The 144,179-nt window shown below is 44.9% G+C and overlaps 1 protein-coding gene and 1 long non-coding RNA gene across 8 annotated transcripts; one reads left to right on the plus strand and one right to left on the minus strand.

Moving 5' to 3' along the window:
- Positions 1-16,313: 16,313 nt before the first annotated feature.
- Positions 16,314-27,107, minus strand: LOC109493496. Of its 2 annotated transcripts, none has more exons than XR_006587579.1 (3): positions 26,633-27,107; positions 20,211-21,100; positions 16,314-17,710 (listed from the first exon to the last, which is right to left on the minus strand). It is a non-coding gene; the product is annotated as an uncharacterized LOC109493496 (long non-coding RNA). The 2 variants fall into 2 exon arrangements; XR_002147784.2 differs by having other exon boundaries at positions 26,167-27,107.
- Positions 27,108-27,204: 97 nt separating this feature from the next.
- ZCCHC2 (zinc finger CCHC-type containing 2) lies at positions 27,205-92,001 on the plus strand. Of its 6 annotated transcripts, XR_002737379.2 has the most exons (15): positions 27,208-28,210; positions 42,993-43,104; positions 45,918-45,994; positions 48,273-48,344; positions 52,419-52,531; positions 64,818-64,912; positions 67,318-67,401; positions 68,859-68,916; positions 71,218-71,353; positions 72,402-72,466; positions 72,837-72,931; positions 77,765-77,893; positions 84,346-85,836; positions 86,798-86,942; positions 87,254-88,878. XR_002737379.2 is itself a non-coding variant. In XM_023242068.2 (14 exons), exons 1-14 carry the CDS (start codon positions 27,251-27,253, stop codon positions 91,437-91,439), a joined length of 3,498 nt encoding a protein of 1,165 aa, XP_023097836.2. In that variant the 5' UTR covers positions 27,207-27,250; the 3' UTR covers positions 91,440-92,001. The 6 variants fall into 6 exon arrangements, 5 of the variants coding, with proteins under 5 accessions (XP_023097838.2, XP_011286441.3, XP_023097836.2 ...); XM_023242068.2 differs by lacking the exons at positions 86,798-86,942; positions 87,254-88,878 and adding an exon at positions 91,429-92,001 and having other exon boundaries at positions 27,207-28,210; XM_045041066.1 differs by lacking the exon at positions 86,798-86,942 and having other exon boundaries at positions 27,207-28,210.
- The last annotated feature ends 52,178 nt before the right edge of the window (positions 92,002-144,179 follow it).

The raw sequence follows: 144,179 nt of genomic DNA on the forward strand, positions 1-144,179 counted from the left end.
TTAGATAGAGTGTCTCTAATCCAGGGTTGAAGTTCTCGACCCTGACGGTGGCCAGGGGAGAGGAAGAGTTAACTCTGAGATACAGGAATTAGTGACAGGTCAGAAACTGAGATAAAGCTTTGGAAGGACACAGAGAAGACCTCCAAACTTCTTGTTTCCTGGAAAGGAGACCAGACAACGCGTGTTTGAAGCTTAGCTGCTTTCTGATTGTACCCCATTCAACGACTGGTTATCATTCTTCAGAAAGCTCACAACAATTTAAAACATTTTTTTTAACGTTTATTTTTGAGAAAGAGTGTAAGTGAGCGGGGGAGGGGCAGAGAGAGAGGGAAACACAGAATCTGAATCAGGCTCTGGGCTCTGAGCTGTCAGCACAGGGCCCGACACGGGGCTGGAACTCATGGACCCCAAGATCATGACCTGAGATGAAGTCAGATGTTTAACCGACTGAGCCACGCAGGCGCCCCTCACAATTTTGTTTGTTTGTTTGTTTGTTTGTTAAATTCCACAAACTACAGTCTCCCTCCATTTTTGCTTTTCTCCTAAACTGCTTCCTGTTCTTTGACCTACAGTAACATCCATATCACTGAGAATGGCCACAGGACGGTTACACGTCAATAAGATGAAGCATTAAGATAAATAGTTGGTTAATTTAAAGAAGAACACTTTGCATGAATGTTTCATGAAGGCTTCTGAGGAAGGGAGGGGGCTGGCTCTTCTCAGCAATTGCCTCGTTTCTACATTCACTCAGTTCCCCTGTGCCCGGATCTGCTCTGCAGATAATATCACAGGGATCTTTAAATGAAAACAAAACGAACAAAAACCAGTGTTTATATCTAACATCACCAAAGCACTATTGTATAGTAGTCAACAAGTGAAAAGGGCAGTCTAGAATAAAAGAAGGTTATGCATGCAAATTGCACTTTTTATTCTAATAAAAAACCCACACCTTGGGGCGCCTGGGTGGCTCAGTCGGTTAAGCGTCCAACTTCAGCCAGGTCACGATCTCGCGGTCCGTGAGTTCGAGCCCCGCGTCGGGCTCTGGGCTGATGGCTCAGAGCCTGGAGCCTGTTTCCGATTCTGTGTCTCCCTCTCTCTCTGCCCCTCCCCCGTTCGTGCTCTGTCTCTCTCTGTCCCAAAAATAAATAAACGTTGAAAAAAAAAATTTTTTTTTTAAATAAAAAAATAATAATTTAAAAAAAACGCACACCTCACTGCTTTGGATTTTGTAACTTTTATAAACCTGATTTTGGAAACAAACTTGTGGAATGTCCGGAATGTAGCGGTACTTCTGGAGATTAGGAAGGCTATGGGGCAAAGAACTTTTTAAAATCTATGAAAGATGCTTTATTGTCATGCATGCTGGTTTCCTGGGTTGATTTCTCAGCATAAGATTCAATGTAAACTACAGTAATGGTTTCTTGCTTTTATACAGTCTCTTGGTCAAAACAAGGTATTTTCCTTGTCACATGCACTAAGATTAGAAGTTTGTCCTTGAACTCCGCTGTCCGATATAGTAGCCACCAGCTATATGTGGCTATTCACAGTTAAATTTGTGTGACTTAGGGGCACCTGGGTGGCTCAGTCAGCGAAGCGCCTGACTTCAGGTCATGATCTCAGTTTGTGAGTTCGAGCCCCGCATCAGGCTCTCCGCTGACAGCTCAGAGCCCGGAGCCTGCCTCAGATTCTGTGCGTTCCTCTTTCTCTGCCCCTCCCCTGCTCATGCTCTGTCTGTCTGTCTCTCTCTCGCAAAAATAATCATCAAAAAAAATTTTAACAAAATTTGTGTGAATTAGCATTAAATAAGATTTAAAATTCAGCTCCTCCTTCCCAACTAGCGACTTTCCAAGTGCTCAATACTTCATATGGCTAATGACTACCATATTGGCGTGTGCAAATACAGAATATTTCTCGTTGCAGAAAGTTCTATCGAACAGTATTTATCTAGAACATATTCTGTAGTTTTCGTTTTTTAAATATATGGCTGTATAAAGATCATACCTGCTTTTTAAAAATGTTTATTTATTTATTTTGAGAGAGAGAGAGGCAGAGAGAGGAAGAGAAAGAATCCCAAGCCGGCTCTATGCTGTCAGCAAGGAGCCTGGTGGGGACTCCATCCCACGAACCATGAGATCATCACCTGAGCCGAAAGCAAGAGTGGGAAGCTTAACCGACTGAGCCACCAGGTGCCCCATACCTGGTTTTCAAAGAATGTTAGCAATTTGAAAAATTGATTAGATAAAATAAGTTTGCTTTGGAATTCTGTTTATAAATTCACGGGTTTTTAAATGTTTATTATTTATTTTTGAGAGAGAGAGAGAGAGAGAGAGAGAGAGAGAGAGACAGAGCACGAGCAGGGGAGAGGCAGAGAGAGAGGGGGACACAGAATCCGAAGCAGGCTCCAGGCTCCATGTTGTCAGCACAGAGCCCGACACGGGGCTCGAACTCATGAACCGTGAGATCATGACCTGAGCCGAAGTCAGATGCTTAACTGACTGAGCTACCCAGGCGCCCCTTTGGCTTTAAGTAATTAAAATGAATACAGCCAAAAGCATGTGTTTGCAGAGCAGTTTTCTTCCAAGTTGCTTATTCTACCGTGCCAACGCTCATTTATTCATTCACAAAATATTTACTGAGTGCTTTCTGTGTGCCAGGCACTCTTCTGGGCTCTGGAACAAAACAAATAAAATCCCTGGCCTCATGGAGCTTACATTGTGCCCAGTGGGATGAGAGGCACATATTATTTCTGTTTTCACAGCCAGGCACAAAGGTATTATGTGCCAAACCAGTGAACAAAATGAGACTATCCTAGTTCTTATGTTGTTGCTCATTAAGAAGTTGTAGAAAGAGGCAAATAAATATTAAGAACATTACTTCTGATTTTTAAAAAGATTTTATTTATCTTTGAGAAAGAGAGACAGACAGACAGAAAGCACAAACAAGCAGGGGAATGGCAGAGAGAGAGGGAGACAGAGGGTCCGATGTGGGCTCCGTGCTGACAGCAGAGAGCCCGATGCGAGGCTCGAACCTGTGCACTGCGAGATCATGACCTGAGCCGCAGTCAGACGCTGAACCAATGAGCCACTCAGGCGCCCCATAACTTCTGATTTTGAATGATATTCTCATCATCAAAAACAAAAAAGCCTTGCAAAAAATTTTAAAATATGATTTCTGCAAAACCATGTTTGCCTGACGAAGTGTGTGAAGCACTTAAACATATTTTCCAACGTCACCGTCTTCCTTCATGGAGTCAGAGTATCTACAGTTGGAAGTGGCTTTAGCCTCTTCTGTTCCAGCTTTCCTCCTACTACACCCAACCATGAAACCATTTCATCTCTAGCTGAGCACTTCGGGCAGCAGAAAGCTTACTGACTTAGTGAACAGCAGGGGTGTGTTTTTATCCGTCCCAACTTTCTTTGGTATTAGGGTTTGTATTACAGTATCACATATCCATAGTTAAAGGTTTAGAAATAACAGATAAAAACAAAAATGTTACAGGTGCCTGATTGGCTCAGTCCATTAAGCATCCAACTCTTGGTTTTGGCTCAGGTCATGATCTCACAGTTTCACGAGTCCAAGCCCCATGTTGGGCTCTGTGATGGCAGGGTGGAGCTTGCTTGGGATTCTCTCTCTCTCTTTCTCTCTCTCTCTCCTCCTCCCTCACCCGTGCTGACGCTGTCTCTCTCAAATAAATTAAAAAACAAAAAAAAGATGTTAAATTAGTTGTATTCTTGCAATCCAAATAACCACTGTCAGCATTTTGATATATATTCTTCATGAATTTCTCTGCCTCTGTCCCTCTATCTCTCTACATACATACAAGTGTATTTCTATTAAATTAAAATTGTACCGCTTGTATCCTGCTTTTTCTAGCTGACCATATAGCACAAACGTATTTTCATTCAAATAAGTATAACTCTACATCACCATGTTAACAGCTGTATGATATTCCGTTCAATGAAAAACACACATATATATATCATGATTTATGTCAAAAGTTCACGTTGTTCTAAATGTTCGTGATCACAACCAACATTGTGTTGAACGTCCTTGTACACATATCTTTGTGACACTGATAACTCTCAGCGGACAAAATCTAGATATGAAATTCCCGAGTCAACGTTTTGCAACATATTTAAGACTTTCATACCTACTACCAAATTCTGTCCCAGAAAAAATTGTGCATTTGCCCTTATTCCAGCAGCAATGGGAACACCCATTTCCCGAAGCCCTAACCCATGATACTGTTCTTGGGAGAACATCACCTTTGCTCTACTTTTCACTCACGGGATCCCTGCTTGCTCCTGGCACAAACTTTCTAGTGTTTGAATAAAACTGTTGTGTCCTGCAAAGTCTCCTCCTTTTTAGACTTAATATCCCTCCGATATGGATTAATAAATTATTGTCAGCCTGGCACCTAGAGGATCAATAGTTCTGTCCTTGATCTTTCCCGGCCCCACATTCTAATAGATGACTTGGAGGAATCTATAAAAAAGCATGCTTGCAACTTCCGCTCTACATTTATTTAGTGCCTACCAGATGCCAGGCACGATGCCTTGTTCTTAGGGCATAAATACAAATGAGCTCTTGTCCCCGCCCTGAAGTGGTCCCTGGAGCCATCGAGCTGGAGAGGTGTATGATGGGGCTGTGTATGATTTCCAACATGGCGCATGTGGTAAATAATCTTTGTGACAGAGGGCACCAGATGCTCTGTCCCTTTCACAGGCCCACAGCACGCTGGCTGGGAGACTTTGCTCTGGTCAACAGTGTATCAGGCCCTGTTCTCTAGGACAATCCTGTAGAAATGATCTTTTGAAGTGTCACGCCCTTCCCCCCAGTATGGTCACAAGCAGAAACACGTTTCCAATACACCTGGACACAAATGTCCGCTGGCTTAACCATGCCTCTCCCTCCCCGATTATTTATTTGCTCTGACAATTTCCCAAGAGAAATTTTGGTTGGCTAATACAAGACTCGATGCATTTGGGGGAATTTTAGGACCCAAACACATTAACCTTAAGGAGATAAGCTGTTTCAGATTCTTCTGGGAGGGCAACTAATACCCAAGTGCGTAAATACCCCAGATGGTAATTCCAAAAGTCTGCTGTGAAACTAGGCTGGGATAGAAAAAGAAATCCAAACTCTACAACATCCACCACTTGGTGACTGACGGATGATTCTGTTCCTAATCTTAAACATCCAGAACTTTCTTCTACCCCGTCAGCCCTCTCCTGTGCCCTGCTTCCTCCTGTGCCGCAACAGCCAGGTCTTAGTTCACTTTATTCTCAGAGAATGGGATTGTTGCACACACCAGGAAGCCCTCGTGTCTGACAGGATTTGACCCAAGGAGCAGCCCCTCCCTGCTCTGGGCCTCCTGGTCCGGTGTCCTGGTGGAGCCAGAAGGACCTAGAACATCTTACCATACTTCGAACTGTTGGGTGTTGGATGCCAGAATCGACGGCCCTTCTTTCCAGAGAAGTACAATCAACCTGTGGTTTGAAGAGGGAAGTAATGAAGCGTGTCTTGTTCTGTTTCAGATTTATACGCTTTAATCTTTGGATCGGTGCCTGACATTTCTCTTGATGGCTCCTGGTTGGCTGGAGCAGAACAGTGGATCTTGCTTCTTGTGTGTTTTAGGAACCATGATCCACTCATAGGAGCTCAGGGAGTGGACTGGAGCTGCCTCTGACTTCTCCTCATTCTCCTTTCCACAATTCTATGGCTAAAGGGGAGAGAAACAATGCGCCTGCCCTCCATCCCCTACTGGGTCACTACCCTGCGGGGTTAATGGCATTCTAGGTCTTCACTTGCCAAGTCAAATTCTATTCGTAGTCTCCACAGACAACCATCCCTAGTCCTAGAGGTGCACACGCTGGCGATGCGCCAAGACCCCCGCAAGGTGACGGCAATAGGGAGAGGCCATGCAGGCCCCAGAAATGGGCTGGAGGCTGTTTCAGCTGGGAATCCCAAGGCCTTGGCCACCTGGAGCATAGTTTGGAAGGGGGAGCGCCAAGAAAATAGCGGGCAAGGCCTCTTAGCCCGTGGGCCCTTGTCCTGTGAGGACGGCAAGCTGAATGTGGCGAAGCAGACAGGCCCAGCACGGGTGGCACCTGGTTTGTGCCTCTGGGCCATACTGTACACATAACCACACACACACGCGCACACACACACGCACTCTCTCTCTCTTCATTCCTTCCTCCTCTTTTTTAAAAAGATTTTAATTTTTACTGAGATAATTATAGATTATTACAGTGAAACAATTACAGTCACGATGATAACAGAGGTAATAAGAAATAATACAGGGGCGCCTGGCGCCTGGGTGGCTCAGTCGGTTAAGCGTCCAACTTCAGCTCAGGTCATGGTCTGGCAGTTGTAGGTTCAAGCCCCGCGTCAGGCTCTGTGCTGACAGCTCGGAGCCTGGAGCCTGCTTCGGATTCAGTGTCTCCCTCTCTCTCTGCCCCTCCCCTGCTCACGCGCCACCCCCCGCCCCCCGCTTCTCTCTCTCAAAAATATTCAAAAAATTTAAAGAAATAATACAGAACATGGACATGTTGACTGGGGTGTCTACATAGAGATATGAAACATCCTTTATGGAGCAAAACAAGAAAAAAACAGGGGTAGGCCAGAGGCAGGGGAAGGAAATTCTAAGTAGGAACCTGCTGTCCGTGTCCTTATGAAGTTATATCTGTCAAGGAAGGAGGACATGTCATTGGACAGTTTGTTAGCTTGACTTATAGCTTTTAAATATTTAGACAAACGGCATGTGACCTCCCTTTGCACCCCTGCCTCACCGCCCTGCAAAGGTTAGAGGTGGGCCTAGGGCTGGAGAGAGGTTCGTTCCTAAGTTAATTACCCCTAGAGATAGTCTGAAGATTTTGTAACCTAACCAGAACCACCTATGAGGCCCGGGGAAAGGTCCTATCCCTCCCCCGGAGCGCCTCCAAAATTGTGGCAGCCAAGGCAAGGAGTAGGGTGGGAGTACTGGGGGCGGCGTGTGGAAACCGGGGTTGGGGAGAAGATCCTTTTAGTAAGACTGGAATCAAGAACTCTTGTTCCCTTGGGGTAAATGATCCATGTTCAGTAAATTTGTCTCCTTCCCTGCTTTGGTATTTTCTCTTGTGTTCTTGTTCTTTGGAGATTTCCCTTAGCATCCCAGCAAAATTCCGCATGAAAAGCTCCTATGGGTCTTGGCTGAGAGGCTAGGGCCATCCCACCCCCTCCCCGTGCCTACGGTCTTGATTAGCTGGTAAGCTCAGGGCCCTGGGACAGGACCCAGCTGGTGGAGCCCCGGGAACATTTTGCGGCCTCTGCTTCCTTGTCCTTTACAGGACCCGCAAAAGACAGAGTAGCTACAGGAAAGGCAGGGCCTAGTCCTGTCCCACCCTAGTGCCCAGAGTGTGTGTGTGTGTGTGTGTGTGTGTGTGTGTGTGCTCAGATAGTGTTCGTTGAATGAAGAAACAAAGGTCCTCATCCACCATGGTACACAAGGTGTACTCGATAAATTGTTAAGGTAAAGACTTATCTTGGGGGTGCCTGGATGGTTCAGTCAATTGAGCGTCCAACTCTTGATTTCGGCTCAGGTCATGATCTCACGGTTCATGAGTTCGAGCCTCACATGGGACTCTGTGCTGACGGTATAGAACGTGCTTGGGATTCTCTCTCTCTCTCCTTCTCTCTCTCTGCCCCTCCCCTGCTCGTGCTCTCTCTCTCTCTCTCTCTCTCTCAAAGTAATTAAATAAACTTAAAAACATTTTTTAAAAAGAGACTTATTTTTAAGCATTTTCATCAATGAGGGATTACTAACAATTGACAAGAAAATATAAATATATAATTAAGTACGTATATAAACATACTGATCATAAGATTAAAATATAATTATTTTAATTAAAATTTAAATAGTAAATAATAAATTATTTGGACTGTTTGAATACACTTGAACTAAATTTACCCCTAGAAAGTTTGGTCATTTTGTCTAAAGAGAGAGAAAAACAGTTTGTTGTGTTACCAAATGGAAAACAGGGGGTTGATTTAAAATAGCTTCAAGTACATGCATCACAATTTCTTCCTGGTTTCAGCCTACGGAGTGTCATGTTCTGAATTGTTTGTAGTGTCCTTGATGGATCTGCCCTTCCTTAAGATGTTTATTTGTATCTGTGGAACGAGTTCATCCACCAAGACAAGAACCATTGCTTCTAGGACAGGTCTGCCAAGTAAGCCTACTCAGGTTGTCTCCAGATATTTATTCCAAATTTAGGAACAGGTCCCTAGATTGTTGTCTCAGCAGATGTGTTTGTAGTATTTATGCTTAATGTTAAAAGCTCTACTCTTTTTTTCCAAGTTTACCAAGCACTATGTAACTTACCTTTGGCCAGGATGTATTGACATGTTACCATGATTCCGTACAAGGCCCATTCTGTCGCGTTCTTATTCACATCAGTGAACACTAAGACATACAGATCAATGGAATAGAATCAAGGGTCTAGGAATAAATGTGTACATCTATAGCTACCTGACAAGGGCTGTAAGCCAGTAAAATGGGGGTTCAGTCAATGGTGCTGGGACAACTGGATCTCCACAAGCAAAAGTATGAATTTGGACCTTTAGTTTACAGTATATATAAAAATCAAATCAAAATGGATCAAAAACCTAAATTGAGAAACTAGACCTATAGAATTCTTAGAAGAAAACCTAGGAGTAAATCTTCCTGACCTCAGATCTAGCATTGGATTCTTAAAAATGACATACAAGCAACAAAAGAAAAAAAACGAATTGTATTTCCTAAAAATTGAAAGCTTTTGGGCATCAACGGACTATTCATCAAAGTGAAAAGACAATCTACACAGTGGGGGGAAATATTTGCAAATTATGTATTCAGTAAGGGACTTGTATCAAGCACATAAGAAACTCTTGGAATTCAATGATAAGAAAAGACAAACAACCAAATTCAAAAATTGGCAAAGGACTGGCACAGACATTTCTCCAAAGAAGATATGTAAGTGACCAACAAGCACATGAAAAGATGCTCCACGTTGTTAGTCATTAGGAAAATGCAAACGAAAACCACAGCGAAATACCACTTCACATCCATGAGGATGGCTTCGATCAGGAAGAAAGTTAACAGAAAATAACAGGTGTTGGCAAGGACGTGTAGAAATTGGAACCCTCCTACATTGCTGGTGGGAATGTAAAATGGTGCAGCCACTGTGGAAAACAATTTGGTGGTTCCTGGAAAAGTTAAACAGAATTACCATATGATCCAGGATCCTAGGTATATACCCAAAATACCTGAAAACAGGTATTCAAACAGAAATCTGCACACAAATGTTCATTACAGTACTATTCACAATATCCAAACAGTGGAAACAACCCACATGTCTGTGGATGGCTGTATGAACAAAATGTGGCGTATTGATACAATGGAACATAGTTAGTCCAGAATTCTCCAATGCTACCTGCTACATTCTGCAATGTGAATGAACCTCAAAAACATTATGCTAAGTGAAAGGAGCCAGACACAAAAGGGCACATAATATATGCTTTCATTTAAAAATTGTTTTTTGTTTTGTTTTGTTTTGTTTAATTTTTAAAAAAAAATTTTTTTTCAACGTTTATTTATTTTTGGGACAGAGAGAGACAGAGTATGAACGGGGGAGGGGCAGAGAGAGAGGGAGACACAGAATCGGAAGCAGGCTCCAGGCTCCGAGCCGTCAGCCCAGAGCCTGACGCGGGGCTCGAACTCACGGACCGTGAGATCGTGACCTGGCTGAAGTCGGACGCTTAACCGACTGCGCCACCCAGGCGCCCCTAAAAATTGTTTTTTTAACGTTTACTTATTTTTGAGACAGAGAGAGACAGAGCATGAACGGGGGAGGGTCAGAGAGAGAGGGAGACACGGAATCCGAAGCAGGCTCCAGGCTCTGAGCGGTCAGCACAGAGCCCGATGCAGGGCTCGAACTCATGGACCACGAGATCATGACCTGAGCCGAAGTCGGGCGCTTAACCGACTGAGCCACCCAGGCGCCCCTATGCTTTCATTTATATGATATGTCCAGGATAGGTAAGTCCAAGATAGGTAAATTGATAGACATAGGAAGCAAATGGGGATGGGGGGGCAGGAAATAGGGAGTGACTGGTTAATGGATACAGGGCTTCCTTTTGAGGTGATGGAAGTGTTTTGGAACTAGACAGAAATGATGGCTGCACAACGTGGTGAGTGTACCAAATGCCTTTGAACTCTATACTTTAAAATGATTGTTTTTATGTTATGTGAATTTTACCTCAACAAAATACAGGGGGAAAAATGACAACAACCAGGCCCTTGCCCCTTTCCCAGATACCTCCATGGAGCTGCCTCTGTGGGAATGAAGTCCAGTCCCCAGAAACCTTCAGATTTATCTTTCAGGTGCTGAGCCAATCCTCAGGGGGCAGGAAACACAATGCAGCCTTGTCTTAACATTCCCTGGGGCACAGGAAAAAGTCACACAGGCCCGGACAGTTCCTGATCTTCCTGTATTTCCCTCTTCTTCTTCCCCCAGCCCTCTGCAAAGCAAGTCTTGGATATTGTACCAGGACTGGCTACATAATTTGTGGACTCCAAGGCAAAGTGAAATTGTTAAGATTATTAAGAATTTCAACGTTTTTATTTATTTTTGGGACAGAGAGAGACAGAGCATGAACGGGGGAGGGGCAGAGAGAGAGGGAGACACAGAATCGGAAACAGGCTCCCGGCTCTGAGCCATCAGCCCAGAGCCCGACGCGGGGCTCGAACTCACGGACCGTGAGATCGTGACCTGGCTGAAGTCGGACGCTTAACCGATTGCGCCACCCAGGCGCCCCAAGATTATTAAGAATTTCAAGGTGGCAATAGAGCATTTAGACAAGCGTAGGGCTCTTCTCTTCTGAACACTGTGCTGTCTGCACAGCTCGCCTACCCTGGTGGTCCCCATCCCTGTCAACTGTGCCTGGCTCCATTGTCACTTTCTAGCACCATGGACTCTCTCTCTCTGGCAACGATGATTGCTTGTATGCTGTCGGAGCTGCCTCGACCACTCAGCTGTCCCCACAGAGCTGTCTTCTGAAGCCAGATGTGTTTAATGTCCTTTCCACCTTTCTTCTCTCACCCCACCCCTCACAATGCTTGGGACCCAGTTTGCTTGAGCCCTCAGGGAGCCATGCAGAAACTCTGGCTGCCAAGAGAGCTCACTGTCCTGACAGGAGGGATGTGGCCCTGAATGTCAGGTAATGGGAGGAGGCGTGGCCAGACTGAGGCCCTGTACCGGTGGAGCGGGTCAGGCCTGAGGATCCCAGAGGCTCCCTCCAGCCCTGAGATTCTATTTAATCTAGGCTGATGTGTGCTGTTACACCTATTTTCACAGATGAGTCAACTGAGACTCAGAGAGGTTAAGCAACTTCTGCACGTTCACATAGCTGGTTATCTGCTTCATTTTGTGTTCAAGTGTAACCTAGGATGATTTGAGACATTTGTTTCTTTTACTTTTGGTGATACTGACCGATATCTGGTTACCTGCTACGACTCTGTTAAGATCAGGACTTTTTTTTTTTAATAGCTTTGCTGGCCAGGTTTCAGTTTCGTTTCATTTTCTATCACTTCAGTTTCAGTTCTGTTTCTCAGGATACTCTCTTTCCCTTTTCAGTGGTAGTATCTGATCCTGTTATGACTATTTCTTTGTGATTCCTTTCTGATTAAAATACACCAATTATTCTAAGGCAGATATTCCTAAACAGGAAGTTTAAACAGATTTAAAACTTAGTAACAGGCAGATTTCGTGTAGCGTTAAGCAAAATGTATCTGCTTTGTTAGTATCATAATTTTGCCCAATAGCTGTCTCAGCGTGTATGTACCCATGGCCGGACTTGCCTTGTGTGTGCAGTCCTTGATGTGAAAAGACCACCGACCAGTCTCTGACACACTGATCAGCCAAATGTAATGAGCCATATCTGGTACTTCTGCCTTTCAGGAGAAAGGACTGCAAACTCTCTGGCTGAGCTGGTATCCCAGCCATAAAGTAGAGGAAAGTACGCTGAATCTCTTCTTCACAGCTTATTCTCAACTCTAGGGAAATCTGAACAGTCCAGGGACTCTGTGGGCAGTATGACCGGAAAGTTTGAGGAAGGGAGTCAAAATAATGACCGAGGGGTTAGATCACTCTTCAGTCTTGACAACACTGAGAAAGAGAGAGAAAAGACTGAACTTCTATTTAGATAATCACGTATTCTTTGGACACTGAATCACCAAGATAATTTGAATTCTAAAAAATGTCTGCTTGAAACTTAAGTCCTTGATGCCCCCATATTTGAAATTATATTGTTTTCCATTCCAAAATGAATATTTGCTCGATTTTGACAATTTGGAAAAAGAAAAGTACAAAGAGAAAGAAAACATTCTAAATGCAATTTTGCCATAAAAATGTAACTCCTGTTAGCATTTTAGTATACTCTCCTCCATTTCTGTTTTCTACTCATATTTTTGCATATTTTTTGCTGTATGTAAACTTTTATTTCTTTTTTTTTTTTAATTTTTTTTAAACGTTTATTTATTTTTGAGACAGAGAGAGACAGAGCATGAACAGGGGAGGGGCAGAGAGAGAGGGAGACACAGAATCTGAAACAGGCTCCAGGCTCTGAGCGGTCAGCACAGAGCCCGACGCGGGGCTCGAACTCACGGACTGTGAGATCATGACCTGAGCCGAAGTCGGACGCTTAACCGACCAAGCCACCCAGGCGCCCCTGTAAACTTTTATTTCTGATGTTTTTTACTCAACAGTATATTAAAGCATTTCCTCGTGTTGATGCACATTTTACCAACTACATTTTTAATGATTACACAATATTGTCTCATGTGTGTATGATGTATTTGCCCATTCACTTACTTTGGGATATTAATGTTGAAGATTATCCTATTATGCAGATGTTTGCATATAAAGTCTTTTTCTTTCTTTTTCTGATTTACGATTATTTCCTTAGGATACATTCCCAGAAATAAGTATATTAAAAGGTACAAAAAATTGTAAAGATTATTGATACGTGTTAAGTTGCTTTACAGAATGGTTGTAGCCCTCTACAGTAGCCTATTTAATGTAAGTATTATTGGTAAAATCATCTCTTTAAACTTATGTGAAGCAAATATTCCATTAATGCAGCTTGCTACACGTTGAATTTATATAAAAATGCCCTCTATTTTGCCTATGCCTCTGAAAGGGTTTTAGCAGTTTACTAATGTGACTATATTTGAATTTAAAAATCAGGCTTTAATCAGTTTACTTATTCGACACAGAGTCATAAAAAGAAGTGTAACATATGGTCCGTGTCCCATCAGATAGACAAGAATGATACATAGACGTACTCGGGGAGAAAAGAGGGTCGCTGAGCTGGGTGGGGGGGTGGGTGGCAGTTCAGAGGGAAATGAAGCTCAGGGAGCAAGATGGGTGGAGAAGACAGGTTAGTTCCTCTCCTCTGAGAGTGCTAGAACCTGACTCTGCAGCATGGTAAGACTTACAGACAGACAGACAGACAGACAGGGGGACAAGGGCCTTCTTGACTAGGAAAACAGGATTCACAAAAGACGGTTCATCATAAACATTAGAAAATGAGGAGACCGTAGGCTAAAATTTGCAAGTGATGTAGACTATATTTGAACACTAAATTCTGATGTTCCACTTCCTGATTTTTATTCAAAGAAGTCAGCCTGCAGAAGCTCATATAATTTTAGAGCTCAAAGAGATTGTAGCAATCACTCAGCCCAATACCTCCCAGATCCTATATTTTTGCAAAGGAGGAAGGGAACATTGGTGAGGGATTACAAGCTTTATGTCCTAATTTCCAGGACAGTGGTTTTTTTACGGGGCCCTATACTCTCAGGCACACCATTTGGGAATCTGACACAGGCCAGGATTATTTAATGCTATACATGGTGTTATGTGGTTACACACACACACACACACACACACACACACACACACCACTATTCTTACAGAGCCTGGGAAAATAATGCAGAAGTGGGGAGTCAGGTAGGAGTCATTATGTAGATGTGACAGAGTGACTGACTTTTGAATAGCTTCAAAATTTCTTTCCATACCTGTAATGGGATATTTTGAATTGAATGATTAAATGAATGATATAACTATTGGAACTATTTGTGTCTCGCATACTTAAATATTTGTAAAGAAAGTCTACAAATGTAATCGTCATATAAATTAAACTTCTTCTCTATCCCTTACTAAATAGAAGCCACCCTACTAAATTTTATAAGGAATGCTATAAACAATAAGGTGGAGGATGTAGTCTAAGGAACTCACAATTTAACTGAGGAAATAAGACACAGAAATATATATATACAAGTGTAAAATTATTTGATACACCTTTTATATAACTTCTATTACCTAATCAATGTCTCACGAAGAGTGAACACTCAATACATATTTGCTGAAGGAAGGAAGGAAGGAAGGAAGGGAGGAAGGAGAAAAAGACCATTTCCAGGCAGGATTTTCCATAGAAGAGTTCCTGAAAGATGAGATGTGAGCCCAGTCCTCGAGGATGGTTGAGATTTGGAAGAATGAGGAGAAGATAAGGAATATTCCAGACAAGAAATAAAGCATGAACCTAACGTGCCTATTCACGGCAAATTAGATAAACATGTTCTCTGATTGCTAAAAGTTAACTTTCCAAAATAGATAAATGCAGTATAACCAGACATGTGAGCATACACATAGTTGAAAATTAACAGTATACCTCTCCAAGAGGTAATTTGGGGGCAAGAGAAAAAATCATTCTATGAGATAGCATTGAAAAATAAACTATTTGTTCTCCAAAAAAATAAACACACCTAAAACAAAAACCACACCCTAAAAACTTGTCCTCAATTAGATTGCTATAAACTAGAACAAGTAGGAGTGGAAAATATACCATCTCCTGAAATGTCAAAGAGATATTAATGATTAGTGATCACACAGTTGCAAGATACTGTTGGACGCTGATTTTCTCCTGATGTAAAAGGTATATAAGTTCAGTTCTGTGTCATTGCATGGGGACAAAGGTGTTACAAGTACACATGGATCACTCACACTGCATATGATACCTTTGCCCCGTGCCTTTTATACAGTGAAAGAATTATGGCTATTATTCTAAGCTCTAGTCCCTAACATGTAAAGGCTTTCTTTCCTCCTTCAAGAATTTTAAACTTAAGAAAAGGCATGTGCTATTCACAGATGCATAACATACGTAAAGAGTTTTTGTTATAATTTTCTTTCTTCATTAACAGAATTTGTGTTTTTTAAATGAAAAGGGGCTTAATGGTTATTTAATCTAAATCCTGAACATTGCTTGTAGATACATACAGTTATACAGTAATACACAAGGATGGGAGATGGGGGTGTGTTTACATACATGCCTTAGAAATGGTAAATGAACCTATATCTTACGAGGTAAATGAACTTGTATATAAATCTAAACAGCAGTAAATGAACCTATACATAACAAGGTTTCTATATTTTGCATGAAGCGGAAACAACATGAACTAGAGCAGACTGGGGAAAGTTAAGAATGTATACTGCGTCCCTATAGAAACCACTAGGGAGGAGGATTACCAGAATGACTGAGGGAGAAGCATGCCAAATCCTTTTCTCCAAAGCAGTGATAAAGTTGGACAAAACTATCACAAACAACCATTTTGGTACTCTGTAAATTGACCAAAGTCACACAACAAATTGAGAAGAATTTATTGGTGATAAATTCTTAAACTTCAGTAAGATCGGTGGAATCTGTGGCATTTTAGCCTGGGGCTTTTCCTTTCCATCCCTTCCCCCAGCTCCATAGTGACATGGTTCTACTCAGGCAGAGTAGGTGATGAGAGGGAGCTGTCAGAAGGGGCTGAGATCAGCAACATAAAATAAAAAACCATGATACATTATGACCAAGTGGGACTTATCCCAGGAATGCAAGGTTGGCTCAACAGCTAAATATCATTTAATACACGATATAGTGGAATAGAATATAAAAACCACATGATCACCTTAATCAATCCAGAAAAATCATAGGACAAAATCTAATACCTATTTATGATAAAAACCTTCAGCAAACTAAGAACAGAAAGGAACTTCCACAATCTAATAAAGGGCATTTACGAAAAATGTACAACTAACATTATGCTCAGAAGTGAAAGATTGAAATTTTTTCCCCCACTAAGATGGGGACTCAGGTAAGGATATCCACTCTTAGTTCTTCCATTTCAACATCGCACTAGAAATTCTAGCCAGTGCAAACAGAGAATTTAAAAAAGCACACTAATCAGAAAGGAAAAAGGGAAACGTCTTTATTCATAGACTCATGATCCTATTTATAGAACATCTTAAAGAATGCACATACTACTAAAATGAACAAGTCAGCAAGGTGTGGAGTACAAGACCAACATACAAAAATGAGTTGTATTTCTATATACAAGCAATGAACAATCCCAAAATTAGGAGATCAGTATAATCTTAAGATAAAAATGTAGTACTCCCAAACCACAGCTTATAATACATATACTCCGTACAAATATACACACATATATACATGCACACACACATATAATCACAGGAAAATATTGGAAATGAAATGTGTAGTAGTTACCTGTAGGCAGCTGAGTTTGGGCTAATTTAAAAATGTTAATACTAACTGAATTTTTTAATCAGATTTTTAATAGTGAACATCTGTGGCTTCTATAGTGAGGAAATAAGTGGCAAATGTTATTTTAAATTGGTCCTTGAATTGAAAGGATGGTATAGTATTTGGAAATGTAGCTTTGGGTGGCCACCTACAGTTTGAATCATGCCTCAGTCATTTTCTAGCATGAAACCTTGGAAAATGGCTTAACTCTCAGTCTCGGTGTCCTCATCTATAAAATGACATTTATCAGAAGAATGTTATGAAGATTAACAGCAACTATATGTAAAGTGATCAGTTCGACAGCACACAACTCAATACTCAATAAATGGTCTTTATTGCTGTTGCTGTTGCTTAGAAAGACTTATGCTTTGCTGTGGAAAAATGATTCTTTTCTCCTGGCTGTTATTTCTTTGCTCTTTTTCCAATCATTAGAATCATTAGAATAGGGAACACGCTGACCAATAAGGATGAGGTGGAGTTGGAGATAATCACGGCAACTCTGCATTATTAGAGTAGCTCTGCGTGTGAGTCATTCGGTTGCTACGTGACATCGGCTCTTGAGGTCACTGCTTAAGTCTGTAGGCAGGATGTGTAGAAAAAGAGGAGTCGTAAGGTGAGCTGGTGCCATTGCCAGAGCTGTCCCAAATGGGAGCAGAAGCTACGAGGAATCCCCAGCATGGCTTCTCTCCTTGCCATTGGATAGTTAATGCTTGTGAGACCTGGCAGTTAGAGGGCGAGGTGTGGGAGGAGGAAGGGAGAGGGATTTTGAGAACTCATAGTGTGTATATGAGGTTTAGTTTAGCACCAGGCCATCGTCTCCTCCATATGGCTGACTGCTTGAGTCACCAGTTGAAGCCCAAGACTCCTCAGAGGTTAGAAGTCAGGAAAGGACAAGTTAGTCGAATTTCTTTGATCGTTTCCAACTCTTCTGGCATGGCAGCCAAAGCCTTCTGATAGAATGGAAATGGTTCTGTAGGTCATCCAAATTTCAACAGCCAACGATGACATATGCCATGAGTTTGCCAATCTTACCCAAGCACAGCTAAATCTGAAAAACAGTAGACCTGCGTGGATAAAATCTTTATCTATGCAGATAAAATCTTCATGTCTGGACTTAGCTTACATTTCTGTGAAATAAAACTCTTCTCGTGCCTTTTTAAAAAGTGACATGTTTAAGAATTATGAAGAAAAAAACCTTTAAAACCTTAAAGCTGTAAATGTTGATGGAACATTTTAAATACAAATATTGAATGCAAGAAAAAAAAACTTTTTTTGAGAGAGACACAGAGCGCGAGTTGGGGAGGGGCAGAGAGAGAGGGAGACACAAAATCTGAAACGGGCTCCAGGCTCTGAGCTGTCAGCACAGAGCCCGACACGGGGCTTGAACCCATGAACTGCGAGATCGTGATCTGAGCCGAAGTCAGATGCTCAACCGACTGAGCCACCCAGGTGCCCCATGAAAAATAAATTTTGACTTGATGTTGAAGAGGAACGTAAGGAATTTTAAAAAATATTTCAAGTACAGTCAGTCTACAAAACTAGTGTTCTGATGCGTAGATGTGCTCTGGGATAAATGTGGCAAGAGTGTTGTTTAATTTAGGTTATATTTGCTTAACTTGTATCCACATAGTTCCATCAAACCTAGTTGAAAAGGTGAAAAATAAAACAAATACTTTTTCCTACATCACAAACAAATTGGGCGTTTTTTAACTGAATATTTATTTTGAGAGGGAGAGAGAGAGTATACACGTGCTTGTGGGGGAAAGTTAGAGGGAGAGAGAATTCCAAGCAGGGTCTACACTGTCAGTGCGGGGCCCCACATGCGGGGCTCCACCTCTCAGATTGTGAGATCATGACCTGAGCCAAACTCAACAGTCAGACGCTTAACCGACTGAGCCACCCCAGTGCCCTCCCATTTTTTTAAGTTTATTCATTTTGAGAGAGTAGTTTTTTAATGAACTAAAAAAAATTCACCACTTATTTATATATATGTTAGATGTACGACTTAAACATATTTTTAAATTAATTAAATCTTAGCATCAGTTTACAGGGTTTAAGTAAGTCTTTAGTATTTAGTATTTCCCTCTCTACATAAACATTTGTAACCAGTCCTCTAAAGTTGCTAAGTAACATTTAAAGTTTTATAGTTTTTAAAAATTCTTCCAAATAATTTTTTTCCAAGAAAAAAATAGTACTCTTTAAATGGTAGTATTTGGATCTAAATATGTATAAATTAAAATTATACCAAACAAGAACAGCAGACCATTCAAGGTACCACATATAAGCCACGATCTAAGAAAGTGATCGCATTTACACAGAATTGACAAGATTCAGGGGGAGTGACACCTCTAAAGAAATTTAAAAGGGACGAGTAAGCCGGATGTTAATGAGTTTATTTCAATGTGGAATATCCCTTTCTTTGAGAGTAGATTATATATTTCCATTCACTAGGATTTCTTCTTTCCCAGCATTAAGTCAATGGGAAACTGAATCGCTAATCAAAAGGTTGTTGGGTTCTGCATCAGAATCCAGGGTGAAAATTGCATGGTCTTAGAGACTTTTCATGAGAGTGAGGGAAAAGCCCAAAGCACTAGTCTTGTCATTCTGGGTACGGAAAAGCATCCACCAGATGCAATGACCGTTTACATTGAGAAGTCCTGCATTAACCTTGACAAACGCATTGACTCTCCATTTTCCCTATTTAGATTACAAGCAATCTCCTTAAATCGCTTTTGATAGAAAGCAGATAATACAAAATTAAGGTAATTTCCTTATGCTCCGCACGGAACACCATCCTCCGGGTACTTCACCGTGCCTTTTGTAGTTTGGTTCCAGAGGATTATTTTGTACCCTTCTTTAGAAATGTTTCTGTCTGAGGATGACCTTGCTTGCCTTTGGCTGGGCCCCAGGTTTCCTTCAGAACACATTGACAAACTGACTCTTGGGACACCTTCTGACTTTGCAAGCCATTACAGGTTGATCCTAACCAGCTTCACTCTTTAATTTTTTGGAAGGCCAATATATTGAGGTAACAAGTGCAGAAAACCAGTTCTCCACTAGGCTTCTATGTTTCTTGCACAAGTCTTATTATTCTATTTTATATACAGTTTTAAAGATGACTCTGGTTAGCATTTTGTCCCATTTATAAAATCAATTAATGAAAGTTTTGTGTTAAACTGCACTCATAAATGTAATATATTGTCTTTTACCTTTCACTCGTCCTGTGGATGAGGATTTGTAATCTCCCTGTTTCCCACTTTATTTTGAAAAGAAAATCACGCCTGCAGAAAGGTGAAGTTCAATATTCACCCATATACCCTTTAGATTTGGCTGTTGTCACTGCTTTGCCACATTTGCTTTGTTTCTCTATAATTTTTAAATAAAAAATAAGTTGTAGATATCATAACATTTAAACCTTCAGTGCTTGAGCAAATATCAGCCAAAAACAAGGGCAGTTTTTTATACAACCACAAGGTCATTATGTCACCCAAGAAAGTTAGCATTGATAAAGTAACCATGTCTAATTAGAAGTCCCTATTCAAACTTACCGAATTATCCCCAATATGTCTTTTTAGAGTCTTTTTTTTTTTTTAAGTCCAGGATCCAATCACAGATCATTCACTGCATTTGCCTCGTTAGTTTTCTTTAGAACAATTCGCTTTCTTTCTGTATTTGCTTTCATGACATTGATTTTTTTTTAAGATTTTTGAAGATTTTAAGTTGTCTTATACGGTATCCCATAATCCAGATTTGCCTTATTTTGTCGTGATTAGATTCGGTGTAAACATTTTGGCAAGAATACCACAAACAGTATGTTCTTCCAATGATGTCCATGACATGAGGAGGAATATTAGATCGTCCCACTACTGGTAATGCTCATTGTGACATGTTAAGGTGGCGCCCATCAGATTTATCCACAAATAAGTACCTTTCCCCCTTTTCACTGAGGCATTATTTTGAGAGCACGTGAATGTTCCTTTTGCCAGCAACTTTGCACCCAGTGGTGAATCGACTATTACACATGGTGGTTGCAAAATGAGAGTTTCCTCACACTTTCCTTCCAAATTTTTTGGCTGGCATGCTTCTGTAGAGAAGACCTTTCCCTGGACCTTCGTCCACCGTTTTTCCTCTGAGAATCTCTATGGACTTGGATTCTTTTTTGATTCACTGGTACGTTATCCTTTGTGATACTCAAACTCTGCTGGATTTGCAGAGTAGGAGCCCCTTCATGTGCTAATTTGACAGAGTTTATGGGCTTGGGTGTCCTTTCGACATATCGCAATAGGTCGGGATTTCTAAACCAACTGGCAAGAAGTGTGGGCTACTCTGATTCGGTTACTGATCAAGATCTATCTATGCAGCTGGCAAAGGTATCACTCAAACCACATAGGATCTTTGGAAGAAGGCTGGATGCTTGAAAAAAAATTCGGCTTCTTTTCTGAATGCAAAAAGATAAGACACAGTGGGTTTAAGCTGGGTTCACAAAGAGCCCACCAATAATTTGATGTAACCATATTTAAAGAAGTATACGAATTCAGCAAATCCCATTCCAGAGAACACTACTGGGGCAGTTGTTATTTTCCTATCTAGCAAGCCAAACTTCCGAAACTTCAAATCTAGTGTCCATGGGTCCCTGGAAGGCAGTATTATCAGGGCGCCTGGGTGGCTCAGTCAGTTAAGTGGCTGACTTCACCTCAGGTCATGATCTTATGATTCATGAGTTTGAGCCCCACGTCGGGCTCTGTCCTGACAGCTCAGAGCCTGGAGCCTGCTTCAGATTCTGTGCCTCCTTCTCTCTGCCCCTCCCCAGCTCACACGGTCTCTCTCAAAACTGAATGTTTAAAAAAAATTAAAAAAAAAAAAGGCAGCAGTATTGTCTTTTTTGGGTAGACAGGCTTTACAGTTGGGCAAAAAGTCTATTTGCAGATATCTCATAGAACCAGGCAAGTACCAGTTCCTGAATTTTTCTTTTTTTTAAATGTTTATTTATTTTTGATATATATAGAGAGACAGAGTGTGAGAGGGGAGGGGCAGAGAGAGAGATGAGGAATCTGAAGCAAGTTCCAGGCTCTGAGCTGTCAGCACAGGAACCAAAAGATCATGACCTGAGCCCAAGTCGGACACTCAACCAACTTAGCCACCCAGGCACCCCTGGTTCCTGAATTTCTAGCATGAGCCAGTAGCCTGAAGATTTTCCAAATCAATCCACTTTAATTTTTTATGTTTATTATTTTTTTTTAATTTTTTTTAACGTTTATTTATTTTTGAGACAGAGAGAGACAGAATATGAATGGGGGAGGGTAAGAGAGAGGGAGACACAGAACCTGAAACAGGCTCCAGGCTCTGAGCTGTCAGCACAGAGCCCAACGCGGGGCTTGAACTCACAGACCGCGAGATCATGACCTGAGCCGAAGTCGGACGCTTAACCGACTGAGCCACTCAGGCGCCCCTATGTTTATTATTTTTTAAGAGAGACAGAGAGAGAGAGAGGGGGGGGGGGGGGGGAGAGAGAGAGAGAGAGAGAGAGAGAGAGAGAGACAGAATCTGAATGAAACAGGCTCCAGGCTCTGAGCTGTCAGCACAGAGCCCAATGCAGGGCTTGAGCAAGATCATGACCTCAGCCGAAGTCAGACACTTAACCGACTGAGCCACCCAGGTGCCCCCTAATCAATCTACTTTAGAATCAAGTTTATTTCCAGACAGGCTTCAAAGATTGGTGGATTCTCAGGGCGTCTGGGTGGCTCAGTCGGTTAAGCATCTGACTTCTGCTCAGGTCATGATCTCACAGTGTGTGAGTTCGAGCCCCCTGTGGGGTTCTGTGCTGACAGCTCAGAGCCTGCAGCCTGCTTCGGATTCTGTGTCTCCCTCTCTCTCTGCCATCCCCCGCTCGTGCTGTCTCTCAAAAAAATAGATAAACATAACAAAAAATAAAAAACAAAGGTTGGTGGATTCCAGGGCTTCTCCAAAAGTTTCAATGTACAAGTGGGAGAACTTGGGCCACCTGGTAAATCTAAGTTCCTAAGAATCTTCCTGACAAATGAAGCCACAACTCTAGGGAGACTCTGAATTTATCCAAACACTAATCTTCCAGAAAAGGTGCCATACACCCATGTTGGGCATGGATTCCTAGCTTACCAATGAGAATACTGTCATAGCATCAATACTGAGGATTTCTACGTCAAACATGTCTTATAGCATGCTTTTGTAAACCTTACCAAGACATATCTTTTTAATTTTAAATATACAATTTTTTCCTTAAGTTATAGATCAATGAATAATTCATCTGTGTTGTTTCCAAGAACTTAACAGCTTTTTAACTGTAGTCTTTAAAGATATTATTTAATAACTCTTAAATGTATGATATAACTAAACAAAAATATGAACTAAACAAAAATTTATTTTTGAGGTACCTTAAATCCTTGACAATTTAAGTGATCGAAGGTATAGACTGTAAGAATAATGGCTTTGGACATACATATTGCTTCCTTAGAATCTATGTTTTCCTTGCTTCTTTCCAACAGACCTGGATTTTTTCGGGGGTGGGGGACCGACATTGTTCTGACAAAGCTGACTCCACTTCTGTGGCTCCATTGAATAATCAGTAATGGGCATGTAACCTAAGCCAATTCATGTAGAATGAGTTTTAGTACTAGTCTGGCAATGTTGGAACACAAATGTTTTCTTTTCCCTTCTAGATATGAACAAAGAAAGATTCAGGTAACCCCAGAAGTAGCTGGCAGTTAGTTTTGGTTCCTGGTGCATTATTGTTTGCTTACTCGGCAAACATTCATTAACAGCAACTGTGTTCCAGATGGCAAAATATAAAATTGAATAAGACTGATGTTAAGATACTTCTGTTCTAATGGAGGAAACAGATGTAGTGGGAGAGGGAGCAAGTAAGTCAACACTCACAAACACTGAAAGAACAAATCCTTGGTATGGATGAGATTACTAGTTTCATCTGAGCTAGAAGTAGCTGTCTTTGGGCATCCTTCTTATAGAGTAGGTATCATTATTAGTGTGCTCTGAACCATTCAATTAACTGTGCTTTTACTGAAATTTCTTACAGTAACCCGATTGCAAAAGGGAGGGTTGCAAAGCCTCTGCTCAATCCTCTATCAATGGCTAGTATCTTAATCCAAAGTAGAATCATAACTTGAAACCAGTTTTCTGGTTACATATAAGTATTTAGGCAGTCATGTCAATAATATCATCTTTCATTGCTAAGAAGCAAATAAACACAGTGAATGTGCATTAAATAGTACATTGAATATGCCTTAAATATCATCTAGAGACAAGAGACAATAGCACTACTTTGTGTCCTTAAAGATGTCTTTTATGGCGCATATTCCTCTGTGAACAACTTCGATACAAACATACTCCCACCGTTACCACAGTACCAATATCTGTCCTATCTGAATAATTATCCAGGAATTATGTAAAATACGAGAGAATCTAGATCAGGAGTTCTCAGTAGGTAGGCCTGGTGGGAGGAATACCTTCCTAGGGCGTCTTATTAGAATCATCTGGGTAGTTTTCCCAATGAAACATGCCTACATCTCATCCCGGGATTTCCATCTGGGCTGCTCCCAGAAAAGCATGCAGTACATTCTTCTTACCCAGAGAATGTGTCCTCTCTTTCACATACAAAAGTTGGAAAAAAGTTGAGGCCTGGTCTAGTGAGTTACAGTATGGAAAGAGGGCTCTGAAACAACGCACTGGGGGGTAAATGGCAAATTGTGCACCTGATGGATGATGATAACCAGAATATTAAATCATTTTATACATGTCATATATATTCAAAAGCTGGGATCACTGAATTTTCTAATATTGGCCAAAGATAGAAGGACAAAGGTCAACATTATTATTTTTACAAATCTCAATTCTAATATAAAATTTATGGGTCAAGTATTGTTGAGAGTTCCTACCAAATGGCTTCCTGTTGCCAAGGAAAATGTAAAGACCTTTTGCCTGAGTTACTTGGAAAAATGCCTCCCAAGGTTAAGTATTACCTTACTACACACGATATCCCAATCTGGACAGGTGACTCAATACAGACCTGTATCCAGCCAGACTAAGAAGATTATTGGTTGCCTAAGGTATTTCACCCTGAGCTTTAGAAATGTGGGAGTAGGGGTGCCTGGGTGGCTCAGTCGGTTGAGCGGCCGACTTCGGCTCAGGTCATGATCTTGCGGTCCGTGAGTTCGAGCCCCACGTCGGGCTCTGTGCTGACAGCTCAGAGCCTGGAGCCTGTTTCGGATTCTGTGTCTCCCTCTCGCTGACCCTCCCCCGTTCATGCTCTGTCTCTCTCTGTCTCAAAAATAAATAAAACGTTAAAAAAATTAAAAAAAAAAAAAGAAATGTGGGAGTAGATGAGATAGAGTAGAAGATTCCACGGAAGTTGAAGCTGACAGACAGCAAAAGGGAGCAAGGATTGTTAATTAACAGTCCTTAACAAAGTTTTCTCCTGATTGTAATGATTTCTAGGTAACACGCAAAGAATGTAAAGAATTAGTAAATTACCTGGAAGAATGGCTCTCATATACTTTGTCAATCTTTTTTTTTTTTTTAATTTTTTTAACGTTTATTTATTTTTGGGACAGAGAGAGACAGAGCATGAACGGGGGAGGGGCAGAGAGAGAGAGGGAGACACAGAATCGGAAGCAGGCTCCAGGCTCCGAGCCATCAGCCCAGAGCCCGACGCGGGGCTCGAACTCACCGACCGCTAGATCGTTACCTGAGCTGAAGTCGGACGCTTAACCGACTGAGCCACCCAGGCGCCCCTACTTTGTCAATCTTAAATGTGTTGAAAATAATTCCTTCTCCCTGCTTTATTGCTGAAACTGATTTTAGGCTTCAGTTCAGCCTTTTACTGAATTATAAATTAGCTTCTTAGGGCATAAACGTGAGATAAAGGGCTCAGCGAAGGCTCTCCCACAGATGCCCCAATATCTCAGAGTTACGGTGTCATTTCTGTTTTTTACATACTCCTACTATACAGCTGTAGTAAGACTTAAAAAGGATTTAAAAGTAATCCCACCTTTTCAAATTAACCTTCAAAAAATCCAGATAGGTACTAAAAATTGGGGCTATATTAAAAAAAAAAAAGCCACAATGTGAGAAAGACATTTTGAAGGTACTCAAACCTTTAAAATATAAAAAAACTAAACAAAAATAAATAAAGTTGAGAGCCTGTCAAGGTGGTATCTTATTAAGTTCGAATCACAGGGAATTTACACGGGCACAAGGATCCAAAATGTTGGCGTCAGGCACAGAAACGTTATTTAGCAAGTAAACCGATCCCCAGAAGATGGAGGCGCGGGCGGAGAGGGACTTTTGCTAAACTGTCGTGGAAATTATTTCCCCAAAGCGTTACAGATCAGAGGTAACCGTTAGGCCAGGGGAGTCCACATCAGCACGCCCCCCACTCCGCCCAGAGGCCGCGGAACTCCTCGGGTCGCGTAGCCTCCGCGCCCCCAGGGCCGCGCGTCCCCATCTCCGCACCTTGCAGCCGGCACACGCCGTGGGCGCTCGCTCAGCTTTGAGGCGTCCGGGCCCCCTAACCACAGCCACAATCCTGCCTCCCGAGCCAGTTCCCCGATCTGCAACTCAGAGAGTCAACACAACCGATCCTTGTGAAGTTGTGGTGGGAATTATGCCACTGCTGACTACCCGAAAGTCGGCCAGGCCGTGGAGACTGAAAGAGCTCGCCTTGGGTTAGCGCGCTCACTTCAGAAGAACCTCCACTCCTAGGACACGTTCAGTGCGGCGAACGGCGCTGGCCGAGGTGGGGCGGTGGCCCAGGCGAGGAGACAGAGCAGGGGAGTCAGTAGTCCAAAACAGGGCTAGGGCCCTCGGAAAACGTGAAATGACCCCCGTTAGTCCTCTCACGTGGACCTCGCAAGATACTCGCCGCGCTCGGCGCACCTAGCGATCCAGCCACCGCCCCACTGTCCCACCAACGTCCTACCCTAAGCTGGCAAAGACCAGATATTAGGACCGCGCGGAAGCCGCCGAGAGAGAGGGGCGGTCGCGTAGCAGTTGGGCGTGGCTTCTCGAAGAGGCAGCCCTTGGGGGCGGGGAGAACTACGCAACCGTCAACTCTGGCCTCTGATTGGCTGAGGTGCCTGCGCGGAGTCCGCAAGCGTCTCCGCCCGGCCCGGCCGCTCCTCCTCCTCTCCCAGCCGCTGGGTCCACACCGGCTCGCGAGGGAACCGCTCAGGCGCCGCCGCCCCAGCCCAGTGCGGACGACGGGAGAGAGGGAGGAGGAAGGAGAACACACTCGCTTGCTTGCTCCCACCCGCACTCGGGCTCCTAGAGCCGGCGCGGAGCCCAGGGGGAGGAGCCGCCGCGGGCACGCCCCGCCTCCGGCCCGGGAAGACGACGCCAGCGACCCCGCCGGCCGGCCACCGCCCCCCTCGCCGGCCGAGACCCGCCCCCGGCCCCGGCCCCGGCCCCGGCCCTCCCCCGGCGGCATGGAGGGGCCCCGCTCTTGACGGCAGCGCCGCCGCCTCGGCCCCCGCCCCCCCCTCCCGGCCCCGCCCGCCTGCCCGCCCCCGCTCGCATGTCCGCGCCGCCTTAGCCGAGGATGCTGAGGATGAAGCTGCCGCTGAAGCCGACGCACCCCGTGGAGCCGCCGCCCGAGGCGGAGGAGCCCGAGGCAGACGCACGGCCGGGCGCTAAGGCGCCGCCGCGCCGCCGCCGGGACTGCCGCCCCCCGCCGCCGCCTCCCGCGGGCCCGCCGCGGGGCCCCCCGCCGCCGCCGCCGCCGCCGCCGCCGCCGCCGCCGCCCCGGGGGCTCGGGCCGCCTGTTGCTGGCGGAGCAGCGGCGGGGGCGGGCATGCCGGGCGGCGGCGGCGGGCCCGCGGCGGCGCTGCGCGAGCAGGAGCGGGTGTACGAGTGGTTTGGGCTGGTGCTGGGCTCGGCGCAGCGCTTGGAGTTCATGTGCGGGCTGCTGGACCTGTGTAACCCGCTGGAGCTGCGCTTCCTCGGTTCGTGCCTGGAGGACCTGGCGCGCAAGGACTACCATTACCTGCGCGACTCGGAGGCTAAGGCCAACGGCCTCTCGGACCCTGGGCCGCTGGCCGACTTCCGAGAGCCCGCCGTGCGCTCGCGCCTCATCGTCTACCTGGCGCTGCTGGGCTCGGAGAATCGTGAGGCCGCCGGTCGCCTGCACCGCCTCCTGCCCCAGGTGGACTCGGTGCTCAAGAGTCTGCGAGCGGTTCGGGGCGAGGGTTCGCGGGGCGGCGCGGAGGACGAGCCCGGCGAGCGCGGGGAGGACGGCGAAGGCGAGGAGGACGCAGAGAAGGACGGTTCCGGCCCGGAAGGCAGCGGCGCCGAGCCCCGGCCCGGCGGCGGGCTGGGCTTCAGGGCCCAGGAGGAACTGCTGCTGCTTTTCACCATGGCTTCGCTGCACCCGGCGTTCTCCTTCCACCAGCGGGTCACCCTGAGGGAGCACCTGGAGAGGCTCCGCACCGCGCTCCGCGGGGGGCCCGAGGACGCAGAGGTGGAGGTGGAGCCGTGCAACTTTGCCGGCCCCCGGGCCCAGGTAAGGCGCGCGAGCCTCCGTGCACCCGCGTTGCGGTCACCGCCCCGGCGGCCTCCCCGGCCTGGCTTTCGGATACCTCTTGGCCGAGCCTCAACCCGGCGCAGGTGGCTCGGAATACCCACCCCACGGCTCCCAGCCCGCCGTAACACTAACTAATCTTCGTTCTGCTGGGCGGTTCAGTTCCACTCTCCCACCCTTCCCCCCCCCCCCCCCCCCCCCCCGCCATGCACACTCAGGCACCCGCCATAACAGAATGCTCTAGAAGTCTCTTCCGTGCCGGAGTTGCCACGGGAAACATGGGGCTCTCAGCCTGGTCCCCCTCTCCGAGGCAAGGTCTCGGGACATTTTTGACTTGGAGCATCTCTCGCCCCAGGTGCTGGGAAAGGCAAAGCGCAAAGGAGACTATTAGCTGCAGTCTGGCCCCGGGCAGCGCCTTCTCTTTCTCGCCATCTGGCGCTCTGGTTACAGTTTAAAGCTCTGCCTTATCCCCTCGCAGAGGTGTTCTAAAGGTGCGCTCCCGGCGTGCTGCCCGTGTCTTCACCACAAAGGGGCTCTTTTCGCTCCGGCAATGCTGAGTTTAAAGGGGTCGTAGGGTCTTTTGGCTCCTGATTCTAACTTGATGTTCCCAGAAAAAACCCTAAGGTGGAGAGCAACGAATCGACTCAAACTGGATGGGTATTAGCGCAGGTTGTCTGGCTAAAAAAACAAACAAACAACAACAACAACAACAAAAACTGTCTTAGAGCTGGCTGCTCACGCCCTTTACCTCTGGCATAATTTATTTTCTATCAGGCTTCAGTCTTGCCTACATATTTGAAGCAGGGGTATTTGTCGGGCCTTTAGGCATAAATGTTGTTTTCTAAAAGTTGTTAAACACCAAAATGTAGTCGACAAGAACCCAGATGAATCACTTGTCTCAAACATAAACGAAGATGAAATTATGTAGAGCTGTAAAAGCATCTAATAATAATCTAGGCCCAATATGAAACCCTTGATCCTAACAACTTAATGGAGGGGAGGAGAGTAGGTTTCAGAGTAAAAACTGTGTGTGCAATAGAGTAAAAACTATGTACAATAACTTTATTTTTGTGGCACACAGTTACTTAAAAGGTAGTAGTTTGGTTGCCATCCTTTTCAACTTAGGTGATCTCTAGGAGGATCTACTGGAAAAGGGGATTTTTCCCTTTCCCTTCTTGAAAGTGAATTCAATTTATGTGTCTTATGTATCTTTCAGTACTCTGGAACTAAAACCGGACTTTGTAATTTTTCTAAGGGCTGTGTGGACTCCATATCCATCGAATCGAGGAATTCAGTAGCTAGAAGGGATTTGGTAATAATCTAGGCTGAGCCCCTCCTTTTTAAAATGAGGCTTCTATGAAGTGACTCACATTGTAGGATATATTTTATCCAACTCCAATGTAGTAATGCTACTACTCTATTTTCTTGGTGAACTTGAAATTTGGTCATGTAGTGTGTATTTACTAGTAATATGCAACTGTGTATACTGTTGGTAAAAGTCCTTTTCCACTCCTAGCCTACTCACTAAAATAATTCCAAAAAGTCATATAAGTCACTGTTAAATTTGGAGAAGAAAGCCTGAAATCAGAAGCAATACTTATGTCTTATTTTTAAAAATTTCTTATATATTGCTGAGATAATCTTAGATCGTAGATATAGTAAAAATGTCTCACAGTGGAACAGTTATATCATTCCATTCATATCATTCCCGCAAGGATAACCGATTTCTGATTTTAACTGCCAGGAGTCTGTTTTTCCTTTAAATTTTGCTTGTAATGAGAGGGTCTGAAGGCGACTAGAGAAGGGGAGAGATACGTGCAACCTAGAATAATGAGATTTTTATCTTGACTGCAGTGTGTGGCCTTTTCTGGCATCCGGTGAGTGCTGGGAGGAGTGGGCAAAGTGAGGTCGGGCACTCTGCCATTAATTTCAGGACATTATTTCTCAGGCAGTGCCCTGTGCTGGGACCATCAGTTGAAATGAGTGAATAAATCATAGGGGATACACGTACTACAGGTGACGCTGAAGGCTATTTTTAGACATCGGTGGCGTGGTGAACTTTTTTCTCGGTTAGCATAGGGTTACCGTAGCAAATCATTCACGTCTCATTAAATTGTTCTGAGCCCGCACTTTCCGCTTGTTAGCGTGGACTCCGTGGCCCTCATCTCGTCTGTGGCTTGTTCTGGCCTTGAAGACATTTCCGCGGATTTTGTTGCTCCCAAGCTGTCACTCTAAAGGCAGTTGATGGGGGTGGGTAGATTTGCATTTTCATTCGCTGCAGTCCAGACCAGCTGGTCCTCGGCCTTCCGCCGGCTGTCCGCGGCCGGCGGGAGAGGGCCCACCTCGGAGTCTGCAGCGAGGCGCCCGAGTGTGGCACGTCCCTCTCGAGGAGGCGCCGCTGCGCGTCCGAGGGCCCCCGGGTCACGCGCCGCCGCGGACAGGCGGACCCGTTTGGGGACCCATCCCTCGGGGCACCTCCCCTCCCCCTCCCTGCAAGATGGCGGCTGCGGCCGCCCACGTGACTGGCGCGCCGGCCCCGCCCCTGGGAGGGCGGGCTGAGGCCGGGCCGCGCCTCCCGGGGGCTCCCTTAGGCCTCCGAGGGCTAGGCCGGGGCGCGGGGCTGAGTGGAGAACCACGTGGACGCTGTGCTCCGAGCAAGGCAAGGGGAAATTCGTGTGGCAGCCTTTCATTGCCCCGGAAGTAACCTTTCAGACACGTGTGTAACTTTCCGCCAGGAATCATTCCGTTTCTTATTACTTGGATCCATACAAAACGCACATAAAGTGGAATTAATTTCCTTTTCCATTAGAATAAGTGTACTGGCCCGGAATAGCGTTTCTGGCTCTTTCAAGACTTGTATTCGATACCTAATATGCAACAGCTTCTTTTTGGAAGTTTTGTGTAAAAAAAACTAGTAGAATCTGTGCTTTAATACGAATTTTATGTTAATTATATGCCTTTCAGGTTGACCAGTGCCAGCAAGTGTGTGGTGACGTACCGAGGTTACGATGCAAATAGTCGAGGTGACAGTCCACAAACTTACCACTAGAATATGCTAATTAGTTCATTTTAGACAAATGAAAGATTTAAGTAGATATTTATATTTAAAAGTAACATGTCTTGAGTTATGTGATTTAGAGTAAATGTTACATTGGATTATAGCTTAAGTATTGCCTTTAGGAGACTTGTGCGTGAAGTTCATGTTCTTCAAGTGCTGTGGACTGCCAGTCACTTACATAAAATTCAACATACAGTATTAAGTGTTTTAGGAAATTTGTGCGATTGATGTAGTTCTGTGTTAATAAAGTTACACACTGCATATGTAGCATACCTGGAAAAAATCAGTTTTAAAAATGGGTCCCTTATTAGTGGGGACCCAAACTTAGTGGTTTGTTAACAGTAGCAACAAAAAACTGTATTTTAAAAGATACTAGTTTTGTTGCTGTTTCATTGAAAAGAGGAAAGACTGCCAAGCTTCCTATCTTTGCATGCATAAGGATGCTCTGTTCATCAAAATGGATATTCTGCATTTGGAGATTTAGCCCCCAATTAACAGCACAAAGGCAGAAAAACATAAAATACATAAGCTATCATAGTAGTGGTTAGTGGTTAATATTGTTGGTATGGCTGTGTTCTCTGCAGGTCGTGTTTTCAGTATCCTCAAAACATAGTTGCTTGGCAGATAGCTTGAATAAAGCTTAGAAACTGAAATTTTCAGATAGTATTTAGTGCAGTAGATAGTATTTAATGTTATTTGGACTCACAAAAAACATACTTGAATTCAAAAAAGTATTAAGTGGCCGTGGGTCCTTTCCTTAGAAAAATCAATCAAGATACTAAAAAAAAAAGGAAATTTTGCAAAATTGTGGCTTCCTCATGGCACAGGTGAATTAGCCACGTGGTACCTGACACAGCAGTAATCTCAACTCATTTGAATAGAACATGTACTGTACTGGTAGTGTTGGGACCTGGAAAAGAAGACTTCAAAAAGAGTTTTGGCATAAAGGCTCCTACTCTGAGATAACCAGCATGTGTATGTGGCAGCTATCCTATGAGAGCACTGTCTAAAAATAAGAGAAAAGTCAGCGGTCAGGATTTCTGCTGTTATTATATTAGGCACTAACAAGATGCTTTCTTTCTGAAAGTGATTTTTAAGAATGGCTCTAATCTCCCAGGTAGTAAATACTTTTATTTAGTTGTTGGCCACTGCTGGGGGATTTTTAAATGAACAGTGTCACTGGAGCAGTGGGCGCTAAGAAGGCTTTCCTCACTCCTACTGTGGGGATAATAACAGTACTTAGGTGAGGTTGTGAGGATTAAACGAACGAGTGCTTGAAGAATAACGTCTGACGCATGATCTTCAATAAATGTTGGCAATGATCGGTAAAAGTTAAGTCTGGTCTGGAGGGTGATGGGAGAAGAGTGAGTAGACCGTCTCACAGACTGGGAGTGGGGAGCAGAAGCAGCCGTGCCTTTTATAGGAAATTTTAGGTTGGTTTGGCTGCAGCTAAGTATACAAGCAGCTCAGCTAATAAGTGCCATTTGAAAGAGGCTTTGAGAATATCAGAGTTAGTGATTATTTTAGTAGAAAAATGGGAGTGACAGATCCTCCACTGTGTAGGGAAAGTCTTTCTTAGACCACAGTAGGAGGAGAGGGTGGTGGAGATGGGAAGGAAGCAACTTCTTTTCCTCAAATTAACTAGTATGGTATATCTACACCTTTTATGATATTTTTGTGGGGCAGGGCACGGGAAGTGTGCCTTAGAGGCTACCAAAGGCCTTGAAGGGTGATAGCCCGTTTAGCACTAGACTTGGCTTAAATTCCTACTCTGCCGCTCTGTGACATTAACCAGGCTACTTAAGTCCCTGAGCTTCAGTTTTATCTTCGAAATGGGGATAATAACTTTGATTTCAGGTTGTGGTGATTGAATTAATGAGATAAGATGCAAAATAATTCGCATCCTGTCTTGAGCATGAATGTTCTCTTGAGAATGATGCTCAATGCATTTTTCTTTTCCACTGAGATGCCACCATCCAGATGGTTAAATCAGTGGTTTTCAGGAACGGACGTGTTTTTTTTTTTTTTCTCTTCACCATTTAATAAAAGTCCATATGATGCAATATTTTTCATATTCTCTATTATCATACCTCTAAATTGATTGGTGTTCAGGAAGGATGGGTAATTGGAAAGGTAGTGTTTGAGCCATGTATTTGGGGCTGTTATTTGTTATTTGTTATTTTTTTTTAATTAAGTAGGCTCCATGCCCATTGTGGGGCCGGAACTCATGACCCTGAGATCAAGAATCGTGTGCTCTGCTAACTAAGCCAGCCAGGTGCCCCTGGGGCAGTTATTTTTAATATTTACATTATAGAGATCCAGTGTGTTACAAATAAACCCAAAGGAAGCATTTCTCTGGGTCACAAATTATTGAAATACATATTTTCTCCATATTGGGTTTGGGGATAGGAATAGGGGAATATATGTATTCCATATTTGGATTATCATTAACTCCCAGGCAACCATACTTAAATCTTTATCCGGTTTTCACATTTAGCTAGGAAACTGGCCTATAATTTAAAGCTATTTTGCAGGGGTTTTTTTTAAGTTATATGATTGTTTGTTACTTCAGAGCACAGCTTGGAATCCATGCACTTAAAGGAACATTTTATACTTTTTCTATAGAAGCTATTAAATTGGCTAATTTTTAAGCTGATTATTTTTGTCTTTGAGGTATTAATTTTTTTTTTCTTTTTGGTAAGAGCAAAAAAAAGACCTGCACTACCCCGGAAGCAGACTGAGCTTCACTTTTATCAACTTTTTTTCATCATGGAGGACTTGTAACAGAGGATGCCTTGTCACAAAAGCCTCCTTCATGCAGTCTATGTAAACAGTCACTCTGGAAGCGTGTTTGTGTTTTAGGTGGCAGAGCTGCTGGGTGCCCCATAGTCCATTTCCCTTCTGTTCTTCCTATGCTCCAGGGAACATTTGGCCTCTCATTCCCCTCTAAATGTCTTGGCTCGTTCGGAGTGTTTCATGCTTATTCAAGAAGTAATTTATTTGAGGTCAGATTTAGGTTTTAAAAAGGTCACTTTGGCGAGTTGTTTGGTCTTCACAAGTTTCAGGCTGCTCTGAATAAAGTAGGGGTATCATCGCCGTTTCTTGCATGTAATCGCTGTGAAGATAAACCTGATCACGTGTGTGAAAATGCTTGGCAGACAAGGGTGAGTTGTATATATCATTTGATCTGTCCATCGTTCAAAGAGGGAATAGCACAATTTGCAGTGGATGAACAGAAATGCAAAAGTTGGAAGAGCTGATAGGGTTTGGATTACAGGGGACCTTGACAGTCTGGTGAGAGGAGTAGGTTGTCAACACGCTGCTGTGAAAGCCATTGAGGAGACGTGTGCGCGCGCCAGTGGTGTGTCTTCCTAGAACAGCCACTGACGCTTTCTTTAAATGCGATGTGTGTGAAAAGCGTGAATCGTTGATTCAGGAAAAAAAAAAAAGATCTTCCGGACTAATCTGGTTCTCTCAGGGAGCGATTTTACTTCTTACCACTCTGATTTGCTTGATGACCCTAATCCTCTCTTCCCCTCCTACCCTGAATCTACTCTTTCCTCATCCTTGCTGTCACCGTTCTCTTTTGGGACTTTATTCCTAACGGATTCCACTTCTGTCAGCCTTCCTACCTCTTACCTGTTGGATACTCCTGCCAGTATGTCTTCCTAAAGTAGTATTTAACCATCTCACCTGCCTCACAGTGACGGATGGAGCCTGGCCTCCAGTAGGTCTCGGGACTCAAAATCCCTTTTTCCCACTTTTTTTGTACATCATGCCTCCCGGTCAAAGCTGGCCTATGTCATCACCTCTTGCATGGTGTTTTCTGGAATTGCCCCTGTGATTCTTTTCTGCTTCTGAATTCCAGTAGCATGTATATTCTGTGCTGTAAATTTGGTACTTCTATGATTTTTTTCTGTTTTTTTTTCAAAAATATTACTTTGAAATATTTTTAACTTATAAAATTGACCTTTCCGCCTAGATTTTAAGTTCCCCAAAGGCTTAGACATCGTGTCCCTTTTTTTTTTTTTTTTTTTTTTTTGGTCAGCATTGCATATATCATACAAAATCACTTAAAATTTCCTATGCTTAGGCTTTTTAGACATGGCTCTGAAAAATACCAATATGATAAATTACTTTAAAACAAAGTACATTAGGAAGTTGTTGTTGTTGTTGTTGTTGTTTTTTGTCTTGTATGACTTCTATTTTTCGGCTACTTTAACAGTATTTGTAGGTATATAGTCTAGGCACAACTTTTTTGGAAATCATAAAAGGAATTGCTTCTTTTGAAAAGCATAGAACAGTATATATTTGAACTGAATCTTCAATGAGGAAATGCTGAGTAGGTGTATTTATTAATTCTTTTAAAATCAGACCATTTATAGTCCAAATTAACTAAGTTTTGTGTGTGTGGGGGGGTATAAATTGGTGCAAACGTATGGATGATGTTTGATAGAATGGAAAAAGTCATAAATTAGAAACCATTTTCTTATTTGAGTAGTTGTTCGTAGTTGAGTTCCTATTTATGATTTGTTTGAGGACCAGCAGGAGTCAGATACGGAGTTGAGATAGTACCTTGCTTGGGAGCAGAAAATTGAAAACTTAACTTTGGTCACTGAAGTGAGCCATCTACAGTCTAAGAGTTGGGGAAGTTTTTGTTTCGTATTAGGAATATCTTGTTGGGATAGTAAAGAGACATGACTTTACCCCGATATAATTGTCTTTTGGGGAGGGGAGTATCAAATTATTGAAATTCACTGCTGGTGCTCGAAGCGACAACATGATCCCATAGTGTTTGGAGAGTACTTCTTGTGGAAGAGGCCATCATGCGTACAGAGAGGGTGCCTCATGGCAGCCGTGGCGTGTGGCTTTGTTAGTTAGGGAAGGTGCCTCCTCTAACAGGTGGCGTTAAACACAGTCCTCCTAATGCAGTGTTTCTCAATCTGTCATATTTACCAACCGATAAGTCACTGTCAAGGATCCTTTCTGAACTCTGTAAGCTTCCATTTCTGCATGCTTCCAGGAATGTTTCCCCACCGGAGCTGAAGGCTGTCCATACCTTTGTCCAGCCTTCCATACCTTTGTAGTTTGTGGTCCAATATAGTTCCCACCTGTCCACGTGTCAGCTACACATGCCACCTACACATGGCGCTATTCACGTTGAAAGCAGCAACCTGAAGGCAGTTTTACAAGGAAAACCTCAAGGCCAGTGACGTTTTCCTGGAGTGAAAACTGCTGCCCTCGCTTGTCTTCCATTCTCCACTGCTCTCCTCCTCAGTAGCCTTCTTTATCAGCCTTCTTTTTTTCTTTTAATGTTTATTTATTTTTGAAGGAGAGAGCAAGAGAGACACATTGTGAGCAGGGGAGGGGCAGAGAGCGAGGGAGACACAGAATCTGAAGCAGGCTCCAGGCTCTAAGCTGACAGCACAGAGCCCGATACGGGACTCGAACTCACAAGCTGTGAGATCATGACCTGAGCCAAAGTTGGACGCTTAACTGACTGAGCCACCCAGGCGCCCGCCCTTAGCATTCTTTTGCCAACTTCCCTAATTGCGCATCCTACGAGTTCAGTTCTCTGGAAAAGACAACTTCAACAATTTTAATGGTTTTTACATTTGTAATGAATTCACAGAGTTCCGCAAAATGCACAGAAAGATACAGTGATGTTTCCATCTGTCATCGTGTTCCACCCACCCAGTTGTAGTCCACCCCTACTCTGCACCGGTCACTGCCGTTAGTGCACAAGTGTCATGGTGAGGAGAACTTGCGTAGCTGCAGTCGCTGTGGCCAAGTCCGGTCTGGGGGCCGTGGTGGTAGAGAATACACGCGGGCTCAGTGAACTGTCTGCCCTCTCTCCCCGCCCCCATTCAGTAGCTAGAGTGCACTTACCCTGGCTTTAAGATGGTTCTTTCGGCCACATTCACCTTGATGAATCACCTTATCCCCCCACTTGTAGCCACACTAAGTTCGGAAGGAAGTGAGCCTGCGATCCTAGCCGACAGAAATGCACCTGGGCGGTCTTGGAGCGGCTGAGTGTCGCTGTCCCTCCTCTGAATGGTGCTGCAGTCACGGACGGTACAGCTTTCACACGCTGCTTACCAGTCTTGTCTCTTCTCACACGGCCTCTACCTTTCCTCATGTGCTGGAAGGTGGTGCAGACAGAACTTTGGGTTGGGGTGCACTCTTTCATGGAGTAGACATGAGGCAGGCGCCTGCCTGGTCCTCCACAGCCTCTTCAAGAGGAGTGAGTAACTCTCACATCCTTCCCAGCTTCTTCCCTCTTTTTCCACCGAAATGGATAAAATTTGCCATCTCAGTATTGTTGCTAGTAACGAATCATTTTCTAACATTCAAGGCTTTCTATGAATCTTGCATAAATAATAGCTGCTTTAGTTGCAGCCTTGGTGATTGAAAGAAGAGAGTTTAAAATCTGTAACTGTATAACAAGTTATCCCCAAACTTACTGGCTTAAATCAACACCATTTTGTTACGGTTTCTCACGGTTCTGTGGGCCAGGGATTTAGACAGGCCGCTAAGAGCAAGGACAGCTCGTCTGTTGTGGGGTGTCCGGAGATGCAGCTGGGGACTGGAGGTCATCTCTCAGTGTGGTCTCTCTAGCGTGGCATCCTCAGGGCAGTGGCACTTCTTACATGGTGTCTCGGTAGGCCCAGGCTTGCAAGGCTTCTTGCCCTGCCCTCTCCCATCCCGGAATGTTCTTTCCCTCATTCTGTTGTTCACGCAAGCCTCGAGAGCCAGCCCAGACCCGCTGGCTGTGGAATTAGATCCACCTTTCAGTGGAAGGGGTATCAAAGTATTTCTAGCTATATTTAATCTACCACAAAACCTTAACAGGAGGTTGTTGTGTGGTAATGTTAGCATCCTCTGTCTCATTGGATGAATGTACAGACATCTGAAGATGTTTGTACATTTTTTTTTTAAATTTTTTTAAGTTTACTTATTTTTGAGAGAGAGAGAGACAGAGCACAAGCAGGGGAGAGGCAGAGGGAGGGGGAGACACAGAATCCGAAGCAGGCTCCATCCAGGCTTTGAGCTGTCAGCACAGAGCCCGATGAGGGGCTTGAACTCACGAACTGTGAGATCATGACCTGAGCCGAAGTCAGACGCTTAACCAACGGAGCCACCCAGGCGCCCCAGTTTGTACATTTTTAAAAAGCTGAGACAGTCTTAATTTCTGCTTTTTTAAAAAATACAGATTGCCTTGTTTTTTGTTTTTTGTTTTTTTAACGTTTATTTATTTTTGAGAGAGAGACAGAGCATGAACGGGGGAGGGTCAGAGAGAGAGGGAGACACAGAATCAGAAGCAGGCTCCAGGCTCTGAGCCATCAGCCCAGAGCCCGACGCGGGGCTCGAACTCACGGACCGCGAGATCATGACCTGGCTGAAGTTGGACGCTTAACCGACTGAGCCACCCAGGCGCCCCTCCTTGGTTTTTTTTTTTTAATTAAAGTTTTATTTACGTTGAGATAGCATGAATGGGGGAGGGGCGGGGGGGGGGAGGGAAAATCCCAAGCAGGCCTTTCACTGTCAGTGCAGAGCCTGATGTAGGGCTCGAACTCCCAAATCGTGAGATCATGACCTGAGCTGAAGTCACAAACTTAACCAACAGAGCCACTCAGGTGCCCCATCTTGGTATTTTTAAATTTATTCTACATCAGGGGACTAAAGGAAACATGTAGAAGATTGTTAGATGAGCCAAAATAAACTCCCATCTACAAAGAACAGAACAACGGTCACATTGGCCTCCTTTTATTTGTAGATGGAGTTTATTACCAGAGAAAAGTGTCTGTCCAGCCACTTGACTGTTTCACAGACTTTCCCTACATTTGAGACATCCCACGTCAATAGTTGGGATGGATATGCACGTATAAAACTGAGATCTGAGTAATCTCTGGAATGAACGACCTGTCCAGCCTGCCTGTGTTACGTGACATGTGGATTTGAGCTAACCAGGAGCTCTTAGTGCAGACATGCCATAGACAGAAAAGGCTTTGCCCAGATGAGTTACAGAAAGAAGAGCACACACATTCTAATGTATTTTGTGTTCCTGTGCATATTTTGCAGGCTTAGAATTTTTAAGCTTCATCTTCTTAATCCAAGCAGAGAAAAATTCTCCACTTTTCACTTGGTCCTAACACTTTCATCTAACTAGTCTTTGTAGAATGCCAATTCTGCCATGTCATCTATCGTGTGTTTTCCCAGGAATCTGAACTTGATAGAACAGTGGGTGTAATTCCTGTCTATAAGATTCCATTAAACCAGTAGTTCCCATATTTTATGGCTCCCTTCCCCCTACTCAGAGTTAAGAAAGCATATGTGACATGTGGCAATGGGAGACGGAAGAATGGAGAGTTATTCACCGTTGAGATCAGTAAACTTGATTGTGACCTCTGTGGCTCAGGAGGCATTAGATTATAAAATTTACAATTTTATTAGTTTAATAAAAATTTAGATAGTTTCTAAACTTAGTCTAACTGCTATAAATGGTTTTATAGCATTGATGCATGCTGACATTTGTGAGGGGTGGGACTTAATTAGTAGGTATTTTGTGGGTTGATGAACTTATGTCCTTAGATAGAAACTCCAACTCCATTTTTCTCTCTAGGTTATTAAATAAGAGGCCTTTTCTTGGCTATTAAAGTGTGTAACTTGAGACTTCAAAAATGTGATCTTGATTGTGAAACAAACTACTTTCTCATCGTTGTTTCAATATATTTGTGGAGGCAGCGTAATAAAATCATTTTAAACATAAAAAAAAAAAAAAAAAGAGGTTAGGGTGGGAGAGAGCCAAAGCATAAGAGACTCTTAAGAACTGAGAACAAACTGAGGGCTGATGGGGGGTGGGAGGGAGGGGAGGGTGGGTGATGCGTACTGAAGAGGGCATCTTTTGGGATGAGCACTGGGTGTTGTATGGAAACCAATTTGACAATAAATTTCATATATTAAAAAAATAATAAAATAAACATCTTTTATGTTCTATTGTGGTAAAATACGTGGACATAAAGTCTGCCATTTTAACACCTTTTTGAGTGTAGCATTAAGTCCGTTCACATTATTGTGCAGACATCACCACTATCCATTCCCAGAACTTATCTTTTATCCCAAACTGAACGTCTATATCCATTAAGCAACTATTCCTCTTCCCCTTTTTTTTACTCTAGGCCCTGGTAACCACTATTGCTTTTTTTTTTTTAATGTTTATTTTGGAGGAGAGAGAGAGAGCCAGAGCAGGACCTGGGGAGGGGCAGACAGGGGGAGACAGGGAATCTGAAATAGGCTCTAGGCTCTGAGCTGTCAGCATAGAGCCTGATGCAGGGCTCAAACCCATGAACTGTGAGATCATGACCTGAGCTGAAGTTGGATTAACCGATTGAGCCACCCAGGCATCCCTGCTGATAACCACTATTTCTACTTTGTCTCTGATTGTGACTATCCTAGGTACCTCATTTAAATGGCATTACACAATATTTGTCCTTTTGTGCCTGGCTTATTTCACTTAGCATAATGTCCTCAAGATTCATCCATGTTGTAACATGTATTTTTTAGGCTGAATAATACTCAGTTGTGTACATACGCCACATTTTGTTCGTCTGTTCACCCGTCACTCGGGCATTTGAGTTTTGACCTTTTGGCTGTTGGGAGTGATGCCCCTAGGAAAAAATCATTTGCTCAGGTTGTTGCTTTCAGTTCTTTTGAGTATACACCTAGGAGTGGAATTGCTGGATCATATGGTAACTCTGTTTAAGTTTTTGAGGGACTGCTGTGCTGTCTTCCACGCCGGCCTCACTGTTTTTTACATCCTTGCCAATAGCTGCTGTTTTCTGTGTTTTTGGATTATAGCCATCTTAATAGGTGTGAAGTGGTATCTCATTGTGGTTTTGATTGCATTTCCCACATGAAGATTGTTTTTTTGCATATTTTGCTTTTGTATTTGAAGGTGTTATTTTTAACTTATGAACCACATATGCGCAGTATAGAAAAATATTCTATAAAAGATGGTCAATGTATTCAACTAAACTTCTTCCAGCTAACACAGGTATTTGAGAGGATTACAGTGCTTTATTCATATCAATTTGTGAAGTCCTTAGAGCAGTGTTAGGCCAATGTGGTTTTAGTCCTTTGCAGTAAATGATTATATGGTCTGGAATAGGATATAGGTAAGTTTGTTGTTAGAAGAATTCCTGTGTCTGCCTTTTACTGTAATTTTGAAAATTGGTGAATGCCATCATGTTAAATGTTTTGGAAATTGGATGTTGACAAAGAGATCTTTGCTTTCCTTCTCATTAAGTGGTTCTGTAGAGACAAATACTTATTTCTTTGAGTTTCTACAGGAAGACAAACTATAAGGCTGAAGCTTAGCTCCCAGGAGTATCTGATGCGATGCTTTATTCCCAGAAATAGAGCTATAACCTGGCATCCCAGACCCAGGGTCAGGCCAGCATGCAGGATTAGACAGCAGAACAAAATATTTTCAGTTAGGATTCTTGGGAAGCGTAGGGTCTTCTCTTTATTTCATTTCTAAATTTACACAATTTTTATTTACAAATTTTTTTAATGTTTTTATTTATTTTTGAGAGAGAGAGAAAGAGAGCGAGCGAGCATGAATGGGGAGAGGCAGAGAGAGAGAAGGAGTCACAGAATCTGAAGCAGACTCCAGGTTCCAAGCTGTCAGCACAGAGCCGACGCGGGGCTTGAACTCATGAGCTGCGAAATCATGACCTGAGCTGAAGTTGGAGGCTCAACCGACTGAGCCACCCACACGCCCCTACACAATTTTTAAAAATTAACATATATTATTTATTGCAGATTTATAGAATTGTAATTGTCTCTTGAAACTGAGGTGGTTTTGGTCTGAGTAGTACTTTGAGATTCCAAACGTGAAAGGGGTAAGATGTGAGTTGTGATAAAGAACTGTTAGTAAGGCTGTTTTATTTTTTGGCTTAATCAGTGTGTTGTGATAACAGTATATACGTGCCAGTGCTTTGATTCTGGAGAGCTGTAAGGTTAGGAGGCCTCTCTGACTCCCAAGCAGCCGTTCTCCTTGGAGTAAAACTTCTTCCAGTTCACGGATGACCGTGATGGGCTGAGCAAACTCCGAGCACCCAGTTGCCGTTAGGTGGTTTAAACATTACTAATTTACTACAGTAAACTCACTGTCTGTACACATTCTTATTCAGAAAGATTTGGCAGATCTTGATAATAACCTTTTGTAAAACTTTTCCCTACCAGAGCATCTTGTTAGATTATCGCTAAAATCAATCAGTGAATAAAAATTGCTTAGTATTTAATGTAAAAAATACAATTCCTGTATATGTGGAGGGTTAGCATAGAGGAGAGCATCTTTTATATGTGTTCCTTTGATTCTGGTCACTTTGGTTAGAATGGACATCGTTGGGAATTTTGAGTAACAACGTGCAGTGTGTCCCAAGAAAACTGGGACAGTAAATAATTGATAGAATATTACTATTAAGTGAAAATAAGTGTTGATGCTTCTCTTTTTCCTTACCGGTGAATACCTTTTACAATTTGTGCCTTTCTGCCTTGACTGTGTAATCACCTATCTGGTCTCTAAAATTGCCGTTAAGATAGTTTCTGTTAAAAGCATAAGACTTGACTCTGGTATTTGGACGGAGTTGTCTGTTCTCAGTCTGTGGAGTGGATGAACACGTGCCCCTCTTTCTTCTCTAGAGTGACTCCGCTCACGGTGACTACCCGCAGAGTCATGAGGCCAGCGTGCTGGCACGAGCCCTGATACCTCACGACGGACTTCCTGCGGCGCCGCACAGAGCCCAGCGAGAAGGTATGTTCTCTGTCCCCTTACCGGGGACAGCTGCAGAGCACTGTTTACGTTGGTTGTCCCACTCTTCTCCCTCTTTTTTTGGAGTAGAGAAATCTACAGGTCCTAGGTTTGGCTCAGACGCCCGGCCCCCACTTTTCTGAGTCTGCATCTGGGCTCCTGCTTTACAGCACTTGGCCCAGCCTGGCTTGTGCCGACCTGGTTCTGCCTTGTGGTCGGTCGCCTTAAGTCTAGTTGCACACTTCTGGAGAGCGGAATCCTTAATGTATTCCTAAAGTGTTTGGGAAAGTGCTTTATCTGGAGAATGTGCTCAGCATCTGCTGAAAAAAGAAATTTTACAGAAGTTCTCTGTTAGAAAGTGAAGCCATGTGTTACAAGTCTATGCTTCCTGCAGTAATGCAGTTTTCAGGAGGACCGGGATGGTGGCATTGGAAGGACGTTGTCATCTGTAAGGAAACGAGTTCAGATGCTCACTTCTCTTCATTTTTGGGAGTCCATTACCCTGGGCGAATAATTGTTGAGGGGAAAACAGAAATGGAAAGTGTACGTGTCACCTGGGCGGCCTCAGATGTGTGCCTCACGCTCAGTTATAGCAGCTTAGAACGACATCATTTTGTCTTCTTTCAGTCCCATCAGTCATCTTTCTTGTGTTATACATTTTTCCTCATTCAGGAAAAACAGGTATGAATGTTTAATGTTTAAAAAAAGTTTATATAATTACCTATTCAGGGCCATTCAAGACCCTTAAACTACTTGACCCATAGATTCCTTCAACCAGCCCCGCTGCATCTGTGAGTAACCTAAAGCAGAGTTTGCTTTTACAACGAAGGTCTTTTTCTTCTTTTTTTAATAAAAATGCTTTAGAAAAACAAAAGACTACATCCAAATGCTGACAACCGTAAGGTGGTACTATAGGTGACTTTTCTTATGTTCTTTATTTTTAAACAAATGTGTTTACTCTGTGCTTCTTAGTTTTAATTTATGAGGGTTGGAGGGTCTCCTGTTACCAGCCATTCCCCACCGTACTTCATCTCCCTCCTCTTGATTCCAATCGGTCATGACAGGGGTAACTTGGGACCAAGGCCGAAGACCCAGCCACGTTCCCTTACACATAATGCCCTAGTGGTCCCCTGCCCCTTACTTATTAGCCCGCCAGTTTGCAGAAGTGGAGCTGCTTTGTATTTCTGAATGTAGATTCGTTCAGACGGTTTTTCTTAAATAGCATCGTCCCTCATGGAAGGTAGCAGGAAAGCTGTTGAAAGTGGCAGACCCTCCCCTCCCCCACTCAGCCGCTGTTGTGCTGCTGCTGGTCAGGAGTTGTGGGCTTCTCACCTGGCTTTTGAGATTTTCTTGCGTTTCCATCCTCAACATTTCTCACCCACGGCGGCGGGGGTTGGGAATTATCCCAGAAGCGGCCATCAGACACTATATATTTGGAAGGTTGGCACAAAATACTGGTAATGGTATCTCCTCGGTCTGTTATGAATGCTTACCAGCGAATTTCTGTATCTTATGTTTCATTGCCCGCAGTCCCTGATCTAGAACAATCTTCATTCTTCCTGTATACTTCTGTTACTTTCTGTCTTCTGCTTCATCTATTTTAGCTTCTTCTCTCCAAGTAAATCCCTTCCTTTCCTTCTCCATCTCCCAACCCCTGAATTTAACAGGGCCCCAGTCTGTGGAGTCACTCTCCTGACTTCTTCCCTGTGACCTTTTTATCTTGTTCATTACTGCCAGTCTCATTATTGCTTAAGTGCTGTTTCTTCTATTTATACCCTGAGCAACAGTTTTTTTCTCCCTCCCTTAAGTCCTTATATTATGGTTAGTAGACTGGATCTCTTCAATTTGTAAAGAGATTTACTTCCTGAAAGATGATGTTTTCGTTATTTATTTATTTTTTTAATTAAAAAAATTTTTTTAATGTTTATTTTTGAGAGAGAGAGAAAGAGAGAGAGCGTGTGAATGGGAGAGGGGCAGAGAGAGAGGGAGACAGCAGGCTCCAGGCTCTGAGCTGTCAGCACAGAGCCTGACGTGGTGCTCGAACCCATGAACCGTGAGGTCATGACCTGAGACGAAGTCAGAGGCTTAACTGACTGAGCCATCCAGGTGCCCCAAGGTGATACTTTTATTAAAGGATGTGTAACATGAGTAATTCGGGGATTGCACATTTGCCTGCTTCTTCATTAACAAGCTGATCATCTTACCTAGTTCAATTCAGAGTTCCTAATGTAACTTATGACCACGATTTTATCTGTGTAATACATTGTGAAAAATTCTGCTGTAGTGAACCTTCATAGTTCATTTTAACGTTTATAGTGCCATTATATGATATTAAGGGTCATGTTGAACAATTTTTAAATTCCCAATTGGAAAGAACTTTTTATCAGTTTAATACATTACTTTTGAAGGGTTTTTTTTTCAATGTAAACAAAAACTATACCTCTTTTGGTTTATACCTACCAAGCATAAATAATTGAATAAAGTGCTATGTTTGTGATAATTTGAATAACAAGCAGTTTTGAAGATTGTCCTCTAGAAAACGAATCTTTATTGTAGGTGCATTTTATTTTATTTTTTTGGTGCTCAGCGGAATGCTTGAAACTCTTTAGGCACTCAGCATGCTGAATGGATATAGAAAAAAAATTGTGGATGAACGGCACATTGCTATGCTTCTGCATTTTTTTGTTTTTTTTTATGGCTTAAGACCAGTAGTAAAGATGAAGATAAATAGCTTAATTGTTCAACATTTGTCAATGGGTAACTGAAACACGCGTCTAGTCTCTGTAGAACACGTCAGCATGTTTTCTTTCTTTCAGCTGTGCACATCGAGAAGATAATGTTGAAAGGAGTCCAGAGAAAAAGGGCTGACAAATATTGGGAGTACACCTTCAAAGTAAGCCCCTCTCGCCCCCAACAGATGTCCCATGTACTGTTAAATGACCTTGTGGGGAAAAATGAAAAACTGATCTTTGGAAAAACTTACAGTGGGTTTGCTAATTTAAGAAGAAGCTGTACGTATACGTAAGTTTGTCCTTACTAAGGGAATGTACTGTTTTCAGTATGTACTGCATGGTTTGCTGAGTTTTTAATTGTGTCACATTGAAATCACTCTGATGATTTTATTCAAAATAAATAAGAGCCTTCAATTTAAGGTGGAAGTTGTGTCTTTAAAAGTAAAAGTAAGCTTTTTCACTAGTATTTTTTAAATCAAGATCACAGGCATTGTCTTTTCCTGGAATGGTTTTTCCCTGATACTTTTCTCTTCCTCTTCTTTCTCCATGAAGGTTTTATTCCCTGGCCTTTGTTGCCTTGTCCTCTCATCTCTAATTGCTTTCCTGTCATGCTGTCCTTCAGACAGCTGTCTAATTAACCATAGAGTCCGGCTCTGTTACTCCCCGTGTCTCCTTTTTGCCTGTTGACTGTAATGTGGATTCCTTGTCCACGTCTTCCTTATTCCTCCCTGCTTGGGCTTCACTGTCTGGCCCTTTCTCCTGAGGTTGGACTGAACGCCTTGAAGCCAGACGGACCGACGCCACGTTTCTGTGCTCCCTCACTTCAGTTCCTCCCCAAAGGTATTGCTTGCCACACTTTAGCTGTACCTTTGTCACCAAGTCATTTCTGATCCTCCAGCAGAATGTGTTTCCATTCATTCAAGGCATGCCACCATCATCAATTTTCCAGACTCTTCTATTTGGGTTACATGTTTTTCCTCTCTAGTTGGTTAGTATCTAATGGAGAGCAGGAATCTTCATCCTCCGTCATCCCGCCATATCTGACTTGCTTAGTATGTTTGGTGAATGAATTTCAGAACTCTGGCTTCTGCTTTGTGGGAGACGTATCCTCAGTTTACAAATTTTAAATCCTTATCTCCGAATGTTTTACTTAACCTTTTTGTAACGCATGGCATAAGCCGCCGTGCTCTCTTCATTCAGTTCCACTAGCTCTCCTTTTGTTGCTGGAGCTCTTAGCTTGTTCCTTCCTGAAAGCCTTTTTCATCCCCAGCTTAGCTCTGGAACAGTCTTCCCCAGACCATGGCACAGCTCATGTCCCTTCAAGTCCTAGCCTGGCTTAAACGCTCCCTCCCGTGAGGCCTTGCTTGGCACCCTTCTGACGTGCTGTCCTGCTCCTGTGCCACGCCGTGTTCATTGTCTCTGGAGCCCTGCTCACTGATGGGAATTCTTAAACATTTGTTGTAATGGGTCTCCACGAATTAGACCCTGACCTCAGCCAGCAGAGACTTTGGCCGTCTTGTCCCCTCCTGTGTCCCTTTCACTGAGAACAGTGTCTCACATAAGTAGCTGCTCAACGAACGTTGAATAATTAAAAAACATCTAAAAGATGTGCCAGTTAATAAGGATATTTGCTTTAAGGGTTGGTAGATACAATTTTGCATCTATTCTTAAATATCTGATTGATAATGGTATGATTACTTGGTGAGCCTTAGGCATTTGCACAGTTTGAGTGTCTACTTGGCTCAGATAATTGTAATGTAGACGTTATCAGTGGACCATCATCAAGTCCGTGAAATTCAAAGTGTCTGAGAGGTAAAATGGCATAATAGATTCCAGTCTGGCTCTTCTGCTCACTTAGGGTCACGTCTAAGTACATTAACCATTTTGAATTTTAGTTCCTCCATCTGAAAATGGAGGTAGTCAGACCTGCCCTCCACACTTTAATAGGATTTTAAAGAATTGAGGTAAAGATGAAATCTCTTCATAAGCCATAAATCCCCATAAAAATAATGCTATAGTACTTACCACAGAGGAGCAGTAAACTCTAGTTATTTCTCTGAAGAATTTATATGTAATAAGTTCCAGGGGGTACAATTTTTACCTTTCTTGGTATGTAGTTTTATACCGTCAAGTATCATCTTAGAGTCCTTCAACTTTCCCTTTTGAAAAATTACTAAAATACAGTCACATTTTTAAAGGCAACTTTTTAAAAGAACCATGCGATTTGAAAGGAATTATTAAAGTTTTTTGAGTAGACTATGTCAATGTACAGTTAACTTTAACAATTTTGAAGAAATTCTGACAATGCCAGATTAACTTTATATTTCTAATTGTTAATCTTAAGATTTAAGTAAGGCCCTTTGTTTTACACATGGCTTTTTTTCATCTGGTTCCCGCCTAAGAAATAACCATATAATATGTGTGTTTTTTTTAAATCAGGTAAATTGGTCTGATCTTTCAGTCACAACAGTAACAAAAACCCACCAAGAACTACAAGAATTTCTACTGAAGGTAAAATTATAGATTTTGTTGTTAAAATGGTTTTTACATAATATGTAGAACCAAAAACCTCAATATCAAAACAGACACCAAGAAGCATTAACCACGTTATATAAAGGTTGACTTAGAACTCTCCGCTGTCTGTACAAAATGTCCTGTTATTCTAAACGTAAATTTTCTTACATCACCGATACAAGGAAACGAAGGATTTTCCACGTTAAAAAAAAAAAAAAAGGAACCTGATTCCTGGTTCCTTGCCGAGATAACTATTAATGGTGGCAGCTTGCAAGGGTACTTCTTGTGGAAGAGTGCGTCTGCAAAATGAGTTGAGGCTTGTTAGGATTTGTTGTGGTTCTTAGAGGTGACAGCTCTTCGGCTCCGTCTGTGGATTTCCTTAAACACGTGTCCATCAATTCCTTCTTTGAGTTCCGGCTTCCCCTTGTGATAGGGACACAGAGTATTGAGAATAAGGGATCGTGGAAACATACAGATTTGCAGAAGTAAAAGGTTTCTTAAGTCATTTTGTTCAAATTCGTGCCTGTTCCTTTGACGCTAATTTCATTTTATTGAAGTGTGTATGGATAGAGCTCAGTTTTAAAAGGAGGAAATAGGTTTAAATGGTTAACCAGTACCTTCGCTATTTTACAATAAGCAAATATATTTTAAAGTTTCTTGTTAATAAGGAGATAAAACAAAGTCCAGAAACAGGAAACTTTCCCAACTCAGTTACTGACTTTTGGGTCAAGGTGTGATGTGGTTATTGAACTTACAACATCTGAAATTTTCAGGACGGTGCTGGTTTTTAAATTGTGGGTCTCCATTCTTAAAGCTGAAAGAGGCTCTTCGTCCCCAGCTTGCGGAACTTGGGGCAGCGTGGTAGTGCTGGCTCTAAGGAGGACATTGTTGGATGGACTGTCAGTGTTTGTTCCGCTGGAAATACCCAGGGACAGCTTGAATATTTTCCTGCAACTTACTCTGAACCGGGCCCTCTTGGTTCAGGGACGAGAATGCCTTCTGTTACTTCAGGATAGTGACCTAACTGCGTGTAAAGATGGGAGGGCCGTGCATTTCCACTTGTTGAAGGTCATAAGCTTGTGAGCCGTCAGCTGTAGACAGCGTGGTGAGGAAGGAGAGCGAGCCGTGGGAGGACCGGGTGTGTGTGCACTGTCTTCCAGAGAAAGGAGACGATAGCTCCCCGCTGGCGGTCTGCCTGTTGAAGGCATCTGGGAGGGCCGCCCTGGACCACGGCTGCACGTGCACTTACAACATCTCTTCTGTTTATGTCCGACTCTTCCATCTCAACAGAGTAAATCTATTAAGGTTTAAGGGCAGGTCGTCATGAGCAGGTGTCATTTGGGTCAGAGAGCAACGTGCTTTGTTTCTTTTTCTTGTGTTGCCCTTCCCGTGACAGAATTCTAACGCTCGATGGTAAGTTGCAGGGATATAGAGGCTAAGGCTGAAATACCTTGCGGTGCCACCCGTCAAGGCCGGTTACCTAACGTGTTAGGGCGGAGGTGCTACCAGCCTATCCCGAGTGGTGCTGAGAGACTTAATGAGAGAGCACATGACCAGCTGCCAGCCTGGGGCCTGGCACCCGGCAGAGTCTCTCCTCTTGGGTTTCCCTAAGCTTTGGCTGGTTCTTTGTCTTGACAGATTTCATTTTTTCAGTCCTGCAATTTTTCTGAAAGCTCAAGTGCTCTAAAAAAAGACAGCCCCCAATAACTGATTCAGTCTTCAGAATCATGGTTATGATCCTCCCAGTTAGCCAACATTTGAACATAGAATTTTTCTAAAGTAGGACAGATGCCATCTCAAGTTACGTTAAAAGATTGGCAACATTGTATGCTTCGAGGCTAATTACCTATTATAAAATATCCCCTCAAGTCAACCACATATCTTTTCACCTTTTTACCTTCCTTTTAAAATCATCTACAAAAGTTAAGAGCAAAACCTGTCCTTTTGATAGCCTGTACATACTAACAACCTTTAACTTTTGTAGATGCTGTTTAACTGCACTTACTGTTTGCTATAATGTGGAAGAGTGAGTTTGAGGTCAGTGCTTTCCAGTCCTTTTTTTCTCCGTGTATATGGCAGCCTCTGTCCTCGCATCCAAGCCCCCTTCCCCTGCTGTTGCTGCTTAGAAACTGCATCTGACACCTGTCTGTTTCTCATTGCGAGAATGGCAGCTCCGTGGAGGCAGGGTTTTTGTTGCATCTTTCACTGCTATATCCACAGTGCCTAAAACAGTACCTGGGACAGGGTTCGATTTGAATATTTGTTGATTGAATGAATGAGTGTTGAACGAGAAGAGTTACAAAAAGTAAATTGTGATGGGGTTTTGTAGATGGTTCTCTATTAGGCCTCACTGTTTTTAAAGAGAAGCTTGTAATAGTGAGGAGAAAGATCTTTCAGTAGTCTGAGCTGGTTCAGGGCTGAGCTGGGGCCCAGCTCTGGGAGTCTGGGTACTGGAAGGAAGACCGAGAGGTGAGGAAATTCAGAAGGGACTAGAATAGAAGAGACATGATTTAAAGCTGTATTTTTAGCAAATGTGCCTTCCTCTAGGACTGGAAATAGTCCTTGGAAATTGAAGATAAAAACCACTTGAAAATAAAGCATTTTGCAAATACTGGTGACTGCATATCCGCACTCTGCCCAATCACGTGAACCGTCATTGACTAGGTGAAAATTTATATACTCTTGCCTTCCTGCCCTTAGAAGAACCATCAGTGATTCGATAGTGGAAACATAGTTCCCCACTGAAGCAGGTTTTCTTTGGCTGTGTACAGAAATTCAGGAGATATGTTTAAAATGGGCGATATGAAATATGCCTAGTGTCCTTAATCTGTATTAAAATAGTATTTAAGTGTAAATGTTGAAATAGCCATTTTTGGGGAAATGTGTAGATGCAGAACTTGTTTCTTCCTGTTAGTGATCAGAGGACATGCCCTCCACAGTGGTGCGTGGCCAGCAGGGCCCTCAGCCTTACCGGGTTATAAAAGAACCAGGAAGAGCTTCATTCTGACAAAACATCTTGATGCCATAGTCTCACGGCCTAAAATTAGTAATACTTTATGCTGTTGTTGTTAAATTTTCCATTTCGGAATCGTTGACTCAAAATGCTCGTTTGTCAAAAGAATACTTGGCTTTGGGTTCTCCAGTTCAACACGTAAACTGACAATTTGTGTAGATTGTTCTGTTCCTGCAGCGCTTTCGATACTGCGTGAATGGCTCTACTCTTAATGTTAGTGAAAGTACCGGTAATCCAGGAGTTCATTGTGTAAAGACCATCAGAAGTCAAGTTTCAAACATCAGAAAGCTAATTTTATAAATCAATTTATTAGGAATTTTAAGAAGCTAGTTAATAAACAGAATGACTTAAGTTTTGTTTTTTAAATAAAAACTTTCTTGGCCCAGCGATTATTTTGTGTGTGTGTGTGTGTGTGTGTGTGTGTGTGTGTGTGTGTGTGTGTGTCTGTGGTTTCTGGTCCATTGCTGTGAGGGCACCTTCATCATGTTGAGGGAAAGGTTCCTAACCCTTCAATTAGTGCTTTTTATGTAAGCAGGATGGAGAATTTTCACCCCATGTTTCTTTTTATTTGGTGCATAGCACTGGTGGTCTGACATTGCCTGGGATTCAGATGTGAAACAGGAGGTACTAAGGTGATCACTATAAATGCAGGGATAACACTTCACAGAGTACTCTTTGAGGATTAAAATAATTGTAGCTACGCTATGCAGAATGTTCCGTTTAACTAAAGAACCTTGGCGTGGGTGTCATTTTCGTGTGGCATGTGGAACTTAGAATGTGAGGGATATGCAGGCGTGTCCCAGAAGCACACTGAATCCTGCTGGGGTTATTCTGCACCTTTGCAGAGCCCCGATGTGTGCCCAGAAGGCAGAAGACTTTCCTAGTAGAAAGATCTATGCTGCTTCAGTACGGGGCCTATGTCTTGAAGATGTAGAGAGGAACTGCTTTGGGATGATTACTGAGCAAGAGACATTTGTCTCCCTTTATGCCGCTGATTTGTAACATACTTAGCAGTAAGTGAGAAACTTAACATTGGCCTTGCGGTTCTTCTTTTCTAGCTCCCAAAGGAAGTGTCTTCCGAGACTTTTGACAAGACCATCTTAAGAGCCCTGAATCAGGGTTCGTTGAAAAGGGAAGAACGGCGACATCCTGACCTAGAGCCCATCCTAAGGTAACAGTTTGCCTGATGCTGTCACCACAGCATCACAGACAGGTTCGTTGGCAGTGGAGGACTTAGAACGGAGTTTGAGGGAGATGACAAGAGATTTTTTTCTGTGGAGTACTTTTTAAAATGGACTTTTTATCTACATGTTATTTTAGGTCTAGGCTCACAGCAGGAAACATCAAACTAATTATTTTTATCGTTGGACTTTTTTGGCTCTCTGATATCATGAATAATTGCTTCTAAAATCTGCAGACATTCAGTGAACCTCCTATTTTCTCCATAAAATATTTATTGAAAGGGTTCCTTGTCCAAGAACTCAACTTGGGAAATGTTTTTTGTTCTAAGTTGTCAAGTAAGACGGAAGATCAGGCTAACAGGTTGGAAGGTGAAGGGAGATGAACACTTCCTCGCACGCCTGCTCTTCTGTCCGGTGGCGAGCTTGCGGCGGTGATGGCTCGGCCCGGTGATGGTGCGTCCGCGCTGGCTGAGGCCCGGGGGTGGGTCGGCCCCCGGAGCACCCTGCGTGCCTGGGCCGTGACGCAGAGGCGGACACACCGGCGAGCTCAGCAACGGTGGCACGAGGTCCTGTGTGGGCAGGACGGGTGTGGATGTGGGTAAATGTACTTGTTTCGTGACGGGAAGTTGAAGGATCTCTTGCCTGATGGCTTGTATTTTTTTTCCTAAAGTAAGAGTTTGCTTAAGAGTGGATATAAGGGGGGGGGGGTTGGGGACCAAGTGTTTGAGAGCAAAAGGGACTTAAACAGTAGTTGCAGGGGAGGGTGATGAACAACCCGATAAAGGACACCCTGTAAGCTGGTCAGGTTTGGAGCCCATTGAGTATCAGTAAATGATAGTGGTATCAGTCTGTCGTGCTGTGTGGATTTTGAAAACATCTTGCGAGCATTTCAGGTTCAAGTGTTAGGATAGCAGGTCGTTGGATAAGGATGTTCTTGGATGTGATGAAGGGACAGGTGGGGCAAGGGAATTTAGGGAAGAGCGTGAGGTTTTTGGACACATTCACAGAGTGAAGATGGAGTCTGACCGTAGAGTGAACCGCAGCTGGAGAAGAGGTGTCAGGGAGTAAGCAAGTAAGTAGGCAGACGGAATCAAGTTGAAATGAGCCCGAAATGTGTGGGTTAGGGCGTTCTGAGGTGAGAGAGTTCCCGGTGATTGTTAGAGGTTTGGGGTGTGGTCTCCGTAGTGGGTGGTAATTGTTTTGCTTGCCCCTCTCTGAGGGCTTCCCTTTAGGGGAGAGAAATTAAGGAGTAATGGCCGAGGAAACAAATGCTGTTTTATTGGAAACTTCCAGTTATTAGTAAGTAAAATAAGGAAAAGCAACGTTGGAACATCTGTGGCTTTGAGTCAGGGCTTGAGTGGGACTTCCTTTCTGCCCTCTGAGCTGACTCTGAGACGGCCCAGTGAAGTAGCCTTGCTGAGGCAGAGGTGAGCAGAGATGGGCGTCGTTTAGTATAGCGGCCCTCTGCCTCTGACGGGGGAGGGGGGCACCCGGTGAGCCTTTTCAGGTTGGGTGGGGCTGGGAAGAAGGGGTGAGTGTTTACTCCTCGATGGAGAGAAGCCGAAATCTGGGAAGGAGAGTGTATCCATTTGTTCATCGTGTGACAAGGTCCAGGATGTGCATGTGGAAGTAAATGACTGGAATAAGAGAGGAGATGGAAGACAGAGGTCACTGGTGGAAAGGCAGCCAAGCCAAGAGCTCGAAGGGTTTGCCGCTCACCCGCGTGGAGTTTGAAGTCCCCCAGGACTATGGAACGCTGGGGGTGGAGGAGACAGGCGGGGGCCAAGCTGAGTACGAATGTGGGAACACGACCAGAAGGTAGGTGTGTGACCACCTTGGCAGGTGGAGTGGCTGAAAGGCGGCTTTGAGGGGGTGCCCCCACCCTTGCAGCCCTTGTGAGTGGGGAATGGGCACCCCACCCGAACGGGCCGTGAGGACAGCCAGACCCCAGGGGCTAGTGGGATTTTGGTCTGAATAAGGAGGTGCAGATCCGTTCCTTGAAGAGCCCGGATACGTGGGGCCTCGCAGAGGGCACGGCAGGAAGGTTCAGAGAAAGAACAGGAGCGCTAGGGCGTGGTCACAGCTTTCCAGGGTTGAGACCGGTGAGGGTGGGTGGTGATGGTGAGGAAGAGTTGGTTGAATTCCTGGGTCTCCTGTGCTACTCAGAAGTCATGGGCTTATGCATCCCTGGGGATGTCGTTGAGGTGCAGATTCAGACTCCACAGTCCCGCCGTGGGCACTGTCCTGGGATTCCGGTAGGCTGCAGAGATGCTCGTGGTCCGTGGAGTGCTCGTCGAGCAGGCTCTCAGACCACTGCCTCTGAAGTGGCTCAGGAGGGAGCTTCTCCAGCTGTGACACTTGGGGGGGGGGTGGTGGAGGGGCATCTGGCAGCATGGACCGGGGCGGGGAATCTGCGCTGGAGGAGGGAGTGAGGATGCCGAATGGCAGCCTGTGGGGTGTGGGGAGCCACAGAGTGTGCATCTTTACGTCTTCGGGAGCAGATCGCTGTGTGCCGCTACCCTGGCTGTGCGCTTTGTTCCAGCCTGACGCTGCGTGCTGCTAGGCCTCGGCTTCAAACCGAGCTGCTTACCTTGCCCGAGATCCCGCGGCTGACCAGTAGTAGCCTCAGAGTTCTGTTGCATACTGCTCCAATTCAGAGTGATAAAATATAATACAATCTTGGTGTGTTACAGTGTTCCATATAGTCATTCAGTGTATTTAGGTAGTTTGGGGCTTTCTTGGTAAATCTGACAACTGCTCGACGTAGAACATTTGGAAGACACAGAAAAGTAATGAAAAGATGACAGTTATTCAAATAACTTAATATTGGCCTTTTTCATTTTTCCTTTTTTTTTGTTTTGCCTATAATATTAGATGTGCAGTTTTCTATCCTATGTTCTCAAATTCTAAGCATTTTTTATTTAATTCTTCAAGATCATTTCGAGTGGCTACAGAATATCTTCCCCATCTGGCCATACATCATTCCTCTGACTCTTTTCTCTGTTTTGAGGAAGAAAGACCATTTTCTGGGGTATTTTCCAGAGTTTTGACCATTTTTGTGCCTAAAACATTTTCCAGATTTATGAGTAATTACTGAAGAGAGATTCTTTGAAATTGATTTACTGATATAAAGAGTAGGATCCTCTTTTAGCATCCCTAATAACACATATATTATTATTTTTTTAATGAAAAAGTTATGTAAGTAGGAGTACATGTGCTTAGTGTTTGAACTTCCTTGTTTATCACAGCTTGACTAGCTTTGAGTATCACTTAAAAAATATTTGCTAATTTGACAGGTGAGTGATCATCTCATTGGCTTAATTTTCATTTTCTTTATTAGTGAAATTCAGTATCTTTTTTGTAAGTTTAGCCATTTTTATGTTTTGTAAGATCAGCTGTCCTTTATCAATTTATCTTTTTGAATCTTAGTGGTTTTTACAACGTATCTTTAGTGATATAGTATTTTTCAGTTAGTGATGATTTTTTTTTTTTTAAGTTTATTTATTTGGAGAGAGAGCAAGCAGGGGAGGGGCAGAGAGAGGAGGAGACAGAATCCCAAGCAGGCTCTGCTCTGGCAGTGCAGGCCTAATGCAGGGCTCAAACTCACGAACTGTGGGATCATGACCTGAGCTGAAGTCAGGAGTCAGACGCTTAACTGAGCCATTCAGTCACCCAGTTAGTGATGATTTTTGAAATGAAGTTTAGAATATTCTGTTAGGTTTGTCAGTCTTTGTTTCTATGTTTCTGTTTATCTCTTCACTAAAGAAAGTCATTCGTAGGTTGTTTATTAAATGTTAGGTACATCACTGTAGATATATGGGGGGAAAGTTAGGCTGGAACTATGTGTCATTCATTACATCAAAGTTAAATCTAGATCTCTCAGAGATTTAAATGCAAGAAAGAAAACGTGAAATTTCTAGTACGTGTATGAAAAAAATTTTTACTAAGTATCATGATACCTAGAAACCATTAAAAATGGAAATTTAAGTATTCAGAAATCCAACTTCTACATAATTTAAAGAACAAAATATACTACAAACAAAGTGAAGACAAACTTCAAATTCAGGGAAAAAATACTTATAATAACTTCTTTCTTATTAAAAAAAAAAACCTCCTAAAAATCAATAATGTAATGAAAACTAACAGTCCAAAGCAAGGGAGAAAATGGGAGCATATATGAACAAATAGCACAGAGAAACTGGACTTTTAGGCATCATTTGAACATATGAAAAGCTCATAATCAGAAATACAAATTAAAACCTTGAGTTTTGATTTTTTAGGTGGCTACTACATTTAAAACATTTTTAATTTAAAAATTTTCTGAATTTAGGGGCACCTGGGTAGCTCAGCTGGTTGAGCACCCGACTTCGGCTCAGGTCATGATCTTGTGGTCAGTGGGTTCGAGCCCTGTGGTGGGCTCTGTGCTGATAGCTCAGAGCCTGGAGCCTGCTTGGGATTCTGTGTCCCCTCCCCCTGCTTGTGCTCTGTCTCACTCAATAATAAATAAAGATTAAAATTTTAAAAATTTTCCAAATTTAGTTCTAATTGAAATATGTAGTTGACATCCAATATTGTGTTAGTTTCAGGTATGTAACAGTGATTTGACAATTATGTATAATACAGTACACTTAGCACAAATTGTGTAGCTACCATCTGTCACCATACGGAGTTATTACAGTATTAGTGGCGATAGTCTGTGCTCTGTTTTTCATCCCATGACTTATTTATTTTATAACTGGAAGTTTGTACCTGTTAGTCCCCTTTGCCTATTTCACCCATCCCTCTACCCCCTCCCCTTGGTAACCACCAGTTTGTTCTCTGTATGTGAGCCTGTTTCTGTTGGTTTGTTCATTTGTTTTTTAGATTCCACATATAAGTGAAATCGTATGGTATTTGTCTTTTTCAGGCTTACTTCACTTAATATAATACCCTCTAGGTGCATCCATGTTGTCCCAAATGGCAAGATGGCATTCTCTTTCAATGGCTGAGTAATATTTCATTCTGTATACCACATCTTCTTTATTCATCTATCGACGGGCACTTAGGTTGCCTCCGTGTCTTGGCTATTTTGAATAAGGCTGCAGTAAATACAGGGCTGCATGTATCTCTTCAAATTAGTGTTTTCATTTTCTTTGGCTAAATATCCAGAAGTGGTATTACTGGATCGTATGATATTTCTATTTTTAATATTTTAAGACACTTTCATACTGTTTTCCATTACTCTTTTCCATAATGGCTGCACCAGTTTACATTCCCACCAACAGTGCATAAGGGTTCCCTTTTCTCCACATTCTCACTAACACTTGTTATTCTTGTCTTTGTGATACTAGCCGTTCTGACTGGCATAGGATGATATCATTGGGTTTTGATTTGCATTTCCCTGGTGATTAGTGATATTGAACATCTTTTCATGTGTCTGTTGGCCATCAGTGTGTTTTCTTTGGCAAACATATGCTCAGGTCCTCTGCCCATTTTTAAGCAGATTATTTGTGGGTTTTTTGGTGTTGAGTTCTAGAAGTTCTTTATATATTTTGGTTACTAGCCCCTTATTGGATATATCATTTGCAAATTTCTTCACCCATTCAGTAGGGTTGCCTTTTCATTTTGTTAATGCTTGCTTTTGCTGTGTATAAGCTTTATTTTTTAAGTTTATTTTGAGAAAGAGAGAGAGAGAGAGAGAGAGTGTGCACGCACGTGCAGGGAAGGGGCAGAGAGAGAATCTCAAGCAGGCTCCACACCAGCAGTGCTGAGCCTGATGAGATCATTACCTCAGCTGAAACCAAGAATCAGATGCTTAACCAACTGAGCCATCCAGGTGCCCCTGTGCAAAAGCTTTTTGTTTTGATGTAGTACCAATAGTTTATTCTTGCTTTTGTTTCCCTTGCCTGAGGAGACCGATCCAGAGAAATATTGCTAAGGCCAGTGTCCAAGAGTTTACTGTCTATGTTTCCTTTTAGAAGTTTTATGGTTTCCTATCTAACGTCTAGATCTTTAATCTGTTTTGAGTTTATTACACCAAATTTTTGTGTATGGCTTAGGAAAATGGTACAGTTTCATTCTTTTGCACAAAGCTGTGCAGTTTCCCAGTACCATTTATTGAAGAGACTGTCTTTTTCCTGTTGTGTGTTCTTGTGTCCCTTGTCATAAATTAATTGCCCTTAAAAGTGTGAGTTTATTTCTGGGCTCTGTATTCTGTTCCATTGAACTGTGCATCTGTGTTACCATACTGTTTTGATTACTGTAGCTTTGTAATATAGTTTGAAATCTGGGATTGTGATACTTCTAGGTTTATTCATCTTTCTCAAGTTTGCCTAGGCTGTTTGGGGTTTTTGTTGGTTCCATATGTTTTAGTGGGATTTGTTTTAGTTCTATGAAAAATACTATTGGATATAGGATTACATTGAATCTGTAGATTGCTTTGGGAAGTATAGACATTTTAACAATATTCTTCTAATCAGTAAGCATGGACTATCTATCTTCCCATTTATTTGTGTCGTCTCAGTGTCTTACAGTTTTCAGCGTACAGGTTTTTCACCTTAACGTGAGTTTCTGTTCAACCTGTTGAATATGCACAGATCCAGAAGTTTGGTAGGTACTCATGGCCAGTTACATAAACTGGTAAAATTTCTATGGGAAGCCGTTTGGCGATATCACAACTTAAGTGCAGATAACCTTTGACGACTTCCACTTCTTGTAACTTACCGTACAAGTGTATTCCCACTGTATGCAAAGATGAGTGTCTCAGATGTTTACTGTTGTAATATTTGACTACAAAAGACTAGAAACAGCTAGATGTTGATGGAGACTTGGTTAACTCATGGGACATTCATTCACTGGAATACCGTGTGGCCTTATTGAAAAAGAACAATAGAGAGCAAGAGCAAGGTGAGAACAGCTAGTAGAATGTCACCGTTTTAAAGGATATGTACATGTTTGTGTGCAAAGATTAGCTCTGAAAAATAAGCAATAAAATAGCAGAGAGGCTTGCGTCTAGGGAAGAAGAGGGGCTCTGACAATAGGAATGAGACTGGCTGGTCACTTGGTAACCTTTGAGTTTGGGCCACGGATATTCACTTATTTAAAAAAGCTTGAGGCTATCCATCTTTCGAAACACGATCGGTGTACTTTTTGTGTATGTGATAGTTTCTCTTATTGTTCCTTTCATCAGTTTGGATTTCTCTTGTTGTACCAAGTGAAGTCAGGATCTAAATCTATTTTTCTTTCCAAACAGTGAATTGATTCTTTCCTATTTTACTGATTTCCTTCATTCATAGGTATGTAACCTGTTCATGGATTTTTCCTTGCGACAATCTCATTCTTGTTCCAGGATCACTTTTTAATTATTAGAATTTTATAGTTTGTTCATAGCTGATAGATCTGGTTTTCCTCCCCCTGGTACTATTTCTGAAATACTCTTCCACGTTCTCAGATATTTATTATTCAGCTTAATCTGTTACTTTAAAACTTCATGCATGTGTGCTCTGGGAGCTATGCTAAACTATGGTTCAAGTCTCAGGAATATCAGTGTCTAGGTTTTTTGTAGGACTTGACTTTTAAAGAGTGATCACCAGTTCCTGTCCTCTTTTCCCCCCGCCTCTCCTGAACAAGAAAGTCATAAAGCCACTCAGTGGAACAGAGCAAGGCAGTCAGCGGCAATGGTTTTAGGGGGTGTGCCCTAATGGACTAGCAAAGGGACCCCAAGTGGAAGGAGGAGTCATTCAGTCATGGGGATGGCGCTGGGAGGCTGGCACAGTGTTTCAGAGGGCGTGCACCTGAGAGGCGGCTGGCAGGGCATTCGAGCTCTGCTGGTGTCAGGAGGGCACGTACACGGGAGGTGGGTAGGGCAACAGTGGGAAAGCATTACCACGGGGAGTTGACCTAATTAGTATGTTAAGAATAGTGAGGACCAAGTGTCTCTCTGTTGGAGAAGGGAGTTACACTATAGAAAAGAAGAAAACTAGAATGAACCCTGAAGTGTCTGATTGGAATTGAAGATATTGGGTGTATCACGATTTGGGGTATATATAGGAAGATACAGAAATATGGTTGTGTGTGTACACATATATTCCCTGGCTCTGTTTATTGAAAGGGCCTGGGGGCACCTGGGTGGTTCGACAGTTAAGCATCTGGCTCAGGTCATGATCTCCCTGTTTGTAGGTTCAAGCCCCACCCACGTCGGTCTCTATGCTGACAGTGTGGAGCCTGCTTGGTTTTCTCTCTCTCCCTATCTCTGCCCCTCCCCAACTCGTGACTCCTTTGTGCTCCTCTCACAGTAAATGAATAAACGTATAAAAAGAAGAAAGGAAAGAAAGACAGGGTCTGGAAGCAGCCATAGCCTGTAGCAATGGGAATACCTGATGTCCAGAGCTTGACTTACGATACCATCCTCCACCAAGGAGCACAACTAGGGCTCCTTGGAGGAGAAAGCCGATTGCAGGGCCAGGGCAGGAAAAGTACAAGATGAGCCTCTTGTACCCAAAAGCAAGGAAGTGCTCAAAGAATTAAGTGGTTTGGTCAAAAGGACACAGAAGCCAGTTTGAAGGGACTCCTAGTGGTCAGATCTGGAGCAAATCGAACATCTAAATAAATAAAACAGTAATATTGAATAAAATAGGAAACCATGAGTCTGTGTTAATGTAAATAATAAATGAATAGATTGAACATTTGAAGATATTTACAGTATCAAAGTCCTTTCCCACAAAATAATGCTTATTATTCATAAAGGGAGGAAGAGGGCTTTAGAGTGGAGAAACCTGACAGATACCACTTTAATCCCTAACTTGAACTTGATGAGTGAGGGGGTCAGTCAGAATTAGCACACAATAGGCTGTAGCAAAAGAACACAGCCTAGCCCTGTTACATTCCTCCTGTGAGGAAACATCAGACAGACCCACATCGGGACCATTCCACAAACTACAGGGCCTGACCTCTTAACACCATGAGGAGCTGTGGTGGCAGCTGGGCCTTTGTGGTGAAAAGGACACTTAGGAATTAGCTGGCAGAACTTAAATGGGGTCTGAGGATTAGGTATTAACTTTTCAGTGTTAGTGTCCTGATATGATTGCAGTAGGGATGTCTTTGTAGGAAATGCTAATGTCTTGCCGGGTGTTGGGGTGTCAGAGATGAGTTATTTATGGTTCAGAAATAGATTTTTTTACCATATTTGCAACTTTTCTATAAGGTGGAGATTTTCAGAGGAGAAAAACTACGAAGGAGCCACTTTTAGAAATTTGGCTCCTGGCCAAGATGACAATTAAGAAGTGTATGTCTGACTCCTTATTAGAGCTTTTAGGGTTCTCCTCAGTGATAATCACAGAGGCGTGTGTGTGTGTGTGTGTGTGTGTGTGTGTGTGTGTGTGTGTGTAAGTCCTTTATAAAGGTGCTATTGAAGCTGTTCGTGAAGAATGTAAAGGAAGGTGTGATGCCAAAAGTCTCAAATTGCCCTCACTAGAGGGTCACTAGAAATAACCTTCATTAAAAATCTTACATAACTTTTCAGAAATTTTCTGTGCACGTACATGACTTTGATTTTATGTATTTGTGTATATTTCCTACACTGTGCACATTGAATTATCCTATACAGACTTTTCTGCCACTTAATCTTTTCATTAAATATACATACATGTACACATTGGTACATGTAAAAAGACTGCTGCTTTTTTATTTGCTACATAATCTATTTTTAGTTGTATCATAACTAATCATTATGTTTTATGGCCATTTGGAGTCTGAATATTTTTAAACTGCTACAACCAGTATTACAGGGAATGTCCACATATGTTTCTTAACACATTTGATACATTTATCTGTAAGAGAAATTTCTAGAATTGAAGTTGGTCATAAGTTATACATTTTTTAATAAGTGATGTTTCTAAATTCTAAGGAGGTAGCAACGCTCTACACCCCAGAAGCCTTCCTTATGTTTGTATCTCTGCAACCACACAGCAGACATATACTCTCAATCTCTCATCTTTGCTAGTCTCAGAGAGGCAGACTTTCTCATTTTACTCTGTAGTTGAGTCTGTATTTAGTCTGTGAGTGCACTTTCTTGTGGATGGTTTTTTCAGTCCTCCCCACTTTTTATTGGTCTTGCTGATTTGTAAGAGTTATTTGTTAAAGGACCCGTTTGTTGCTACTTCTTGGCCGTGTAGACATTTTAATTTTTTTTAGATAGTCAGATTTATCAATCTTTTCTCTAATGGTTTCAGAGTTTTATATCCTGCTTGAAAAGATTTTCCTCTTCAAAAATTTTATTTTTAAAAATGGCTTATTGTCTAATATTTCCCTTAAAAATGTTTTGATTTCTGTGGCTAGCTTGTGGTCTCAACAGCATTATTGATAGGCTGTCAGGGCACCTCATTCTCAGTTTGTGAATTTGTGAATTTTAGATTAGGATGATTATCATTCATGTGATTTAAGAAAGGTAGCGATGATAAAGGAAGGGGGAATTGTAAGTGAGAAATAGGAAATGAGTTTATAAGAGAAGTAGAGATTGGGTTGGCACAGGACACTGCATAAATACCATTCCAGATACACTGTATGTTAGGAAAATGAAAATATGCCACTGAAATGTACATTGGGATTGGGTAATTTCTGTCGTGTCCGTGTATAATCTTGTTTTTCTAATTTAATATGTTAGCTTCTAGCCAGTTAGATTTGGAAACAAACATAGGTGTAATTGCTGTCTTGTGGTTATACGTTGCTGAACCTTGACTTTAGTCTGTATTCTGACTTCAAGCCTGTGCCTTTCTCTCCGGTTTGGCTTAAATGTACAGCACCGTGTTCCCACAGCAGACATGCGGTTGATTTTTGGACTGGTAGTCGGTGTCCAAGCTGTCTCTCGGGACTCAGTCTTGAATTAAAGGTGTGTCTGTCTGTCTTTGGACCATTTGGTTTGTGAAAGTAAATGGGTCATAGGTTCTACCACTGCCCTCAGGTCTTGGTCCCCAGTCTCAAGTAACGTGTGCAGACTTGGGGATTTAGATCAGCTCCTCACTTCGTTTGTCTTCCATCTCATCGTTTCTCGTTTGTCTTCCTATTGAATATTTATTTCCACATCTGCATACCAAGAAGCAGTTTTGCCTAATGTACAAGGTGACTTTGGTCTGTAAGGGTCATCTCTTGATAAGGTATTTAATGACTTGACAGTTAATCTGAATGACAGGTTAGGAACCTTGGGGAGAAATTTAAGAATTTTAAATGAGTGTTTAAAGTGTTCAAAAGTAATGGAAGTGGATTTGTATGTTGAGTAGGGTGACGGCTTTATGTACTGCATGAGTGTCATAACCTTGATGAACTAGTAGTATTCCCTATGAGGAAAATGACGCTCGAAGGCTAAGTAACTTATTTAGAGTAGGTCAGCTTTTATGTGGTGGAGCTGGTATCCAGATCCTTGAGGAAACTTTCCATTAGTTTCTGTGATGTAACAATATCCCTTATTGCAAGGTCCGTTTTGTAGAGAAGACTTGAGTTTGAATCTTTTAATTACACTAGTAAAAGGTGAGGAAAGCTGATTTTCAAAGATAACAGCTTAGAATCATGGGAAGGATACACAGAGGAGTGAATCATCAGCTAGTCAGGCCTTGGGATGTAGTAATACTTGTCTGACCAGACACTGCATTCCATAGTTTCCAGGACTCCTAGCACCCCAGCTCTTAGGTTCAGAGTGTGGGAGGCTCCTCCATGTACGGCCATGTGATGAAAAGGAACACCTGTGAAGAAGAGTAAAGGAATTGCAGTTCTTATCTGACAGAAAGATAGCTATTGGGCCACTTGGACAAAAGGCTGAAATAACTTTTTTTTTTTTTTTTATTGCCGGAAGTGAAACCATGCCACTAGATTATAGAAAATTAGAAATAAGCCCATTTACCAGATTTTTGCAAATAAGTTTAACTTTTATTCACTTCTTCCTATGGGAAATACATTAGAAAATAATATTCCTTTCCTCAGAAAAAAGTATTTTTTTTTGTTTGTTTATTTTGAGAGAGCGCATGCACACATGCAAGCAAGGGAGGGGCAGAGAGGGGGAGAGAGAATCCCAAGCAGGCCCTGTGCTGTCAGCTTAGAGCGCTTGGGGCTTGAACTCACGAACCGTGAGATCATAACCTGAGCCAAAACCAAGAGTCGGACGCTTAACCGAGTGAGCTACCCAAGCGCCCCCAATATACTTATAATACTGAATTAAACTGCCACATAAATTTGCCTTACAGTCTAAACTGAGACTCTTGTGGGTTTATATTACGTGAAATTAACACCTCTCTTTTCTTTTATGTGCAGGCAGCTATTTTCAACTTCATCCCAAGCTTTTCTACAGAGTCAGAAAGTGCACAGCTTCTTTCAGTCCATATCACCAGACCCTCTGCACAGCCTCAGTAAGCGTCTTCTCCTCTCTAGAAATCGGATGTGTTCTTGCTTAGCGTTCCTGTTTCACTGTGCTGCCTTGTATGGGGCTGGCAGTTGAGGAATAGCGGCCTACGATTAAGAAACGTGTAGTTTTCAGTGAAATTGACACTGCAGTTTTACAGAAAATAGTGTGTCAAAGCTAAAGTCACAAAACAGACTGACTGCAAGGGAAAGGCCAGCTGTCTCCCATCTCGTGGACATACTGGGTCCTCCAGGGCCTTGTCACCTGGTGTACAGGCTTCGGAGGTGCTGCCCTGCCGGGCACAGGGGGTGTCACCTCTTAGAATCTGCCTTTCCTCCCGGGTCCCGTGTTCCCGTGTTCCCGTAGTGACCTCCGCAGCCTCCCTGGCTGGAAACCGGGCGTTACTCTTTCCACTTTTCCTCTTCACATTCAGTCATTTACAGGCCAAGCCTTGCCGGACAGGGGGTGCCTTCCTTTCTGCCCCTCCTTACCAGTCCGTTGTGGGCTGTTAAGCCTTTCTTCCATGCACACCTTGCACAAAGCCCCCTCACTCATGTCTCCGGTTCTGGTTTCTCACTTGACTTTAACCTGCGCCAGGATTACCTCAGGGATCAGTTGGTTAATCCCCTCTTCAAAACCTTAAAAGTTTGATTTGAAATTCAAGCCCTGCCGTGAGCCTCCTTGTGCCTCGTTGCTAGTCTCTCAGGCTCTGGCTGCTTGAAGGCTTGGCATCTACTCAGTATACCTGCCATTTCCTGTCCCAGTGTCTTGGCTCATTCTGCACCTGAACTTTTAAATGTCCTTCCTTTTGGCACAGCCTGTTAAAATCACACCTGTTTTAAGACCCAACTGAAATATTACCTCCTGAAGATTTCCCCCATTTTTTTCCTTCTGTTCCTGTAAGTTGCTTTTGCCCTCATGTTTCATCCTTCCTCACAGTCAGCCTTGTGTGTGCTTCTATGCACATCTATCTCAGCTGCCTTTTTAAACAAATATTTTGCCAGGAACATTGATGTGGGCTTTAGGAGAATGTGCTAACTTAAAGCACAGCCATTATGGCAAGTGGCTGTGTTTATTTTTTTAACCTTTCCTTCTGCTATCAACAAAGTCCTATTTTCTTGTACCTAAAGAGGAAAGAAAATGCATATTTGCTCGTTTTGAGGTGGAAGAAAGAGAATTTAGAAAAAGTAATATGATTGGATATGATAACGGGTTAACTTTTAAAGTTTCTCTCTCTCTCGTGTGTATGTATGTGTGTGGGGGGGTGGTGAGGGTGGAAGATTCTTGATGACTAGTTGATGAGACGAGATGAGTGACTCCACGGTTAAATTTCTGTCTGAACAGTGACAGTAGCTGGTTGTTTTTTTAAAGAGAATCCTAATCACCCTGGAGCTGTATAGATCTAACAGTCAGTGCTTTCTTCTGCTTGAACCGAGTGGAAGTACTTTTTAAGGAATATCTATAAATAGCGTTTGTTTAACACATGCCGAAAACACAAAGTTAAACTTTTAATTCCGATTTTAACAGGCGACCCAGGAAAACTGGCCCAAGTGAGTAGCGCATATATAAATAAGAGAAAACTCATCACGAGAGCTTTACAGTATTTAAATTACATGCGTGGTGCTAAAGGGAGTAGTACATTGGAAGACCTCAAATTGTTGCAAAATTGAAATGTGTTAAAGGACATGTTTTGGGAGTGTGGAAAATGTGGTCAGGATGTCCACATTGTTTCACCAGGGAACACACTGTTGTCAAAGTTCATTTGCACTTTTTTGAAAAAAATGACAGCTCTACCTTTTGTCCCCAGGGATAGACAGTAGTACTTAGTCTGTGTCCTGACACTTGAGAAAACAAATGTTAACTCCTAGATGACTTCAGCATATCGCGGTCTGGAACCCCACCAGTCTGCACCTTACCTGAGGACTAGTCCGGGGCTTTCAGAATGTGCCCCGTGGGCCACTGCTCTATAATAGAATAGAAACTCACGGTGGACACTTGAGAGGCTTTGTAGCAGTTGGACATTGCCACACCTGCTTATATTTTATAAAAGGAATGCTTCACAACACATTAGAAATTTGAAAAGCCTTCCCACACCACCGATGTCTGAGAAGCACTAATCTAGTGCATCCCCTCCTATTGCGCGTGAGCCCCTGGGGCTGGCGGAGGTGAAGCCCCTTGCTCCAGACCTGTGGTTTTCATGGGGAGAGCAGGCTCCCTGATTCAGGGTCCCCACTCCCAGTCCAGTGTTCTATGCTGTGTCACCTTGGTGTTGTAAAGGTCCTAACTAGTAGAAATGTTCTCTTTACCACTGACTCACCACTCTCCTCTTCTTGGGACAGAAGGAATCATTCTGTGTGTTTTCTTTATTACCTTTTTCCTAAAAAGTTAATTGGTATTGAATACTTCCTGCAGATAACTTACAGTCCTCTCTGAAGACTTCTAAAATATTAGAACACTTAAAGGAAGACAGCTCAGAAGCTTCAAGTCAAGAAGAAGGTAAGTGTGGATTCACTGGAATAAGTCATTTTGCCTGATATAGGCACAAGGATAGGCAGACCATTAGAATAGATTAAGGAGCCAAGAAACAGACATATGGAAACTTGGAATGTGACAGGTGGCATTATAAATAAGTGAGGAAAAAATAGACTATTCAATAAATGATGTTGGCTGGCTTTCCAGTTGAAAAAATATTATATAATTAGATCCCTACTTACATCATGCACAAAAATTTCAAGTAAGTAACAAAAGATAAGTACATATAAACTTAATGTAGTATATAAAATGTAAAACCGAACTTTTAAATGTTAATAACCTGGGAAAGAAGGCTTTCTTGACGAAGCAGAACGTGACCGTGGTGGAGATCTTTTTTCTAAAATAAAACTGAACTTGTAACCAAAAAACAGGCAGTTAGAAGATATTTACAGGCTAGTCACAGTTGAAGAAAGACTATACCCAGACAATAGAAATATTCCTCCAAAAACTCAGAGCATCAGTCTAATTGACAGTAAGGACAAAAGATAAAGATAGTTAATTCATGGAAGAGGAACTGTGAATGGCAATTAAGCAGTGTTTAGCCTCACGAGTAGTCTGAAAAATGCACACTGTAAAAACAACAAGATATCATTTCACGCTCCCCGAATTAGTAAAACATTTTCAAGTCTGACATTACCAGGGGTATGAAGTAATGGGAGCTGATCCGCTGCGGATGGGAACATAAATTGGTACAACTCATTTGGACAGAAATTTGACACTGTGTAGTGAGGTTGGAAGTAATTAATTTCATGCCACCACCCAGCACTTCTGCTGCTATGAAAATTGTTGTCCGTGTGTTCAGGGGATGGAGACTGAAGTCCTCACAGCAGCCTTGTGTGTAATAGCAAATACCTGGGTATCACCTGGGTGCGGTAAATCTTAATAAAAACACGCAGTAGAATACTTCAGCTAGTTTATCTCTGTAGAGGGAGGAAGTCAAGTGGAATGGAGAAAGGCCTTCAGATGTTTCTGTGATATATTTTGTTTCTTAATGAAAAGAGGCAAATATAGTTGACCCTTGAACAACAGAGCGGTAAGGGGCACTGCCCCCCTTGCGGTCGAAAATCCATGTATAACTTCTGACTCCCCCAAAACGTAACTATTACTAGCCTGCTGTTTGATCAGAAGCCTTACCAAAAATGTAAACAGTTAACACATAGTTTGTATTTTAGATGTATTATGATACTGTATTCTTAAAGTAAGCGAGACAAAAGAAAACGTTAAGAAAATCGTTTACATTACAGTAGGACTGTAGTGTGTTTTTGAAAAGTTGCCCCTTTAAAGAGTTTTCTGTGAAAAGTGCTTAGAAGCGTTCTGCATGGTCTGGTGATCCTGTCACCATCACATAAATTAGTTGCGTCATCCTCTTGGATTTTTGGCAGCAGCATTTGGTATAATAATCGTTTCTTCCTCTACCGTAGATGCGTTACAGCACACCATAATCCACAAGAAACACACCGGCAAGAGTCCCCTTGTGAAGTACGTATCTAATTCCTAAAACAATGTCTTTGTACGTTTGTAATTCACTGTGTCACATTTACTTTAATCACTGAGACGTTTGCCTAGAAGTCTGCTGTTTTACTGTTTGCTTGTTACTTGTCCAGCCTTTTCTGTGTCATCTTCCTTTTCTTTCCTTTCTTGCTGTAAGGTGGTTTTATTCTGTTTCTCCGTTCTGTTAACTTTGAGAGGTAATGTTTTCGATTCTTCTAGTGGTAACGAGGGGTCATGAGATTGTATTCTACATCTTGGACTCTCTAAGGTCTGGTACTAATGGTGCTTGCAGCACTTCCCCTGTGAGGACCTTTATTCGCTGTTATTTCACTTACCCCTCCCACCTTACAAATTGTGGTTGTCCTGTACGTTATTCTCCCTGTAGTTTAGACCTTGTGAAGCCTACCTTCACCTGTCACTTGGATTCTGCTGTTCCACTGCCTTCATTCTTTACCATGTGTCTTAGCGTCCGTCCATGATTGTTTCCTTCCTGCTGAAGGACTGCAGTAGTTCCTGTAGCTCTGTCTGCCATTGATGCATTTACTTTGTTTTTACCTGGGGGGAAAAAAATGTTTATTTTGCCTGCACTTTTCCTGAATGTAGGATTCTACGTTGGCAGTGACTTTCTCCAAGTGCTTTGAAAGTCAGTTTTTACTGTCTTCCTGTTTAATGCCTTTGATCCCTCGCATGATAGCCTCAGCCCGGCTCTAGGACCCTCTTCAAGTTTCCGCTGTCCCACCCAAGCTGTAAGACTTTCCACCTTCTGCCTCGGGGCCCTGGCTGATTCTGGGGACCTGGTTGGCACTCAGACCAGCATAGTCCAGAAATGCAAGTTAATTTGCCCAGGGGGTCAGCACTCAACTTATGGGGAGGCTCCAGCTTCCTGTCCTTTGGATAGATAATTCTGGGAGGTCCCAGCTGGTTTGCGCCTCTGTTGTTATGTTGGCAACCTTACAAGTAACAGACCCTTACAAGTTGGTTTTTCCTCTTTTCCCCTTTCATTCTGCACACTTTTTGTTTTGCTTCCTGAGCTCACCTCCCCTATCAACCATGCCACCCCAGATTCTCCTTCTGGGGAGAACTAACAAAGACAGCTGGCATTCATTGTTTCAGCCTTGTTGCTCTTTGGAAGTGGATGTGCTTTTCACAACCTGATTGCTTTTTAAGATTTTCTCATCTCGTTTTGAGCACTTTTCTAAGATACTGTTTGTGGCTGTCTTTGAATGAATTTCACTTCTTAAGCCTGAAGCCTGATACCTTTTGATTTTAGAGAAGACCAGGCCACTACCTTTTCAGATACTGCTTCCACCTGATTCTCTTGTTTTCTCTTCTGAGACTTGGGGTACTTCGTGTGTTAGACTTTCCACCAGGCCCTGTGTGTCTCCTAAGCTTTTCTGTGTTCTCTGTATTTTCTTCTTCTCCAGCTTCAGTCTAGTTTCTTCTGGCCAAAGTTCCTCCTTACTGACTTTGTGTGTCTGCTTCTATCCACTGAGTTCTTTAATTTTTTTTTTTTTTTAATGTTTATTCCTTTTTGAGAGACAGAGCGTAAGCAGGGGAGGGTCAGAGAGAGAGGGAGACACAGAATCGGAAGCAGGCTCCAGGCTCTGAGCTGTCAGCACAGAGCCTGATGCTGGGCTCGAACTCAAGAACTGTGAAATCATGACCTGAGCTGAAGTCGGACGCTCAACCGACTGAGCCACCCAGGCACCCCATTATCCGTTGAGTTCTTAATTTCAGTTTCTTTTACAGTTCCAGAATTTAAGTGTGGTTCTTGTTTGTATTTCTCGGGACATTCCCCAAATTTCCCATCTTCTTGCAGTCACTGACCTATTAAACACTGTTATTTTAAAGGCTATGTCCAGTAACTTCTGTCACTGGATTCTTTTGGAGCCTGTTTCCGATGTCTGTTTCTTCTGTTTTTCAGTCACATTGCCCTGTCCTTTGACATGCCTTAGATATACACAGTACTTAGCTATCCTCTCAAGATCGGGGTTACACTCCAGCTGTGAGTGGCACAGGATGACCATATATAGTGTCTGAAGACAACTTACACTTGTTACTAATTTCCTTAGAGACAGGTGTTATTTATTAGATAAGATAGCTGTGTGATAATTTATTCTCATAGCATCCTTTTTTTTCTTAGAGATATCACTAGGCATTCTTTAAAAAATACACACACATACATACATACACTGAACAAAGGGTTACTATAGCTTCTTCATTATATGAGACAGTATAGGTTTGAGTACTGAGGACAGATTTTCACAGCTTACAAACTTCTTCTGATAGCACCATTGGTACAAGTTGTTCTCCGTTGGATGGGCTCACCGTGCAATATTCTGAACAGAACGGAATTGTGGATTGGAGAAAGCAGAGCTGCCCCGCTGTTCAGCACCCGGAGCACTGTGTGGCCTTAGCTGACCAGGTATTGGAGGGTTTTGTTCTTGTCTCCATGCATTGCTGCTCTACAAGAGTTGAGTTCTCTGAAGTATTATTATGTCAGATAGTATAGCTGTTAGACTTTCAACTTAATTGGAATATATGGTCTAAACTCTTCTGACACCTGAAAAAATATCTTGAGATTGCCTTTATTGCTCAGAAAAGGAGTACATTTTAATGCGAATCTTATAATGTTTATTCTAACTAGGGATACATCAAATGGTTCTGCCAGATTTTTTGCTTTTGGAAAAATTATTCACATGTCAGTCACTATCTTGCTGTTGGTGTTGTGAATTTTGAGCCTGACCGTCCCTCATGAGAAGTTGGATGTAATGTAATGTAATTAGGAAATTACACTGTAATTTAGGAATGTAATTAGGAAATATTTGCTTTCTCCAGAGTTGGTGTAATCAGAGTGCAGAATGCTCGCAAGCACCGTAGATGCAGGGGAAGGCTTACTGGTGAGGCTATGGAGAGAGCCACCTTCTTTTCAGAAAATATATTTGTTAACTGATGTTTATTTCTGGTCAGCACTCAGCTCCAAATGTCAACCTTTACTGGAATGTGGTTTTATAAACGAAATGTTCTGAGAAGTTGTATGTTACCTTAGTCATACTTAATGGCCTGTTTTCAGAGTCCATTCAATTATACCTTTACTCTCTCTACTTCAGCGCCTACACCTTCTCTTCTTAAAGTTGATAAAACTGTGTTGTACTTCAGAAGAACACTGTTGAACGTGTAAACAAATGCCAGTTATTTGTATGTTTTATTTTGTGCTCAGAAGAAAGAATACGGGGCCATTTTAAAAGCAAAATTCAAAAATAGGTATTTTTCTTAGATTAATATTGAGTATCAGAGAATGTGCAAATTTTAGTGGTTCAGGTAGGTATCTTCAAGAAATAGGTTAGAAATCAGAATTTGTTCACAATATATAACTGGGAGTGTGTCATTTTACTGTTTGATAGGAGAATAGAAGGATATCTACATGAGTGTGGGTTAGTTTTAGTCTGATTTCTTTTTATTCTTTCCATTAGCATTCAACTGAAAAACGAAGCTTATCTTCAATAAATAAGAAGAAAGGAAAGCCACAAATAGAAAAGTAGGTTCAATTTAATGTTTCCAGTAATAGGAATTGGTAAGAAAGGCAACATGTAGGCTTTGACTATGGGCATGTTTTGTTTATACAGAATAAATAGTATTTTCATTACATTTTTATTTCTAGGCCTAATTTTTTTAATTCAAAATAGTCAGCAAATGCAGATGATCAAAATAAAGCTATTGTCAAAATATATTCAGTTTGGAGGGACAAAACTCTCCGAACCGTACACTGAAGGGCGAATCTTGCATTCAGATTATACCTTACTAAAAATTGTTTTACTATAAAAAATAGAATTTTAGTAATACTGTTTATGGTGTTCTCTAGAGAGCCTTATAAAAAAATGTCAGTAACATGTATATTTTGGGTTTAGGGAGAAAATTAAGAAAACTGACAACAGATTGAATAGTAGAATAAATGGTATCAGACTCTCAACTTCCCAGCATGCCCATGGTGGTTCTGTGAAAGGTAAGAAAGTTTGTTTTTCTTTCAAATACCCATCACCTACATGTATTTGGCATGATACCTGTTTTAGTAGCTGTCGAGCTGTGGTGTCCGATCCTGAAATTATACCGTTAACCTTGCGCGGATGGGAATAGCAGGTTCTGAATTAAACCATTCTGAAGTATTAATGGAACTGATGTAGGAAGTCGGAAGCAGCCATAGAGGTGAACCTTTCCTTTGCCACAGTTGTGCCTCCCCACCGTTTCCTTCCTCTGCAGGCCACGGGCTCCTCGCTTGTCCACTTCTCGAGCCTGTCCCTGCTCCAGAGCACAGGTCCGAGCACCTGGGGGATCCTTTCAGCCCTCATGGAAAGCTGTCCCTGTCCTTGTGTAAAGTCATTTTTAGAATCTTGTTGACGTTTTCATGTTTTAATGACTGTCCTTTGTGGGCTTTTACGGAGTTCTAGGGGAATGCACACACTCAGATTTCTATTGTACTAGATTTGTATAGTTTCCATTTACCTGCTTTTAAGTTTTCTTTATTTTCAGGTTTTGTATTTATTTGAGAAGTGTCCTTTTTGCTGGTTCATTAATAACTTTTCTGTGTTACGTGTACCATTAATAGCAAAGACAAAAGAGAACAAAAGGCTCCTAGACCCCTAGGAGTATGTTTTGTTCATGTGTGTACCTCCCACATTTGTTGGTTGGACTGATTTCACAAATTAAGGATTTTTTTTGATTTAAATTTTATGCAAGTATTAGTACATTCAGTTGTGATGCTACAACATAAATAACCAGAATATATTTATTTTTTAATGGAGTGTGTTTTTAAACCAGGTACTTATTCACAGAGATTGAATATTGATACAGGAAATATGGTTACATTTTTCCTCTAAAATCAGCTGGCCAACTTACTGAGTTAACTAACTGAACTGTCCTTGGGGAAAAAATGACATGGGGGAAAAAACACGTCGTTTATGAGTATATTGTAACACTTAACTATCTTTGAGGTTTCCTGTGGTGGTGGTGGCAGCTAAAAGGAGGAGGAAAAAAGCTAAAATAAGAATGGCAAAAGGTCTCTGTCGGCGGATGGTTGAAAATTACTTGTGGCAGATCTCCCTGTCTCTGTTCTTCCTCCTTCCAGCTCACTTCCTACACTGCCCGCATATTTGTCTCCTAGGTCACATCCTAAATCGGATCATTCCCCAGTTGAAATTCCTGTCAAACGTATCCCACCCTCAGAAGATCGCTCTCTCGTCCCTCATGTGATTTGGGAACTACTGCTCACTGAAGAAGCACACAAGTCTTCTGTCCTCTTTAGCCTCATACTTGCAGAGAAGTTCTGTGGACTTTGATCTTAGACAAATGTGGGTTTGAGTCTTGTCCTCCAGTTCCATAAACGTGTGGCCTCTCTGCAGCCTAATTTCTCTCATTTCAGAGACAGGACTAATAACCTCCCGCCCTGGATTGTAAGGATTAAATATGGCAACATCTGAAGAGCACTTAACTAGTGCTGAGCACATAGATGTTCAATAATTTAGTTCTTTTCCCTATTCTAAGTTAGAAGAAAACATACACTTGTAGGTTATTAAGAGCTTATAAATAGCATCCCAAATTCCAATTCCTTTTTCTCTTTATTTTCCAATACTCTGAAAATACAACCTCAGGATTTCTTATTAAGATAAACCTTATTCTTTGTCATGAAGTGTGACTATAAATAAAATATACTTTGTACAGCTTTGCATTGATACCAGATGTAACTCAGATGTTTGCTGACTCCAATTTAAAACAACAACAACAACAACAAAAACCTCTGTTGATTAATTTCCTTTGGAAATATTAGGTTATAAAGAAGGAATTACCTTTAAGCATTCAGTAAACGTAAGATATATTTAAGGTTTTGTTTCTTTGTGGAACAAATCCTACATGTCATAAAGTAGTAGATAGTGTATTGGGGTTAAAAATGTCAGATCCTTCTGATTGGTAGGTTGTCTGGGTCTTACTTAGTTTTAACTTTAAAATTTAACTTCTATTTTGAGTAATAAGACATTTATATTGTTGAAAATTCTAAAAACACAGAAGGGACCAAAAGTCCCTTACTGCCTCCCTTCATGTTGTGTCCCCGAAAAAACAGTGGCAGTGCTTGCTATTTGTCATCTGTTTTCTTTGCATTGTGTTTGTTTTTAAAACCTCAAGCTTTAAGTTTCTCTGCTAGAAGGATGTGTGCTTTACTTCATCTGCATTATTAAGAACTTTTTCCCACTGCATCACCTGTGTTTCTTCCACCCCATTCGTCTGTTGCTGATTGTGGCACCAAGAAGTTTGGGGGCCGTGAGATGGTTGACCTCTCAGTAATTCTTATGACAGATTTCAGTGACTTCAGAGTCTCCAGCTTCCTATAATAACCCACTGTGTTTCTGTCATCTCATGTATCTAAATGGTTCTTAAGTCTACCCGACTTCTCTTTGTTCATAAGTACTAATAACCAGGATTTTTATTGTTAGAATAGTGTTTAACATTGTAAGGTTTTGCTTTTCGTCTTCTTAATAACATGCACAACCTTCTACTCTTTGAGACGTGATAATAAACAAAAAGGTTTATGCTTCTATTTAAAAGGAGAGTGTGGGGGGGCGCCTGGGTGGCTCAGTCAGTTAAGTGTCCGGCTCTTGACTTCAGCTCAGGTCACGATCTTGTGGTTCATGAGTTTGAGCCCCACGCCGGGCTCTGTGCTGACAGCGCAGAGCCTGATTGAGGTTCACCCTCTCCCTCTCTGTCTGCCCCTTCCCTGCTCATGTGCTCTGTTTCTCTTTCTCTCAAAATAAATAAACTTAGAAAAGGACGGTGCATGAAACATCCTTTGGCATAATTGTTTCATGCTCCCCTTCCACACTTTGACTCCATAGGGTCACATAATAATGATTTCTGATGATAAAAATTCCAAAGACTCTGCACCTTCCAGGTGATCAAAAAGAAAATTCTGTTTAGCATAGATTTAGATTTATGTATGTAGTTCTTTGAAAACTGCAAATTATTATATTGGCAGTTTGGTGATGAGAATATTTACTGGCTAATATAATCGAGAGTAAATCATTCTGTAAACTGTGATTTTGAGAAATAGCTGCTTTTTTTTTTAAACCTAGTCTGAAACTTAGCTCTTTGAAGTTTCAACAACTCCACTGTAGTTTCACTGTCTGAGTTGTAGTGAGCAGATAGATCTCAGCTCACCCTCCCCCCAGGGGCTCCCTGTCAGCCCATCATTTCTGGCTTGAGATTGTCATTGAATCTTTGATTCTCTTCACTGAATTGTTCATTTTGTTCATTATGCTGGTTGAAATACTTACATGCACAGTTTGCATGTATGCCACAGTTTCAGAGGTTTCATTTTCAGTAGTCCAGTTAATGCCAGGCTTTTTGGCCACCGTGGCACATTAGATTGTCCTCAGGTGCTGTTGACGTTCACTTGCGTCCCTTTCCTTAGTCATGTTGTGACTGGAAATTCAGAACCTATTACCGTGTGTAAGTGTACTCCAGATGACTTTTCTGTAAAATTATTTCTTGTCCAAGTCGCTCCTCTGCCACTTTTCTTACAGCCTCATGAGATCTTGTGCAGTTTTCCCTTGGCAGTTTGGCATTTTATTACCCAAAGGGATTCCGCATCATCTGCATTCTTAATGACTTTATTCTTTAATATTGATTTACCATTTGAGTGGTGGGTCATCTTTAACAGTACTAACCTCCTTATAATTTAATGCCTTTAAAAGACACAGATTAGTCAACTAATTTGCGTATTACACAAACCATATCTTTTTTCTAACACCTATTTTGTCCAAGTGATTACCTTTTATTGATTCTACCAGGTTGCCGAAGAAGTGGTTCACTCATCTATAGTCCTGAAATCTCTCCAGAATTCCTTCTATGGGGATTTCTGTCCTAAACGTGTGTTGGGTGCTTGCTGCGAGGCAGAATCTCTGCTGGCTCAGCTGGGTTTACAGGAATGAATAGAACAGTGACCTAAGTTTGGGCCAGTGCAGGAGTGTCCAGTACTAGGTGTACCAGTAATCTTTTCTCTGGGCCCCGAACAGAAACAGCTGATTGGTCGGGGCAGATCTGCACCACAGCCCCTGCCCCACCCCATGTTGGCTTCTGGGCGGAACTCGGGGGACTAATCAGTCTACTAGATGGGGAGCATCGTCCTCTGTTTCAAATACTCAGGCATAGTGATTCGACCAAATAAACATTCCGGCAGTCAGTTCTATTCCTGAGTTCTGATAAAGAATGAATTTTCCAACAAACTCTGAGGAGTTAAAATGTCTAGACTCAGAAAATGGCTCAGTGTGCTCCTACTGAGCAGACCCTATGATGAACTTTTACTCTGATTTTTTTAAAGTCAGTAAGATTGACTTGTCCCTGTGCCTTTGTCTTAAGAATATGCTTGTTATTCAATTATTTTCAATTAAAATTGTGTTGTAATAATGAATTTTTACCTCAAGGCCCAGCTTTTTAGGTGATTGTAGAAAAACTAAAAGAAAAAACTTTTTACAGCTATAACTAATTCTTTTTTTTTTTTTCTTGTTTTTAATGTTTATTTTTGAGAGAGACACAGAGACAGAGCATGAGTTGGGGAGGGGCAGAGAGAGGGAGACACAGAATCCCAAGCAGGCTCTAGGCTCCGAGCTGTCAGCACAGAGCCCGATGCGGGGCTCGAACTCAACGATCTGTGAGTTCATGACCTGAGCCGTAGCTGGACGCTTAACCGACTGAGCCACCCAGGCGCCCCGGCTATAGCTGATTCTAATGGTTCAATTCAGAAATTAATATACTTAACATGATTTTTTAAGAATAGAATTGTTATTTTTAGATGTGAATTTGGACATTGGATCTGGACATGACACATGTGGAGAAACCTCTTCAGAGAGTTACAGTTCTCCCTCTAGCCCACGGCATGATGGAAGAGAAAGCTTTGAAAGCGAAGAAGAGAAAGACAGAGGTTTGCTCTTTGGAAGGGATATGGGGATGGTGGAGGGAAATGTGTGTTGTCTCTTAAAATCTGTCAAACATAAGTAATTTTATGCTCCTATAACTGTCATTATTAATTTTAAATTTAATTGGTATAAAGGGTGCCTTAATGACCACTGACTTGGAAGTTCCTAGCAGTGTTGATTTTTTTTAAGCTTATTTCACTGCATATGAAATTAAGTAGAAAGAAAAGAGTCATAATAAAGTAGTTTACTAGTGTAGAAAGATTGAAAACGTGTATGTTGCTAGAGGTACATATTTATAAGTTTCCTATCTTCTGATGGATTGATTCTTTTGTCATTATAAAATACTCTTTTTTTTTGTCTCTAGTAACTGTTTTTGGCCGAAAGTCTATTTTATCTGACAATAATAGAGCCACTCCTGCACTCTTTTGGGTATTGTTTGTAGGGCACTACTTTTTCCATCCTTTCACGTGTGTTTTAAAATTTTTTATGTTTGTTTGTTTGTTTGTTTGTTTGTTTGTTTGTTTATTGAGAGGGAGAGAGAAATCCCAAGCAGGCTCCCCGCTATTGGCTCAGAGCCCAGCGTGGGGCTCCAACTCATGAACTGTGAGATCCTGAGCTGAAACCCAAGAATCAGACGCTTAACCAACTGAGCCACCCAGGCGCCCCTTTCTGTCCTTTCACTTTAAGGCTGTTTGTGTCTTTGAATCTAAAGTGTGTCTCTCTTAGGATACAGCAGCATAGAGTTGGATTATGGCTTTTGAGCCATGCTGCCCATCTCTGCCATTTGATTGGAGTGTTTGATCCCTTTAATTTTACTGTAATTACTGATAACGTGGAATTCACATCTGCCATTTTGCTATTTGTTTTCTGTGTGTCTTAGGTCTTCACTTCTTCCTCAAATAGAAGATCAGAGTCGGCCAAAAGTGAGACTGTAGTGCTTTCTCAGTGCTTTCCTGGGTTTACATACAGCCCTCGACATTAATGGCTGTATGTAAACAGCCCTGACATTAAGCCATTAAACATGGCCTTCTAGATTTTCAAGAATATGTGCAAGCTTTTCTTTCTTTTTTTTTTTTTTTTTTTAATGTTTTATTTATTTTTTTGAGACAGGGAGAGACAGAGCATGAACAGGGGAGGGCCAGAGAGAGAGGGAGACACAGCATCCGAAACAGGCTCCAGGCTCTGAGCTGTCAGCACAGAGCCCGACGCGGGGCTCGAACTCACAGACCACGAGATCATGACCTGAGCCGAAGTCGGTCGCTTAACCGACTGAGCCACCCAGGCGCCCCTATGTGCAAGCTTTTCAAAGCTCCCTGCGGACATCTCATTCTTCAGTTTTTCCTTTTAAGGTTTTTGGTTAGTCTCTTGTTAGTCCCAACTGGTAGTGCTGCCTCAGGCAGCCAGGTTGTTAAACATTTGCTGCTGATTGATTGTGACAAATGCCCTGTGGGTAAGCAGCTGTTAACACAGAGTGACCTGTAACTGCTAGATAGACAATGACAGTTTTTTGGGGATGGGGCTTTAAATAGCTCCACCCATGTTTCTTCTGGTGGCTGCTAGGCTGCTAGTTTTTATAGCTACTGTAGTTGCAAAACTATTCCTTTATAAGGCTACTTCTGAGCTAGAGAAAGTACGCTGGAATTAGGGCAAGTTAAAATGCCATAGTGCTCACTTTTCTTAAGAGATTCAGTAGTTTTTCTTGAATAAACACTCCTCAGATTGCTGTAAGCCTTTAGTTAATTTCCAGAGTTCTAAAAAAGTTGATTTTGACAGTTTTTGCTAGAATTCTTGTTCCTTTTATGCAGGAGTGGAGTGTCAAAGATCCTTACCTTACTATTCTGGAAATGACATTTCAAAAATGTGTATGTTGAATGGGGATGTCATTCTTCACACATGGTAAAGACATCTGATTGGTAACATCTTGGTTATGAACATCTGCTTAGTAACATTTTGGTTCTAAGGTGTACCCATGGTAGTAGGAGGTATTGAATGATTTCTCTTGGGCCACCTGAAGATCTGTAGACATCCTTCTACCATAGCTTTCTGAGACCTGAGCTTCTGTGTCAGAGCGTCCAGTCAGGTCTTCGGGAGCTATGGCCCTAAGTGCTCCTGCATCACATACAAATAAAACCGATCTTGACTGTGCAGCTGTTGTGAAGTCCTATCAGACATAGTGTGCAGTGACTCTACAGACCCCAGTTCTGCTAATCTGAGGCAACAGTGTACTTCTGGTCTGCAGTTTTCTTGTGAAAGAAAAAAAAAAAAAAGGAAATAACCACCTAGAGCCATTACGAAGGTTAAATGAGAGAATTTTTATGCCTTCTCCAGAATAGACCGGCGTTCAGTGTGTTTCATTTCACATGCCATGCCCAATTCTGGAGGGCGTACCAGTAATCCTGGGGTTCTTAGGCCAATAGTGCAATTTGGCCTCTCTGAGAACTGTGAGGAGTGCATCTGTACTTGGGTTACTTTGCAGCCTCCCTTTCGTGTTGTCAGATTTGGCAAGTTGGTGGCTTAGATGGCAGAACTTGCCCTTTTTAGGATAGGCTCAGTTATCAAGTGGCTAAATGAGCCTTCCCTAAATGAAGAATCATTTGGAATATCTAAAACCAGCAGGGGGGGAGATGTCCACTGTGATAAAAAACTCTAATCATTTTTAGAATTTTGAGTACACAAAAAGGTTGCTTTAAAAAGCATGTGACTGGGGTGCCTGGGTGGCGCAGTCGGTTAAGCGTCCGACTTCAGCCAGGTCACGATCTCGCGGTCCGTGAGTTCGAGCCCCGCGTCAGGCTCTGGGCTGATGGCTCAGAGCCTGGAGCCTGTTTCCGATTCTGTGTCTCCCTCTCTCTCTGCCCCTCCCCTGTTCATGCTCTGCCTCTCTCTGTCCCAAAAATAAATAAACGTTGAAAAAATAAAAAAATAAAAAGCATGTGACTTTGTTGTTCTGTTGGTCATTATGGGGTTTTGTTTCAAGACTTTTATACTTTTCAAAGCCAGTGCAAAAAAGGGAGAGACCATCCCTGATTTGCTACATGAGTCCTTACAGTGCTCAGAAAACCGCTTGGTATCATTTAAACTCATGGGGCCAGTTACTATGACTTAAGATTTAAAGAAAGCCCAATTCAAATGGAAATTTAGTTGACCACCTGAAAAATATTGTATCTTCTTTGGACTTAAATGTTTACCTTTTGGGCACCTGGGTGGCTCAATCAGTTGAGCGTCCAGCTTCAGCTCAGGTCATGATCTCACAGCTTGCCACTTGAGACCCACGTCGGGCTCTGTGCTGACAGCTCAGAGCCTGGAGCCTGCTTCAGATTCTGTGTCTCCCTCACTCTGCCCCTCCCCTGCTAGCACGTGCACATGTGTGCGTGCTCGCTCGCGCTCTCTCTCTCTCTCTCTCTCTCTCTCTCTCTCTCCCTCTCTCTCGCAAAAATAGATAAACTTAAAAAAAATGTTTATTTATTTATTTTTTTTAATTTACGTCCCAAATTAGTTAGCATATAGTGCAATAATGACTTCAGGAGTAGAATCCACTGATTCATCCCCTACATATAACATCCAGTGCTCATCCCAACAAGTGTCCTCCTTATTGCCCCTTGCCCTTTAGCCCATCCCTCCACAACCCCTCCAGGGCCCTCAGTTCTCTATATTTAAGAGTCTCTTATGTTTTGTCTCCTCCCTGTTTTTATATTTTTGCTTCTCTTCCCTTATGTTCATCTGTTTTGTATCTTAAATTCCACATAGGAATGAAGTCTTACAATATTTGTCTTTCTCTGGCTAATTTCACTCAGCATAATACACTCTGGTTCCATCCATATTGTTACAAATGGCAAGATTCCATTCTTTTGATTGCTGAGTAATACTCCATTGTGTATGTGTGTGTATGTGTATACATGTGTACATATATACACACATCACATCTTAATCCATTCATCTGTTAGTGGACATCTGGGCTCTTTCCATACTTGGCTGTTGTTGATAGCGCTGCTATAAACGTTGGGGTGCATGTGCCCCTTCAAAACAGCACACCTGCATCCTTTGGATAAATACCTAGTAGTGTGGTTACTGGGTTGTAGGGTAGTTCTATTTTTAACTTGTTGAGGAACCTCCATACTGTTTTCCAGAGCAGCTGCACCAGTTTGCATTACCACCAACAGTGCCAAAGAGACCCTTTTCTTCCACATCCTCGCCAACATCTGTTGTTGCCTGAGTTCATTTTAGCCATTCTGACAGGTGTGAGGTGGTACCTCCTTGTGGTTTTGATTTGTATTTCCCTGATGGTGAGTGATGTTGAACATTTTTTCATGTGTCTGTTTGCCATCTGGATGTCTTCTTTGGAAAAGTGTCTATTCATGTCTTTTGCCCATTTCTTCACTGGATTATTTGTTTCTTGGGTGTTGAGTTTGATAAGTTCCTCATAGATTTTGGATACTAACCCTTTATCTGAGATGTCATTTGTAAATATCTTCTCCCATTCCATCGGTTGCCTTTTAGTTTTGCTGATTGTTTCCTTCACCATGCAGAAGCTTTTTATCTTGATGAGGTCTCAATAGTTCATTTTTGCTTTTGCTTCCCTTGCCTCTGGAGATATGTTGAGTAAGAATTTGCTACAGCAGAGGTCAGAGAGGTTTTTTTGCCTGCTTTCTCCTCTAGGATTTTGATGGCTTCCTATCTTGCATTTAGGTCTTTATCCATTTTGAGTTTATTTTTGTGTATGGTGTAAGAAAATGGTCCAGGTTCATTCTTCTATATGTCTCCATCCCGTTTTCCCATCACCATTTGCTGAAGAGACTGTCTTTATTCCATTGGATATTCTTTCCTGCTTTGTCAAAGATTAGTTGGCCATGTGTTTGTGGGTCCATGAAATGTTTATCTTTTACTGTGTATTCCTCTGATGGTACAGCTACAGATAAAATGCCTTGGATAAGTTATTAATTTTTGGATACTTTTTTGAAAAAAGTTTAGCAAGAAGCACCTCAGTTATTAAGGGAAGTTTATAGTAGAACCACTTACTGATAAATTGAATTTCTTCTTTCTAGTAATTGAGCTAATAACACTGTTGACATTCTGTGTCAGTAGGCAGGTTCTGTTTAACCTTTCTTGAGAAAGACTGCTGTTAATGATTTGTCTTTAGTATTGTTTCAAAAATTTTTAACAGCTGACTATAGCTACTGTTACCTTAATAAATGTAAACATTTTAAGTACGTTGTCCAGTTCTGCCTGTATTTATGAGCAAAAAGACATTGAAATAGGCACAATATTTAATTGCATGGTTTCCATACATATTATTGCCATATCTGGGTTTATGATGTTTACGTGCTGTGAACTGGACTTTCTCTTTTGCCCTTTTTATACCAAAAGTCAGGAAATCCAGGGGAAGTTTAGATTGCAGTTATTTCTGTATACAAGCGTAAGAGTGATTGCAGTAATAACACCGTATGAAGTATAATTTTGTATTTGCCACTTCACTGGTCCTGCTGTTGGAGAAATGGCAGCACTCTTACATTTGTCTTGCTTCTTGTGTTCTAACACCATTTGTTTTATGACTATAGTCGTGGCTTTATTTCCCCGCTGAAATATTTAAGAGTAAGAGCATTTATTCCATTGTTTTCCATTCCCTTCCGTTCCCTTCCTCTAGATATTTGGGTTAAATGCAATCTTGTGATTGAGCTCCTTTAAATTGTGTCATGTACGGGAGACATCTGTGAAGACCTTGGGTTTGGAGTACAGAATATAAATTAAGTGAATTGCCTAAAATCGATGAAGGTTAAAAAATATCCAGTCCTTTTCTCAGTAATCAGGTGATACCAAATAAATCTCAGTCTTTGTATTGTGCTTCATTCGGCCTCCAGTTAACCTTTTTGTTGCTGATCTCTCCATGGATTTTTTTTTTAATTAAAAACTTAATTGTTTTAGAGCGGTTTCAGGTTTACAGTAAAATAAAGAGGGAGGTACCGAGATTTCCCATATGCTTCTGCCACATGAATAGCCTACGCCATTATCAGCACCACTCACTAAAGTGATACGTCTTTTGTCAAGGATGAGCCTCCACTGACGCACTGTTCTCACCCAAAGCCCATTGTTTACCTAGGGATTCATTCTTGGTTGTTACACGTTCGGTGGCTTTGGACGAATGTATAATGACTTACATTTACCATTATGATACCCTACAGATCGTTCTCACTGCCCTAAAAATCCCCTGTGCTTCACCTCTCCCCCCAACTCCCCACCCCTGGCAACCACCGGTCTTTTTATTATCTCCGTGGTTTTGCCTTGTCCCGATTCTCTTTTAAACGAAGTCCATAGACAGCCAAAAATTCTTGGCTGTCAGGTAACCGAGGGACACATTTCCTCCACTTCCAAACTTCAGGGTTCATTTTAGATACATAGTTCAAGTTTATTTCTAGCAGGAGATCGGAGTTCCGCTTTGACAGCTGTTTGTGTTTGTTTTCCTTAGACACAGACAGCAATTCTGAGGATTCTGGGAATCCGTCAACGACCAGGTTTACAGGCTGTGGTTCTGTCAACCAGACCGTCAGTGTCAAGCCACCTGTTCAGATTGCTTCTTTAGGAAGCGACAACGGAGGCCTTCTAGGAGACCCCCTACATGCGCCCAAGTATCAGCATATTTCTTTTATGCCAACTTTACACTGTGTCATGCACAATGGTGCCCAGAAGTCTGACGTCGTCGTCCCTCCACCCAAATCCGCTGACGGCAAGACAATAGGGATGCTTGTTCCCAGTCCCGTTGCAATTTCTGCAATAAGGGAGTCCACGAATTCTACCCCTGTTGGAATACTGGGGCCAACAGCTTCTACCGGAGAATCCGAAAAACACCTCGAATTACTGGCTTCCCCTTTACCTCTTCCGTCGGCGTTCCTCCCGCACAGCAGCGCCCCTGCTCTGCACCTGACAATTCAGAGGCTAAAGTTGCCACCGCCACAGGGGTCCTCCGAGAGTTGCCCGGTTAACATCCCGCAGCAGCCACCCGCGAGTCTGAGCATCGGATCACCAAACACTGCCTTTATCCCTGTCCATAGCCCAGGTAGTTTTCCGGGATCTCCTGTGGCTACCACGGACCCCATCGCAAAATCTGCATCCCAGGTGGTAGGACTCAATCAAATGGTGCCTCAAATCGAGGGAAACACTGGGACCGTCCCTCAGCCTACCAATGTGAAGGTAGTTCTCCCAGCAGCCGGCCTTTCGGCCGCACAGCCACCAGCTTCCTACACCTTGCCGGGCTCCCCGCTTGCTGCCGGCGTGCTGCCCAGCCAGAATTCCAGCGTGCTCAGCACGGCGGCGGCGTCGGCCCAGTCCGCGGGTGCGGGCATCGGTCAGGCCCAGTCGGTTCCTCCCGCTGTTCCCACCCACACCCCAGGCCCCGCCCCCAGCCCGAGCCCCGCTTTGACACACAGCACCGCGCAGAGCGACAGCACGTCTTACATCAGCGCTGTGGGAAACACGAACGCTAACGGGACAGTATTGCCGCCGCAGCAGATGGGCTCGGGTCCTTGCGGTTCTTGCGGGCGAAGGTGCAGCTGCGGGACCAACGGCAGCCTTCAGCTGAACAGTTACTATTATCCCAACCCGATGCCCGGACCAATGTACCGAGTCCCATCGTTCTTTACTCTGCCATCCATCTGCAACGGCAGCTACCTCAACCAAGCACATCAGAGCAACGGAAACCAACTTCCTTTTTTTCTGCCTCAGACTCCGTATGCGAACGGCCTGGTGCACGACCCGGTCATGGGGAGCCAAGCCAACTACGGCATGCAACAAATGGCGGGGTTTGGGAGATTCTACCCTGTGTATCCAGCACCTAACGTAGTTGCCAACACGAGCGGTTCGGGGCCCAAGAAGAGCGGGAACGTTTCATGTTACAACTGCGGTGTAAGCGGGCACTACGCACAGGAGTGCAAGCAGTCGTCCATGGAGGCCAGTCAACAAGGTAATCATGAGAGCTCCCAGAGGACTTGTTTTTGAGTGTGCCCGCTTCTCCCCACCTCACTGAGCGCGGGGAGCCTGTTGTGGCAGAAGGAGCTGGTGTGTGCTCACTTACGGATGGTGTGCTTTCAGTGACAGATCGTTCAGAGGCAAATGGGAAAACATAGCGTAGACCCGGGCCACCCAGCGCGAGGGAGTTGAGGAATTCAGTTTCCAGTGAGAGCCTAAGAACCGTTGAGGCACTTTGGAAGGAATATAATGGGAATTTGTGTCACATGATAGCAGATCTCTTGTTTGCAGCACTTTTTTTTTTTTAAGCTACAGTCCTGTTTTGTAGAGTAAGCGAAATTTTTAAATAGGAAGAAGTGGGAAGTAATTCTAGTCACCCGACAGGTATGATTGTTAGTTACAGTGTGGTACACGTATGCACAGCCGGCTGGCCCCATGCACACTCCCCCCCCGCCCCCCACCACGCTGCCCCTTCCCTTCCCAGCAGATGCTTAAAAAAAGATGCATAATGCATTTTAAGGAACAAAATATTTAAGCACTGGTTTGGGAGCAAGGGAGTTAGCTTGAACTCCGTTTAATGTTCTCGCCACCAGGAATAAGAAAGATGTTCTTAGATAAGTAGGAGTAAGATCACAAACTCAGCGTAGACGTCAGACTGTTCTCTCTCACTTGGATTTGGCTTTTGTCAGTTTTGCCAAGTCTCATCCAGAAAAGAAGTCTTGAAGTGCGAATGTGTATTTGGCATTTTTAAAGGAAGATTGGGTTTGCTAGCTTTAGGTTGGACTTAAAGCACAAACTTCCTCTTACTTTGGAAGGTAATCCTGTGTGCCATTTGGGACCATAGTAGTGCGGAGGAAGCTGCCTTCTGGCGAGCATGCCCTTTTGTTATCTTGTAGTGGTTTGTGATGCATTGCATTGTAAGCAGTGACTTAGCAGTTCTGTCTTTCCCGTTTTAGGCACTTACAGACTGAGATACGCACCTCCCCTCCCCCCTTCTAATGATACGTTGGATTCTGCAGACTGAAACGCGTAAAGCTTGACTGCTTAATACCCTGACGTGTTGGGGAGTCATGGTGGGGTGTGGAGGGGAGGAAAGGAAAGGTATTTTGTTTGTGTTTCTTTGTCTATACATTTCCTAGATTTCTATGCACTTGGGGTTTTTCATTTCTGTTGTACTGATGTCCAAAACAAAAAAGAATGCGTTGCTTTTGAGCCTCTGGTCTCCTGGTTCAACAACAGGCTTATCTGTATGATACATGTAATTTAAACCTCCAAACTATCAAAAGGAAAATGTTTGCTGTGCTTTTTTTTTTTTTACACTGAATACTTGCTGTGTGCAATGTTTACTGAATCTTTAAAACTGTGTATTTGACCTTTTTTCTTTTTTTTTTTTTTTACAACACTGGTGACAGTCATATGGTTTTGAAAAAGAGAAACTTTGCTTCTTCCCAGCTTTTCTCACTTTCACCGCAAAGGACACACGTCTCCCCGCCACCCCCTTTCCTGTGGCCTGTAAATCCAGGGTGAAGTGCTTCACCTTCATCTGAGAGGAGAAATCAAGTTCCCCAAATCGTGTGTATATATGTAATAAACAGCATCACGTAAATACATATATGCAGTGCTTGTTGTCCAAATCAAAATTCAAGTTAAGTGGAAGAGAGCGGAAGAAGTAAAACCATATGAAACTGAAAAAATATGATGTATGAAGCGGACAAAGAGCTTTTTCTTAAAAAAAAAAAACAAAACAACAAAAAAAGTTTTTACTTCGTCATACTTTTTTAGCCTGTTGCTTCAGAGAGACATAAAGTGAACAAACGTGTGAGTGTCGTGTGTGTGTGTGTGTGTGTGTCTGTGTCTGTGTCTGTGATGAAAGTCGACGGCTGATCTCTCTTGTAGTCTGTCACCGTGTCGTGCTAAAGAGACACTACCGGAGTAAAGATTGCTTCTTTTCTCACGCCGACTGTAGCAGTGATACGTTGTGTTCGAGATGTGTGTGGTCTGTTGCAGTCCGAGCGGAAGCTCTGGTTTCTGCGAAAGTCAGGTTCGTTCCCTAACCCGTCTCTCTCGTCGCAAAGTCACTTTGATAAGTTTCCCACTCTGCGTGATCATAATGTGAAAGACTGGCTTCCGAGTGTGTTCAGACAGTAGTAAGCATGTCTGTGTCCTGTCACTAAGTTTAATGCTGCTGTTTTAAAAAAAAAAAAAAAAAAAAAAAGTTTTTTTTAAAGCCAATCTATGTACTAAATTGCTTCCAGGTAATTTTTGATTTCCTAAAGTGCACTGAGATTATCTGGAAGCCTTGGGTGTATTTTTGGAACTGCTGCATTCAACAGCGATGAGCATCTGCCCCCGTACGGTCAGGGGTTCAGGGTCGGGCTGGTTTTGTTTTCCCATTCCTCAGTACAGAGCAGAAGGGATAGATTCGTGTCGTGTGGGGCGGTGTCAGTGCCCAGCAGAGGAACTTAAATACTTGGTCTGGGTTCAGAAGCCCAACAGATTGCTAGATAAAAGGAAAAACTTGAAGAAAAGAGAAGCTTCATTTAATGCTTCATGGGTAGCATTTATATTTATAACAGCAATGTACATTTTGAAACTAACTTTCAGGGTGGGAGTTCGGGGGGAAGGGAAAGGGGTGGGTGTCAAGGGGTAGATGAAAGCTTTAATTTAAAGAAGAAAGTTCGCATAAAGGAAATTATTTTGATTAAATATATTTTATTTGATCTGGGTATTTTTGGACCACATTATTAAATTAATTGCTAAGCTGCCGTTGAGTTGTTCCAAGTGAGAGTTTTGATGAGCCACGTATGGGCCGTGTTGGGAACCACTTGCCAGTTGTACTTTATGGAGCTTATTTTATGATTTAAAATACTGTACTGTATATAGGAGGTATGTTACCTTCTCCTTATTTGTATGTTTACCATATACTTTGATATTTGAAATGTTATGTACTGGAAAGGCCACTTATATTTCTAGAACAGATTGGATTTTATGCAACCCTTTTTCCTTGAATTAACAGCAATAAAAAAAATGAAAAACAGCTTAAGAATTGTGGTTTATTGCAGATTTTGTAAAAATGAAAAGGAGGAGGGCCTCACACACGGTGATTTGTTTTTTCTTTTCCACCAATCGAGCCGTTTTCCCCTGGGACGTGGGGCGGCGAATCCCAAAGTTTCTTTACCACCTGGATGTTCTTCAGTTTCTTCTCCAGCAGCCTTGCTTCGGAGGTCACCTGTGTGACCACGAAGAGGAGAGACTGTGTTTCCGGGCCCACCGAGCGCACGCCGCGTGCCCAGAGCTGTGTTTCTGGTGGAGGCTTCCCTCCCCCAAAGTGTAGAGAACACGATTTGCTTTCGCAGATTCATTACGATGGTGTTTTTCCGGGCGACTCTCCGTGCGTTGTTGACTAGCTTTTATTTCACCGGTTCTGTTGGCCGTGACCCAGTCTCCAGTCCGTTTTTACGCAGTCAGTAATTTACGGGGAGACCCTTTCCTCGTGTGCACCATACAGTCACGTCTGGTGGCGGTCCCTGAGGTCTCGTTGCGTGGCCCAGGCCCTGTCTGTCCTATGGTTGTCCCCCAGCATTCATGCAATAGTGGGCACTCAAGGGCTCCAGCTGACCAGGCAGCAGACGATTGTCCAGAGGCATCTAATGAATGTCCCCTCTGGCCCCATTTGGACGGTGGGTTCCAAATGATCACAGCATTCCCGAGGCCCCAGCCCTCCCCTTCTCCCCTTCGGCTGGCACCCGTGCACCTACACGTGGGACACGCAAGCCGTAAGCCACCTTCACGTTAATGCGCAGGCTGCCCGTGTCCTTACCTGTGTCCCCTCCTCCCTCCTTTTCTGCCGCTGCACCAAAGAGCCCACGACTGTAAACTTTATCGTCCCCGTGCCCTTCCCCTCACATGTCACGTTCTCCTCCCTCACACACCGTGTACTACTTTTCTTGAGCTTTATGGAAAAGGTGTCTTGTACGTAGTCTTGCATGACTGTCTCTACTGGTTTGGGGTCCTGATGTTACGTTCCTGCAGTGTATTCATTGTCTCCAACTTTCCACTGTTCTGTTGTGTCTCATGGGGGAAAAACACAAACACACACTTTCCATTCTGTCCACAAACATGTGGGTGCTTTTCTTTTTTTTTTTTTGCTCTCACTGGAGCGTGTTTGTACCATCTCCTGGTTCGTGCATGCGAAGGTTCTTTAGGCTATAAATCCAGGAGTGCCAAGTGCTGGGTTGTAAGACACACAAAAATGCTCAGTTTTCCAGGATTTGCCAAATTGTTTCCCAAGTGGTTTACACTCGTGCCGACAGCATCCGGTCCCTCAGTCCGTATCCTGACACCCTCCTGCATGGAGGTGACGGTGCCGTGGAAGGCTTGGCATGGGAGGGCCAAGCATACCCTGGAAGAGCCCATGTCAGGCTCTGTGGAGGAGGGGAATGTGGAGAGGGGCAGGGTCCGGATGGTCCCAGTGTAGAAGAGGGGACGCAAGGCAAGGCTCAGGAATGGAAGCGACTGTGTTTTGTGGCCGGGGATGTGGGAGGAGGAGACGAAGGCCGGTGTAGGAGATGGAACATATGGAAAGAGTTGTGAGGTGTGTGGTTCAACAGGTAAAACAGAGTCAAGCTGGAGACTTTGAGGTCCGTTGAAAAATTAGAAATTACCAAGTTTCAAGTAGAGGAAGAACACGTTAATGATGGTACAGTAAAAACTTGGCTCGCGAGCATAATCCCGGAAACATGCCTGTAATCCAAAGCACTTGTATATATCAAAGTGTATTTCAGGAACCATTGACTCGGTTGCAATCATGTGGTGTTTGGCCGAATGTACGACTCGTATGGCAAGACATCACTCATTTATCAAGTTAAAATTTATTAGAAATGTTTGCTGGCCTTGTGGCACGCTCGCAGAACAAGTTCCTCGCGATCCAGGGTTTTACGTATTTAAAGAAACGTGGATGGTTGAGGAAAGAAAGTCTGGCCGTTCGAAGGCTGGTTAGGGCACCGGTGAGGCAGCGGGAAAAGTGGGGACAGAAGGAGGCGAGGGGAAGGAGCCTGGGCCTCTGAGCTTTATTTTCCCCAGAGAGGAAATGAGACTTTATTTTAAATTATAGCCATGAGGGTCAAATGAAATCACACGTGCGAAAGTTCGAACGTAATGAAATAGCGCCAAGGAGGCACGCCGATGTCTGTTGAATTCTTTTTTGATGAACAGGAGAATTGCACCGGTTGAGAGACCTGGAAACACGGAGGGGAACTGAATCTAGGAGGAAGGGGTGGTGAGGAACTTAGCAAAAAACACAGTTCTGCATTACGTTGGACTCAGTTATTTCAGCTCTGTCCACTGATAAAAGACCCCAAATAGTCCCTGTCCTCAAAAATTAACCCTAGCCGGAGAGCCTACCAACTAATGGCGGCTATGGGCCGAGTCGTGCGGTTCTGATTATTCGATACTGGAGTAGAATAAGTTCGTTCACAAGGCAGATCCACATTTAACTTTTCACGTAAGTGCTAAAAATCAAATTTTTCTGACAAGGTTGCAGAAAGATGAAAGCACGGTATAAAATAATTTTTTTTTTTTTTGACAGGTAGCATCTAGTACTTAAAAGCATCATCCATTTGAGCTTGGAAGACGTCTTTTTTCAATTCTACATACTGGTTACAAAAGCGCTCTGAGGTTGTTAAGGCAGTGAAGCCGAATGGAGGCAAGCGGTGACAATAGTTCGACCCCATAACCCTTCCATCGCTTCATCTCCAAAGAATAAAGAAAAATGCTGACTTCCCCCACCCCGGCCACCCCACAGAAAGGGCCATTTATTTTCAGAGAAATGAGGTGTGGGGGAGTAAGTGAGGAAGAGGGGTGCTCTGACTTTAAGCGTGGTCGCCGTATCTCCGGACCTTCCTTTTGGGGGGCGGGTGGTGAGGGGGCAGAGGGGCCGGCTCTTACGAGCATGAAGGGCTCTGGGGTCCCAGGTGTCAACTCAGGTGTACCCATCACAAGGACCGTGCACAGGGGGGCAGCGCTGTCCCCCAGAGAACGCCCATTAGCACACTGGCTTTAAGCAGTTTGGATTCCGAAGGTCCATCTAACGTCAGCATTTGTTCACTGCTTACAACACAGCATTTGTGCCTGTTAACATGCAAGTATCTTGAGACACTGACCTAATTCTTAAATGCATTCCTCCTTTGAAAAATGTGAGCCCTCTGGATTGGAGCGTGGGTACATGTTGCCTGAATTCTGTGTGTGTTTGCAAATGTCTGTCCATCTTGGGAACACAGAGGCTGTAGGCTTCGAAATTTTCTGCTCTGGAGACTGGGGCACATCACAGATGGCATCAAAGACCCTTCTTCCCGCAATCTACCTCTTGTGCAGTGACAGCATTTCTCGGTCACCAGAGCTGTTAATCCTCAGATCCTGTTTTGCTACTTGAAATTTGGGGGTGGGGGGTGGGGTGGGGGGCCGGGTGGCTCTTCATGTTTTTTTTCTTCGTCTTGCAGCTCCAACTTAATCTGCTGTAAAAGGAGGTCTCAGCCAGCCTCCCTCACCAAAAGAAATTGCTAATTGGGAAGCAGCGCCACCTGGTGGGGGACAAGGACAATGCAAGCAAACGGATGTTCTTTCCCACTGACCTAACATAGAGAAAATTGAACGTAAGACAGAAAACATTTGAGACTGTAAGCCTGTGCCCAAAACCGTAAAGAATGCAGGCAGCTGGCCATAAATGTAACTTGAGCAGTCTCCTCTTTCAGCGACCGCATTCTCAATTTATCACAAACATCTTAATCCAGTACTGCTGGAACTTCACAGTTTCCTCTGCACTTTCCCCTGTGCTCATTGGGCAGCACAACGTGAAGGGTATGGGATCTTCCTCCTTCCAGTCTTACAGGTCAGGAACTCGGGGTTCAGAAGCGGTGAGTGCCACAGACACGCCGATGTCCTCGTTGGCGACCAGCCCCAGCCTCACATTGGTGCTTTATCTCACGTGCTGCTTCCTGCCCCCCACTGGTGCTTCTCCGCTCAGCCAGGGGCAGTGACTTGTTCAGCCTTGTAAAATGAGAGAGACCACCCTGGGGCCCCTGGATTGCTGAGAGAGGACGGGGCCCAGGCCCGGTCAGTCCAAACGTGTCTTTTCTGTGTCTCGCTGAGGGACTTGAAGACGTGGGATGAGGGAAGGTTTTCGGAGATGGGAAACCCCGGGATTTTCAGAGCTGGGCTTTAAGCATCCGCCTGTCTCAGATAAATTTGGGGAGCAGCAGCTCTCACCTACGTGCACTAAACATGCAAATACCTCTCTTGAAAAACTGAGCTTTAAATTATCCCCAGGTGTCCGATAAGTTGAGCATTATGCAAATATTGCATTCATTGCAAGCCTACAGAACTGCAGAAATGGAGCAGCAGGGCAAGCGGGAAAGGCAGGCCCGCCGCTGTAACCTGGCACGTCCCTGGCATGCTGGTGCCTTCCTCACGCACACTTGTGTAAGAGGCGGCGTCCGTCGCGATTTTGTTCCGGCGCCCGCCCACGGCACACGTGACCTTTCTCGGGTTTACTTACAGAGCGGAGATGATGTTCACTCTGTAAAATGGTTGCAAAGGTTAAATCCGGCAACATCCATAAAGCTAAATGTGACACACAGTAGGTGCTCGAGGAATTCATGATTGCTAATGCCTTAATGCCCGTTAGAGGCCAAGACACCGTTAGCCCACGTAAGCATCCAACAAGCCTGGGAGGCAGGTGTTCTGCCCCGCTTTGCAGCTGGGGAGATGGCACGGAGGCCAAGTACCCGAGGGCACAGAGCAGTTGCGTGACACAGTGGGGTTGGAACCCGCGGCCCTCCCTCCTGGGCGTCTCCACTGCTTTGTGCCCACGTCACCGGATTTTTGTAGGCCCGTCAGTGTGATTCTGCGGGGCTTCCGGCGACAGGATCGGACAAGGGGGACTCGCAGGCAGGCTCCGTCTTAGCCTCTGTCACCTCAGAGCAACCAGCCCTCCTAGACCTTTCTTTTTCTTATCTGAGCGCTGAATGCTTGGTTGGGAAAGGGTGGTAGAAATTGAACTCAGTGATCTCAAGATTCTGTGACTTGAAGCTTGCTTTTTTCACTTTAAAAGGTTTATCAAAGGTTTCTAATTCTTTGCCTTGACACTTACTTTTGGCTTAACCGATTTGAAGGCCTTGTTGCGGGTGGTCAGGAACACAAACCCCAACCCCAGCCGTCTCCGTGTGCTGATGGGAGGGGAGACTGTTTTCTGGGCCCTTGGGGGTTAAGAGTTCCGAGAGAAGACCTCAGGCGAGGCTACCCAGCCTCTAGATGGCAGCACGAACAGTTCTGGCTGTATGCCATCTACCTGAAGAGTAGTTTCTGTTCCTCCTTACCCTCTAGCGTGGCGTTTCTGGGTTCTTCTCTACTCGTAAAGTTTTCATTTGCGGGGCCTTTGAGTCGAAAAATAAAGCTCATATATACCGAGTCTTGTGCCAAAGGACACGGGGTTGAGCGTAGCTCTCAGACTGGCAACCCGTAAGGTCCACAGATAAGGTCCCTGACACGTGCAAAGTATGTGAAATTCAAATTTCAGCGTCTACAGATCAAGTTTATTGGAACACAGCCAGTCACGTACGGGTCATGACGGCTTTCGTCCCACATCGGCAAAGTTCAACAGTTACGCCAGAGCCTGAAATCCTTACAATCTGTCTGAAAAGAAGCTTGTGTACCCCTGACCTCTATCGACCTCCTCTAAATAAAGATGCACTTTCCAGGGTCTTTAAGGTTCCAACGTGGGAGTGTAGGAATTTGCACTCTGTCCTTTTGGTGCTGTGTCTTCTTAGCGCAATAAAAGCATCCGGTGCTTGAGGAGGCCTGCACACATTTAGGCAGCCGCTTAGCAAACACCTGTTGGCTGGGACCTCAGAGGGTCCTAAGGGGCGCAACTAGCTGTGACGGGGTGACAAGCGTCGGATCACAGGGACTGGAGAGGTGAACTCCGCCTGCCAAGAACTGGGGGAGGATTTTCAAAGGCACAACGTCTTCATTGGGCCTAGAAGGACGAAGTCCGATGTTCCCTGGCAAAGAGGGGAGACTTGGCAAGGCAAAGAGAACCGCATGACCACACATGGGTCTCGGAAGACACACTGCCACGGAGGGTGTGTGTCGGGCCAGGAGCTGAGACGGCAGGCGGAGCTAGCGGGAGCCCGCGGGGGGAATGTCGGGGGCCGTGTGTGGAGCGAAGGAGCGGGCCTATCCCGCACCTGGGAGGGAGGCGGGAGAAGCAGGTCGCCAAGAAACTCAGGAGTTGTTTTGCTCACTGGTAAACTTGTGGCGCTTAGTGACACGTGCTAGACCCGCGCTGGTCTCAAAGATCACCTGCTGCAGTCACCTGAAGGGTTTAAATAAGAACACAGGTCCCCTGGACTCGCCCTTCCTTACCCAAACTCAGATCTACAGAACGGAGGTTCCTGTTTGGGAAGAGTTTGGGGAGTGGGAGCAAAGCAGAGCCTTCAAAGAAGGTTGAGAATGAGAACCCCGAAGTACCCGAAGATGGAGACAGCGAGGGTGTGCCCTTAATGAGCTCCCCCCCCCCCCACCGAAAGAATTGGCCATCACTGGCAGGTGCAGCAGGGATCAGGAATCACGGCCAGTGGGGGCGGGGGGGGGGTCGCCCGGGCTGGGCCGATGTTTCCTAGAGGAGGGGCGCGGGGTGGCAGGGGGAAAGGGACCGGCGACCCGGGGGCGCCGGGCTTGAGTGGGCCCGGCGTGGAACGGGAGCCGACGGGCGCCGGGGAAGCCGCGTCGCCGGGTTCGGCTGGGGGTGCGCAGCGCAGCGGCGGGACCCTCTCTACCGCCGTAGGGAGCCGGGGGCGGAGAGCGGGGCTTCCCCGCGGAGACCGTGCGTTGGCTCCACCGCCGCGGCCTTTCCTTCCTCCCGTCCCTCCGCCGCCTCCCGCTCGGGCGTGAGCGCGGGTCCGCGGCCGGCAGGGGGCGCTGCCGCAGCTGCGGCAGCTGGTTCCCGACGGCCGTGGCCTCTGGTCCCCGCTAGGTCCCCGGAGGCCCCCACCCGGTCCACAAGCCACCCCTGAGCCTCACGCCACCGGGGGACGGAAGAGAGTCCCCTGGCCACCGGAGGAGCTGTCTTTTTACGGGCTGGGCTCGAGGCAGGAGCAGCGAGGCCTACAGGGAACCACATCTGACTGGACTCCGACTCCGGGGGATTTATGGTAATAGGAAAAGGTGAGTGGCTGAACTTTGCCTTCGGGACAGCAGGGGTGAGGGGAGGGAGGGCAGCTTGCCTGACAGAGGAGCACGAACTCCGTTTCCGGGGCAACTTTGACACCGCTAGGCAAGCACTTTGCAGGCATTTGGGGAGGATCTAATTACTAACCAACAAATGATACCATACGTCTGTTTTTAGGGAGGTCCCTGGACAGTCTTTTAAACTCCGTCTAATTGCTCATTTTCTTTAAAGGCAATGTGACATAGTGATCGTCAAAGTCTAGATTGAATCCTAAAACGGCCACTTGAGCTGGAGCCTCGTCCGAGTAAGCGCCCTTACCTGAACATGCAGGTTGCAGGTGTGTCCACGGGGCACTGTGAGGGTTAATACACTCAAGCCATAATGCACTCCGTAGCCTACAGGGAGCTCTAACACATCGGTACATTCCCTTCAGAAATGTTTTCCTATTCCAAACCCGCCTTCCTATTTTAGGGCCTTTCAGAGTTAGGAATGCCTCTTTTCTGTGGACCAGACTGCACTTTGTTTTGTTTATATGTTAACCGTTTTTATTCCATACAATCATTCTCTACATGCATTTTATAGCTTTCCTTTTTATGACGGATGAGCCAATATTGAAACTTGGCTACTAAGGCCCCTAGTTTACGTTCGGTTCACTGCTGTGTCGTGCATTCTGTGGGTTTTGACAAATGTATGACATTTTGGCCCCATTGTATCTTACAGAGTAGTTTCCCTGCCCCCTCCCCCATGCTCTGCCTACTCATCCTTCCCTCCCATCCCCAGCAACCAGTGATCATTCTCTTGTCTCCATGGTTTTGCCTTTTCCAGAATGTCATCTAGTTGGATTCATACAGCACGTAGCCTTTTCAGATCGCCTTGTGAAGTAATTCACATTTAAGGTCGCTCCGTGTCTGTTCGCGAAATGATAGTTCACTTCCTTTTTTGCTGAAGAATCCATTGCCTGGATGGACCACAGTTTATTTATCCATCCACCTACTGAAGGATATCTTGGTTGCTCCCAGGAGTTGGCGATTATGAGTGAAACTGCTCTAAACATCCGTGTGCAGGGTGTATATGGATGTACATTTTCAACTTATGAGATTGACCAAAGAGTGCAGTCGCTAAGCCGCATGTTAGGATATGTCTAGTTTTCTAAGGAACTGTCGAACTGTCTTCCATTTTGTATGACTTCCATTTTGCTTCCCCGCCAGCAGTGAATGGGAGTTCCTGCTGTCCTCACCAGCATCTCATGTTGTCAGTGCTTTGGATTTTAGCCATTCTAGTAAGTATGTAGTGGTAATTATTGTATGAATTTGCAGTTGCCTAATGACATACAACGTGGAGCGCCTTTTCATATGTTTGTCATCTTTTTTGGTGAGGTGTCTGTTCAGATCTTTCGCTGATTCTTAAAAGCTGGGTTGTTTGTTTTCTTATGCTGACTTTTAAGAGTTCTTTGCATATTTTGGATAGTAATGTTTTGTCCAGTATGAGTTTTGAAAATCTTCGTCTTTTCATTCTGTTTCTGCTTTGTTCTTTCCACTGCGATGAAATGGAAATGTGGGAATGTTAAGGGACAGAAACCAGTCAGAGGGCTTCACTCTGTCTTTACATTTGTCGGATGCCACACCGAGCAGTCCCCAGTGGCACTTCCTGGTGCATTCATCGATGTGCCAGAAATGGATTCCTCAGTGTCTGCCGCGCCCTTGACCCAGAGCTGGCACAGGTCACTTGGCAGTGGGTGTAGACCCTGGGGGCATCCAAGTCACTTCCATGTAGGGACAGTCAGGGGGGCTTGGCCACTGCTGACCCCTTTTATTCTTTGCCCGGAAGACAGAAATCGTGGGCCTCCAGTGACGTGCCCCCCCATAACTTCTTCAACCTTATTTGGGACACAAAGGCTGAGTTCCTCCGCGATTTATTTATAGAGACATGCGTAGTAAAAGAAGAAGTAAGCCAGTTTTTAAATGCAGGCTTCAAGCGGGGGCTGCAGGTGTGGCCTGTGGCTCCTCAGTGCATCTGTGACTCCTTTCTGGAACACTACCCCCCCCCCCCCACACACACACACAGACCTTCGTAGGGCCTTGGCAGAACAAAAGACAATAAGCTAGACCATTAATCCTGTCTGCTTCCCACAGGATGGAAAATCAGTGCGTGGGCAGTGAAAGGGAAGTCCAGCCTCACGGAGGGGCTTTTCCTGTGGGTCTCCAGAACATTCCTCCCACCCCACCCACCTCATGACAAACTGAGGCAATGTCCTAATGCTTCCGGATAACAAAGCGTCTGAGGCTCTGAAGTTCAGTGTGAAAATACGCACATGTTCGGCTGTATTGGAAAGCACGGCAAAGAGAAAGTGAGATTCTCCGCGGTGTGTATGGCCCCAGGGAAAACAAATCATTGTGCAAAGCTGGTTCTGAATCCCAGCTCCCTCCTAAATCGGACTTTCCGCCTAATGGAAAGTGGAGGTGTGTTTGCTGTGGCAATTCATTCTTGATTGAATACAGTTGGAAAAGTCCAGTGAAAGTGGCAGAATGCAGTGGGCCAGGGGCTTATCCCAGGGCCCTCCGCGCGCCGTCTGGGGGGGGCCTGAGAAACGTGCACTCCAGGGTCCACCCGGGCCTACAGTGCAGCATACCTGGGAGGGGTGGGGGTGCTGAGCGGGGGCATCTCACAGGCTTCCGGGCTGCTCAGATGTGCACTGATTTTGAAAATCATGAAGTTTAGAAACTTAAAACCTGGATTTAGATGCGATGTCCCGAGGCTTCAGAATAGCTAAGTATCTTCTCTGAAGTTCAGTATTCATTGAATATGAATTAATTCAATATTAATTGTGGGCCTACAGTGTTGCCTCATAATTCCTTGAACCTTATGTGGGACACAGAAGACTGAGTTCCTCCTTGTTGTATTTACAGAGACACGTGGAGTAAGGATAAGTGAGCCAGTTTTTAAGCTGAGGCTTCCTGTAGGAGTTGCAGCAGCCATGTGCCTTTGGACAAATATGTAAGTACCTTAATTAAGCTACCGAAAGTACGGAGGCTAAAGTGTTTGCGACACACGCTAAAACATACGAGAGCTTCTCTGAAGATAAGGAAAAGGGGTCTCGGAAAGTATAGACCGTCCTTCTCTTCTGCTACTGTGTTTTATTCCATAGGAGGTAGTGGTAATGACGAGGTTTTGATCCTTATCATGCACCGGGCATTACCCTAAGCACTCCATGCCTTATTTAATCCTCAAACAATCCTTTGAAATAGGTGATGATTATGATACCCATTTTATAGATGAAGAAGCTGAGGCAGAGAAAGGTTAAGCAGCTGGCTTATAGTCACACAGCCAGAAAGGTGCCGAGTCAGGGTTTGAACGTGGGACCCCGGAGCCCTCCCGTCTGTCTCCTTGGGTCTGCAGCCCGATAGTAAACCGAAGGAGGGAAATTGCAGTCCACTTCCTGGGCAACAGGGGGAGTCTAGTTCCCCTTTAGCAACCGTATGGTAAGAATGTTCAAATAATTATTATTCCGGAGCCTACAGCAGAGCTTTCTCTGATGAGAATTACAAATTGTATCCTTCTTGAGATGCTTACAGTCTAGACCTGAGACGCCCAGCTTGGTAGCCACTAGCCACAGGCGGCTGTTTAGGTTTAAATGAACTGATCAGTGGAATATGAGAGTCCAGCTGTAGACCCCACACAGACACCAAACACTGATCTTCAATAAAGGGACAAAGGTGATTCAGTGGACAAAGGGTGATCTTTTCAACAAATGGTACTGAAACAGTTGTATATTCGTATTGAAAAAACTGAGCAATCCCTGCCTTGCCCCATATGCAAAGTAGTGCATTTAACGGTCCATTTAACTCAAAATGGACCATACATCGAAAGGAAAAAAGATCTATAAAATTTATAGATGAAAGCGTAGTGAAAAAAACCTTTGCGACTTTGGGCTAGGCAAAGATTTCTTAGGTGCTCCACTGAAAACATGACCCATAAGAGACTAAATTAAACTGGGCTTCCTCAGAATTAAAACTCCCCTCTTTGAAAAACATTCAGAAATTAAAAAGACAAGTAATCACCTGAGAGAAAATATTTGCACATCACGTATTTGATAAGGGACTTGCACCTAGAATATGTAAAGAACCTTCAAAACTCTGTGATAAGAAAACAATATAATACAAAATGCACACTTCACCGAAGAAGATATACCAATGCCAAATAATCCCATGAAAAGATACTCAACATCACGAGACAGCAGGGAAATAAAAATTAAAACCGCAATGAGAGGGGTGCCTGGGTGGCTCAGTCGGTTAAGCGTCCGACTTTGGCTCAGGTTATGATGGTGTAGTCTGTGAGTTCAGGCCCCTCGTCAGGCTCTGTGCTGACAGCTCGGAGCCTGGAGCCTGCTTCCGAGTCTGTCTCCCTCTCTCTCTCTCTCTCTCTGCACCTCTCCCACTCGCACTCTGTTTTTCTCTGTTTCTCAAAAATAAACATTAAAAAAAAAAAAACCTCAATGAGATACCCCTATAGACCCATCAGAATGGCTACAATTAGAGACTGATCATACCCGTTGTTGGCCGGTTCGTGGAGGAACAGGCAGGAACGGTACCACCACTTTGGAGAAGTTTGCCTGTTTCTTAACAAGGTAAACAAAACACCCACCATGATCCAGCCATTCTACTTTTAGGAATTGACCCAAGAGAAATGAAAGCCTATGTCTCTGCAAAGATTTGTGCAAGAATGCTCATAGCAGCTTGACGCGTTCATTGCCAAAAAGTGGAAACCACCGAAAAATCCATCAACAGGTGACCTTGTGGCATCTCCACATAATTAAATATTATTCAGCAATAAAATGAAACCAACAGAGACCATGTGGGTGAATCTCAAAATAATTTTGCTGAATGAAAGAGGCCAGACCCCCCCCCCAAAATATATATATACAGAAGGCATGATTCCATTTACGTTATATCCTAAGGAATGCAAACTAATCTCTAATGACAGAAAGTGGAACAGTGCTTACCTGAGTGTGTGCATGGGGGGTGGGGGTGGGGGCAACAACAGAGGGATATAAAGGGGTGGCATGAGGAAACTTCTGGACATGCTCTGCATATTCACTATTGTGATTGTGGTAATGCTTTCACAGGCACATGTGTCAAAACATCAATTTTGACACTTCACGTGCAGTTCATTGATGCCTTTTATACCTCAGAATGGCTGTTGAAACTTTTAAATGTTTAAATAAAATTTAAAATTCAGTTGCCCTAGCCGTATATCCAGTGCTCAATAGCCTCATGTAGCTAGTGGCCACCGTATTGGATGAGAACATTCCCGTTATAGCAGAAAGTTCTATCCCACAGTGCTGGTACAAACACAGCATCTCCTGCCCCAGGCTGGCAGGAAGTTCTACTAAAAAGGAACGTTTCTTCTGGCCAAAGAGCCCACTGCCCCTTTTGTCTACAGAGCAAAATGGATGGTGGAGGGGAGGGACATTTGTCACAAGCAATCGTCTGCCATCAGGACAGGCCATTAGAAAGGGGCCAGGTGTCAGGTGCTGCTGGAGGGTAGGGAAAGGGGGTAGGGAAACCTCAGGCTGAGCTCTGAGGCTGAGGAGACCTCCTGCTAAGTGACTTGGGAGGAGGAGAGGGAGGTAGGGGAGGAGGAGGGAGGGGCGCAGAGGTAGCAGTGACAAGTGGCAGCATCGTAGAAAGCTCGTCTCCTCTAGCGATGGATCTTTTGGTTCAAACTGGACGAGGGAGACAGGATCCTGGACGGGAAGGGATGGGGCCGGATCTCAACAGGATTAAAGACAAAAAGCCACAGCCGGGAGAATCCAGGTCTCCTGACGCTGGGAATCTAAGGTGTTGGTGATTAGGAAACTAAGCAGACGTTGTGATTGTGCGAGGACTGTCGAGCACGCCCCTTTCTTCAGTCGTACCGTTTGGGAGCACAGGTATCTTGCTCTCTACCTGTGTTCCTCAGACTCCATGCACCCTTAGGTGACCTACCTGTCCAGCGTGGCCGGGGGGGAAGCCACAGCCCCTCCTGACAATAAGTGTTTAAGTGCGTGAAACCAGGCCCACAGAATTCCAAAGAAACCCCCGGGGGCGTTAAAAGGCAGTTCTGTGCCCAGAGCCTCCCTGTGCGGGACCGGGAACCTCACTGCAGGGCCAACGAGGCCCCGCACTGAATCTGTTCTGGCAATTTGACAGTTCTCACCCCGATTCCGGAATGCAACGGAGTGAGGTGTGGCTGCCCTGGAAATCGGGCCTTTTGGGGACAGAGGGGACAGTCCACAGGACAGAGGACTCCTGCCCTCCCCAAGGGCGGCCGCAGGGTCGTCTCAGCGTGTCCTGCGACCAAGCTCAGGCTCCAACTCCTCCTCCTCCAATATCTATGTTTGAAAATATCCATTTGACAAAAATATGTTGGGGCGGAGGCCTCAGTGCGGCGCTGGGATGAGACCCTCACGTGGAACCGCAGGGGACCGAGGGTCCCGCTGGGTTTGAGGGCGCAGGGGCTGGAGGAGGGGGCGGGCGGCCGGGGGGGGGGTTGGGCCGCGACCCCACAGCCTCCCAGCGGGGGGGGGGTGCCATGGGGGGGGAGGTCGCATGCGCCCCGAGGGCAGCCTGGGGCCGTGGGGTCCCCCGGCTCGCTGGGCAGCTGCGGGAACGGCGAGGTGGGCGCACGGGGGGGGGGGTGAGACTCCCCTCGGCTCGATCCCCAGGCGGGCGGGGACACCCCTGCTCGCCTCTCCTGCCCCTTGTAGCACCGAGAGAGAGGCGCCCAGAGGACCTCCCCGCTCCAGAGGAGGCCGCCCCGAGGGCTGCTGTAATGCCAGGACGGAGGATGCTAACTGTCCAGAAAGATGCTGGCGACAGCCCGGTCCCATCTGCGGTGGCCCCTGCTGAAGGCCGACGGGGCCCCGGGAGGACAAGCCACCTGGCCGCCTGCACGCTCGGAGCCGACAGGGGCCTGGAGGCCGGGCGGGGAGGTGGGCGCCGGCCAGTGCTGTCTGCAAGGAGGCGAGAGAGGACACTTTCCAAGAGGCGCGAGACACAGCTTTCCCCAGGGCTGGTGGTCTTGAAAACGCTCCCCTGCTCCCATCAGCCCATCCCCAGGGCCTCAGCCGATTGCGCCCTAGAGCCCAGACTGGCAGGCAGGCCCACGAGGTCCGGAAATTTTTCCTTTGGGGTATCTTCTCCCCTTCTCCCTCGCCCCGGGATCCTACCCAGCTGCCTCAGGTTTGCGGTCTCTGCACTTGGCTCCATCCTGAAAGGAGAAGGGAGAGATTGGACCTGGGAATATCTGCGGAACAAGAAATGTCTTGCGCATGTGAGCACTCGGTTGGTGCTGGGTGAGTGAAGTGTCCTTCCCAGAAGCAAGAAATGATGATTCTCTGAGTGGACGGTTTAGGACCGCAGGCCTGATTAGAAGAAATCATGAGGGCTTCCCACCCCTGGATCTTTTCCCCACAGAGACAAGAAAAGGCCCTTCTGAGCCATCAGCCTCCTTAGAACAAGCAGATGGAAAGGCAGGAAAAAAACAAAGCAAAAACAAATGGCCTCATTTATCTATTTTTTAAATGATACATGTGAGACATGAAGACTTGTTCAAAAACATTTTTGTGTTAAGAGTTAACAGTTAAAAACCCTGGTCTCGGAGCCCCGATCTTAATTGTCTCCCCAGGGATGACTGCTGTTAATGTGAAGCGTGATCACTCATCCCACTGTCCTCTGGCCCCTGGCCCCTGGGCCTCTGCCTTCCTCCTGGGACCACCTGCTGTCCCACCCAAGCCAGCCGCACCTGTAGGCCTTTGCGCTTAAGTTTCCTTCCACCTGGAACCTCCCCCCACCTCGGCCCTTTCTTTTCTCTTTTGGGAAGGGGGATTTTATTTTATTTTTAATACTGTATAACCTTCATGTAGTAAAGTGCACAAACTTTAAAGTGTGCAGCACAGTGAGCTTTTACATAATTCTGTACATAGATATTCACCAGAGTAGAGATATAGATGCCAGCAGGCTAGAAGGCTCCCCCCGCCCCCTGCTTTGAGTCGGTACCCTTCCAGAGGCAACCACTGCTCTGACCCCATCACCACAGATTCACATGTCCTCTTGTGTCTCCAGCACTTTCTGTGGGAGCTCATTCCCATCTTCCAGATCTCAGCTCAAATTTCAACTCCCCCCTTCCTTTCCATATCTCTACCCTGTCCATTTTTTTTTTTCAGAGCCCGTCACAGTTTGCAATTTCTGTTGGTTTACGTGTACGCAGTTCTTCTCCCCAACTAGAAGGTAAACATCCTCTTCTAGTCACTGCTGTCTCCTGAGCCTGAAGCACAGTGTCTAGTGTGTGTAGACGATCAACAAGTATTGTTGAATGTGTGAATGAATGAATGTGTGTGTGAATGAAGGGAGGAAATGCCCCAGGTATCAATTTGTACAGTCCTGAATCTAGAATTGATTCTAGGTTGCCCAAACGCTGGCCTCTGTCTCGGGCCGCTGAGCTTCTTGTTACAAGGACAATATTCACCAAATTCAAATGTGAAGACGGAGAAATCCTAGAGCTGTTCCAGCCTGTCTGCGAGCGGAAAGGGGGCTCCTTCTCACCCTATAGCAGGATTTCTTTCTCCACCAGAACGGGCTTTCGCTGTGTGCCGTGGAATCAGCGTTTTATAAACCAACTCCGCTTTGGCTCCATAAAAAGCCTCTCAACAGTGGCAATCTCTACTGGAGTGAGAGAGGATGCCGTTTTTTGAAACTTCCTTTCTATGTTGTTATGTTTTAAAAGCCAGCACATAATAACCTCTTAAAGAGTTTTAATCGTGGTGAAATACACTTAACATGAAATTTACCACTTAACCAATTTTTAAGGATACATACAGTTCGGCAGTGTTAAGTACATTCGCACTGTGCAACCAATCTCTGAGCTGTTTGCATTTGCAAAACTAGAACTCTGTAGCCATTAAACGGCTCCCCATTCCCTCCCCCCCCCCCCCGCACCCCGTGAACCTGCAGCAACCACCATTGTACTTTCTGTCTCTGTGAATTTGACTACTCTAGGAACCTCACGTTGAGTGGAATCTGTGATATTCAGTATTTGTCTTAGCGCCCGGCGTATTCACTTAGCAAAATGTCTCCAAGAGGCAACCATGTTGTCGCGTGGGTCAGAATTTCCTTCCTTATTAAGGCTGAATAATAATTCCAGCGTATGTGTGTGACACATTTCATTTATCCTTTCATCTCTTGATGGAGACTTGGGTTGCTTCTGCCTTTGGCTATTGTGAATAATCCTGCTGTAAATAAAGCAGAGCATCTCTTCGAGGCCCTGCATTCAGTTGTTGGGGGCATTTATCCACAAATGGAATTGCCGGGTCATATGGGTAGTTCGGCTTTTAATTTTTTGAGGCACTGCTGTGCTCTTTTCCGGAGCATGGCATCATTTCGTATTCCCGCCAGCAGTGGATAAGTATTCTGATTTCTCCACATCCTCGCCGACCCTTGGTATTTTCTGGTTTCTGGAGAGTGGCCATCATAATCGGGGGGAGGTGATAGCTCATGGTGGTTTTGATTTGAATTTCCCTGATAGGCTGTGATGTTGGGAGCATCTTTTCAACTGCTTGTTGGCCATTTGTACATCTTCTTTGGAGAAACGTCTGTTCAAGTCCTGTGCCCATTTTTTAATCAGTTTGGTTTTGTTGGTGGTGGTGGTGGTGGTTTCTGAGCACATAATATTTTTAAACTCAGAAAGGAATGTTATAAAGAAAGGGGGAGAGAGCATCCAGAAGGCCAGTCAAGAGAGTGTAGCGGTTAAAAGCTTGGGCTCTGAAATTAGAACGTTCAGTCACCATAATTATTGAGTGCCTTCTATATAAGTCAGGATCGGCTAACTAACACACGACCCTAAAAGCTCAGTGACCTAATGCAATAAAAGTCTTGCTCGCTTACCTCAAGTTCAATGGGATCTGAGATGGAAAAAGAATGGAAGCTAGGGAGGGTCAGTAGGTCATCCAGGGACTCTGTGTCATGTAGTCATTTAGGGACCTGGGCTGCATCCATCCTGTGACACTGACGTCCACAACATATGCCTCCAAGGTCACCTTGGGAGGGGATAAAAGGAAAAATTACATAAGGGTAACTTTTTATGGACCAGTCTTTGCCTGTCTTACATCAGTCTAATCTTGTAACGCCACCCCACCCACTACAAAGGAGACTGGGAAACATCCTTTTCCTGTGTGCCCAAGAGGAAGGGAAATTGCACTGTCTCTGCAACAGTACGTCGCTTTGGTCACCAGACCATCTCATTCTTCTTCCCACACACAGAAATACTCATCCGCCTTCTCTAGGGAGACAACCCAAAGTCGCATCCAGGATCTCCAGGTCACGTACGTTCTTTTCCCTTGAGACCACATGATCCGGTGACCAGTGCACTAAGGGGGATAAGTTGTCTGCCCCACACCCCACAGCCGACACGCAGTCATGAAATAGAAATAACGAAACTCCCATTGAGAAAAGGGAGAGTGCTGTAGCCCCTGGTCCCGGGAAGTGATAGACTCCTTCCTGTGAGACAGGCTTTGTGAGGGTTCCCTGCTCTGGGAAGGGCGAAGTTCCCGGATTAGGTTCTGGTCTGACCTCTGAAGGGCAGGCCCTGCCCATTTTCCTCCATGATCTCATCCTTACCTCACAGGAGTCTTTCCTTTCTCCTGATCTCCCCGGACTCTACCCGAAGCCTTCTTTGGGGAGGAAGTCCTTCTCCTTGACAACATCCAGCTCTTGGAGTTGTTCTTCTTGCTTACGTGTCTGCCAGAGTCAAGGACGTTTTTAAGGGTGACTTCGTGACGTCTCAGGCACTAATTCTCTCAGAAGGTCATGGGCTTGGTGAGGTGGGGAGAACTCTGCAAAGGGCAGGCCTACTGGAAACCCGCACAGAGGTGTGGACTGACTGGTTGGACACAGAAGTCTGGCCCGTGGGGAGTAGTCCGGGCTGGAGAGGGACACTGGGGAGCCATCACCATATTGCTGGCATTTATCAGCAGGCTGGTGCACATAGACAGGCCAGAGAGGAGGTCCAAAGACCGAGCCCTGGCTCACTCCAGTGGCCAGAGAGGTGAGGAGGCGCCCACCAACAGAGGAAGGGAAGGACCTGGGAGTAGGTGAAAATCCAGAAGAGTGTGGTGTCTGGGAAGACAAGTGACGCACGTGTCTCAAGGCAGGGGTGCTGACAGGTCGCTAAGGTGAGGACTGAGGCTTGACAATGGAGGAGGCCACCGGTGACTCTGGCAAGGGCAGTTTCCACGGAGCAGCGGAGTAAGAGGCTGAGTGGCGTGGCTCCAGCCAACAAGGGGAGGGGAAAAGCGAGTGACCGTGACTGTGAACAGAAGAGTCTTGCTGCAAAGGTGAGCAGGGACAGTTGGCCCCCGCACCCCGAGAGAGGGAGGGCACAGGGTGTGACACAGATGCTGGGGGGAGTGGCGGGGCGGTGGGAAATGAAGTCTGAGGAAATGACACTCTTAGTGTGAAGTTAGGACCCGGTGAGCAGCTGGGGGGTGGGGGGGGGTGGACAAAGAGGCGTTTGAGGGGGTCTGACGAGGGGAAAGTAGGCAGGAGTGGGCCGGAGAGGGAGTGGACCGGGGAGATGGGCGAGTGTGGGGCAGCAGGAAGGGCCCTGAGTGGTCGGTCGTGTGCGTGTGTGCGTAAGGAGAGGCGGCCCCGTGGGGCTGGTGACTCTCTTCAGCAGACGCAGCCATGTGAGCACGGACATGGAGCCGGCAGGGGTGTGATTTAGCTGAGGCGCCCATGTTCTCAGGTGTTTAGACAAGACTAGGCCTCCAGCTGTCCTGGGCCCAGCTATCCTGGGGCTCTGGTTGTCCTGGGCCCAGGTATCCTGGGCCTCCCGCTGTCCTGGGCCTCCAGCTTGCCGATGGCAGGCCTCCATAGTTGCATGAGCCAGTCCCTCGTAATAAATCTTTCTGTAGATCTGCATATATCCTATTGGTTCTGTCTTTCTGGAGACCCCTATTACAAGGCATACTGGGGAAGTGAGGAGGGAAGGGTGAGGTGTGGCAGGCTTAGGGAGGAGGGAGGGGTAAGTCCTGGAAGAGCAATGGGAAAACCTGGCCCTCGCTGGCCCGGAGGGGAGGACGAGCATCACCTGAGGGGCTCCCAGCCGCAGTGCCCTCAGGACCGAGCCCGGTTTGGTCTGAGCGTGAAGGGGAAGAGAACATTCAGGGAAGAGGTGGTAAATGCAGGAAGCCTGGGGAATCGGAGAGGGTAGGAGACGGGATCCCAGGAGGGACGCACGACACCGTGAAAGGCTTCATGCATCAGGGGAAAGGCTTTGGGTCTCAGATCTGTAGTGGACACACCAGGCTCACAAGACAGGGGTGCAGTCCTGATGCCAGAGCCCAGACTCTCCCCTGTGTCCCAGGCTTCTTAGTGGGAAACACGGGAGTCTCTTGTCTATCTCCTATTCCTGAAAACCCTAGCACTCCAATCATCTTTCCTTTCCTACAGGAAGACCCCTAGGTCAGTGGTTTAAACCCTTCTGGGCTCACAGATGCCTCCAAGATGCTGGACAAACTCTATGGATTTTTCCCAGAAAAATGCACAGGCCCGCAAGGTGTCACCTGCTGCTTCCAGGGGTCACGAGGTGTCACCCGCTGCTTCCAGGGGTCATGGGTTTTCTGAGACCCATCCGGAGCCCTCAGGATGATACGCCCTGCCCTCTGGCCTCCACCTCTCAAGGAGGTAGAGCTGAGGTGAACGGCAGGTTGGTCCTGGAACAAAACGGCCCAGTGGCCCTGATGTGACCTCCATCGGTAGAGCCGGTTTTAAGGGCCAGGTGACCACGCCACCGTTTCCGCAGCTCGCCGCCTTGTCGGAAATCTCCCTGGCTGCTGCCTGGACACCAGGGCAGAGGAGGAGGCATTTAGACAGAAAAGTGAGGAGGGGCCTCCTCAGCCGGGAGTCCGGGGGGTGGGCGTTGTGCGGCTCTGTGCCACCCAGGGCCCGTGAAGATCATCCTGCAGCCCCAGCACGGCACTAAGTAGGTCACCTGGCCTGCTCAGGAGCCCTTTGGAAGCGTCCTCCTCAGTCAGCAAGGCAGCCCTGTCTGGGAAGCTTCCGGGCACTCCTGTCTTGTGAGCATCCAACACCACCCCAAAAAGCCGGTTGGGGCGTGGCTAGGACTTATGGGCACCCTCCCCCCAGAGCCCCACAGGGAGTCCCTCCGATGGATGCTTCGTGCTCTTTTCCAGTCTCCAAATTAACAACCACCTCCAACTGGAAATCACACTTCCGCGTGGGAGCAGAAAAGGCAGCTGTGCAGACGGACCAGGGCTTGGAAGTAAGTAACCCCACGGAGGCAGCAGGCTTTAGCCGGAAAGAACCTGCTCGGGAGGCCTGAAGAGGTTTGCACAGATGCCCCTGGGGAATCCGCAGGACCTTGGCTTAGCTTGCTGGCCAGACATGTCTCATTCTCTGGGTCCCCAGGAGTCCCTGGCTTTTTCTGTCTTTTCCTGTCTTTTCATCTGGCGCTAAAGAAACCCAGCCATTGTTTCACACTGGAAAGGGAACAATGCATTTGCCTTCTCCTTCTCCCCTCCTGGCCTCCCGTTTACTGGAGAAGATGAAGACTCTAAACAGTAATCACGATAAAAGCAGCCCTTAACCTTACTAACGATAGCAAGAATAAGGAACATCAAAGTAAGCAGCTATCTTAGTCATTAGGGCATTAAAATGTACTCAGGGTGGATATGCTGAGAAACCAGGGCTCCTGTGTGTTTTGATGACGATGCTGAGGCCTAATTTCTAGGCAATTGCTAGATCACCAGATCCCTATCACCCACATAGAATATTATCATTTCCTAGACCAGTAGGGCCCATGCTATCTGCTCAAGTTAGGCCCTTTTCATAGTAAGACTCTTAAGTTAGTTAAAAAAAAAAAAAAAAAAAAGTTCACTTTCAGGATACCCGTGACAGGTGACGACTGGCATGGGACACTATCAGGGGTTGGGGGCTCTGCACGCTGGCCAGCAGGACCCTAGTCCCCGAGCGTCTCTGCTTCTCCCTAGACGCCCTCCCCTGGGTGTTCCCCGGCCCTCCACTGGCTTCCTCTACCTACTCACGGATCCTGTTCTCTCCAGACCTCTCCAGATCTCTGAGTCCCCTTCCATCACCGACTGCCTCTTAGCTCTGATTTCTGAGAGAGGCCTGGACTGGCCCTTGAATTACTTTGCTAAGGCTGTCCTCAGAATCGGGCCACATCTGTTCTGATCAGCTATGGAGAGTGTGTCTTAGGCCGCACGACATTGGCTACAAGTGGGGACAGCTTGCTTCTCCTAGAAAGGGCATGCATCTATCTAAGAGACCCCATAACATGCCGTCCAGTACATAGTTTCAAATACACTGGCATCTCATCCGAAGCCACTGCCGATTACTGTCCCAGACAGAGTAGGGCAGGGCCGTTTCAGAAACTGCTGGCTCATCACAGAGTCACTTTCATCCCTGGTTATGTTGGTGTCCCTTCCAGATATTTCTCTCCATTCGGCAGTCCATTTACTAAATGGTTCATGTAAGCACAGCCACTATGGTTACCATATGACACTGAAGTAGGAAGGACAAATTGCATGGGCACAAAGAGCCACCTTCTTCTCACTTACCTCCTGGACCCAGAAACTCCAGTGACGGCAGGGGTGGCGACATCATCGTGACTCGTCCGCAGTCAGTCGTGAGTCTGCAGATGCCATCCTGGCCTCAGGGTGTTGGACCTCCACTATTAGATTAACCACCGGTGGGCAGTGGGAGAATTTGGGGTCCCCACGTGGCCTCACTCCTTTGCCCCGCAGTGACTTTTGGTTACTCGATGTGACTTCTGGAGACTCTGCCTGCTGGAAGATTTATTCCACACTGCGGCCGGTGCCTACACCACAGGAAGAGCCACCTGGCTTTCCAGCTCTGTTCTGAGGTCTCCGGATTAACTGAGGGACCAAGAATCCTTGCAACACTCCTTTGAGGGAGACACGCCCCTTTTTATTAGGCTGGGATTTGTATGATGCTCTAGCCCCTGCAGAACCTGTGGGAGCTGCCCCTCAGTTTCTTGCTCTGGGGTATTTGGGCTTATAGATGGATGATTTTACAGCTGCATGGGTTTGGATCACCACGGCCAGCTGTCAGTAGCTACCACTGGGCCTAAAAGACCATAGTCCCACAGCCTTCTTTGCTTACTAATGACCCGGGCTGGCCTCCCCACGCTAGTGGCCGGCATGGAGTGCGAGGGCATGAGAGCCTAGCATTTTCCTCCTGGATCTGATTTTGACCTTATTGCATGATGACAGGTGGAGAGCTTTGACACACAAGTTGCGGGTGGGGCAGGCACAGAGAAACACCCACTGCAGGCTATCATGATGTTGTATGAAGTTCAACGACATTTAAAAATAAACTCAGTCACTTTGGCAGGTGGTCAGCGGGTTGGCATTTCCATACACGGTGTCACTCACCCCACGGAGGGCCCCAGGTGGCCCACACTCGGCTTCCCCGATTGGGATCACATGTGAGCCTCCAAATAATCCTGGTTTTAGGATTCCCCGTCTTATAACGGGGGAAAGTGAGGCAGAGAACATTTAAGTGATTTGTTCAGGGTGACAAGGCAAGAGTATGGACTTTAATTTCTTCACTTTTAGCCCTATTCTGGGCCTTTCGTTTGATGTGAGAAAGTCTATATAATTTTAGCAAGGAGGTGTGTCCATGAGGGGGGTTTCTCAAGAAAGGAAGGGCAGCCTCACTAAATGCTTAAGAAGGTCAACGTCCTTTATGCCTCCAGGCTTCCTCGTTGCCTGTCTCGGTGCCCTTGTTATCTCTGTTAGAAATTCACTTTGCTTTCTGCGGTGCTCATTACACATTGTTCTGCTGGGGCAGAACGAATAATTAACTCGCGGGCTTGGCCATCCCTTTGTCCTGAGCACTTAGCGTGCTCCCTCTTTCTCCTCTGGAGATCAAAACCTTCATCCCTTTTTCTGGTTTCCTTTGATGCAAGCCTTTATGGCTGGGAGGATGTGCTTGTCGGTTGCTGTTCTAAGGACTCACGAAGGTCATCATTTCGGTCCCTGCTTCTGTGAGAAGGAGGAATTTGGAGGAAGGCAAGCCACCAGCCCTCCCCTTCCTCCACTTCGTTTGTTTGTGTGTTTACATCATCTCTTTTCAGCAGTCATTGTCCTGTGTATGAAAATACGAACCCTTATTTTGACAGCTGGGCCGTGTCTTTGATTTTGGAAGATGTCACTTGGGAAAGGTGGGGGTGACAGCAGATGGGCAGCAGCCAGTCCGCGCTGCAGTTGCCCTGCGCACAGCTGTGGGTGGCTACAGTGGGATTTGGGATGAGGGGTGCCTTTCTGTCTGTTCTGTGTTTTGCCAACTTCCCGGGGCTGGATATCATTAGGCTGCAAGCCGCGCGCTCTGAGCTGTTAGAACCAGGAGTTCCCGGCATCAGGGAAGAGGGAAGGATGTGGACGGAGGGGACAGGAGAGGAAAAGTAAGAAGAGAGCTGAGAGCCCCCCAACAGGTGCAGTCCGAGTGCCGGGAGTGGGCCATGATGCGGGGGGAGAAATCCCAGGAAGAGAAAGGGGGATCTAAGGAGGTGGTAACAGGGTGCCGGGTGCATGGATGGGCCAGTCGCCCAAGTTGGGCTCTGTCCTCGTCTGTTCAGGCTGTTATGACAAAATCCCACCGACTGGGTGGCTGGGAAACGGCAGAAACTTCTTTCTCGCATTTCTGGAGGCTGGGTGTCTGAGAGCGGATGCCGGCGTGGCCTGGTTCTGGTGACGGCCCTCGTGCTGGTTGCAGACAGCCGACTTCTGGCTCTTCCTCATGTGGTGGATGGAAGGGTTGGCGTCTCTCACAAGAGCACTGACCCTACTCACCGGGCCCCACCCTCCTGACCTAGGCGCCCCCCCAAAGGCCCCACCTGCTAACACCATCACGCGGTGGGGCAGAGGATGCCAACACGTGAATCTGCAAGGGGACACGCTGGGTCCAGAGCAGGCTCTTCCCTGAGATCTGGAAACTCTCCAGCCATTTTTGCTGATTAACGTCACAGAGGCTGCTGCCTCCGTAGCACAGGCAGCAGGAAGCTTCTAGGGCCGACGGCCCCCTCCGGAGCTCTCATCCGCCAGGGAGGGTGAGAGGTAGAAAGCCATTTGCCAGCTGGCCTGCTCTGCAGGCTGCCTGTCCAGGAAACTAAATGTGTGAGACTTTCTAGCTCTTTCTCAGGGTCCCAAGGCAGACAATGGATGTCCATGGAGGCCACGGTATTGCCGTTCCCTCAGGGTCATGGGGCCCACCACCACCCAGCTCACATGTCAGCCCAGCTGCAGGACCAGCTCAGCAGCTCCCCACCAACCCCTCTGATGCCAACACACACACACACTCACACACACACACACACACACACACACACTTCTCCCCTGCTCCCTCCTTCTGTTCGCAGTTTTCTGTTCCGGGTGCCCCTTGTCATCACCACCAGCAGCAAGTCCTACCCGAAGGCCCACAGAGACCAGGGCTTTGTGGGGAATTCTGGCCCAGCACCATTCCCGAGGCTCAAGGGTCAAGCCAGGAATCCCAGAGACAAGTCTCTGCTTTATTACTCGCAGAGATGAGCCTTTGAGTAGAGCTGGACACAGGCACGGGGGTGGGCACCTCTCTGAGGTGTGTGACAAGGGCATCAGCCATTGGACCTCAGGGAGGACAGCCAGGCCCCTCCCTGGGCCCCTGCCCTTCGAACTCAGATCATCCCACTAAACCAGGACTAGCCTTGACCATGCGGCAGAACCACAACCCCAGGGGTGTTGCTGGGGAGGCCCGGAACCTGCTTGGGGTCCACTGCTTTCCCCCTTCCAGTCTGCAAACTGTGAGCTGAGAACCTGCTGTCCCCCAGGGGTGCCCTGGAGACCTCCGTGGAGCCAGGGAGGCCACCCCTCATCTCCACCACTGTTCTGGTGGGAGCTTTGCTGGCAGCCATTTTTGCCTCTGCAGTCATGGGGAGCTTTCTAGGAAGCCAAGGGGAACCCTTTCCATGTACAGCACACTCAACTGATAGAAGCTGAGGACTCCAGGGAGGAATTCCAGCACTTTCTGAAGAAGGGCCTGGCCACACAGTGGCCCAGCTTTCAACTGGAAGGAAGAGGGGGCAGGGAAGTGGGGTGGCTGAGTCCCCCTGGCTTCCACAGGTTTCTCGTGGTCGTGTCCTTCCCGTGTCGGAAGGCTCCCAAACTGCTGCCCCCTGCCTGTGGCCCAGCAAGGGTGGGGGTGGGGTCCCAGGGTGGGGCTGGCAGGGGACCAGTCCCATAGGGGATCCACTCCCTCCCCTGTTCTCAGCTGGCGGTGGGGGCGGCTGTGTGGCCCCGGGAAGGCAGAAGCGATAGCACACCTTGTTGGGGAAGCCGCTCTGTTGGGTCCTTATCTTGCTGGTCTCTACGCCAGCTTCTCCTGCTGTCGGCAAGGCGGCCATGGGCCCGAGCTGGGGAAAGTGCTGAGGAGACAGGTGGTCCCCCCGCCCCCAGCACTCAGTGTTGCAGACAGCTCGAGGAAAACATTTGCCGAGTCTTACAACTGGGAAGTCCCCGAGATGGAGAAGCGCCGAGAGCGGCTGGCTCCCGTGGGGACTTTGGCCGACAGAGCAGAACGTAGGCAAGAGGAGGATGAGACGGACCCCAGTGAAGGCCTTTACAAAAAGGTCTGAGGAAACGGAATGATTGTTTAAGACTGAAGAGATCAGGTAGCACGGTATTAATACTTCGGGAACAGTGCCGGTATGAATATCACAACAGCTTGTCAGTTCCGACCTCTGTCACACGGCAACTGGCATTCACATGAAAGTGACACACACTTCCGGGACCGTGAGCCTGCATACACCCGGGGCTGAGGTGGGACCGTCCTGCCTCTGCTGAAGAAAGCATCCTAGGGGCGTCTGGGTGGCTCAGTCGGTTGAGCCTCCAACTTCGGCTCAGGTCAGGACCTCACAGTTTGTGAGTTCGAGCCCCACATCAGGCTCTGCACTGTGAGCACAGAGCTCACTTCGGATCCTCTGTCTCCGCCTCTCTCTGCCCCTCCTCTGCTCACACACTCTCTCTCAAAAGACTAAATAAACATTAAGAAAAGAAAAGAGAAGAAAAGAGAAGAAGAAAAGAAAGAAAAGAAAAGAAAGAAAAGAAAAGAAAAGAAAAGAAAAGAAAAGAAAAAAAGACAAAACATCCTAAAACACATGCCCGTGGTGGTGACTTTGTTTTAGAGACAAGACTGAATTGCCTGTCATCTGTCAAAATACTGTAATAAACCAAAAGGCCATTACTTTAATAATGACAAATGACTGGCATCGTGACTTTTAGTAACAGAAACCAAAAAGAAACTCAGTGAGGTTGTGGGGTGCCTGGGTGGCTCAGTTGGTTAAGTGTCCAGCTCTTTTTTTTTTAGAAAGTTCTTTTTTTTAATGCTTATTTATTTGAGGGGGGAGGGAGGGGCAGAGACAGAGGGAGACATGAAATCTGAAACAGGCTCCAGGCTCTGAGCTGTCAGCACAGAGTCCGACACGGGGCTCGAACCCACAAGCCATGAGATCGTGACCTGAGCTGAAGTCAGATGCTTAACCAACTGAGCCACCCAGGCGCCCCTAAGCATCTGGCTCTTGATTTAGGCTCAGGTCGTAATCTCATGGTTCGTGGGTTCGAGGCCCATGTCAGGCTCCGTGCTGACAGCTCAGAGCCTGCTTGGGATTCTCTCTCCCTCTCTCTCTGCCCCTCCCCCACACACTTGCTCTTTCCTCCCCCCCCCCCAAACAAAACAAAACAAAACAAACAAAAAAACAATACCAGTGCAAGTAACTTACAGAAAAAGCTAATAAACACTGAAAACAGCTATTTGTTTCACAAAAATTCTCTTTGGGTATGTGTTGATAATATATATCCGTTTACAAAGCTGTAGTCAATATGTACATACAATCTCACATTCTACTTTTCTTCACTAAGTATTTCATTTACACATTTCCATTTACTTGCACATTGTCCCGATATCTGGTAGCTAACAATATTTTATGGATTCATGTTTCCTTATTGAGTACTCATGGCTTTCATTGTTTATTTTGTAAATAGTGGTGCTATGTATTTTGTATGAAATTGTTTCCATTTTGAGGTATAGCCTTTCAAAGTGAAACTATGGGGTCAAAAGGTATAAAGGGTTTAATATCTCATTACATATTCCCAGATCTCTTTTCTGCAAGAATAAACTTATTTTTAGTTCCACTGGCAATGGATAAATAACCAATTTCCCTTAGGCCTAACTGACTTTTTTTTCTTTCTTTTCTTCCTCCTTTTCTCCTTCTCCTTATTCCTTTTCTTCTCCTCTTCCTCCTCCTCCTCCTTCAATAGTATGAAATATTACGTAAAGAATTATTTTAATTTTTTAAAGTTTATTTATGATTTATTTTGAGAGAGAGCCAGCGGGAGAGGGGCAGAGAGAGAGAGAGAGAGGGAGAGAGAATCCCGAGCAGGCTCTGTCAGTGTGGAGACCCACGTGGGGCTCGATGCGGGACTCGAACCCCTGAACCGCGAGAGCGTGACCTGAGGAATTTGGACGCTTAACCGACTGAGCCACCCAGGCGCCCCAGAATCAGTTAAAATTTTTATTTGGGAAGTGGCGATGAGCAGCTGGAGCTCGTGTTGGGGCGCATGTGACCGGGCAGAGGGAAGTGTGCAGCTGGCCCAGAGCACATCCACCCCAGCCCCTACCCCGGCCCCTGGCAGACAAGGCGTGGACGGCGGGAAGCGAGCGCTGCACTGTCGGCATCTCGGGGACACTGAGGAGAGTGTGGCCTGGTGAAGCCACGGAACGCTACAGGTCACTGCTAAAGAGTCTCCTTGCTGTCTTGTGTTCCAAGTATGGCAACCACGTGTCCTCAATCTGCCACCATTTCAAACGGTGGCTGCGGTTGTCCCCTTAGAGGGCTCCCGTTCTTTTCAAGCCGTGCGTCCCAGATTTGAGTTTGGAAAATATGGTCACTACTATTTCCGTACATTGGTCGCACCCACGCCGCTAGATGCCAGCCTCAGAGTAAAGACTGTGTCTTATTCATCGTCCCAAACCGTGCGGCCCCTCCCCTCCCACTCCCCTCCCCTTTCATTCTGAAAGCGGTTCTGTTTGCTCTCTTGTCACTTGGAGAGTTACTCTTCTTTGAAAATACAGGTTTTAAAATAGCCCTCAGCTCTTGTCTCCCTTCCAAGCCGCGTGTGTGCGTGTGTGAAAAGACACACGCAAATTCTGCAAATATAGCTTTCCTTAATGTTTCATATGTAGCAATATAGAAGGTAAAGGCAATGATACTGCCTGTCAGGTGAATTCCTCTGGATACTTCACCGTGCTGATGACAGCGGAGGGGTATTCGAAGTCACAAATGTCACTGCTTTCGCTTAGTATCCAATTTCAAGTTGGCACGGCCAGTGCAAGGTATGAGCTGTACGTGTCCGTCATAACCGGAGCTCTCAGCCATGAATCCCTAGCTTGTAATAATTATAAAGATGGAGATAACAAGCGCTTTTAGGAATTACCCACTGGTCCAGCAGACCCATACAGCAAAGCGTCTAGGGTATCAGGAGAAGAATTCTGGCAAATGCTTTGACTCTAAATTCTTCACACTCCTCTGACTTTACGGCAGACCCCAGCACTTAACATTTTCTCCCAGATCCCCCCCTGGTGTAACTGTCCAGGAGCCAGACTGCTTGAACTGGCACAGTGTTCAACATGCGAGGAGACCGTGGCCATCCTCAACCTATAACAGCTCAGAATCAGGCTTGTGCTGCAGATGGGGTGGGTGAGTGCGGAGTGGAGGTGATAGCTTAGCATTTATGAAACGGTAAATTTGATCTGGCAGGGACCGTCTGTCTTTCGTTGTCCACCAGATTTTAAGATTCTCCACAAAAAAACTTGAACCGCCAATTCAAGGCAAATGAAAAAGTGTCCTTTGGAAAGTGAATATCGTCTCCCTCATTTGTGGCCTCCCAGGACAGTGGCTTAAGTGGCTGATGTGGGCCAAGGGTGGTACAACGTATCTTCCGCACCTCCCGACTCTGTCTCACCTGGCCCCAACCTCAAGCTTCTAAGTCCAGGAGACTTTACGCTTCAGGCTGTCTGTTGCCCAGAAGTCGTACTAGACCTGCTGTGGCTTGCCTGCGCTAAGGCCGTAGGGCTTCAGGTCACCCAGCGAGTATCTGTTTTATCCTTCTCCTTTCTGCAAGACATTAGCGGGACCTGATGCACAGCAGAACGGAGCAGGCCGGGAGCTCATCCATGTTACCTCTGAGACATCGCTCCCAGGGGCCAAAGACGAAGCAAGGCAGGAGCTCCACTAGCCTTGGAGGATGGAGGTGGGACTCCGGACTCGCGAGTCCGGAGTGTCCACTAGGGGGCTGTCCATGTAGAACTCCAATGGCCATCGGGACCAGGGAAGAGGTCAGCCATGAACAAGAAAAGGCTGGGCCTGGGGACAACAGGAAGAGTGCTGAGCTGAGAGAACTGGCTTCTAGACAGGCCGGATTGCCTATCAGAGCAGGTGGGAAGGGCTGAGATGAAACCTTGGTTCAGGACCCCTCGGTAAAGGTGAGAGATTCTGTGACCCAGAAATCTACGGGGGACCTTGGCACTAGGGATCGTTCACTCATTCAGCATATATGCTGAGCTCCTCTCACAGCTGGATAGTGACCTGGGAGCTGGGGACGTAGCAGTAGTAGAAAGCATGGCTCCTGCTTCTATGAAGAAAACAAAAAACAAAAAACAAAACCATTCTGGGGGGAGAGCTGGGATGGATAGCAGGATTTAGGATTAATAACTAGGTCCCAGAGCGCACACCTGAGCTAGGACTTCATTGTAAACCCTGCCAGATTACCAGTCAAGTTCCTGCCTTCACTATGGGTGGCTCAGGAGCAAGATGGGACTCTGTGGACAGAAGAGCTGTCAGTGGGTCAGCGGAGAGCACCGGAAGCAGCCTCAGACGGTTATCTGCACACTGTTCCCAGCAGCACTCTCACAGCAGCCAAAAGGTGGAAACAGCCCGAAGGCCCGTCCGTGGATGAGTGGCTAAAACAAAATGTGGGGCGCCCGGGTGGCTCCGTCTGTTAAGCGTCCAGCTTTGGCTCAGGTCACGATCTTGTGGTCCGTGAGTTCAAGCCCCGCATCAGACTCTGCGCTGACAGCTCAGAGCCTGGAACCTGTTTCAGATTCTGTGTCTCCCTGTCTCTCTCTCCCTCCCCCACCCACGCTCTGTCTCTCTCCCTCTCAAAAATAAATACATGTTAAAAAACATTTCAAATCAAATGTGGCCTGTACCCACAATGGAATCTTATTCAACCTTACAAAGGAAGAATATTCTGCCATGTTACAACCCGGATGAACCTTGGGGACATCACGCTAACAGAAAGGAGCCAGCCACAAAAAAACAAATACTCTATGATCCTACTCACAGACAGTTCCTAGAGCAGTCACATTCATAGAAACAGAAAGTAGAATGGTGAGTGCCAGGGGTTTCCGGGGGGGAAAGGGGGAGGGGATTGTTGAATGGATAAAGTTTCCAGTTTTCATGACGAAAAAGTTCTGGAGATCTGTTTTACACCGATGTGAAGATACGTAACACTACTGAGTTGTACACTTAATGGTTAAGATGGTAAATTTTACGTGTTTTCTAACCACCATAAAACATAAAGGGAAAAAAGGAAGAAAACTCTGACCCATAATACAATGTGGCTGAATTTCCGAAACATTATGCTGAGTGAAATAAGCCAGACACAAAAGGACAGGTCCTGTTTGATTCCATTCATATAAAGTGCCTGCAATGGTTACAATTCACAGAGATAGGAAGTAAAATGGCGGCTGCCAGGGGCTGAGTGGGGAGGAATGGGAAATTCGTGTTTAATGGGAACCAAGTTTCAGTGTAGGGGGTGTAGAAACAGTTCTGGTGATGGATGAGGGCGATGGGTGCACAATAATGTGAATGTCCCACTGAACTCTACGCATAAAAATGGTTACGACGGTTAAGTTTTATATTATGTATATCTTACCACAATACATTTTTTAGATGTTTATTTTTGACAGAGAGAGAGCATGGGTGGGGGAGGGGCAGAGAGAGAGGGAGACAGAATCCGAAGCAGGCTCCGGTTGATAGCAGGGAGCCCGAGGCGGGGCTCAAACTCACAAACCGTGAGATCGTGACCTGAGCCAAAGCCGGACACTCAACCAACTGAGCCACCCAGACACCCATAAATTTTTTTTTTTTAAGTCCGTAATACAGTAGATAAGCTTCCTTCGAACTCGGAATTCGTTTCCAGGTCATCTTCCCCACTTGGTATGTCAACCCCATGAGATTTAGCAAGCTCCAAAAGAATAAACTAACATGTTCTCTGGTGGAAAAATAAATAAAGCAGCGCACAACTGGGAAGAAGCAGGAGCAGGGGGAATCACGGGGGATGTTGACCCTTTCTATGAGCTTAGCCTCAAATGTTATGTGCATCTCTAACAAGTTCTCAGGTGACGCTGAGGGGGGACCACACTTTGAGAACCATAGGCCCATCCAAATCTCTTTAAGAGTGTCAAAACCACAGTGGAGGGGTTCTCGAATCATAGCAAGAAGGTTTACGTGGACATTTTATTGCAATGCTAGAATCCTGAGTCCTTTAGACATTTGTACTTTTTTTTAAATTAGTTTATTTATTTGGGGGGGGTGGGCAGAGAGAGAGGGAGAGAGAGAGAGAGCAGGTAAGGTGGGGATAGAGAGAGAGAGAGAGAGAGAGAGAGAGAGAAAATCCCAAGCAGGCTTCATGCTGTCAGTGCAGAGCCCACGTGGGGCTCGATCTCCCAAAGATCTCACAAACCGAACTGTGGGATCATCACATGAGCTGGAATCAAGAGTCGGACACTTAACCCACTGAGCCACCCAGGCGCCCCAAGACATTTATATGTTCTAAGGCTTCCCCAGCTGATTCTGATGTAGTAGATTCTCGTTCCCCAGGGAAAGAAATGATGCCCTCGCCCACTGGTTCTCAAAGTGTGGTCTAGGAATCAGCAGCAGCAGCACCAACTGGGTACTAGTTAGAGAACCACATTCTCAGGCCCCACCCCAAACCTACTGAAGCGGACACTCTACGGGTGGGGGGCCCAGGAATGTGCTTTGACAAGTCCTTTGGGTGGTTCTGAGTCACGCCGAAGTCTGAGAACTGTGAGCTCTGTCTTCTGACACCTCCCTTTTTCACTGATGTGCTGGTGACTGAACCAGGGCTTTTGGACAAGTGGGTATGTAGTTTCCCACGTCTGTGACTGGTTACTGAAGAAAAGGACAGTTTATTCTTTTTTTTTTTTTTTTAATGTTGGCCTGGAAATGTGATTTGGGCGTGACTGGGTTGGGAAAATTAATGAAGAGAATTACGAATACTCTGACACCAGAGACCGCACCTAGTGTAATTCAGAGAGACTTCAAAGAGGCAAATTTTCACTTAGTAAAAGGAAAAGACTTTAATGACTGGAGGGCCCTGGTCATGGGGAGGGTTTTCTTGGGGTGTAGTGACTGTACCCTCGTTGGGTGGGTTCCACATGATGGCCATGAGGAAATCTTAGAAGGAAGTGGACTCAGTCAAGGGTCCCAGATGACTGCCTGAACAAGGTCAGTTTCAGAGTCACCCGGCATTGTTAAAAATAAATTCTGGAGTCCCACTCATGACAGTTCGGATTTGGCACCACTGGGGAGGGACCCTGGCATCGCGCTGACCCACAGGGGGCTTTAAAGTGTTAGGTCTGAGAATGTCTAAACAGGATGTATCTGCCATTCCTTCCCAGTCCTACGACTGTCTGAAAGAGGCTAGAAAGGTTAGCTTCTAAAGGTTGGAAAATGCAGAAAGATCAAATAATTTTCTCCTTCAGATAAGATGTCTACACTAAAAATTAAAATGGATGGTAGTATTTTTGGCTTTACTAAGGGCCTTCGTAAGAAACAAGTTTAAATTTTTTTTTTCAACGTTTATTTATTTTTGGGACAGAGAGAGACAGAGCATGAACGGGGGAGGGGCAGAGAGAGAGGGAGACACAGAATCGGAAACAGGCTCCAGGCTCTGAGCCATCAGCCCAGAGCCCGACGCGGGGCTCAAACTCACGGACCGCGAGATCGTGACCTGGCTGAAGTCGGACGCTTAACCGACTGCGCCACCCAGGCGCCCCAAGAAACAAGTTTAAACTACAGCAGAAAGGATTTGCATTAAAACAAGGAAAATCTCTGGGGCGCCTGGGAGGTGCAGTCGGTTAAGCGTCCGACTTCAGCCAGGTCACGATCTCGCGGTCTGTGAGTTTGAGCCCCGCGTCGGGCTCTGGGCTGATGGCTCAGAGCCTGGAGCCTGTTTCCGATTCTGTGTCTCCCTCTCTCTCTGCCCCTCCCCCGTTCATGCTCTGTCTCTCTCTGTCCCAAAAATAAATAAAAAACGTTGAAAAAAAAAATTAAAAAAAAAAACAAAAAAACCAAGAAAAATCTCCTAGCAATGGGGGATTATTAAACATTGGGATGGGCTAAAAGAGTTGATTGTGGAAGAGTCTTCTCTAGACACTTCTAGAGCTGGGAACCTTTCTCATCTGTCTGGAAGGATGTTGGGGGGCTGGTGGGGAGGGCGGTGATTTTAGGCTCCCTTCCCGCTTGGATGCTGATGTTCCATACACAGCAGCATGGTAAACTAAGGCAGACCGCTTCCCTCAAGGGTATGGAAGAGCCACAATGAAATCTTCCCCCGTTAGCAGATTGCTAATAAAACCAAGTCAACAAACGGTGGACAGATAACGTACTTACGCACTGACAAGACCTGCATCTGAATAGGACAACCCAGTTCTTTCAATCCAGTCACCAACCCCCCTGCGGATGATCTCACAGGCATCAGCTGTTGTCTTTAGCATGTATTTGACCACGAGTACCAAGTCTCCAGTACAAAAGCAATGACGAAAGGGACCCCTCCTGACAACATCTTTCTGAAGTTCTGGTGTGGAGGTTCGGTTTGAGTTAGACATCAAGGCCGAGCACTGAGAAGGGAGGACCTTACGAGCAAGAGGAGGCAGGAAGGAAGCCTCTGAACAAATACCGATAGGAATAGCAACCGGAGAGAACAGGCCCCGCCCTGGATGTAAAGTGACGGGCTGACAGGGAGCCAGGGCAGGGAGACGGGGCCCAGAGGTGAAGCCAGCTGGGGCTGGGCCAAGGAGACACGGGCATCACTGCATTTCAAGCCCGTATTTCTGCCTCAGGAAAGATAGTCCTGGGGAGACCCTCGTATTTCTTCAGTTGGAAGCGTGACCAGAATGGACGCAGAACTTGTGAAACCCCTTCCAGGTGGTCCAGAAAGTCGTCCTCTGTCAAGGAGCAGGTTTGCAAAATGCAGCATCGTGGTCTAGGAATCAAATGCTGGCCCTGGAGTCAGGTGACCTGGACTAAGACTTTCCTCTATCACTTGACCACGGACAAGTTGTTCTGTTTTTTGAAATACTTCCGGGCCTCCGTTTCCTTACTTGGAATACGAGGACAGTAAACAGGCCCGGGATGACAACTGAGGGCAGGGGCTGGCCGGGGGTACGTGCTCGCTAACTGTTAGCTTTTCCCATTTTTCTAAAGCCTTTTACAGCTGAGCTCTCCGATCCACCGAAACGGGGCCTCCCGGACGCCAGGCTGACGCCCGGCGCCTGTCTGTGACGGGTTTTCAGCATAACTTGGCAAAACGGGAGAAATAAGAACCAAGCCGTACGTGTGCGTGTTAGCATTTGGTAGCCAACGACAGCTGTCTTCCTCGGAGAATGCACAACGTCCTTTGCTTTTGGAAATAATGAGAATGGTAGAAGGTACTTTTAGCTTTATGTTCTTGAGAGCTTTAAGTCAGCCCTTGTTTTTTTCGTTTCTGGTCCGTGAACTCCAAGAATCTGGGAACCATTCTTCTAAAAGGTGTGAGGGAAGGGGGCGCCTGGGTGGCTCAGTCGGTTGAGTGTCTGACTCTCACCTTCTGCTCAGGTGATGATCTCGCGGTTCGTGGGTTCAAGCCCCGTGTTGGGCTCAGGGCTGATGGTGCGGAGCCTGCTTGGGATCCTCTCTCTCTCTCTCTGCCCCTCCCACTTCTCTCTCCAAATAACTAAATACACTTTAAAATAAATAAATAAAAGGTGTGAGGGAGATCCAAAGAGGGTGGGCAGGGCTCTCTGGAAGATTCTGCCTGATGCCCCACGGGCATGAGCTCACAGCCTACAGGTGTCTCTACCTCTCACACCAACACGAGCCTCTCTCTTCATGCTTCTCATGCTCTTCCTTTGTCCCCTCCTCCCTCTCTCTGAGTAGATTCTAACCTTATTCTCTCTCTCCTGCTTTTGCTCTGGCCCTTGCATTGCAGTAGAATATGCGCCCCCCCCCCAAAACATGCCACTTTGGCCTCAGGATTATTTTGAGCTGAGAGCAACTGAGAAGAAGCAGATACAAGAACAGCTCTCTGCCGTCGCCTCTTCACCCAAACGCAGGACAAGACTCTGTAAAGGCGCCCAGCTTCCCTCTCTGCCAGGGAGGACAGAAGTGAACCGCCGGAGAGAACTCTCGACCCTTACCTAGACCACAGCAGACACACCTACCTAACGCCTCTATCACCCTTGTCTTCCCTTAGTCCCCCGACGTGATAACCTTCTCAGTTCGCCACCCTACAAACTCCCAGTCCTTTTCTTGGTCTCGCTACTTCTCTAAACATTTATTGTTCTTTTGTTAGGATGCTGTGTAAGCCCAAGTTCCGACTACCCCGTGAATTACTCCTCACTGAGCACTCCTGTGCACACATGATGCACCTGTTAATACAGGTGTTCCTCTTGTTAATCTTGAAGTTTTTCCTCCCCTACACCCCTTTGGGCTATTCCTGCCACCTCTCCCCTCCCCCCCGCCTTTATTTTTGACTTTCTTCCCTGCCCTGTTTCTCCTCCCCGCCACACACTTTCGTATCTGTTCCTGGTTTTGCTCCGGATTGTTTTCCCTAGCCACAGGTGCTGTATCTCCGGGTGTGCCCGGCTCACCCAGGTGGCCGCACGCAGATGCCGTGCGCGGTGTGGCCGACGCCCTGCCGCGTCCCCTCCTGACGGAGGTCTGTGCTACGAACAGAACAACAAGCGAGGCACTCAAGATTGATCTTCCTGTCTCCGCACAGTGACATGTCATTAATTGAGATGCTTCCTTTTAGCACCAGAGGATGGCTCATTGCCCATATCCCTTCCAACAACAGGGACACATTTGGGGCACTGAATTTGAGGGAGAGGAGTCAGGCTCCATACAAACCTGAGGATTACAGCCGAGGCACAGCCACGAATCTATTATTTTGGAAGTTTCCTTGAAACGTGGGGGTGAGACATTTCTCCTCTTTGGAGGGCCAGCTTGGCCAGTCTGTCGCGATTTGCCTGGGGCTTTCCTGGTTTCAGCATTAAAAGTCCCGTGTCTTGGGAAGCTCGTGGTACACTAGGACAGTTGGTCACCCTAGAGCCGGCAGTAATCAAGCCTCTACTGGGCTATTTGTCAAGGATTAAGCACAAGTAGGTTCAGTTCAGACAGTGAAAACAATGAGAAGAGAGTAAAGAACCATTTAACTCAGAGAAGAGAAACCTGAGGGTGGGGGTGGGGCAGGGGAGGCCGTTTTGGTGACAAGTCTCACGTGTGTTCGCTGAGTGGGCTAGGACGTGTGTCCAGCTGCTGTCCATTTCTCCCAGAGCTCAGAGGCAGAGGAAATGGGTGTGAGTGGAGCCCGAACTTACAACGCCAAATTTCCTGACAGTAAGTATTCTTAGACTCCAGATTGAGTTTCTAAAACAGATTAGGTATTGTCTTTAGAGGTAAATTCCTAAGGGCTTTAAAAGTTTAGGTGTGGCCCGAGAGCTGGAGGGATGGACAAAAGACATTTCCAAGATTCCTTCCAACCCTAGAATTCTCTTTCCATCTCCCCATCTTCTATGGCTCTGATTATTTTTTGTGTCCTCTTTTGCCTGTAGTTAAATCGTGTAGAATGACCAGGAAAAAGTGCTTTGATTCTAGTCTCCCGGGGCGTGAGTCCAGCTTTTCCAGAACATGATGGAAAGGAAAGATTAGCATGTTTGTTTGTTTGTCCCTAAGGATGCTTAAATTTAGAAAAGGTTATTTATTGGTCAATTTCATGACAGCAATATTAGAGGTTTAAAACAGGGAGAAACATTCCCTGTGGTCCTATTATCCCAACAGCCTGAGTGACCCACTTTCTCTTCCCACTCACTGCCCTGAGATTTTCCTGGGATTTCATTAACGTTTCACCTGGGATCCAACCTTACCCACACAGGATTCTTACATTGTGGCAAGCGGGCCTTACCGAGAGACTAAAGCAAAAGGCAAACAACCTTAAGAAAACTTAAAAAAGCATTCTGTGTAATTGAGTTATTTCCAATGTTTAAAATCGGCTTAGTTTTCCTCCACAGAATTGTCTCACATCCTGGGAAATCAAGCTGAGCCATCTGGTGAATTGTTGTGGTTAAAACTGAGAGCGCTTTGGGGTTGGAGGCGGGTCCTTGTCGCTTTAGGGATGTGTCTCCTTCAGACAAACACTTCTGTTTGTTGGAAACTGGGCACTGCCTCCATGAAATCTGAGCATCTCTTTCCACTCTGTTCTTCTGAAGTTGCTACTTCTCCCTGATCCCAGCCCACCAACCCTGAAGTCAAAAGCTGATGGCAGAAACCCTTTGGCTGATCTCCTTCTGATCAGCCCCTTACGGGAGTTGCTTGGTGTATTCGTCAGGGTTCTCTAGACAAACAGATCCAATGGGATGTGTACATATGGAAAGGAGATTTGTTTTAAGGAACTGATTGGCTGGCAAGTCCAGACTCTGCAGCTTGGGCTGTCAGGTTGAAGAGCCGATGTTGTGGTACCAATCCGAAGGCCATCAAGCTGGAGAATTCCGTCTTGCTCTTGGAGATCAGTCTTCGTTCTGTTCAGGCCCACCCACAATACGGAAGACAGTCTGCCGTTCTACTTAAAGTCCACCAGTCTAAATGTTAATCTCATCTAAAAATCCTCATACAAAAAAAAAAAAAATCCAGAATAATGTTTGACCAAATATCTGGGCACCGTGGCCCGGCCAAGTTGACGCATAAAATTAACCATCACGCTTAGATTCACTCTGCCTGGGTGCTCAGGGCACTCCCCCGTCCTCACCCTGACTCTGCCCCCGCCCAGAGTGCCCCCACACTCATACCTGTAATCTTGTCATGGGTTACCCGATGGGGGAGAAGGCAGGGGAGGATCTATGGTCCACACACTTAAATGGCTATGAGAAAGTCAACCAGATGTAACCCAAGTGATAAGACCAGGGCTGGGAAAAACTCTTAACTCAAAGAACATCTTGATTCTTACATAAATGGCTGTTTTTAGGTAAGAATACAAAATAGCTTTGGTTTGACCTTTGGATGCAAACTAGATGAAATAAATTATGCTCAAGGGTGGTATGAAGTAGGAGGCCCTGGTTTCATATTTGGGGCAGTGGTTGTTACAAAGCCACAAGGCCGCCATCGAGCACGATACGCTGTGAGCAGAGGCCAGCTCTTGGGTATGAGGGAGGGGGACCACTGGCCTTTTCATATATGATTTCAGCAGCGAGCCTGGGGGGGGCTCCCTATGTGGGTTCTTCCTTTAAGAAGAGGAAAGATGACTTCTGTCGTGTTTTGCACTGGGCATCGATTTAGCGATACAGATTAATGATGATGCTTTGTGGTACCAATAGAATGTTGTCGATGTTGGTGGGATCGCTCTGCATTTTGTACTGTTTACATAAAAGAGGCTCTTTCTTGTGTGCGTGTGTGTGTGTGTGTGTGTGTGTGTGTTTTGTTGGCTTCCCGGGTCATATCTTCATCAGTAAAACTCATGTTGTCATAAGCAATAGGTACAAGTATAAAATTAATTTTCTGATTTCATGTTAGTTTCGTCCCTCAACTGCCCATATGATTCTCCTCTCATAAACACACATTCCGGGTCTCAACCTTCATACATCTCACTGTATTCACCTTGTCACTCACTGTGGTGTGTCTGAGATGTAGCCTTGCTGATATGAGCAAAGCTTACTGCTTCCGACTGCTGTGTAGTTTTTCCATCGATGCACGTGCCACGTTTTACTTATCCTCTCTCCCTCGGAAGGACAGATTGTTTACAGCTGCTGACAAGGAAATGTTTATGCGAACGTGCTGACGTGCGTCTCTTGGGGCACCCTCGGTTTCTCTTTGGCATCCCCCAGGAACAGTATTTCTGGGTCACACAAAGCATACACGCGTGCATGTTCTCACCAAATACCGCCCCACTGACCTCCCAAAATGGTGGCAGCAGGTGACTCCTGCCCATCTGTGGTGCCGCAAGGGGTTCCATTTCCCCGCATCCCTAGCAGCACCTGCCGTTCGACAGCTTTTCAGTTCTTGCTAGTCTAATGGTTGGAAGGTAGGGTCTTGTTTTAAACACAAGTCTGCCTTTCTCTGACTACTGAGGAGTTTGAGGGGCTCCTCGCGTATTTGTTGGCCATTCCAGGTTCACTTCTGTGAATTTCTTTTTCATAGTTTTGCCCACTTTTCTATTTTCTTCTTGCTGACTTGCAAGAGTTTCTTAGATATTCTGGATTTTAAGCTTTTGTCCCAGTTTTGCAAACTCTCCTTCTTTCCAGCACATCTCCTGTGTGCTACCTTTGTCTAGGGTCTTGGTTTAAAGGGTGAGCTTCACTTTTGATGTCCTTAAATCCCTCTATTTTTTTCCTTTGAAATTTGTACTTTTTGTGCCCCTGCTCAAACCAGCTAGTTTTTGCTATCAAACGAACCGCTCCAAAGCATAGTGGCGTAAATCAACGATGATTAATTGCTGTGGGTTGGGGAAGGGGTGGGTCTTCTGGACCAGGCCTGCTTCCTGGGGCTGGATAGTCAAGGGTGGTGGCCTTCCATGATGGGGACATCGCTGGGGTGGCTGGGCTTCTCACTCCACATGGCCTCTCGGGCTCCTGGCAGCTAGCCCAGGCTTCTTCACATGGTGGCCTCAGGGTCTCCAGAAGCAGGGGAAGGTAGGTCCCAGCTCACACGCTCATCACGTGCTGTTCCAGCCTCTGCTTCTTCATATTGCTCACACCCCGTGGGCCAAAGCAAGTCACATGGCCAAGTCCAGATTCAAGGAGTGGGGAAAAAAGACTCCACCCACCTCCTGATGGGAGTAGCTGCAAAATAGGTGTGTTTGTACGTTTTAAGAAGCAGTTTTAGGGGCGCCTGGGGGGCTCAGTCGGTTGAGCGACCGACTTCGGCTCAGGTCATGATCTCACGGTTCGTGAGTTTAAGTCCCGCATCGGGCTCTGTGCTGCTGGCCTGGACTGCTTTGGATTCTGTGTCTCCCTCTCTCTCTGCCCCTCCCCCACTCATGCTCTGAAATAAATAAATAAACCTTAAATAAATAAATAAATAAATAAATAAATAAATAAACAAACAAACCTTAAAAAATAATTTAAAAAATAAGCAGTTTTGGTTCACAGAAAAATTGAGCAGAAGGTACAGAGATTTCCCACCTAGCCCCCCACCCCCAGCATGCATAGCCTCCCTCACTCTCAACATCCCCCTTGTTATAATCAGTAAACTTTCATTGTCACATCATTGTCACCCAGAGCCCATAGTTCGCCTGAGGGTTCACTCTTGGTGTTGTATATTCTGTGGGTTTGGACAAATGTATCATGACATGTGACCACCTTATAGTATCATACAGAGTAGTGTCACTGCCCTAGAAATCCTCTGTGCTCTTTTGTTTTATTATTCCCAATCTACCTTGTTACTCTAAGCTTATAAAGATATCCTCCTCTATTTCCTCTTAGTAGCTTTATAGGCTTAAAACTATTTGGTGTTTCTTTCTTTAGATTGTGATTTTTAATGTAGTTGAATAAGTTGTCTAAATTTTTAAATATTTCACTTGTAATTACATATTTGGACTTATCACACATTAATATAATTGCATATTACATAATTATTAAAAATACATTTAAATTAAAACATTTTTAATTTAAATCTATTTTTTTCCAGAATGAACCACATTTTCCAAGATCCATTATTATATCATCTGTCTTCTTCCCTCCGATCTGTGATGGAAGCCCTGTCATTTACTGATTCCCCACATATATGTAGTTCTGTCCCCAAACTTCCTGTTCTATTTGCCTTTCCTATGTTGATGCTTGTAATATGGGTTACTATCTGATAGAGCTAGTACTTTTTTGCTTTTCTTTCGCAGAATTCCCTTGGCTCTTTGTGGATTTCTATCCTTTATAAATTAAAAAAAAAATCCCAATTAAAAAAATCATCTTGAATTCGTCCGGTTCTGGGGATCGAAGGTACGGCATGGTGACTATAGCTAACAGTACCGTATTGTATACTCACAAGTTACTAAGAGAATGGACTATTAATGTGCTCACCGTAACAAGAACAACAAGATGGTAATCATCTGAGGCGAAGGATGTGTTGGCCCAGCTTATTGTGGTAAACATCTCACAATGTATACGTACGTGTATCAAATCATCACATCGTACCCCTTAAGCTTACTTAATGTTATGTACCAGTTCTATCTCAATAAAGCGATCATCTTGAGATTTTGATTAAAATTTCATGGATTTGGAGATCCATTTAGGGGAAATTAACATCTGTTCTGTGCTACGCTGTCCCATTGGCACGTATCTCTGTTTATTTAGGTAGTCTTTTACATCCTTCATTACTGTCATTATCCATAATTTCATGTGATTTTTTTTTTTTTGGTTAGGCTAATTCATAGATATTTTACAGTTTTTGATGTTTTTTCAATAATACCAAACAATGCTGGTCTTCTTCCCCCCTGTTTTTTTTTTTTTTTTTTACCAGAGTTCAAATGTTATAGGCATGGCCTAATGGAATTAGTGAAATGTAGTAAAGTCCTGGATCTGAGGAAAAAGCATAATATCCAGAGTTATAACAATATTAATATCTGAGGCAACACCACTTACCATACCTTCTAAAATGCACTGACCGGTTAGTTTCAGAGTGAAATTATCTGGTTGAAGTGTTCACCCAAGAGATTTTTGGTAGATTTTCTCTCCCGGCAACCCAAGATGTCCGCCTCAGCAAAACTCACACAGGCACGAGGTCACGAATGACTCTCTTCGGAGTCTCCTTTATTTCGACAGTTCCCGAGTGTTCAGGAGAATTAACTGCTCAACTGTAGAAACTGGGTCCCAGAGAAGTTTCAAAACCCAGCCAGATGGGAGCGAGTTTTATGGCACACGTGGTCTTATACCCCAGCAACAGATAACCAGGGTGGGGGGGGGGAAGCTTGCATTTCCATTATCAGCACAACGCCTGTACTTTTCCTTTGTTCTGGGGGATAAACACAGAAACATGAAGCTCGAAACTTATATACCTGCATTTCCATAATGCTGGGTGCTGGGGGTTGTCATTCCTAGCTCATCGCTTGTCATTTTTTGCGTAGAAAAAGAGAATATGGGGGCGCCTGGGTGGCTCAGTCGGTTGAGCGTCCGACTTCGGCTCAGGTCATGATCTCACAGTCCATGAGTTCGAGCCCTGCGTCGGGCTCTGTGCTGACAGCTCAGAGCCTGGAGCCTGCTTCAGATTCTGTGTCTCCCTCTCTGTCTGCCCCTCCCCTGCTCATGCTCTGTCCCTCTCTGTCTCAAAAATAAATAAAAACATTAAAAAAATTTTTTTTTAAAGAAAAAGAGAATATAGCAAACCTTTTGAGAAATACATCTTTAGACAGCTTGAGAGCGCTTCGTCTTGTTGCTGCCTGTGTGCGTTTAGCAGAATGATTACCTGGTCTGGGGAGCAAATACCGTAAGGCTAATTTTTTTTGTTAAAGACGATTCCCCCTGATTTTTGCATTTTTTTTGGTTGGATTGCTTTTTTGCTATATTTTTAATCCTTTTTTGCATTTATTTTTTAATATCCGGATCCAGGGCAAGTATTGCAGCTAATGAAGAGGTGGGACACAGTAGGACCTGGGGAGCTCAGTCTTGCCTAAGGCCCACCCAAGTGACACACGAAGGGTTGAGATGACCTCATATGTCCCCTCCAACAAATTCTGGGTATCTTCTTGGACTCTGAGCATTTGGAGATCATTCTTGAGGTTTCTATAAATAAAAGTGAAAATCGGTCGCTTCTTCAGAGCCGTGGGAAGCTTAGGAAATACAGTAATCACCATGTGTCTGTAATCCCTATGGAACCGAATCAGAAACTGCTGAGACGGTGGGGCATTCACAGGATAGCGAGGAGCAGAGTGCTGGCTTTACCTATCTTCCCTAAGTCCACGGTTCTTCTTCTAGCAACTTCTTGAATTGCCATGAAAATTGGAAGGGATGAGAATTTCGGTTTTCCGACAAGATAGAGGGCTCACAGATAACGTGAGTTATCTGTATTTTCCGACCGAAAGGTGACTTTACCAGAAATTATGCTGAACATCTAAGGAATTAATCTGGATGAGTGAGCTCAGCCTGACATAAAGATGCTCTGATGCCCTTCTTAGCAATGATGCTGAAATAGCAACAGCTTCAGTTTGCTGAGGCAGTAACAGCTGCCAGGGGAAAAAGAGAGAGAGAAACTAGGAAATCAACGCCATTCCAAAGCTATAAGGTAGCAATTTAGAGGCTAGACTCTTGAAAAGCTTATTTAAGCAATCACTCAACCAATATCTATTGATTGCCTACTGACCAAGATGTCACGTGTGCCTTCTCTGCCTTTCAGGGGCTTCTGATTCAGTTAACAGCCACCGTCTCTGCTCCAGGCCAGTGAGCCCCAGTGTCCACTTGGCTGTCTCAGACAGCAGCCCCTCAGCCGTGCGTGACTGTGTCATTGGATCTTTGACTTTTCAGTCCCTTTCGCTTCTCAGGTCTCCAAACTAGGAAATCCACCCACTGCTGGGATCTGACCCATTTCTGGCCATTCCTCGTTCTTAGAATCCACCTCGGTTACTCTTGTGTTTGCCTTTCCAACTCCATCCTATCTTTAGCCCCAGTTCTGCTGAATTCTGAAGCTAAAGACCTTCTCCCCACCCATCCTGGTCGATGTGGCGCGTTGACGGTCCTAGGTTCCACTTCTGCATCTGCCCCAGCAGATCCTTATCCATCGACTGGAGCCACCCTACAGCCTGTCCTCTACTGGAACTTGACTTTCCCTTGGACACACAAATGTGCCTATTCACAGCCAGTGTGAGTTATGTCCCCTCACCCCCATGTCAGGTCATGAACCACCGGACATGCCTACTGTAGTGTCCAGATGTGGCCTGCTAGGCATTGAGCAGAGCAGACCAGAGCAAGAACAGTATCTCCTGTGTTCTAGCAACCGTGCTTCTTCAGAACTCCACTGAAGACCCAAACTGAGACTCTTCTTGAGTTAGAGCTGTAGAGATAAATTCATTACAGATCCAAGGTTCTGGATGGGAAAGGTATGGGCTTCCTCCAGAAGTGAATGGTTTTCTCAGGTAGAAGGAGCAGGGTGGCAACAGAAAACATTCATTCCTTGGTGCCTCACCAGCAGGAGGACACAATTCCCAAGAGTCGACATCTGTGTAAGTTTTGGGATTACCAAGCCTACCTTTGGTAGTTTATCAGGGCAGACACAGTAGTTCAAAATTAACTTCATCTTTCCTACCCCATCATTCTCTTCCTCCTCCTGTTGCTGACACCATTGTATAGCCAGCTGCCAGGTCTGAAAACCTCTACACCCTAATAGAATACTTTTGAGTGTATCTGTAAAAATTTCCCCTCTATGACCCCTCCTCTCTATCACCTAGTTTGGTCCTCATTATCTCTCAGCTAAGCCAATGCAATAAGTTCTTACCCCCGAGATTTCCAACACGACTCTTCCCAATCCCCATCTCCACTCCAACATAGCAGCTTCCCTTTGCCTTAAGAAGGGAAGTTCATGTTGCTTAGTACAACAGTCAAAATCCTCCATGAGTTGACCTTCGCCCATCTCTCATCAGCACATACCCTGCAAAATAAGGTGGAGAAAGGCCAGATGTTATCCCTGGTCTGACCCGATATAGTAGCTCTCAGATTATTTCTGGCCTGCCACAACAAATGTCTCCTTGTTAAACAGGCCCTCTATTTCCACCTTTGACCTGAGTTCCTGCCATGCCTTTGCCTGGAATGCCCTTTTGGCGTCTCCCATCTTCTCTCAAGCTGTGCTCAAATATCCCCACCATCCCACATGTCAGAATGACTCTCCTCTTCTTTGAGCTGTTATGGCATCTAGCATCTTTGATCTCGTGCTGAGTATGGTTGCTTATGTGTCTATCTTTTCTACCAGCTTATAATCTTTTTTGCATCTAGAGACACATAATACTCCTCTTCTTGGTTGTCAAAGGCATTGGTCATTGTAGGTACTCAAGGAACGTTTGTTGAAGCGAGTTTGTCTAAATATGCACCTGAGTGTCTGGCCCCAGAGCTTGATACAGACATACACGCACACCTGTGCTATAGGCACACCTGTGTAAATGCACTTTCAGGCACACACACATACACCCATGCATGCACACGCTAACGCACATGCGTAGGATGCGCACCTACATTTGCACACACATTCGCTCATGGGTGTACATTCACATGCACTGCTCACATGCAAGCTCACAGTGAATAATATGCACATGGGCACACACTTGCACCTCAGGCAGACCCCCACACACACATGTCCACACACACATGCACACATACAAACCCACACATGGAGACACATGGACACTCACACCTTATTATTACCTGCTAAAGAGGTGTTTTGCCAAAAGCATTTGGATGTGGACTGGTGAGGGACCCCAAGTGCAGCCAATAAGGGAGGTGAGGCACCAGGGTTATATTTTCGAGGTACCCTTATTCCCTATATTCTTTCAGGAGGAGGGGGCTCTTTTTATGTAACATCCCTCAGCTCAGAGAAGATGGAGTGACTTGGTTGATAGGAAATCGGCGAAGAACAAACCAATGTGACTGGCTCAGACCCTCTCTGTTTTCCTCTTTGGGAGCCAGCCTGCTGTCCAGACATGGATTAGGGGGTGAGCTGGGGCAGGGCAAGGCCAGTGTGGGAGGCTAGCATGGTCTGGGCTGCTGTTCAGTATTGGAAGTTCAGTATTGGAAAGCCTATTTGCTCACAGATAGAAGCTACGTCTTCAGTATCAGATTAATAAAGGTGATATTAGAGCCCACCCCTGCCATCTCTCTTGCTTTCTTTCTCAACTGGTTCATCAATCAGACAGGGAAGAAGAATGTCATCTCTTGGGAACCCTCGAAGACCCTAACAGGACCTGAATAATTTACCACCTCTCTACTCTGAGCACGTGACTTCAGATTCACGTAAGGCAGGGAGGCCAAGGAAATGGTTGCTTGTTATCAGCTGATACGTTTCCTTACTGCTTGTGAAGCGTAAGCACCACAAGGTGTAAGATACCACTGCACGTATTTACTGTATATGCCTTGCTCTATGGTAGTTCCGTGATGCATGACATATATATGATGCTTCTCAGCTCTCCCAGGGTTATAATCTCCTCGAACAAAAGGCCTCACTCATGTTTGCCTCAATTGGTTGACAGCTTTTTGCTGGCAAGTGCCCTCCTGGTCTGTTGGCTTCATCTCCCTGGGGAGTTGTTCTCAAACCCTGGGATGTTTGTTTTCCTCCCCTGGGAATGACATCATTGTGTCAGCTGCGCCTTGTCAGGGATCTTATCCAGTAGGATCTGTATCTTCTTCACTGTGATACGTCACTTCTGAAGACACAGAACAGTAGCCCTGTCTGTCACAGCGTGCGTAATTCTGGGGTGAGACACTCCCTTCCTCTGTTGTCCTGTGACATTCAGAACTGATTTCACTTCTTTTTTTTTAATGGGTTTTAAAACAGGTTTTGAAAATTGAAGTATCGTTGACACACAGTGTTGCCTTAGTTTCGTGTATAACAGTGATTCAACAACTCTGTACATTAGGCTACGCTCACCACAAGCACAGCTACTACCTGTCACCATACGATGCTATTAAGATGCCATTGACCACATTCCCTATGCTGTGCCTTTCATCCCTGTGACTCATTCATTCCATAACTGGAAGCCTGCACCGCCAATTCCCCTTTACCCATTTTGTCCATCCCCCACCCGCCTCCCCTCTGGCAACCCTCACTTTGTTCTCTGCTTTTATGGGTCTGTTTCTACTTTTTGTTTGTTCGTTTGTTTTGCTTTTTAGATTCCACATATAAGTGAAATCACATGGTGTTTGTCTTTCTCTGTCTGACTTATTTCACTTAGCATAATACCCTCTAGGTCCATCCATGTTGTCACAAATGGCAAGACCTCATTCTTTTCTATGGCGGAGGAATATTCCATTGTGCATGCACGTGTGTGTGTGTGTGTATTACATTTTTATGTGTTCGTCTATTAGCTATTGTAAATAATGCTGCTATAAACATAGGGGTGCATATATCTCTTCAAATGAATGTTTTCATTTTGTTTGCATAAACACCCAGTAGTGGAATTACTGGATCGTATGGTTCTATTTTTAATATTTTGAGGAAGCTCCATACTGTTTCCCACCGTGAAGGCACCAATTTACATTCCAACCAACAGTTCTTCCTCCACATCCTCATTAACACTTGTTATCTTTTTGATTCTAGCCACTCTGACAGGTATCTCGTTGAGGTTTTGATTTGTTTCCTTTGATGATTAGTGCTGAGCATCGTTTCATAGTCTGTTGGCCATCTGTATGTTTTCTTTGTAAAAATGTCTATTGAGGTGCTCTGCCCTTTTTTAAATCAGATTATTTGCTTTTTTAGTGTTGAGTCATATAAGTTCTTGATGTTTTTCGGATGTTAACCCCTTATAGAATGTTATTTATAAACTCCTCCCATTTACTAGATTGCATTTTCATTTTGCTGGTGATTTCCTCTGCTGTGCATAAGCTTTTTATTTTGATGTAGTCCCAATAGTTTGTTTTTACTTTTGTTTCCCGTGCCTGAGGAGACAGATCCAGAAGAATATTGCTAAAGCTGATGCCAAAGAGATGACTGCCTATGTTTTCTTCTAGGAATTTAATAGTTTCAGATCTCACATTTAGGTCTTTAATGCATTTTGAGTTTATTTTGTGTATGTTTTAAGAAAGTGGTCTCGTTTCATTCTTTTGCACGTGTCTGTCCAGTTTTCCCAACACCATTTATTAAAGAGACTGGTTTTCCCCATTATATGTCATTGCCTACTTCACCATAGATTGATGATATAAGTGTGAGACCATTTTCTGAGTTCTTTATTCTGTCCTATGAATCTATGTGTCTATCTTTGTACAGGCACCATATTGTTTTGATATTATAGCTTTGTAGTATATCGTGAAATCCGAGATTATGATACTTGCAGCTGTGTTCTTGTTTCTCAAGATTGCTTTGGCTCTTCAGGGTCTTTTGTGGTTCCATACAAATTTTAGGACTCTTTGTTCTAGTTCTGGGAAAAAATGCTATTGATATTTTGCTAGGGATTGCATTGAATCTGTATGCTTGGGATGATATGGGACATCAGAACAGTACGCGTTCTTCCGATCCATGAGTATGAACTATCTTTCCACTTGTTTTATGTCATCTGCCATTTCTTTCATTAGTGTTTTATAGTTTTTCAGAGTATAGGCCTTTCACCCTGTTGGTTAAGTTTATTCCTAATGCTTTATATCCTTTTTGGTGCCACTGTAAATGGAATTGGTTTCTTAATTTCTCTTCCTGCTACTTCGTTGAGTTGATAGAAACACAACAGATTTCTGTATATTATTGTATCCTGCAACTTTACTGAATTCGTTTGGTACTTGTAGTAGTTTTCTGGTGGAGTCTTTAGGGTTTTCTATGTATACGTATCCTGTCATCTGCACCCTTCTGTTGTCTTTAGGGTGAGACAGATTCAGAGAAGAGTCAGAGAGGGTAGGGTTAGAGTCCAGGTCATTTAGGGCCATGAGGAAAGGCTAAAATGACAGTGATTATTGGAGGGAGGGGCTGAGGAACAGGTTAATAATTGTGGTGCCTAGAACCTCGGGGGTTATTTTATAGACGTGGTGACCACCTAATCCACCTCCAGTAAGGAACGAAGAGGAAATAGCCTCAGACCACAGCAGAGGGATCGAGTCCTAGAATGGGAGCGGCAAGCGCTTGGCGGAGTGGCCTTCTCCTCATGGCTTGACAACTCAACGAGATGTTAGTCTGCCTGGCATGGTCAGCGTTACCCTGCACAACAGTCTCAGAAAGAAAGAACAAACCTGTCATGCCGAAACCACTTCACCAACTCCTCTTCCCCAAAGAGGAGAGTTCCGTTGTGATTTTGTCGTGTGTTTGCTTTGCCTTCTGGTCTGGGGAATGCAGTGATTGCTGTCGGCTGCCCGCGCCCCAGGTTGCACTCAGATATCTGCCCGACTGCGGAGCCCATGGATACGAATAGTACGGTTATTTCTGTCTCCAGCTAAGGGCGCTCCCCATCTTGGAGGGCGGTCTGCAATTGCTAGCTTTGGAGGAGGGCTGTAGAGAGTATTTTGAACTTAAAACTTATAATTAAATAAAACAAATGCTTCTAGAACCGTGTGCTATTTCCAAGAGTTTGAAAGGGGAATGAGAAACTCAAAATGTAAAGTATTGTATGTACCATGCCATGTGATGCTGTTAGACATATAATTCCTTTTGATGACATCCCCACGGGTCGCTATGAACCCTCTGACCTGCCCCCACCACCCTCCAGGTGAGGTGAAGCCCCTGGCTTGCACACCAGCTCACAATTCCCACGAATGTGGCCTGTGCCACTGCTGGTGTTTGAGACAATGTCAGTGACACAGAGATGACCTTCCTTTTTACTTTAAGACTTAGGTATCTATTTTCTTACATGTAGGACGAAAATAATTAAAGGACAGACATTTCAAAGAAATGTGAAGAGAGGCCAAGAATAACGTAACAAAGGAACATTATAGGGAGTGCAGCATTTGGTATTTGCCATCCGGAGGGAGAAGAGTATCAAAAGAGTGTGGTGGGGGGACCACGGTAAGATACAGGAGAGGGGCGCCTGCGTGGCTCAGTCGGTTAAGCGTCGGACTCTTCCTTTTGGGTCAGATCATGATCTCACGGTTGTGGGATCGAGCCCTGCGTCAGGCTCCACTGTGACAGCACAGAGCCTGCTTGGGATTCTCTCTCTCCTTCTGCCTCCCCCCACCTCTCAAAATAAATCAATAAAAGAAAGATATAGGAGAAATAATAGCAGATAGGAAATGTGGCATCTGTCAGGGGTGACTTTAAGAGCAGTGATAAGTGGCATGACATGGGCTTTGGAGAAGATAAGATGGAATTCTGAGATTGAGATACTTAACTCGACCACATATGCAGTGATGGCTATTTATTTATTTCCTTCCTTCCTTCCTTCCTTCCTTCCTTCCTTCCTTCCTTCCTTCCTTCCTTGTGATCTCTGGGTATGGTGGCACCATCATTAACTAATGATCACTGGTGGTAATCATGCTTCTGGAAATAGCAGAATAGGTTATTTTGTATCACGTTTATTTCTGAAAACAGCTAGAAAAGCTGGACTAAATACAGGAACATTTTTTGAGGCATTGGGGAACCACCAAGATATTGAGAATTTGCAGTGCCAATGTTAGGGTGTTTTCTCTGACCACAGTGAAAGCAGGCCAAATATAAGGAATAGGAGTGGAGGAGAAAATCTCCATATGTTTGGAAATTCGGCACTGACAATACCCATGGGTCAAAAAAGAAATCACAATGGAAACTATAAAATATTTTTATTAAGCCATAATTAAATTTCCACATTTCAAAACTTGAGGGATGCAGTTAAAGCCAAGTGTAGAAGATATTTGTAGCTTTAATTTTTTTTTAATGTTTATTCCTTTTTTGAGAGACAGAGCATGACTGGGGGAAGGGCAGAGAGAGAGAGAGACACAGAATCCGAAGCAGGCTCCAGGCTCTGAGCTGTCAGCACACAGCCCAATGCAGAGCTCCAACCCACAAACTGTGAGATAATAACCTGAGCTAAAGTCAGATGCTTAACCGACAGAGCCACCCAGGCACCCCAGATATTTGTAACTTTAAATGCCTATATTAGAAAAAATTTTAGAAGCTGAAAAACCAATGACCAATGATCTAAGAACCTATCTAAATAATTTAGAAAAGCAATCAGAAAGTCAAATCTAACAGTAAAAAGAAGGAAAAAAATTAAAAAACAGAAATTAGTAGGATAGAAAATAAATCTATGCGTGATAAAATGAATAGTGCCCCAAGTTAGTACTATAAGTTTTCCTCTAAGCATTGATTTGGATTCTCTTCATATATTTTGATATGTTGTGTTTTTGTTTTCATTTTTTTCAAAATATTTAATAGCATTTCTTGAGATTTCCTTGAGGATATCGGACTACCTGAAAATCAGGAATGTCTATGCATTTAAAGGATACCATTAAAGCAAACCACACAAGGGGAAGAAGTCATTTATCACAAATATAAGTGACAAAGGGCTTGGATACAGAACATATAAAGACTTCCTACAAATCAATAAGGAAAAGACAACCCAATAGAAAAATGGGCCAAAAACTCCAAAAAGAAAGAAAGAAAGAAAGAAAGAAAGAAAGAAAGAAAGAAAGAAAGAAAGAAAGAAAGAAAGAAGCCCTAGGCATTTCACAAGACAGAATATCCAAATGGCCAATAAATATATGAAAAGCTGTTCAGCCTCAGTGGTCATTAAAGATATGCAAATTAAAACCACAATGAGATACCTTTATATAGTTGTAACGGTTAAATATCATTATTAAGTGTTGGAGAAGATGTTGGAGAAGATGTGGGTCACCCCAAACTCTCATATGCTACTGCTGGGCTGGTAGAAATGTAACTTAGTACCACTTTGGAAAACTGTCTTCACAGAATCTAAAACTGAATGTTTTTATACCCTATCACTCAGCAATCCCATTAGGCATACAGCCAAGAGAAATGCAGAATTGTGCACACCAAAGACGTATAGATGCAATCTAATCTCTGGAAACTAAATATGTCACCTTGCATGGCAAAGGGGACTTTGCAGATGTGATAAAGGTGTTGAGATGGGAGATTATTCTGCATTATTTAGGTGAGCCCATTGCAATCACAAAGATCCTTCTAAGAAGGACTCAGAAGAGTCAAAGTCAGAGAGAAGAGGCAAGGATGGAAGCAGATGTCAGAGAGGCGAAAAGATGCTGTTACTGGCTTTGAAGATGGAGAAAGGGACCGTGAGCCAAAGAACACAAGTGGCCTGGAGAAGCTGTAAAAGACAGAAATGGATTCTTTCCAAAAGGGTCCAAAAGGAACACAGCCCTGTGGACCCATTTTAGACTTCTGACCTCCAGAACAATAAGATAACAATTTTGTTACTTTAAGCCACTAAATCTGTGCTAATTTGTTACAGTGGCAATAAGAAACTAACATGTGGTCCAAACTGCCAACAGCCCAAATGTCCACCCCGAGCCCAATGTACAAATAAATGGTGGTATATTCCCCCTAATGGAAGGCTAGCCAGACATTTAAATGATCAATTACGGCTTCGAACAACAACATGATAAATTCTCACAGATGTGATCTTGAGTAAAGAAGCCAGACATAAAAGAAGACACATCATATGATTCCATTTATATGACATTGAAAGCTGGTGCCCTCATGGCCTTCTTGGGTGTCCCACAGATCAATGTGGAGCTGTAGAAGTGAATCGAGTTACATGGAGGCTCCAGCCGCGATGGCCCCCTACCCTTCAGGAACTCGGCAGAGCTAACCACGGGGATAAGATAATGTGGACAAGTACTATTTGGAAATTTTTGTTTACCTTAGGTTCTTGGCTTCTTCGACAACATCTGTATTCAGAGGCAGGCCTCCATAAAATTGAACAATAGGATAATAGGAGGAAAGGCATTCCCTTTGATTACCTTTCAGAGGTGAATAATGGACTCGGAAAGCTCACTGTTCTGCTTTCTTTCTGAACTGCCAAGCAGGAAGCCGTCTCCAGGGTGGAGCTGGCATTTCCCCACATAATAGGGGGCCTCTCAAGAAAGAATGTAAGGGAGTTTTTGGCTGTTTTACAAGACTTCAGTCCTAAGAAGAATTCCTTAGGCTGCTGTAACAGAGGGCTTTGCAGATTAAGGGTCTTGGAACAGATCCTCCGCGGAGCAAAGCCGGGCACCGCTCCTTGACCGGCGGTGGGCAGAGTCACGGTTTACGTGGCTGGGAACGTTCCACCTGAGTCACCACATCGGAGGCGGACAGGGTGATTAAGAATCTGCATGTTCAGTCCCAAACTATGTTGTACAAAAGCAAGTTTGGAGAATGAAAGCCACTGGGCAATCTGTACTTTCTTGTCTCTTTAAGATCATGCAGTGGAAGTGGCAGGTGCTGAAGAAGGCCATACGCTCAAGTAACATGGCAGCTGGCTTCCCACAAAGCAGTCCCATCTATTTAATACTGTCCATTGGCAGCTGGGATGGCACTTAAGTACTTCAGGGGGCTCCCTCTTGTGCCCATTGATCTCTTCCAGGCCCGATTTATTCTAGATTGTCAAAGTTCCACCTTAGTGCAACGTACTCTCAGGATGGGTCCAAATGTTTCTCTTGGAGACCCGTTCACAGACCTGTTGTGGTTTTTTTTCATCTATTTGACAGAGCGAGAACGTGGGCGAGAGGGATAGAAAGAGATAGAGAATCTCAAGCAGGCTCCATGCTCAGAGCAGAGTATACCGGAGGCTCGATCCCATGACCCTGAGATCATGCCCCGAACCAAAAGCAAGAGTTGGACACCCAACCAACTGAACCACCCAGGCGCTCCGTGTTGTGTGTGTATGTGTGTGTGTGTGTGTGTGTGTGTGCATGTGTGTGCTTAATATTTGTTGTTGATGTTTTGTACAATGCTGATCCTAGACCAAATTTGTGGTGCGAGCCAGAGCCTTCCCTGGAGTTCCCCAACCTGTCAGAAGTCTCACCTCCCTATTTTGGGTCTTAAGCTCTTTGCCTAAACAAACCCCTCGCGAGACAAAATCTGACACCAAGTCATACCAACAGGTGTGACTGTCAACAACTACCAGCTCAACCAGTTGCCTCCATCATTTTCAAGGAGGTTAGGGTCCGAAAGCAAAGGAGTCATGCACCTCAGGGTTTTAGGGAACAGTATGCAAGAGAGTTTGTTGCTCAAAGGAGCTATCCTGGTGCCCCAGAAATCACATCAAATAGGCAAATGACAGTTTGTGATGTTCCCCGCATCTCCATTTTAATATCTCAGAATTGGCAAGTAGGGGTTTAGAACAATAATAACCATTGATTCATTAGTCGGTTCAATTCCAGGTCTCCCTCAGCCCTGAGTACAGCAACAAGCAATTTGCACACGTCACCCAAACATCAATTCCTTCCTTATGAGAAAAAGTTATACTTATAAATGGAAATGATAGGGTTTCTTTTTCTTATCTAATCTTCCAAAGTGCCAACCACAGCAAGCTGAGCATTGCAAGCTTTCAAGGGTTGTTTATGGGATAAATATTAGAATATTACCTACTAATGGGCCCCCAGTTATTGCCTTGGTGTCTATCTCAGCAACGGCGTGTTAACATACATCAGCTAAAATTTCATACGTATCTATCTGGTGGGAGAGAAGACTATGTCAAAAAAGCAGATTTTTTTCACCATATTTCGCTAAGATTTCGAATTTCTCAGGAAGCCAAAAAAATGCTATGTACTTGGACTGACCCAGAATGCAACACTTTTAATACCAACTTGATATATTTATGACTTGTCTTGCAAAACCATGTCCGACTTGATTTTTAAATTGGCCTCTACATCAGCAATATTTCCCCCCGATTTCTTACTTTTAGCAATAGTATCTCTTTTTCTTGCTTTTATTGGAAATGCTCATGTTAATTCATACCAACAAATATTTATCCTTGAACCCTAATGCTTTGTTTCCAGTTTTTAAAAGGCTTCATATGATTGATTCCACCTTCACACATGCCTGTGAAATAGAAAGTGGGTTAACGAGCTGAATGTTTACCGTGAAGGAGACACCATAGTGTCTAAGCTGCTCTT

This window comes from Felis catus, chromosome D3 (genome assembly GCF_018350175.1).
Source record: "Felis catus isolate Fca126 chromosome D3, F.catus_Fca126_mat1.0, whole genome shotgun sequence".
Lineage (NCBI taxonomy): Eukaryota > Metazoa > Chordata > Mammalia > Carnivora > Felidae > Felis > Felis catus.

Excerpts from the sequence above, each read along its gene's own strand:
- ZCCHC2 (XM_023242067.2), top strand. The coding sequence starts at position 27,251 with ATGCTGAGGATGAAGCTGCCGCTGAAGCCGACGCACCCCGTGGAGCCG. Across the intron at positions 67,402-68,858 it reads AGCTTCAAGTCAAGAAGAAG|ATGCGTTACAGCACACCATA; the intron begins GTAAGTGTGGAT and ends CCTCTACCGTAG. Across the intron at positions 77,894-84,345 it reads CGAAGAAGAGAAAGACAGAG|ACACAGACAGCAATTCTGAG; the intron begins GTTTGCTCTTTG and ends TGTTTTCCTTAG.